This window comes from Rhamphochromis sp. 'chilingali' (genome assembly GCF_963969265.1).
Source record: "Rhamphochromis sp. 'chilingali' genome assembly, chromosome: 3".
NCBI lineage: Eukaryota > Metazoa > Chordata > Actinopteri > Cichliformes > Cichlidae > Rhamphochromis > Rhamphochromis sp. 'chilingali'.
The window spans coordinates 13486704-13608599 of record NC_137931.1 but is presented as its reverse complement, the minus strand read 5'-3'; the positions used below and the strand labels follow the sequence as shown (position 1 = coordinate 13608599).

The window sequence follows — 121896 nt, the reverse complement described above, 5'->3', positions numbered from 1 at the left end:
GATCTGCAAACCACTTTGCAACCCACTGATCTATGTGTCTGTTCTGTGGGTCTTGCTGGTGCTCATGCCACACGCAAAATATGCAAACTACTGCAGACGGTGTTACTGCTTAATCCATGACTATAAAACTTTTACAGCCACAGTACACCCGCTGCTTCACAGTCTGTTGCTAACGTTCTCAGCAACCACTTCTAAGCCTGCTGTTAAGGCTCAGGTAGCTGCTGCAGTATTCACCTGAACGATAGGTGTCACCACACAGACAATACCAACACATAACCGCCGATATAGGAAAAGAGGAAATCCAAACTGAAAGCCAAGACATTGCAGAGTGCAGAAATAAGACCTAAACTGCGGCATGTCCCAGCAGTTGTGACGTCAAATTTGTCGCACAGCTCCAGGTGACAAGGGGTCAGCGGTGAGCATAAAAAACAGCCTTAGTCTTCCTTCAGAGTAGGATTCCTGCAATGACTTCAGGCAATGTGGTGTTACTTCTCTTGACAACATCAAGTTGATGTCTCCCAATTTTCTTTTTCTTTAGTGAAGATTTGATGCAAAACATAAAGGCGTTACCCTTTTTCTCTTTGCTAATGGGTTCTTCCAAGATTTCCTGGAGCAAAGCAACACTCCAAAACATACTCATTTAAACCCCACACCCCAAATTCTACAGATTCAAATAAGTCCAAGACATTTTGACTAACCCTGCTAACAAACAGAAGAACAAAGAAAAAGTGTCACATATCTAACAGAAAATTTACTTGCCCTTTGTTTCTGTCCTAACCAAGCTGACATGATTCAGGGTGCATCAAATCCTGCTTTGTAGCTCAATCAGCGCCTCTTGGCCTATATTCTTACTCTGCTGCTCAAACTTCATCAGCTCCCTGGACATATAGATAACATCACCTGGCAACTGTGGCAAAGATCAGCATGTCTCTCTCTTCCAAGACACATGGAAGCTCGAAACAAACAGAATGCTAAAGGCAAAAAAGTCTCTTCTTCCACTATTCAAATGTTTAAATTGACACTTATATGTATATATATATATATATATATATATATATATATATATATATATATATATATATATATATATATATATATATATATATATTGTGAACCTCAGTTCACGATGAAATACTTTTACTCCTCATCATAAAAGCAGGAATCAGAACTTCCTTTTGAAAATAATGGATAAGAACAAGGCCTGATGTGTTAATGGTTGCACGGTAGGATGTCACTGAGCTCTTTTGCCTCATCCTGTCTGTTTTCTGTTCCTTTGGCATTTAAGGTCAAGTTTACAGCATCAGCAGCATATTTTCTGTGGAAACATAAACACCTTCACAGCTGTTGACGTGAGGCAGCATCAGCGTGAACAAAGTTTGTACAAATGTCGTTTCTGGGTCAACCACATCACAATGAGCCCATGTTAAGGACTTCTAAACACCTTGGTATAAAAGAAAATGTGTTAAAATAAGTACAATTCACCACCGTGTATGTGTGTGTGTGAATATTTGTGTCCGTATGAGTGCAGCATGTGTGTAGTACTGCTGTGCATCTTTGTGTGTGATACCTAAAGGTAGCGACACAGTTGCAGGTGGGCCACCCCATTACAAAGCTCCTCTCTGGGTTTGTGCTACCCTCACACACCTCGTCCATGCAGCCTGCCGTCCACATCTCACACACACGCACCTGGGCTTTCTGCTTGAAGTGGTTGGCTGACCTAGGAACAGAACACACACACACACACCTTACACTTAAACCTTACACCCAGGCATTAACCTAATTACCGTGTGAAGGACAGGAAGAACAGCCAAAATGTTCCTAATCTGCTTCACAGAAAGAAAAGAATACACACACACACACACACGTCGGGTATTCATATCTTGTGGGACATCTAATTAACATAATGCTTTCCCTAGCCCCTTAGCCTAAGCCTAACACTTTGAGTCTCAAAAATGCCTTCAAACTTGTGGGGACCAGGATTTTGGGCTGTTGATCCACAAGTATAGTGAACTTCTAATTTCTGGTCCCCACAAAGATATGAATACATGCTCACACACAAACACGCACGCAAGCACACACACTTGTGCTTACTTAGCTTTGGCAACCACCAGAATGTCAGTAAAGAGGAAGAGGTGTCTGTCCTGAGTCTGCATCCCCGTCTTTAACTGAGCATGTCCTTGGAGAAGAAACGACCTATCAGAACTAGTCAGGAAGGACTGGATCAGCGGACACGTCTCTGGACACATGGGAACCAGGAAGCTTTCTCTGGAACATGAATAAATGGAACAGATTAACCTCAATACACTGCGACAACTTATGATACATCTCTTTCACTTAATCAGTGGGGTTCTCTATGAGTTTGGTGGTTTTTCCAGCAGCCCTTCACATTAAAAGCTTTGGCTCTGTTTAAACTAGAAGAACAGCAGCTTCTTCCTGCTCTGCTGCTATTCCAGCCAATAATATCAAATATTATGTGTTAATTGTCTGCTGTGGTTCAAAAGCGTGCAGTTTGGGTAATTGCACCAAGGTCGAAGACCATCAGCAGTACATCAAAGATGACAAGCAAGTGATGTCCTTCAAGGAGAAGCTGCTCAGTTACATGGCAGGCCCTCCCCAAATCACTTTACTCTGAAAGTTTTACTTGGGGAAGACACTAAACCTCAAGCTGCCTTGAATGCATCACAGTGTGAGGGTGCGTGAAGGTTCTATAGGCAAAACAGAAGTGCTTAGCTGAAGTAGAAAAGCATTGTATAAGTATCAATCCATTTATCAAGGGTGGAATTTCAAAGAAAAGTAAAGAACACCAGTTACAACAGTGAAATTCTCTCCACTCATTTCTTCTCACATTTAGTAATTTAATATGACTAAAGATCTTTACAAACAGAGCATATTTAAGCACTTTCACAAAATGCTAACAAACTTATGTAGCACTGTACTGTAATACTTTTAAACGATAACATTCAGAGTTCATATGTTGGTTTATAACATTTTTGAAAGTTGAAATGATCTCAGCATATCAGTGAGTTATACTATCAGATGAAAAACACAGCATTAATTTACATGATGATCTAAGTCACCTGTTAATCTTTCGAGGCACTCTCACAATAGTGTCACACTGTAGGACGCTACATCCTTCTTTTATATACAGTCTATCACTGCGACCCCATACAGAATCCAAAAGTAATTAATGTTTGCTTTTTTTCCCTTTTGAAATTAAATGTTAATTTTTAAGATAAACTGTATGTCATCTGATGGGAAAGGGGAGTAGGAACCATGAATTGTACTTGTTATTAACCTCTGGCTCTCTTCCACAGCGGTTCTCTTATCCTGTCCTCATTATCTCACCCCAACCGGTTGCAGCAGATGGCCGCACCTCCCTGAGCCTGGCTCTGCTGGAGGTTTCTTCCTGTTAAAAAGGAGTTTTTCCTTCCCACTGTTGCTGGAGTCGCTAGAGGAGGTCATATGACTGTTGGGTTTGGCCTTGAGGCGACTGCTGTTGTAATTTGGCGCTGTATAAATAAAATTGAATTGAATATAAATATTGTACCTGAGACAAAAGAGCAAACAGCCTTCACCTGAATGCTTCATGCCTCAGGAATGTTCTACTACAATAATTACTTTGATATGACCTGTGCTACCACTTCTTATTTAATAGAGTAACTTGTTTTTGAAGCAGCGTGACTCACTTATAATGCTAAGCAGCAGCTAACTCATTGGTCGAAACTTTTCTGTCTTGTAAGAAGATATTTGGAGGTTTACAACATTAGTTTATCTCAAAGCATCTTTGGACGTCCCTGTAGGTAATAAAAAAGAGTCAGCCTCTGCCTCTTAGGCCGAGAGGTTAGTGTCTCTGTTATTAGATTATTCACTTCAGATCTCTGGCTCTTTCTGGCATCCTTAATCACCCAACACAAGATAGCCTGCAAGTACATCAAAGCACTCTCCCTTATGTAAAGTTCACGGGAGTCACTGGTGAGTAGGGTGCGAGTGAAGTACTCTGGAAGCCAGAGAAGAACTTTTAAAAGTTTTATTGATGAAATTTTTGTTTTTCCCTCACTGGTCTAGCCCTTTTTCTTCTGCTATTTTTACAATATAAATTCCAATTCGTATTAACTACTAATTAATTCTCAGGCATCTCACTTATACTGTTAATTGTTTCACATTTTATATGAAGCATTACTCAGTTAATATTAACTAAAAAAAGAAATAGGATGGAGACAAAAGTACGTAGGTAATATAAGTTAGGAACATGAACCCTAATTAGTGAAAATGGGATTCCTGTTAACAACCACACTTGTAACGCACTTGAAAAGTATTTAATATTCCTAAAATGTATTTGAGTAAAAACAGAATTACATGATGAGACAAGTCATAAACAGTCATGTACTTAAGATGCTGCTGTATAAAGGAAGTGGATACCAGATTTAAAGAGCCCATTAAACTGCTTTACAACTGTGTGGCTCACTGCACATGTACAGTGTTTCTAGTATGCACTTCCATTCGCTTCTTAAAACTAAATAAATTTTTTCAGACCTTGGAAAGGTTTTATATACCCACACTGAATACAATTATGTGCAAATCATTTAATCTACACTTGAAGTTCTGAACCCCACTGTAACTGGGTTTGTTGTTACACCACAAATGCACGTTAAAGCTCAAGAAGACAAGAAGGATTTTATTTTCTCTAACTTTCCTACCGCAAATTGTTATTCAAACAATTTGGGAAAAAGGCCGAGTGGTGCTGCTATCTCTCTTCATAAACCTGTGCCAGCATCTCAGAAGTCCACTAATTAATCATATTGTTCCAATGGGAACAAGAGTCTACGTAGTAAAGGCACCCCGCCAAAAATCAGTCCTGTACCTTAAGTCCTGATAAACCTTAAATTCTTGAGTTTTTGTAAGGACCAAACAAGCAAAAAATAATGTGTTAATTAGTAGGTTTCAGGACTGCTTTGAGCCTATTTGGTTACCTTTGGACAGGACCAGGCAAACGCTTTACCCTTTTTCCAGTCTTTATTTCATGCCAAGCAACCCTATGAGTAACTTAGAAATGGTGTCATCACCAGCAGAGCAGCTCCACACCTACTGTGTACATGATTTACACGTTCAGCACTATCTGCAGCACATTTAGCATAGTAGTATCACAGCTACTCTGACAGAGTGCAGTCAGGTGGTGTCTTCATTGTAACTTGCTGACTAGTTTTATAAAATTCTTTGTTGAAAATCAAATAAATAACCCCGTCATCTTCTCTTTTTATCTTTATTTATTATCACACAACATACAATATGAGCTCATACGTTGATATCTGAATTGACCCACCTACTCTGTAGCTGATGAATCTAAATTGGATATTGATGTGAGATGGATAAAGTGTATAAAAAACTGTATGAATAAATGTTTAAATGTGGTTTGTCTAAAGGTGCTTTGAGTGGTCACTGGAAATGTGCTATACAAGTGCCAGTCCCTATAAATGTATGTGCCAAAATGTAGAGCTACAGTTGCTTTATAGTTTGCATACACTCACCAAGGGCATGAATGTCATGACAATTTTGGCCTTTTAATCATTTCTTTAAACGGTTCCTGTTGTAGAGTGCACTGATTGCACAGCAAACCTATTTAATGATTTGTCAAAACTTTGCAAAAGTCTGGGACAAGTCCCAAACTGTCATCCTCAGAGAGAAGAAGGGAGGAAATTGGTTAAGATTGGTTAAGATCAGGGGTCCCCAACTCCAGGCCTCGAGGGCCGGTGTCCTGCAGGTTTTAGATCTCACCCTGGGTCTACACACCTGAATCAAATGATTAGTCCATTACCAGGCCTCTGGAGAACTGGAGAGGTCATTTAGCCATTTAAATCAGCTGTGATGGATCAAGGACACATCTAAAAACTGCAGGACACCAGCCCTCGAGGCCTGGAGTTGGGGACCACTGGTTAAGATGTTCAGCAACAACCCATGAACTTCAAGGCTTAAGCCTGCCATGAACTGGAAACTGCTGGAACACCAGTGTCCTTGTCCACAGTGAAGCGACTTCTATAACACCATGGACTGAAAGGGTGCCTACAAAGACAGGAGCCCCTGGTCCAAAGTTGACACCTCCAAGCTTGAGTAAAATTTCAGCTTCCAATTAGGGCAAGAAAAATGTCTCTGATGAAAGGTTTTATGGTCAGATGAACAGACGTAATGCTTTCAAACATAAGAGCGTTGTGCCAGCTGCCAAGCATGTTGGTAGTGGCATCATGCTCTGGGGCTGTTTTTCGGCAAATGGTACTGGTACATTGCACAAAGTAAATCAAATAGTGTAAAAGGATGAGTCCACCTAAAATTTCTTCAACTTCACTTCAAACCAAGAAGCTAAACAGTTGAAACTTGGAGACAACTGGGTTTTACAATAAGGCATCCTGAATACACAAAGAAACTGGTTTTGGAATAGATAAAGCAATCATACATTTCAATTGGCCTTATCAAATCCCTGATCCCAACCCTGTTGATGTATAAGTATGCTTAAATGCTGGGTCCATGCCAGGAAACCATCCATCCATCTTCATCCGCTTTATCCGGGGCCGGGTCGCGGGGGCAGCAGCCTAAGCAAAGAGGCCCAGACCTCCCTCTCCCCAGCCACCTCCTCCAGCTTATCCGGGGGAATACCAAGGCGTTCCCAGGCCAGCCGAGAGATAGAATCTCTCCAGCGTGTCCTGGGTCTGCCCCGGGGCCTCCTCCCGGTGGGACATGCCTGGAACACCTCACCCAGGAGGCGCCCAGGGGGCATCCTTGTCAGATGCCCGAACCACCTCAGCTGGCTCCTTTCGATGTGGAGCAGCAGCTGCTCTACTCTGAGCCCCTCCCGGATGGCCAAACTTCTCACCCTATCTGGAGAGGCCAGCCACCCTTCGGAGGAAGCTCATTTCTGCCGCTTGTATCCGCGATCTCGTTCTTTCGGTCACTACCCACAGCTCGTGGCCATAGGTGAGGGTAGGGACGTAGATCGACCGGTAAATTGAGAGCTTCGCTTTTACACTCAGCTCCCTCTTCACCACGACGGACCGGTGAAGCGTCCGCATTACTGCAGCTGCAGCCCCAATCCGTCTGTCGATCTCCGGCTCCCTTCTCCCATCACTCGAGAACAAGACCCCGAGATACTTGAACTCCTCCACTTGGGGCAGGAACTCATCCCCGACCCGGAGTGGGCACTCCACCCTTTTCCGGCTGAGAACCATGGCCTCAGATTTGGAGGTGCTGATCCTCATTCCCGCTGCTTCACACTCGGCTGCGAACCGTTCCAGTGCGAGCTGGAGGCCCTCACCTGATGAAGCCAACAGAACCACATCATCTGCAAAAATCAGAGATGAGATTCTGAGGCCACCAAAGCGAAAGCCCTCCGCCACTTGGCTGCGCCTAGAAATCCTGTCCATAAAAATTATGAACAGAACCGGAGACAAAGAGCAGCCCTGGCGGAGCCCATCACCCACCGGGAACGAGTCCGACTTATTGCCGGCAATGCGAACCAAGCTCTTGCTTGGTTCGATCGAATGGGATCGAATGGCCCGTAGCAATGGGCCAGACACCCCATATTCCCGCAACACCTCCCACAGGACACCCCAAGGGACACGGTCGAATGCCTTCTCCAAGTCCACAAAACACATGTAGACTGGTTGGGCAAACTCCCATGCACCCTCAAGTATCCTGGAGAGGATAAAGAGCTGGTCCAGTGTTCCGCGACCAGGACGAAAACCGCATTGTTCCTCCTGTATCCGAGGTTCGACTAACGGACGAACTCTCCTTTCCAGCACCGTGGCATAGACTTTCCCAGGGAGGCTGAGGAGTGTAATCCCCCTGTAGTTGGAACACACCCTCCGGTCCCCCTTCTTAAAGATGGGGACCACCACCCCGGTCTGCCAGTCCACAGGTACTGCCCCTGATCTCCACGCAACATTGCAGAGGCGTGTCAACCAGGACAGCCCTACAACGTCCAGAGCCTTCAGGAACTCGGGGCGGACCTCATCAACACCAGGGGCTCTGCCACCAAGGAGTTGTTTAACTGCCTCAGTGACCTCGCCCCCGGAAATTGGCGGGTCATTCCCCTCATCCCCAGACTCTGCTTCCTCCTCGGAAGACGTGTCAGTGGGATTAAGGAGGTCCTCGAATTATTCCTTCCACCGCCTGACAATTTTCTCAGTCGACGTCAGCAGCGCTCCGCCAGCACTATACACAGTGCAGGTAGAGCACCGCTTTCCCCTCCTGAGACGTCTGACGGTTTTCCAGAATCTCTTCGAGGCAGTCCAAAAGTCTTTTTCCATGGCCTCTCCGAACTCCTCCCACACCCGAGTTTTTGCTTCAGCCACTGACCGAGCCGCATTCCGCTTGGCCTGTCAATACCTGTCGGCTGCCTCTGGAGTCCCACAGGCTAACCAAGCCTGATAGGACTCCTTCTTCAGCCTGGTGGCTCCCTTCACCTCTGGTGTCCACCATTTGGTTCGGGGATTACCACCACGGCAGGCACCAACCACCTTGCGGCCGCAGCTCAATGCAGCAGCTTCGGCAATGGAGACGCTGAACATGGTCCATTCGGACTCAATGTCCCCAGTCTCCCTTGGAATGCTGTTGAAGCTCTGCCGGAGGTGTGCGTTGAAGATCTCGCGGACTGGGGCCTCTGCTAGATGTTCCCAGCACACCCTCACTACGCGTTTAGGTGCACCAGGTCTGTCCAGCGTCCTCCCCCGCCACCTGATCCAACTCACCACCAGGTGGTGATCAGTTGACAGCTCAGCCCCTCTCTTTATCCGAGTGTCCAGAACATATGGTCGCAGGTCTGCTGATACGATTACAAAATCGATCATCGACCTACGGCCTAGAGCGTCCTGGTGCCACGTGCACTTATGGACACTCTTATGTTCGAACAGGGTGTTCGTTATGGCCAAACTGTGATTAGCACAGAAGTCCAATAACAAAGCACCGCTCGGGTTCAGATCAGGGAGGCCGTTCCTCCCAATCACGCCCCTCCAGGTCTCGCTGTCGTTACCCACGTGAGCATTGAAGTCTCCCAGCAGGACAACAGAGTCTCCAGGTGGAGCACCCTCCAGCACCCCCCCCCCCCCCCCAGGGACTCTAAGAAGGCTGGGTACTCTGAACTGCCACTCGGCGCATAAGCGCAGATGACAGCCAGGACCCGTTCCCCGACCCTAAGGCGCAGGGAACAAACCCTCTCGTCCACCGGGAAAAACCCCAACGTACCGGCAGCAAGCCGAGGGGATATTAGAATACCCACCCCAGCCCGCCGCCTCTCACCAGGGGCAACTCCAGACTGAGACAGAGTCCAGCCCCTCTCCAGGAGACTGGTTCCAGAGCCCAAGCCATGTGTAGAGGTGAGCCCGACTATATCTAGCCTGTACCTCTCAACCTCACGCACTAACTCAGGCTCCTTCCCCACCAGAGAGGTGACATTCCATGTCCCTATTGCCAGTCTTGGCAGCCGGGGGTCAGTCCGCCAGGGCTGGGTCCATGCCAGGAAACCAACCAATTAAAATTAATTTCAATTTTCTTGGCAGAATGGTAAAAAGTGAATATTTTCTTAATCAGAGTATAACATCAAGTCAATTAAACTTTGGGATAAACTTCTGGTCAGTTAAATAGCAGAGGGGTTGTTAATCAGTTTCAGGTGTTTCGGTGTTAATAAATGAACCACAGGGGGACCAGAGGGGGAGCAATGACACAACCCCAAAAACAGGAATGGTTTTACGGCTGGAGACCACTGACCTTTTTTCTCCTCCTCATCTTATGTGACTGTTTTTTTTTAACCAGTTCTGCATTTAGCTAGATTCAGTGTCGCTACTGCTACCATGAGGTAATACCTGGACCCTACAGAGGTTGCACAGTTAGACCCATTAATCAGTTTCACTCAAATCACATGTGACAGATGTGAAAGGTCCTGGAGAAGCTGTGGAGAATGATATGCTGCCTGTAACATTGTTCAGCATGACCAGTTTGGTGGTGGTCAGTGATGGTCTGGAGAGGTGTATCCATGGAAGGATGCATGGACCTCTGCAGGCTGGGTAATGACACCCTCACTACCATTAGGTATTAGAATGAAATCTTTGGGCCAGTGATGCTGGGTTCCTCCTAGTGTATGACAATGCCTGGCCTCATATAATAAGAGTATGCAGGGAGTTCCTGCAGGATGAAGGAATTCATACCATTGACTGGTCGCCGTGCTTGGGCTAAACCCAATAGAACAACTCTGGGACATGATGTTTTGGTCCACCTGGAGCTGCTAGATTGCACCTCAGGCTGTCCAGGAGTTCAGTGATGTCCTGGTCCCGATCTGGGAGGAGATCCCCCAGGAACATCTGTCGTCTCATTAACTCAGATGTCAGGCGTGCACACAAGCACATGAGACACACAAACTACTGAGTATCATTTTGAGTTGCTGCAATGAGCAGTGACAGCCTGCCACTTCTTTTTTCATTTTGATTATCAGAGTTTTCTTTGAATTGCCATCAAACGATCTGCCATCCTTTCGTTCCTAACACATTACTCAGTCCACATGTCCAGCGTGATTTTTCCCCCCACAGAACTCTGATGTGTTCTTTTATTTTTTTGTGCAGTGTATTTGTGGATTAGAGAAAAAACTAAATAATTTTGGACAAAGAACAGTTCAAAGAAAACATTAAAAGCCCAAAATTACCATGACATTTATGCCTTTGATAAGTGTATGTAAACCATCCACAAGTGGTGAATTTGTTGGACAAAATCACAGTGAAGCTTGGAAACATGCTAAGAAGGTGTGAACCAGCTACTATTAGGTTTTAACAAGGTTTTCTTCTTCACTTTCCCAGTGCATATGTTCAAAGACAGAGGCTATTAATAGCTACCTGATCCTCTGATAAGTATGGCAACAGGAGGATTATCTATCCTAACAGATCCAACACCTCACTTAGGGCGTGTGTGTGTGCACGTGTGTGAGAGTGTGGCTTCAGGGTTTCATCAGTGGCCTGGGCTGCAAGAGGGTTTCTGAGAGGGTTGTATGTGACTCATTCACCCTACTTTGGAGACACTAAATCTATCTCTGCTCAAAGACTTTCAACCTCAAGTGTTTCCGATGACCAGTGTCTTTACTGTTCTTTGTCAAAAGGTGTCTACAAAGGTTTAAAAAACAAGGCTAACAATTAAATTGTATTAGTATAATTTTAGACTTATATTTAATTTACAATTAAAGCTGTTAACTATCAATGCAGATGGTTGTTGCTTTAAATCACAAACACTGTGACATACAGGTGCCGCATATTAAGATCATATGGTGGCTCCAGTAACTAGCTTTACAGTGAAAAGTAAATGAAACATAGATACCAGAGTCAGCCTGACCATGTCTTTTACAGTACCTGGAGAGAGTCTTGGACCTGGTCAGAGCCTTGGTGATGACCAGAGATGGGGCGGACTGACGCCGGTAACTCTGAGACTTTGTGCGCTAAAAAAGCAAAAGAGAAAGATGGCTGATGAAGGGGGAGGGAAACATTTCTAATATTAAAATTGCATTATTAATGCAAAGCTACCAAGCTCGATACGCAATATTTTTTCACATTTTTACTGTGACATTCATACCACATGGCATCCATCAAAGAAACTATTTTGCAATTAAAAATTACGACTGTGTATGGTATATGGAGCTTTGTTGATTCTGATTGGCTGGTAAGAGAATAACACCTCACAAGAAATGAGAATGGTAAAAAAAAAATAGCAATGGTGGAAAAAGTATCGTAAGAACAATTGCGAAGTTGTCTGCCACAAAAAAGAGACATGCTTGTCAGCCTCGATAATCTACCTAAATAATGTCATTTAAAGTTTTGGTTTAGTACTGCAACTCACACAATATCTGACCACACTGCTTAGTGAGTGCTTACTGAGAGTTGGACTCGATGCTTATGTGATGTTTACGCTCTCCTCATTTGTTATGCAAGTGTCCTAATGTTCAACACATTCATCACAGCATCAGGGCTGACTATGGCCTCCAAAAGGACAGGGACAGCAGAACTGAGCTTAAAACACAAAGGAATGCCAGAGCATTTCACAGCAGCCTCTGTTTGTTTTTGCCATGACAGTTCTGACCTTTCTCACATGTTAGTAAAAATCCAGTGTGTGTAAAAACAACATTTTTCATGCTACCTTCCTACTTTCACTTGCTTGGGACCATGTTGATATCCTGTTTTTCTTTACAGGATCTGATTACCCAGGTTTCCCACATAAGGATAATTAAAGTTTCATTGAATCTAATTGTAGAAGGATTTGTCAGCATGAAACAGGGCTGCAAACAAACATTACATAACTACAGTTCTTTCACTGGATGTCAGAATACCACACTGACTAACACAATCAGCTAATACATTGATCAGTGGTTTTTGGACAGGTTAAGTGGGTTAAGGTAGTCTTTTGTTTTGTGTAGTTATTACATGTAAGTCATAGATATGTGAAAAGTGTGAAAACACATTTTAAAGATAACAAGCTCTTAATCGTGCTAGCAGCTCCATCATTCTGTGATTTCATAAGTCTACTGCTAATGTCAGCAGGCTAAAAGAGGTTACAGTGGTTCCACTGACCATAATTAGCTTGTCATTAGTGGTATTTATCATGTTTCATATAAACAGTTTCACATATAAATGTGTCTCAGGAACAAATGTGAGCAGCATATTTAGCTAAAAGTGCAGTCAGGTTGCATTTTGGTGACTGTGAAAATTTTTAAAGAATGGTGCAACTGTGTTAACTGCAATAACTTTTGGGGATAACGCCGCTAAATTAGCCTAATATCAATGATATTGGCTTTTTGAGCCATTGGCTTATTTCAAATAAGAAGACATCTATCAGTAGCAGTGGCAAGTTCTTCTGTTGTGATGCATTAATGTGTTTCTGGATGTTTGAAGAAAGTGTAATTATTAGTTTAGCAGTTAATTTATAATGGTTTGTTTCCCTGACAATCAAGCAGATTAGCTTACTAGCTATAGTGCCAGCTTGGTCATGTGACCTTTCCTGGCAGGGTTGTAGCAATCCCTTGCAAAGCTTGACAGGATTCATCCTCTGGGGACCACGAAAGCCTGTATCATTTCGTGTTAATTCGTGATGTCACTCTGTCCAAACACTAACCTTAGAATTCTAAATGTGGGAAAACCTCAGTCCGTCTTCAGCCTACATCCACCATGCACGTCCACACATTTTTCACAATGTAATAACATTGATTTAGCTAGGTCACAGGCTGCTGAAACATTCCTTGTACTCCAGTTACAATATTACAATGTTACCTTTCAGTCCTAAAAATACACCAATGTTAGCTTCCGTGAAAAAGTGGGTTTACTGTGGGAAACAGCGACTATAAAAACCCCCAATTTGTCTAACATAAACATAACCTAAAAATAGTTTAAAAAATAACTGTAGTGATGATGAACTCACTAATGTAACAGGACAATTGCTCATGCAGCTTTCTGCCCTTTCCACCAGAGTTTATAGTATTTACACAAACCGTTTTCCTTACACTGACACCGTGTTTCTGCATTTTTGACTCAGCACATTCATCAAGCACAGCTGATGTGTAACAGTTATCACTAAACCAAGGACAGAGCGCTGGCTGTGCAGTGAAGGAAGACTTTGTACCACAACTTTTTACAGTAACTGCAGAGAAGAATCACTGGGAAAAAATACTTTCAATGAATGGAACAATATGTATACCTATAATAATTAAAAGCTATTTTTATTACTGATCTAATTAATTGATAGGTTATTTTTAGTGGTGGCAGTAATACTGCGTGGTCCATTGAACACAACAGTCTGATTTTTGATGGGTAACAGTTTAATTATTTCCACTTTTCTGTCTCCTCCTCACTTCAGTAAAGGATTAAAAAAGCTTTAAATAAATGAAGTGATGTTTGATGTATTACAGGGCAGCCTGTACAGGACAGTGTGCCTAAGGAAATAGCTCTGAAAAAAGCAGAACACTATATTTGGTGTGTGTATAATATCATCATTATTAACTTTTAAAAACGTGTTAATCTGTGATATGAATTCTCTCGCCATCTGCCTTTTGTCTTATTTTCTGCAAGTAAACCTCCACTCATTTATCGGATAATTACCACCACAAAGAGTCACAAAGTAGTGACACTTCTGAGTCTAATTGTCAGCGGGATAGTTTTAGACCATCATGAAATACAAACAAACACAAAAACAATTGATTTGCGACACTGGCATAACAAACAGAGTCAAATTCTGTCTGCACCACATAAAGCTACAATTCTTCACAGTTTCTATCTTTACAAACTGAAACAAACAAACATTTGATGCTTTTTACTCCAAAATAAACTTGAATGACTACCTGATGATCAGAATAGATTAGCTGTGGACTGACAGCTACTGTTTCCAATACAGAAGACACTGCATTTATCATAGAAATGGTTTCGGTACACAGAGAATAGTTAATACCAGTAAAACTGAAACGCATGCTTTGACTAAACAGCCTGGGGATGATAATCGATAACAATAAAACCCTTTAAATCTGATTAGCATTTGAACACATGTATGAAGTAGTTAGCCTGCAGAAAGAGTAAATGTGAAGTGTATACAAGACACACCACATTTGAACACCTCTTTAACTCACACGTACCGTTTAAATGCCACAATTATCTAAACAAATACAGGAATTTATGACATTTTAAGTGTTTATTTTGTCGACAAGGCCATGACTAAAATTTACGTCTATAAATCTATTCATTCTATAAGTTCATGTATTAATGTCTGCATTAAGAAGTTTTTATTTCTTAATAAGTAAAATAAATTGATTAAAATAACTTAAAAAGTTATTTTACTCTTCTTATGACCCATGAGTTAAAAAGAAAATTAAAATCAGAAAAGGGGCAGAATATCTTGAGATGATGTAATAATGACATCACAGGCTACCAACGTTAATAATCAGTAGGTTATTAAAACAGTCTGATGACACACTTTGTTTAGATCAGTGTTTTACTGGAGCTTGAAGACACTCATTAGTTTACAACCTTGATTTATTTTTTAATCTTATAAGTTGACCTCCTGTAGAACTGCAAAACTATCACTGACAAAATTTCCCAAAAGCTGCTTCGGCTGTTTGAACACCTGTCACACTGATCTAACCTCCCAACCGACACACTCATTCATAAAGTGAGTAGGCTGTCCCTTTTCACGCGATGTAATTAGACAGAAATGAATTAGAAGGAAGTCTGTCTTTACTTTCAAAAGAGCAGAACTGTCTGCTAAGGTGAGTGAAAACACAGACTCTTACGCGCAAACGTACCCGTTTGTGTTCCTGCTGCGCGCCGCCTCGACTGAGGCTGTCCTGTTGCTGCTGTGGAGACATGTTGTCCATCCAGCCTCCAGACGCCCTCCGGCTCACTGTCCAGCTGTCCTCGGGTGATGCAGGAGTGAAAGAAATCCCATTAATAAACTCCGACTCCCGGAGATACGAACCATTTCACCACAAGCTAAAAACTTGTTTGCGATTAGATCGCGTGAAGGAAAAACTACACGAAGGAAATTTAATATTAAAAAAAGAAATAAAGAAGGAAAAAAGGTCGGGAGGAAAACTAGCTCAGGTTTCGTCTATCTCTTTGCCATCAACGAATAGCCGTGCTCATGCGTCTCCTGTCTAGATTATCAGTTGCTTTGCCACTTCTTAAGGCGTCTTTACGCATAGAACGGAGGCGGCGCCATAACGCTGCAAAAAATAGGTCCACCTATTTTTAACCAAACTGTTTCATTCACTCAGCGAACAATCAGATTTACCCGAAAACAAACAATGCTAAAGGTATGATAAGCTGTTTGCTTAGGGGATCAGCTTTTATCGAGAATTCTACAGGGATTCAGCAAGTGGGCCAATGAAGTTTCATTACTCAAGCAAACAACATTAGAAAAAAGTCCCGTTATTTTTACTGTCAGCTCGTTACTGTGTGCTGAATGAGATCTCTGTAAATGAGTTTATGTGTTAGATTGGTCTCTTGTTAAATCAAGTGACACAATTACCTCATTATCTAATCTGAAGTTAAATCAGAGTGTAACAGTCTGAAGACCTAACGTGCATCTTTTCAAAAACATCCAAAACCCAGTCAGTGACACCTTTGTAAGGCCAAAATGTTAAACTTTTACGCATATCCCAATCTTGAGATGCCATTTTTATAATGCTAGTTGTTAAAAACATTGGTTATCAGTCATCACCTCATGTTATGAATATGAGATAAGTTTCTTTTGTTGCAATGTCCCGAGAACTAAACTGATATAAAAACATGAAAACAGGAGGCTACTCAGGCACATTTGGGAGCTTTTCTATGTTGACTAGGTATGTTGGTATGAATTATCCCACTTTTTGTCAGTCATATGGAAAAGAAAGTTTTCACAGAACCCTTTAATGACTTAAAATAATAATTTTCAGTATGACTTTATCAGTCTCTCACTTCATTATCGGGTCACATCAAAGGTCACATGACTATAGCTAGTTAGCTAATTTTGGTCCACTGTTGTGTACAACATTGCTTCAGTTCACTGAGGTTTGTGGACATCTGTTTATACATAATTCTCTTAAGGTCTTGCTGCAGGATTTCAATCCGATTGTTCAGTCTGACGTCACTAACCGTGTCTGGACCTAAACTCCGCTGCAGGTCCATATATCAAACAAAGTATGGCATTACTGAGAGTTGAAAAACTGTCTAAATTCTTTCATCTTTAATAAAATGATCAGCGTTCTGCTCTACCAGGTGTAACAATTGAGTTTAACATCCAGGCATCCATGAAAACGGAATTTATAACATTTAACGGAGTTAGAAGTTAGCAGGGAGTTAGCTCGCTAGCTTCTATCTAAATACAATATAGCATGTCCTGACTGCGGGGTTTTGGAAACAAATTAAAACATACAGCTCTGCTATCACTTCCAGCATAAATGAAGACAGAAAACTAAACAGCAGTGACGTTTGTAGGGTTACTGAAGTTGGGCTAGCTGGTATATAATGATGTGCTACGTGATCGCTAGTGACACAGCTATGTTAGCATAACATAAACAGTGAAGCTGGTGGACGAACACTAACACTTTTCCACTTATAAAAGTTAACGTTAAGGTTCCTGATAGTTAGAGACAAATGCAATCGTATGGCAGGATGCTGTAAACGGACCAAACTTCAGTCAGGAGAACAACTGAGATAATCCATCCACAATACAAGGTTAGTCATTAATATACTGCAACAACATGGGAATAGAGCAGCTGTGATAGAATACAGCATTAACGAATCAATGGTACAGAAGTGGAGGAAGCAAGAAGAATGAGTTTAATAAAGTTTGATTTATCTGACTGCTTTGTTTCGCTTAATGTGCCTTATAATCCCGTGCACCTTATGGTCCGAAAAATACGTACTGCACACTGCAGTTTAATGTTGCAAAGCACCTCTTTTTAACTTCAGTGGATATTATACATGGTTATGCTCAGGATGTGTCAGCCCATTTCTACTGGAAATGCCTTTTGGTTAAACTTTCAGCAAGGAATTTGCATTTGCACTGTTACATTTTTATAAAGCTTTAATGTACATAAAAACCAGCTTCTTGTTTAAGTGAAAATAAATGGAAGGTTGTCTTTTTGTGCTAGTAATGTTGTGGAGTTGTATTTTGTCTGGCATCAATTATATCGTCAGTTATATCGTTATCGCAAATTTTCAAATATATATCGTGATAAATATTTTTGGCCATATCGCACTGCTCTAGTAGTGAAGACAGTCAGGGGTAAGAAAACAGTCAGCTATGTTAGCATAATATAAACAAGCTAACTTTTTTTCCACTCAATAAAAGTTACCGTGAGTGTTCTTGGTGGTCAGGAACAAATGTAATCGCATGGCAGGATGCTGTAAAAGGACCAAACTTCAGCCAGGAGAACAACTGAGATAATCCATCCACAATACGAGGTTAGTCATTCATATACTGCTGCATGGGCTGGGCTGTAGTTACATCCTAAGGTTTTAAAAACTGAGCTTAAATAAATGATTAGCGGTAATAAAAGCCGAGGGAGGTCAACAGTGATCACTGTCTGTTTTAGGAGCTTTTTCAGATCAAATATAAGAAAATACATAACATTGAACATGTTAACAACACAAAAGCCATATTAAACACAGACTACTTTAGGCCTGGAAGTAGGATTCGTTGCATCATCACTGAACAACTGGATAGGGTTGAGGTCAGAACTTTGCATCATTTTAACACCTTGATTCTTTTATTTTTCAGCCATTGTGTTATAGATTTCTTCTATTTCATGACCCAATTTCATATTTGACTCTAAAATACTCTGGTTTACAGAGTTCATGATTGACTCAATGACCACAAGGTGCCCAAGACCTGTGGCTGCAAAACAACCCCAAATCCTCACCCCGCCTTGCTTGATTGGTATGAGCCATTTTTGCTGATATGCTGTGTATGGTCTTCACCAAACATGGTGCTGTGCATCATTACCAAACATCTCCACTTTAGTGCAGTCGGTCAAAAAGACATTGTTGTAGAATTGTTAAAGTTTGTTCAGACTTTGCTGTCATGTTCTTTTTAGAAAGAAGAGGCTTTCTCCTAGGAACCCTTCCAAACAAGCCATAAGTGTTCAGTCTTTTCCTGGTTGTATTGTGAAAATTGAACTTTAACATGCCAAATGAAGCTCATGAAGTTTTTTTTTTCTTTTTTCACTTTGTGCCTGTTCTGACCAAACTCAGCACCCAGGAAATCCACTCATGGAAAGATTGCCAACTGTGTTAAATGTTTTCCACTTATGAATAATCTTACTGCGGAAAGTTTGGATATGGCCTCATAAACCTTCCCAGATTAATGGGCAGCAACAGTTCATCATTTCTGATGTTTTTCATCCTTGCTTTTGTGTTAAGAGGCATCTGAATGCTGCAGACCTACAAACTGCCAAAACCTCTGCATGTTTCGAGGTGCACACACTTGATGATGAATTAATTAAGGGTGTACTAAGTTTTTCACAAGACTACAGTCTTTTTCCACATGAATCTAAATACAAGTAAATCATAATTTAACAGTTTTCATTGTTTTTGAATATCAATGTACATCTATAGATAGAAGATTTAAGGGGGGAAAGTAAACTAAAAAGGGTTTAGGACTTTAGATTAACTTATTTGCTTCCATTTCTTACAGTAATAGCTCTGCTCTCAACTGGATAAGAGGCAATTTTATAATGTCTCCTTTAACAAACATAAGAAAGCTGGCTAAAATAACATTCTTAAAAATATATCTTTATCCTAACTTCCAATCAAAACTGAAAATTAGAGGTTAACACTGAGTCAATAACGCTATTGTATTTTTTAATTTAAAATAGGGTTTTTTTTGGTTTTTTTGCAAATGGGTTTAAACGTTCTATCCAAGTACTACTACTTTGTTTTCACATTTTACAATTTGTCAATGGTTACATTTTTTTTTAATTTTGTCCACACTGGGGGAAAATGAGAATTTAAGTAATGTCATATTACAATTTAAGTAGAAAAACATGAAATTCAATTTTCCTGTGAGAGCGTTGACAGGCCAGCAGGTAGAAATTTATTTTAAAACCCCAGATTAGTCTATTTATGTTCCTGTTATCGAGTCTTTCATAGTAGGAAATATAGCATACAACACTTCATTTTCATTTATTTTAAATCCCACTTAAACTGAAAGAAGTGTTCATCAGATTGTTGATACGTGTTGGGCTTGGTACAGAGTGGAAAATACAACGACAAGTAGAATTTCACAAGAAACAAAAGCAAACTTGGATAAGAGTACGAAACAATACACTTAATTCTGCTCAACAGGTGTTTTTCTTTCCCTCTTTATCCTTTTAATCCTTTGGCGACCTCTCCGTATTGTTTTTGGACCGTTTCCTGCAGGTCAGGAACCATTGCTTCAGGGTCATTTAAGTATGTTAAGAAATTTGCATGCAAGAACAACGGGGGCCGCTTCAGAACATTCGTGCTGCATGTTTCACAGTAATTGTTAAGGCTTTGGAAAGCAGTGTATCACAAAGTATTTGAAAGTAACTCCAGTTTCAAACAAAATGAACTTTTGCCACATTAACAGATGTTATTTAAATCCAACAGACATGAGTTATCAGAACAGTGCGAGTGTGACACTCACATTCGGCTGAAGACATTATTAGATTCCTGCGTGTAACAGTGAAACAGTCACGAATAGTACCGACTGTAATCTAGGCCACAAGGTTGTAATGTAGTATATTCAGGGCTTAAAGATTATGATTTGCCTTCAATTGAATTTCACATAAATATGTAATCTTGCATTCATAATGCAGTGTATAAGACCATAATAAAGGTTATTGTGGCTAAAGTTGATTTAATCTCAGAGTGCTTGTTGGAAACAGAGCAGGGAGTTAAGTTAATTCAACGCAGCACGTAGTCAAAAGGAAAAATTACTATTAGCCCAAAAATTGGTTGTACTTCTAGAACCAGAAGTGGGCCACAAACTGGGCTAAAGAAGAACTAGGCCACAGAAGAAGACGAACAGAGACTAGGAGTATTCATTCCCCAAATTGGCCACGATCAGCCCCGTTAAAACTGGATCACTTCAATGATTACCTTCCTTCATGTTGATAATGAACAGCCTTGGGCATGACAAAGAAAAGCAACATGCCCCTCCTTGGCGGTTCCCAACCTTTCTGCTACAAACACACTTTTTCCACCCTCAAAGCATCAACCAGCTCTGACTGTGTCAAAGATGTACTCACATTTTACTGCAAGTCTGCCAGACCTGAGCAAGACTGGGGAAAAAGCCTTTTGGTAAACTGAAAAATGACGATCAGTAATAAACTGTATCATTTTAGGAACCATTTGTCAAATGTGATAACTAATACGTTCTGAATAGGCATTGTGTAATACATGTTGAACTAACAAACAAGCTACTATTACATGCCAGGACTTGTGCTTGTGTGACAGCTAAAGATATTTCCTGTCCCTGGGATCCTCTGACACACCAAACTCTTTTCCTCCTACCTGCCAGCTCCATATTCAAAATCATTACATATATGATACCCAATAATCAATGATCCCTCGTCTGGACATCTTTCATTTTTGTTTTATTTAAAGAACTTTTTTTTTTTTTTACCACGTTTGAACTTTCATGTTGATCCACTACAAACATCATTTTGAAAAAGTTGGGACACTGTGTAAAATGTGAATAAAATCAGAATGCAATGACTTGCAAATATTATAAACCTATTTTTAAATCCACAATAGACCATAAACCACCAGTCCAACCACTCATCATCCTAGTACACATCTAGGATGATGACATCGAGCTGTCATATTTGACAGCTCGATGTCGCTCGAGCAGCATTCTAAGCAGCTGGTCCGAAACTGTTTTTATCATTTACGGAATATTTCTAAACTCAGACTAATGGTATCAAAGCTTGAACTTGAGATGATTATTCATGCTTTTATTTCTTCTCGTTTAGACTATTGTAATGGCCTTTTTACTTGCTTTAACAAATCAGCCTTAAATTGTCTTCAGACTGTGCAGAATGCTGCAGCACGTCTCTTAACAGGCACCAAGAGAAGATCGCATATCACTCCAGTCTTGGCCTCCCCTCACTGGTTGCCTGTAAATTTTAGGTTTCATTTTAAAATTTTAGTTCTAACCTTTAGTGGTCAGGCTCCTCGATATTTATCTGACCTGCTGAAACCACATACATCTTCTCGGGCTTTAAGGTCATTAGATCAGAGACTGCTGGTGGTACCGCGCTCTCGTTTTAAAACCTGTGGTGATCGGGCCTTTCAGACTGTGGCACCACGGTTGTGGAATTCTCTCCCACTGTCTCTTCGCTGCACGGACGCCATTGATTCTTTTAAGAAACAGCTGAAGACATTTTTATTTAGAAAAGCATTTGATTAATTTCTTCTTATGCTGTTTTTATAGGTTTATTGTTTTACATTGTTTTATTTACTGTTATATTGTTTTTATATGCCCATTTTCTGTGTTGTAAAGCACTTTGTGATTTTTATCTGTGAAAAGCACTATATAAATAAATTTTACTTACTTACACACATATATGGTGTCAATTTCAAAATCCTACGCCGTTTTGTTCTCAAATAATAGCATTCACGAGGTTTTCAGAAAACATAACTTCTGAACTCCAGGCCGAGGTGACTGACATTCGAACTCATCCGAGATTTTAGCAGATGCACCTATGGTATCAATTGAGCTACCAATGAAGCTCCTACGTCGCATCATTCTTGAGTTATCGCATTCACAAATTGAGGTGTCCATGCTGTCCAGTGGGGTGATGACAACACCTCCCATCAGCCTTTTAACAGTTGAGGGGTGAAAATGTATTTTGAATTTGGTGGCAGCAACACATCTCAGTAAAGTTGGGATAGAGTTTTAGTTACCACTGTGTAGCACCCAGACTGCAAATGTGTGGGAAGGTTTGGCTGCAGGTTTCTACTACGACAAATCCATTCTGTAGCAATAGGTGCAGGATCTGGTTTGGCATCGTCTTACTAACATAATCAAAACCTCTAAAAAACAAAACCATCATAAGCATTTGTTGCTCTAAAACCTGTATATACGTTTCAGCACTGATGGCGTCTTTCCAGATGTGGTATATGCGACTTCCAGTAAAAATGATGAATGAATGAACTTGGTGTTTATGACAAGCCACGTTGCATCTCTCCTGTCCAGAAGATGCAGCAACCATGTATTCCATAACAAAATTCCAAATTTTGATTCCTATGAGCACAGGACAGTTTTTCACTTTGCCGCAGTCTGTTTTAAATGAGTTTTGGCCCAAAGAAGGTCAGCAGAATTTCTGGATCATGTTCAAATATGGCTTCTTTGCTTGATCTGCATTTATGGATGATACAGCAAACTCTTCTTCTAGAAGTGTTCCTGAGCCCATGCTGTATATTCAATGAAAACATACTCGTTTTAAACGCAACGCTGCTCGAGGACCTGCAGATCATAGACATTCCACATTAGCTTTTGGCCTTCTGCTGTGCACCGAGATTTCTCTGAATTTTTCAGTGACACTGTAGATGATGAAATATTCAACGTCTTCACAATTTTACACTGACAAATATTATTCTCAGTACTATTGAATTTGTAGGGGCTTTTTTTTCCCCTCTTTTTTTGCAGATTGCTAAACTCCTGCCCATCGTAATTAATTAGTTGCACATATGTTCCAGAAGAGTTTTCTTTTCAGTATCATTTACTTTATCAGCTTTTTCTTGCCCAACAAAGACACATGTTGCCGCCACCTAATTTAACTATATATATATGTATTCTTGTTCAAAAGAAATTTTTCTAAATAATTCGTTAGTTTTTAAGCCTTCCTGTCTTAAAAAGAAATTGACTAAAAGTATAGACAAAATATGAAAAATAGCGATTACAATTCTGTAACCAAAATGTCCTCTGTTGAAGAGATAGTACTTAGAATTGAACTCCGGCTGGGCAGTGGGTCAACGTACCTCTTATTCTTTTATTTATTTGTTTGCCTGTCTTGTCTGGCAGTGTAGCAGTGAGAATTGTTGTCTGAAGGCCAAACAAAAAGCCCAACAGATTTATTTTCACAAGTGGACCATTACGTCTTTTGCTACAAATGGTCCACTTGATAGTCGTAGTTTATTAGAATTTTTTCATTTTTATTTTGAGTTATTACAATCATAACAGACAGGACTGGGGGATGGGAAAGAAGAAAGGAGAAGTTGGGGAGAAAGTTAACAGAAGACGAGGAAGAGAAAGAGAAAACACACACACACACACACACACACACACACACACACACACACACACTGAAAATCTGTTTGACTACCAGTTGAAAAAAGCAAAGAAAACAACACAGTAGGGAAACCACAGCAACAACCAATATATGCATAAGTAGCAGTAAATGATAAATATTAAATGTTAAAGAACACCATAAAGTACTGATGATACATAACATGTTTAGAGGCAGCAGCCAATCCAGACAATGTGAACACCTGTGTGTGGGAGCGTTTAAGTATTTAATAGTAGGTACATGGAGCCACAGGATGGAGGAGACCCAGGGCCCAGACATTCAGATAAAATACTCCCTTGTAGTTAGACATTTAATGACAAAAAGTGGCTTTAAACCCCAGGGTAATCCTTCATGCTGTATCAAGAATAAAACAAAAAGACTATTATTAAAAACTCAGATTTTATACAACTGAGGCCATATTGCTACTGTGACACAGAAAAAATAAAGAGTACTAAAGGATGACTGTGTAGAACCTAGAGGTGGGAATCACCATACATCCCATGATACGATATTATCACAATACTTAACGCACGATACGATATTATTGCAATTTTTAAAAATATTTTGCGATATTCAGATTCTGTACATAAAGGTAAACTTTATCAATATTCATTTTATCTAATATCAAAGTCTCACACTCAGTCTTTCTCTCATTTCAGTCAGTTTTATTGTTGACAAACTGAACGGTTTGTATTACAGTCTAGTCCAACTTAACTGAATGCAACCATCTGGTACAATTATAGCTATTCTGAACTATGAAATTTATGAAAACTATGCAGCCCATTCAGCAACTGAAGAATTTGAAAGTAAATTATTTACCATTAAATTAAAACAAAATATAATTTTACATTAAATAAAAAAGTTTTAAACTTAATTAAAATAAAACATGTCTTAAATTAAAATAAGTAAACTGTCATGTTTATTGGTGCCAAAAAACAAGTTAAACACATTTGGACAGTGAAGGAATGTCAGGATTCTTGCTCAGAAAAAGGATCAACATGCTCTGAAGTCAGAGTTCCAGTCCACAAAAACTTTTTTTGTAACAAAGTATCGATTTCTGCTGTCCCTGTATCAATACATTATTAGCAAACAAAATATCACGATACTACACAGTATCGATTTCCCCCCCCCCCCCCACCCCTAGTAAAACCAGAAAGTGAGAAATCAGAGTCATCAACAGCACTGTGGTTTTACAAATCTTTTTATTTACAGTAAATCATTTAGTGGGAGTAGAAATTTAAATGCATTTGTTTTACTGTAACAAGTCGACCAACTGATATGAACCACCTTTCATATCTAAAATCTTTTATAACTACACAATGCTGGCTTCACCTAAATCATAATTCAATGGAAAAATTATTAATGACATATGACTAAGACTAACAAGACTAAAAATAAGGGGTTCGGAAACAAGAAGTACTCAAAGCACAAACCTCAGCTAAGGCAGCATTTACTTTTAAGGGAATATAATTGTAATTGCTGTGTTTTCCTTGTTCTTTTTAAACATACTTTAAGAAGACTGCACAACAAAGTGCAGCCTTTTGCTATTTTCTCTGTTGAAACCCATTTATATATACTTCCCATCATTTTTTGCATATTTATTTTTTGTTTTAAGCAAAATTCATTTAGTAATAAATATCAGTGGAAAAACATTTGTGATAACATGTTTATTTAAAACAAAAATCTGGAACATTTTACATGTTTTCAAATTCTTATGTATTAAAACAGTTATAACCTGTAACTGTAATATACTTAAAGGCATAATGTAATTATCAATGATACTCAAAGTCTCCCAGGCCAACATGTTTTTGCCAGTCTGGAAACCTACTATCATTTTAAAAGGCTGTATGTAACATTAGTATCACTTTGTCCTTCAGATCAATCTATTGACATTCAAAGAGAGGTCAGAGGTCGAATGTGACATGATATTTTAAATATTTTTCCTCCAGTTCTATATGTTGACAATAATCACAGTTTCTAAGCTATAATGTTTTTGGTCATTTTTGACCAATAAATCATGAAGTCGACATCCAAGATCTTTGTGGATGTAACTCAAAAGTTTTATTTATTTATCAAATAGAAATCTTTAAACTAAGCATACACAGACAGTTTACCTGTTGCTTGGCTGGATCACTGGAATCAGTGCAGGATCTGTAAGACATGACAAATACAGGAAATAAAGCAAATGTTTTCCAAGACTGAAAGCATGACTAAGGACAACTCTGAAACTTTAAAGTTGTAAAACATAAGTGCGAAGTGTAATGCAAACGATAGTGGGCAGAAACAATGTATTTTCACTCAGTCTGGAGTAATGTAGATGTGAAGCCAGAAAGTAAATGAGCCAAAGCTACCTCAAAACTGATGGTTTTGGACCAACTGAGAAGTCGACTGATTTTTGTTTTCAACAAAACTTGCACTGGAATCAAACAGGAATGTGTGCATCAATATACGTGGACACGTGCTAAACTAGCAGTTATGAAGAGGATGAATGGGTTGGTTGTTAAGAAGGTCCAACTCATCTTTGTTAAGAATCGAGGTGTGGTCAATTTCAGCTCAAAGGTTTACTTAGAAAAGCAAACTGTCTTTAGCAAGTAAGAAGTAAGAGTTGGTGCTGCCGCCCAGTTACTACAGGACAATTGGTTTTCATTCACACACAAGCTCCGTTTGAAATACAGAGAACCAAACGGGTCAAAAAGCCAGTGCTCGGTAGCAAATTTGGTTGTCACGTCAACTGGCACTGAAAATTTGTCTTCTCAACTTGAACATTGTCTTTTAAAAGAAAAATACAAAATAAACCATTACTAGACTATGGGAAGATCTCTTATCTGGTAGCAAATAGAACAAAAATGTCAAATAAGTTGTGAAATCATCATCTTACTATGATAAGATATACTGAGCAAAGACTCACTCTTGATGCTCTGAGACATCAGTTGGACCAAATCCTACACATCTCAAATCATACAATTTAGGTAAGGGCAATCAACTATACAAGTTATACAAAAAAAAAAACAACAAAGAAAAAAAACAAAAAAAACAACACACATGCTGATGGATCAGTCATGTGACCTGCATTTGAGCAGGTGTCCACAACACAGGGCCCACTGGGCTGCCCTTAACTGGTCCATTATAGGGTCCAAAACCAACTAACAGAGCAGCCTTGTGTGGCGGAGGTGTGGTCTTTGGCTCTGCTACAGGGGAGCGAGCGGTGGTTATGTACAGGACAGGGGGTCGACCACCTGATCCTGTACATCAGCCGGAAGCTGACATGTTGTGGCGATATGGGAGTCCATGCTGTCCAGGAGCGTGCCCGTTACCGCGTGGGTACTGAGAGCAGATTGGAAGCAGCAGCTGCCCCATCAGCCTCCCCGGCACCACCCCTCCCTGCAGCAGAGCCAAAGACCATACCTCCACCACACTTTGCAAACTGTATCCAATACCATTATATTCATTATATACAGTGGTTTGCAAAAGTATTCGGCCCCCTTGAACTTTCCCACATTTTGTCACATTACAGCCAAAAACATGAATCAGTTTTATTGGAATTCCATGTGAAAGACCAACACAAATTGGTGTACATGTGAGAAGTGGAACAAAAATCATACATGATTCCAAACATTTTTTACAAATAAATAACTGAAAAGTGGGATGTGCGTAATATAGTGGTGACAGCATCATGCTCTGCTTCTCTTCAGCAGGGACAGGGAAGCTGGTCAGAGTTGATGGGAAGATGGATGGAGCCAAATACAGGGCAATCTTGGAAGAAAACCTCAAGTCTGCAAAAGACTTGAGACTGGGGCCGAGGTTCACCTTCCAGCAGGACAACGACCCTAAACATAAAGCCAGGCCAACAATGGAATGGTTTAAAACAAAACATATCCATGTGTTAGAATGGCCCAGTCAAAGTCCAGATCTAAATCCAATCAAGAATCTGTGGCAAGATCTGAAAACTGCTGTTCACAAACGCTGTCCATCTAATCTGACTGAGCTGGAGCTGTTTTGCAAAGAAGAATGGGCAAAGATTTCAGTCTCTAGATGTGCAAAGCTGGTAGAGACATACCCTGAAAGACTGGCAGCTGTCATTGCAGCAAAGGTGGTTCTACAAAGTATTGACTCAGGGGGCTGAATAATTACGCACACTCCACTTTGCAGTTATTTATTTGTGAAAAATGTTTGGAATCATGTATGATTTTCGTTCCACTTCTCATGTGTACACCACTTTGTATTGGTCTTTCACGTGGAATTCCAATAACATTGATTCATGTTTGTGGCTGTAATGTGACAAAATGTGGAAAAGTTCAAGGGGGCGAATACTTTTGGAAGCCACTGAAAGTGATAAAGCTTCAATCACGTCGTAATCTGTTGGTGGTTGCACTCTACTTATCGTATTATTTATTTTATTGCTTTATTACTTATTCTGTTTGTAAAAAAACAAAACAAACCAAACCAAAAAAACCCAACTATTTATTTATTACTTTAAAAAAAATTAGTTTTTTGTTCATTATTTTGTTTCTTTTCGCTCCGTGACCGTGCGTACATAAGTTTGTTCCACCTCATGTTAACATGTGATGCAAATGACAAAGCTCCTGAAGTGTGGTGAGACAGAATCACTGAGAGACTTAAATCCTTCTTGCTGACAGAAACCTCATTCGTGGCTTATATCACACCCAAGATGGTTAGGTAAAGGAGGTGAGCTGAGATGCATCGTTGATCTACAACAGCCTCTTATGAAAAGACAGATTAAAAGTGGAGAAAAATTAAGACTGTTCAGTGGTGATCTTGTTAAACGTATTTTTCGTAAAGGTCCTTTTTAAATTGCCCATTAGAAAATCCAAGTGCTTAATTATGTTGTAGTCTTACCCCATTTGTGAGTCTTTCCTTTTCCCCTTTAAGAATCAAGTGTTAATGACTTGCACCATCTTGTGCTCACAAGTGTATGTAACACCATCCTAACTTCAGTGGATATCTGTCAGCACAGTAGAAATGCATTGTGGACATGAAGTCATAGCATATGGTAATGCTAAAGGTTTACGATTAACTAATCTCAGGTTTAGCTTTATTACATTAAAAGGTTGTCAAATCTCCAACATCAAATTGATTCTGTTGCTTCCCATAAAAAAGAAAAGAAAAAAAGACTTGACAATCATGCTTTCAATTATGATTGCAAACCGAGAATGGTAACGGCACACACATAAATGGATCAAGTCCACAGTTTTACACCCCAAAGTGACTTCATAATAATATGCACACTGTTAAATATATTCACATAGCCTGCACCAGTGAGCAAGGAAAGGCAAACTTATACATACAGAGAGTAAACTATGAAAAGCACACAAGTCATTTATGTATGATTTAGAATACAAACATGAAGAGAGGAAAAAGTTATTTACCTGCTGTAATCTATTCTTTAGCACCGGTCACATTTCCCAGATCCACTGACACAGAACCAGGAACATCTTTTGTTTTTTTAAACAAAGTGAAGCACGTGATTATGTACAGAATTGCAACACATACCCCTTTAAAATTGACAGGGCACACAAAGACGCAAAAAAGCAATCTAAAGAGAAGGGTCTCACCCACACCAAAACAGCAAACAGGTGACAACAGTACACACACACACACACACACACACACACACACACACACACACACACACACACACACACACACACACACACACACACACAGGGTGGGGCTTAAAATGTTAATGCAGCATACCAATTATTGTTTGTGCATCATTTACAAAAATTTGAACGTCATTGTTCACTGCATATTAATATTTAATCTCTAATTTAAAAAAGTTAAAGAATCTGTTTAACTAATTTTCAAATTTTAATTTAAATTATTACAATTTAATTAATATTGTTTATAGTAACTTGAAACAATTTTCACTAAAGCTGAACTTTGACATTCAGTCATGTATTTAATTCCATGTTTGAATTAATCTCTGTTTCTCTTCCACAGCATCTTTTATCCGGTCTTCCTTCTCTCGCCCCAACCAGCCGCGGCAGATGGCCCCGCCCCTCCCTGAGCTTATTTCTGCTGGAGGTTTCTTCCTGTTAAAAGAGAGTTTTTCCTTCCCACTGTCGCCAGAGTGCTGCTCATAGGGGGTCATATGATTGTTGGGTTTTTCTCTGTATGTATTATTGTAGGGTCTACCTTACAATATAAAGCGCCTTGAGGCGGCTGTTGTTGTGATTTGTATAAATGTATAAAACACAGCTCAAACACTGAGTCACTTAGAATATCCTTGTTTTTGAAAGAAAACTCTTTTCTCTTGCAAATGTAGAATTAGAAATATTTCAACAATAAATGATTACCCAGTCTTTAATATTTACAAAAGTCCTTTTCTAGTAGGCTTAATTCCTTTGGTCCAATGACACGAATCACCAACTGCAATCTTTCTTTAAAGAAAATTTCAATTTTTGTCCATAATCTACAATAAAAGCCGATTTATGAATCTACGTTTTTCTGAGCTATACCAGTTCACAAAGTACTCCAGATTCCTGAATCTCTCTCTCTTTTTTTTTTTTGTCCAAGTGAAAATGAACTGCAGTCAGCTAAATAGTAGAGCGTTACTACGCTCTCTTCTGCTTCTTTGTGTATTTCAAACAATGTTGATGGAGCTGAGATCATTTTGGAACTTGAAACAAATTAAAAACATAAAAAAATAAAAAAAAATTAAAAAAAAGCTGTTATAAAGGAAATGACTGCAAATGATATACTGCCAAATTAGCATTATGAGGAAACCGATATTGGAGCCAGTACACACTTTACTTTAGAAAAATCATTTTTTCACTATTGTATTTATAGAGCAAAGTGCTGCATTATAAACTTGACCTGCATTAAATTGGGCTTTACAAGAATACAAAGACACAGCAGGATGAATTGAAGTCTATAGCTCGATCTGCACTTAACATGTCTTCAAGTGGTGGCTTCATTAAACGGTTCCCACAATACAATACTTTCGAAATAAAGAGTGAACAGGCAACTCCACAATGATGGGTGGTAACATATATTGGAAAGAAAAAAAAAACAACAACTTCTGAGCCAAAATGTTAAAAGAACAAGAAAAGTAAAGAAACAAAGACACTGGGCAAAAACGGGGGGGGGGGGGGGGAATTGGATGACAATTAATGACGAAACAAAAAGATGCTGGACAAGAGGCTTGACACCCTTTCAGGTATAGTGGAAGAGGTTTGGAGGGGGCTCTGCTAATGGAAAGAGAGATTTGGGTGTTTTATTGCCACACCGTGTGGATACTGCTTGATGAGGCACACTTCCCTTCAACAGGAAGATGACCTTCACTATGCAAAAACTATCTGGAAAAGAAGCAACAGCACTGTTCAACATAATTTGTGCTCATGGATAAGTAGATCCACTGTAATTTTATTAAAAGCAGTACACATTACTCATGATAGAGTCTTAACTACACAGTAAGTGAAAGGAGTGCTTAAAAAAAAGAAACTTTTTGATTAAAAGGAAACAAGTTCCTACAAATGTTTTATTTCTCTTCACCATCAAATACAGGATGATTTAAGCTGCTGAAACATTCACTCTCCATTAGTCTGAACAGCTCCTCAAAAATTGTAAGAATGTACAAAGGAAACACCACGATCAAAACACAAAGGAAAAAAAAAGTATTATAAGGACATAAAAATTTACCTTCCTAGCAATTTACCTTTGCTGGATATTTATCATTATAGCACTGACAGGTAGCCACAAAAACCAATACTGACTATAGGTCAATGTGAAAATTCAGAGAACATGCTAGCACGTGTTCTTTAATGGTTTGTAGGTTGGAAAATGTCAGAAAAAGCAAGTACAACCGACAGTCACATGGAGATACACTGCATGGACAGAAGTACAGGGTTAAACGCTGGCAACAAGGCAGCCTGTGAAAGATCTTGCCTCTGATATATCACCACAATGATACGTGGTATTATTGCAAAGAGGAAGCGTTTAGCAGGTCCCCAACCTTTATTGGGCCACGGACCGGTTTATGTCCGACAATATTTTCACGGACCGGCCTTTAAGGTGTCATGGAAAAATACAACAAAATAAAACCAGTACCGGTACCAAAAAAAGATTTGTTCATAACACACGGGAAAAGATCCAGGGAAACAGAGTTAACGATAAAAAAGAAAATAGCACTAAAAACCAATAAAAACCCTGAAGACCATAAATTTCACACCCGGTCTGTGGCCCGGGGTTTGGGGACCACTGATTTAGCAAAAACTGCAACTTAGCAACAGTTTCTTTTTGGAGCGGGGTCACTGGCTGCATGGATACAAAGTGTGGAATATTTGCTGACAACCAAGTTCCAGACCTCCTCTACCATTAACATCAGCACAAAAACTGTAAGCCAGGAGTTTCATGGCATGTAGTCCCATGGCTGAGCAGCTCCTGTAGATGTAATCTACCCAGTACTTTTGTCTAAATACTGTACTTCAATATTTGACTCAAATCTAAAGTAACAAGTCTAAGTTTCAGTTTGCTATGCCAAATTATAAATATTTCAAAAGGTTACCACTTGTTAATCTTGATAACCCAGTCTTGGAGAGATATTCAAAATCCCATGCTGGTAAAGCTCGTCAGCTTGTTACAATGAACATAGCAGAACACGTAACAGGAGCTGAAAGCAGTTCCTAACATCTCGAGACAAACATTTTTACCGGGTGTCTGACATAACTGGAAGGGTGCGGTGGGGGACCCAACAATATATCAATATAATAATATATCGCTTCCCATACCAATGTCTTGATTTGGTGCTGTAAGGTAAATGTGTAGTGAAGAAACAGAAATGTGATGCATCATAACTGTCTTGTAATGAATAAAAACAAACCAAAAATAATAATCACTGCTGAATCACTGCATCATTCAACTGTTTTTGTAGGTGAAACATCACCATAGCATACTATAGTACATACTGTACAGTTCCTACCCATAGTTATCATCGTTTACTCATTGTGCCTGCATACAGGTCAGCACACACTGAGGACGGCAACATGTTATCATACATTCTTGTGTTCACTTAATATTTGTTATTTAAAACTGTAACATTTGTTTTAAAACGTCTTGATGCATTCTCAATCATCCAGGGAAGTAAATCTCCAAAACGTTGATTCTGTTTATCTGGACGTAGCGTTTTGTGGGAGAAACGTTTCATCACTCATCCAAGTGACTCAGTCTCAGCTGACTGCAGGTTTCCCCAATCTTATAAACAGTACATCTGCATAATGACTGAAACCAGCCCACTGAAGGAACAATGGGTTGGGAGGTCAGGAACAGACCACTGTTCCTTCAGTGGATGCAGATGTGCTGTTTCTCGTAGTGTTTCTCCCACAAAACGCTACGTCCAGATGAACAGAATCAACTTTTTGGAGATGTAACATTTGTTGGTACTGACTGTCAAATTGCAGGAATAACACCACTATTTTTTTGAGAACTTTGACTTTGTGTTTTTGTAACCTTATTTTAAAATTCCCTTAAACCAACTTAAAAGTTTATCTCACACAATAGAAGTCATTACGACTGCAAACCTGCCTACCCTTAAAAGCATCCCTTAAAATGCTATGGAACTATGGATCCACAATGAAAACCCCCCGCTTCATTCGGACCACAGAGGGAAGAATCATATTCTACAAAAAAGTAAACACTGAGGACAAGTTTAAATAAAAAGCATGTTCTGTAATTTTATCAATTACAAAATAAATGCCCAGGAAAGGTAGCGGGCTTGTAAACTGTAAAAACAATAATTAGGGCTCATTAACACAGATCCATGAATACCAAGAGAGGTTAGTATCTACGACGCTTGTTATTTGGTCCATCAAAGACTCCCCCCACAGGACTGCCCCTCCCAAATCCTGGAGCTGGTCCAGCCTGGGGGCCCAGTGGTGCTGGCTGCTGCGGCTGCTGCTGCTTTGGAGAGCCAGCATCGGGTCGCCCCACCATGGGTCCGCCTTGTGGGTATCTATCATTTCGCTGTGTTATCATGACGTTGGTGTTGTAGAAATGGTGGGAACATTGAAGGATTGATATAAAAGTTGTGTTGCAAGTATGAGAGAATTTTCCCCCCACAAAGACATGAACAGAGGCCAGAAGAGCAATGATGCAAGGAGCAGGATTTTCAAGAATGGGTTCAGTCAGTGTTTAGTTTGATCCAAGTGTCATCATCCAACAGTAAACGGGAGAGAAATAAACCACGTAGACAAAGGGAGAGAGAGGAATGAAACTGTTAGTTAGGTTTCCAGTTTTAATAAAGCTCGTAAAATCTTAATTTTTCCCAGTATAATGTTTTTAAGGCTTGGCTGATGTTCAATTACTTTTTAAAATCATTTTTAGAAATTTCTTGGAAGCCAAATGAAACTTTTCTTCTGGAAAAACATTTCTTTATTTCTCTATATACATTACCATGGCTCCATTCTCTGACATCAATGGTGTCCCCATTTTTGCTGTTCCCTCTGGGCCAGTGGGTCCTCCCCTTCCACTCATGCCCATCATTTGACCTTGGTTACCACTGGGCCCCGCAGAGGCCTGGTTATAGCCATCTACACGCAAAACAACGGAGCATTGGTTGGTCTTTTGGTAGTTTAGTGTAATTAATGTAAATCAACGGTAGCTTAAAGACAGAGCTATTGTTAATATTTTAAAAGTTAACATTGGTTTTTGGTCAAAAGGTAAAAGATCCTGGAGTCTACGAGATGTACTCGAGCAACAAAAAGGGAATTACTATTTTGAGAAATTTCATAGGAATCCATCCAAATCTTCATCAGCATCACAGTTAAAACCAGGATGTCAACCTCAGAGTGACATAAACAAGATAAAGCCAAAGTCACCAGAATAATGAGGATACATCACCCAAATGTTTTTGCAGAATTTCATGGCAATTCAACAATGAACCAACTAAATGACCGACAAGACCATAATACTTGAGATAAAATAAATAAATATATTTTACAACCAAAAACCAACGTTAAGTTAAAATAGTGGACAAGGACTATGTTCCGACAGAATTATAAAGGCTGCCTCATGGTAAGTAAAAGACAGAAAATAAATAAATAAAAATAACACCAACTCCTAAAGTCCATAGATTTCTAATAACCCTTGGATTGCACATCACCATAATCACAATAAATACAGAGCTGGAGAAGCTAGATAGTAATAGTCAACTACCCCCCCCCCCCCCAAAAAAAAGACTTCTACAAACATGTGATTCATTATTTAACCCCCACCTCAAAAGACTGTACATTTCTGGAGCTAATAATCAACTTGACTTGAAAATTACTCTCAATTCAGAATCAATGATCAACATAATCCTATTTACTGAATTAGGCCAATATTTCTTTTACATGATAAAAGATGTGAGCAAAAAATAAAGAAAATCATTCTTTAAGAAAATCAATCATACTTCTAAATTATAGGAGATAGAAAGAGCATTGTACACAAGTTTTCAAGCATTTTGAATGAGGATTAATCACCATTTGAAAACTGACTATTATCAGAATACAAATTAAATAAACAAATAAAACGCATACTACATATTTTACTTTGCATTCAGGTATAATCAACATGACTAGATCAGCGAAGGCAGTTTAACTAACACAAACATCTACATATCCCCCATCAATAGTTTCAGAGCAACATCATAATTCTGCCAGACTCTTATTTACAAACAATGCCATACATTCAGTGTATTCATATATTATTTCATTTACTGGTTAAAGTAGCATACTCAGAAAAGAACTTTATGGAGTTGTCACTGGGACAGGCGAAAGTGATATCAAAGAAAACAAATTAAAGAAAGTTGTTCAAAGTGTATCTAACGCCATTTATATATTAAAACAAATGACATGTGTTAAAGAAGCAGTGTGCAGGACTTGGTAGAGATCAGGTAGCAGACTGGAACCAACTACAGTATTTGTACTTCACTCTGTACATATATATTAGAAACATAGAGCTCAGTGTTTGGGTATTATTGGACACTGCAGAAAAATGACACTATGACAGGCCTAGTGAAAGTGGATCTGTTGTTTCCATGTACAAAAGAAGCGTTTCTTCTAAGCTAACAAAAATATACGAAATTACATGGGTTTCTACACTAATGAAAACACGATTAAGGATACTATTCAATTTCCTCTTACTTACATAGTAGTAACTTTAATTGTGAGATTTTGGAGATGCTACACATCTACCTTAACAGTTCCCCAATTTTTCCATCTTGTTGCATTAAAATGTTTTCTGTGACAGCTTGCACACTGTTTTAGCATTAGCTAAACCTTGATGGAACATAAAAGACTGTCATACATAGGGATGGGTACCGGTGTCCGGTGCCATGATGGCACCGGTTCTGACATAAACGGTAGTAACCAGACCGAAAAGCAGCGCACATTTCGGTGCTTTATTTCGGTGCTTTTTTTCCCTGAGCTGTGATACACTTCTAGCCAATCATTTTACGTTTCCGAGGATAGTAGGCGGGTCCAGGTACGTATGTTTTTTTAGAGCAGAGCTACAGATTAAAAATGCCCAAGGCGAAGCGGTCAAAAGCCTGGCTGTACTTCACAGCAAAATATGCAAACTCAGCAGCCTGCAACAAGTGCTTTAAGCTGATACTGTGATACTGTCAAAGGAGGTAACACCAAGAATCCGATTAAACACCTGGCGACGCATAGCGTTTCTTTTTAAAAGCCCAGAAATGCGCCGTATTTGATAGCTTGCTGCGAGACCTCACACCGAGCGCATCTACTGCGGGTGGGTTGCCTGTTATGCAACATCCCCCAAAAACACGAAGAGGAGAGTCCTGGCCCCTAGCCCTGTCAGTGTAGCAGAAATGATAAGGATGATGGCAGCAGCAGCCGTTCTTCTCTGCGTGAGTAGCTTAATGTTGTTCGTGTGTAATTTACGTTGAGTAGGCTAACCACGTTATTACATTAATGCATGTAAGGTGAACTAGCAAACATCATCATAGCTACATGCGGCTGTCTTCTTGTTTGATGGCAGATACTCCCTTCACCCTGGCCAAAAAGGCTAAAATGACCAAAGAAAAAGTGGAAAACAGTTAAACATGAGAGGTTTTTGGATAAAGTTTGTGTTTTTTTCCATTGTTTAAGCACTGCTTCCAGCCAAGAGTGATACCATATATGCCCCATAGCTGCAGAAAAGGCTAACATTGTTATCTTTTTACAAAAAACCAGCTGAACATGAGAGGTTTTTGGACCAATTTTGTGTTCTCCATTCTTTAAGCACCGGTTTGAGCACCGTTTGAGCACCGGCACCGTTTCAAAAGTACCGGTTTGGCACCGGTATCGGATAAAACCTAAACAATACCCATCCCTAGTCATACATTATAACACTGCACTGGATGTCATGGATCTCTTACAGCAATCCACAAAGTTACCAAAGACAGATTAAGGTAGGGCAGGCAAGTTACAACTAGCTAGCTAACGAATCGTCACTTGTGTCTTGGATAATTTTTAGTTATTAAAGTAAAAAAAATATATTAACCATTGCTATGTACAGTTACATAATTGATTGTTAATTAAAATCAATACTGTTTATTATTAAAGTTAATATCATGGATCACATTAGCTGATAAAGTAATTTGTAAAGCTACTAAACTAGCATTTCCACTCACACAGCAATAACGTTAGCAAGAATTGATGGTGCTATAACTTAGCTAAACTACATGAATTTGATGGTGCCAACAATGCCTGATGACCTGACATTACTTTTACAAAGAACATGAATTTAGCAGCTGATGAGCTCCAGAAGTGAAATTCATCCTGTAACAGAAATCACTCACCAACATTACCCAATACAAGGCCAACTATAAACTGAAGCCCCTGCTTGGGTCGCCCGTTTTATCTAATACATTACAACACTAATTACTCTTGCTTTTTCGAGGCACTAAAGAAGGCCGTTATGGAGCAAGCACAGACAAAATGGCTTTTATTTTTGCAGAAAAATTGCAAGCTCCATTAAGCTTCTGTTAAGCTCCATTATAGTCTGTTCACAGATTGCAGAATTATTCATGTATTCAGATGCTTCTATATTGGCAGAGTTAGAGTACCACCAGACGCTTGCCCTAAATCTACAGTGTACCAAAAGCTTTGTAATATTAAGCTTCTTTAAAAAAAACTGAGGAATACTTTGACTTTTTAAAAATAATAGAGAAAAAAAAATCATGTCAAATGTATGACACCTGCAAATCATTTTTTTAAAGCACTGTAGATAGTTACACTGAAAAGCACACATTACGAACCAGATACAGTACTCTCTTTAAATGAAGTTAGCTAGACATTTTGCTATGAGTTATTGAGTTGCTATGAGACATTTAAATGAGTTACTGCAGAATGGTTTATAAGGTGATGTGCAATCCTAGGTTATAGTCTTTATGCTAAACAGCTAACATTAAGATTAATGTGTCGAGTCTATATAATGAGAATCCACAGTCCCCAGCCCCTCATCCTGCACTCAGAAGATCACAAATTGTTGAAGACATGATTTGTATTCCCAACATGAAAGAAAAAGAATTAAGTCTGCATGTACTGCAAGGCTAAAGGCCAAGACTTGTACAACTTAAAATATCACATAAATGAATATGTTTTTAACATTTATTATCTATTATGTCAGACCCACACAGAGCTGAGGATGAAGGCTCAGAGACCCAGTAGTTCTCAAACTATCAACCCCACCACCCTAAGAGACAGTACCCATTCAGCACACTGTAAATTCTTGTTAGTATCAAGTCCATGTTATTGTGAGGAACATAGTTTATTTTTACTGCTGTGTACTGCATCCCAACTGACTCCATTTCCAACTGAAAAAGCATTAAAAACACTCCAATATATGTTAATTGCAGTGTTGGAAATAAGCCACTAGGAATGCAAGAAGAATAAACCTGAAACATGAAAACAAATCACTTGATCTGGTTTTTGTATTAACCAGTCCTTACACAATGATGCCCATACCTCCCATATTAATGGCTCCACGAGGGCCCAGCTCACCCACTCTCATTTCCTGTTCTCTCTGGAAGAAGTGAAGAGAAGCCTTCAGAATAACACTGCTAAAATACAAACGCTCAGCGGAGAGCCAACTGCAGAACACTCACACTCACAAATCATTACATTTCCACACAATGGCAGACAAGCAATCTCACACTTGGATGAATAGCAGTTGTAGTAAAGCTAGAATTTAGTGTTAGCTTTAGTGCTTCTTTGACTCTATTCAAACAAGGACAAATTACTTTTGTAAAAATATGTATCAAATAAAACTGTTAATATCTGACACACCAAGTTGGCAAATTTCATAAAGCACGTTCTTCATATGTGAATCCAAGGACGGCATGGTGACTGCAACAATACTGTAAGGGAGCCTTCATTTGTAGTAATTTATCAAGTTACAGAATGTCAAGGATGGAGAACAAAGTAAATAGAGTCCATTTTGCCTCTCTCTCGACCAATAACAACAGTTTTTGCAATACAGACCCGCGTCAGTATAAAAATGAAAGCACTTGGACATATCTGAGTACAGCATGTACAAGTGCATTTCTCCTTTAAATAATTAAAAATATTATATATAAATACAATATAACTGGTTTGTAATTTTTGTAAATCCAAAAATGTTGTTCTGAAGTTCTTTCCTTGTTTTTTTTTTTTTTTTTTTTTTTTTTTACATAAACATATCATATAACAACTAGTGTTGTAATTTTTGGTTTGCATTGGAAGCTAAGCACAAAACGCACACAGTCACCATATTTACCCAAAGTCAAAAATCTATGTACATGTACATTAATGGTAGCAGACAGGCGAGGATTTGGTGATACCCGCTTAAAAGGTCATTTTGGTGTGTCCGACCCCATGGTCACGCTCGCTTTTCCACACGCACACAACACCCCTACTAAGACATTTCATTTACACACACACACACACACACACACACACACACACACACACACAACACCCCTACTAAGACATTACTAAGACACACACACATAATCCTGCAGACACAAAAAGTAATTAAGATTCAAAACAGACCAAATCTAGTATGAGAAAACATAAAAAAAAAAAAATGTTCTATTTTAATATAAAGTAAAACTTGTATGAGTAGGTCGATATGCACATTTCCACAATTAAATCACAATCTATACAACAGACTTTCATAATACAGTTCAACAACAATCATGAATGTGGCCTACATCAAAGATATCATTGGAGAAGGTGGGAGAGGAAACAAGTTACTGGAAATACTGTGATTCTAAACTTCTGTACCATTTACTGTACTTACCTTTTAAATGGTCACTATGAAAAACTGACTGACACTAGAAAACTGACTAAAATTGCACTAAAGTATCTATCAAACAGTGATTATTTTACTGCTACTTTAAACTCTAGAGAGCAACAAATGCAAGATTTAGATTCTTGGGAGACAATAAAACCTACAACATTGTACTACAACCTACACCTAAGTACTACAAATTATAAGGACATGAGCAAGTTTAAAAAAATATTTTACTCATCATTGCAAGATATTACTATTATGTGGATATATACTATATCCACATTAAGTGGCAAATGTCCTGACAAACAAAACATGAAACCCTCTTAGTTGTCTGGTTAATACAAAGTGGTTTCTAATTGCTCTTTCTCAGGTATTCTACTACAAAAATATTCATGTTCATTGACACTTCCATTTTTTGTACTGTATTTTTTGATTACTACTCTGACTAAAAGTCATAAGAGACAGATGGCAGACATTGGTAGGTCTAAGTACATTTGTTCAGCATCCATTTGCTATGTGAAAGTAAAGAGACGCCAACAGGACCTTTAAACACAGCAAAGGACACGAAGAGAAAAGTTATAACAGAAATCAATAAAATGCAGTATCATACGAACAGCTACACACCTACATGACAGCATAGTCAGATCATTACAAATAGTCACTGCTGTTAACACTAAATGTTGCTTTTTACCAGCTGATCATATACAGAGCCCTCAGCATGTTTAAAAACGAGATATTTATAGACTCTGTAAAGATATTTTCAAAGTTAAGCCCTACATGTTACACTTTAATAAGATAGAACAGGTTGGGGTGGATGTCACATGTTTTATTACATAACTAATATTTTCTTTTTAAATCGTAGCAAAAATGTCTATGTAGCAAAAACTCTATTCACACAACCTGTATTGAGATCATGAGAACTTAATTTAGAAACTGGCAGTGCAACAGAGCTACACTATTTGACTTCAGATTTTGTTTAGTGCATGTGCATCCTGCTAACTGAAACGAAACTAAGGCACATCCTTACAAAAAGGTGGATTGCCACATAAGACTGTTGAGCACTAAGACATTAATAGCTTAATTACCTAAAACAACACTTCTGCAAAAATACTGCTAATACTTAATTTTTATTTTGTATAAAAGCTTTTTGTAGTTCTTTAAGAAAATAAAAAATTAAATAGACCCCTTTTAAAAGATAAAAATAAATCAGCTTAAAGTTTTGAAAACATTGTCATGATCTTCTGAGCTCAGCATCTGAACTACACAAAGTCTGAGACGGATGTAGTTTCTATGAGGGTCCTAACTACGACCAGTCTTGCAGTCATATTTTCTTCCTTCATTACAATTTTATTTATTTAAATAAATAACTAAATAAGAACAATCAAAAAACGCCAAGAGTCGATTAACAATCCTCACAATAGTGGAGCAGTTATAGCTGCATATACATTTGGGATGTGTTTGTTAAAGATAACACGTTTAAATAACAACACATCTAAACCCAGTTTCTTAAACCATGCTGGTGGTTTACAGCGTAATGTGTGATTAGAGATTTAATGATGCATTGGACAGATTAGGCTATGTTATTCCATACTGTTAGCAGACACATAAATGTGGCACAGCCAATTAATTTTTGCTTTATGAGGAAAAAGAAAAAAAGAAAGAAAGAAACAAATTAACACCAACATGCTGAACATGTATCACTGACTATGTTACGACAACAAATAAGGCTTACTGTAAATCCTTTATTATTTAACTTAGGAATAAATATACATAAACTACATATACATTAATATGGTATTAAAAAAAATATTGTAGGTCACCATTTATTGAGTACTAACTACGAACAAACAGTTTTCTCTATACATATTTACATCGTTGAAATGCCTAATAAGCATTTCAGGAACTATGTGAATTCTACATCAATCACAATAATCATGCATTTTGAACCCCCACTGACAACTCTGAGTATTCAATGGCTCTGACTGCAACTAATAAAGCATTACAAGCTTTCATAAACAGGAGATGAAGTCAAATAAAGCTTGAAGTAGAGCTGGGCGATAGAACGATAACGATATGTATTGCGATATAACTTTTTCTCGATAGAAAAATTAAACTATTGCGATAGACCTCGCCGCTCTTGTCCTCTTAAAAAAAAAGAAAAAAAGAACAGCCAATCCAAATTAAGTAGCGCAGAGCCGAACCAATCACAGCCGCAGCGTCACGTCACGTGACTTGTTACGTACAGCACAAGTGCCAAGCCGCACATGTGTATTTGTTTGGGAAGCAGCCAGCCACCGTACCGCCCGGGTAATGGAGGAAATGAGTGTGCTGACTAGAAAAATCAACCGAGCGTGACCGAAGAGAAAACAGATGATGGTTCCAATGCCGGAGAGATTGTCGAACGGAAGAGCCATAGAAGTTCCGTAGTGTGAAGGTATTTCGGCTATTTCAAGTCTGACAAAAAACAGAGTAGCGTGCACTGTAAATTGTGCCGAAAGCAAGTCTGGAAATACAATAAACTGGTGCATGCGCTACGTCCACACGTACCCGGGTATTTTTGAAAACGCAGATTTTTCTATCCGTTTGCGCCTTTCGTCCACACGTAAACGGCGTTTTTGGTCACTGAAAACGAAGATTTTTAAAAACTCCAGCCAGGGTGGATATTTTTCAAAACTCCGTTTTTGCATTTACGTGTGGACTAGAAAAACGGAGAAAACGCAGCGTCAAAGGTGTGCGCATTTTTTGACGTCACACTGTGCGCCACGTTATTGTTTCGGTGAAATGAATTTCTACAATACTGTTACTGTTAATTCTACTCTCTGCAGTGTTTAAATGCTTACATATACACACAGTTACTGTCCCTCCACACATACGACTGGGTTCTGCTTCTACGCCCCAGCTTTGTTTACTTTTTCCCACCGAGGCTTCTAGACTTCTGATTGGCCAACATTTCTGCACGGTTAGGAATCTAGCGCCACCTGCTGCTTTGGCATGTTCATAGCAGCGTTTCCCTTCATTTCTGCCTTTATGTGTGGACGGGATTATTTTTTAAAACGAAAACGGAAAATCTCAGTTTTCAAAAATACCCGTGTACGTGTGGACGTAGCCTCAGTCTCTGACTGGAAGCGCTAATTCGTCATTCGGCTTTTGTCAGACTAAAGTAACTGTTAAAACTGTTTGAAAAGCTCAGCTATACAACAAGGAGAGATTGAGAATTTCCTTTTAGTTCTCAGTTTATTTGATATTGACAAAAGTTAGTCAATTTTGTCTGTTCTTCTGTAAAACAAACTAAGATTTATTTTTAGAATTAATATTTTGTTTCTAAGTGGAATTGACAATTTAGTCTGTTTCGTTTGTTCTATTTTGAAACTTAAACGCTTTAGCGGCTGCCTTTTGTGTAGTTTGCAATATTTGCCTTTATTTATCTGAAAAAGCCTCATGTTCCTTAAGTACATCTACCCTGTTGACTTATGGGAAATAAATATTTAAATCAAAACAAGCTGCTGATTATTTCACATTTTACTTGTGAGCAACTGCACTTTTAAATCTTACAAATATAGTCATTTGGCTTATATCGTGATATATATCGTTATTGCCTGAAATGAAAAAAACATTTCGTGATATGAAAAAAATCTTATATCGCCCAGCTCTAGCTTGAAGTCAAATAAAGCTTGTAGAAAAACTACAAAAAAAAATATAGTGAGTCAGATTCTTGTCAGTTGAAGTGACGCAAAATGAATCCAAACAGGAAAAACATGTTCTGCTCAGCAAAGACCACAGGCTGTATATAAAATATAAACACAGCCACCGGGTCAGGGAAGTGAAGCTAATCTTGACGTTCCCTCACTATCACTGAGGGCTGCTACATGTTAGCTATTTGTATTAACTTGTTAGTCGTATAAACTGGGTACAAAGTTAATATACCAGTGAACTCCAGTCACAGAAATGTTTTGAATCATGAAATTTCATCAATGTCGTCATTTGTTAGAAAATTTGTGTTTTCTGCTTATTTTTGCATAAGTTGGCTTATTTTACAGTTACAGAACGAAAGATTCCAACTTACAGTTTTGGCAAATAGAAGAATTTGAATGCTATTTATATATCTACAATGCACACAATAGTGTTGGTATGACCAAGTGCTGTGACCAGAGAAAGGGAAACAGTTATCATTCCTAATAATATCACTTATTAAAGTTAGCAAGCTAGCCTGTGATACCTGACCTTTAAGTGGTGTAACTTCTTGTTCCAAATAACCACTTCGGTAACAGCCACATGCCAAGCTCGCAGTTTCCAAAAAATAATATTTCTTTCACTAGTTTGACAAAAGAGCATGCAGCACTTTTCCTACTAATCAAATTTGCTGTCAAACTAGATTTCTACACAAGTCTGACTATAAAAGAAATGTCAGTTCTGGGGATGTTTCTATAAGGATAGCGACCTGAAGCACAAACTAAACCCAACATTTGTGCATGTGGTCTGACATACTCACACTACTTCTGCTCTTAGAAGCCAAAAATGATAACTTCAACCAACCCAGCGTGTTAAAATTATGGGTTATTTTGGAACTGATGTATGAAGTACAGGATACATCGTCATATTAAAACTACTTCCTCAAGAAAGGAATAAAAGTGATTGCAACAGATAAGACACACTACTAGTAACAAAGTCCAACAACTGAAGGTTATGAAGTAAGATGTAAAGGTACAGCTCTGTATTGATGGCTATACAGGGTGTATCACACTACTTAGGTAGTTTCATCAAAGTCAATAAGTCAATCTCTTTATATTCCTACATTTAGACCTTTGAAAATGAACTATAAAACAAAACAAAATCTATGGTGCGATGTGACATGCATAAATATACAGGTTGTGTATGTAAGTATTAAGTAAGAAAGTATTAAAAAAAACACCAGCCTTTAGGTTACATTACTGGCAGATGCTATTAATTTTAGGTGGCTGTGTACCCTCACATCAGTATAGAAAGTAACCAGGCAGGTGGATGTATGTGCTCCATCTGTACTCACGTTTTCCATGTAGTTTGGTTTGAAGCCATCTGGTTGGCGTCTCAGGTCCTCCTGCTCTCTGTGCCTCATCAGCTCCTCCTCCCTCCTCCTCCTCTCCTCCTCGTGCCTACAAAGCAAAGAGTGAACAATGTGTGAACAATTGCAGATCGATTAACACAAACCTCAATGAGCTTTAAAAGAAAGCATCTTATCGTCAGATTGATTCTAGTCCAGTAATTTTCATTTATTTTTAATATGTAAACAACCAAAATAAATGGGACAAGTGGGGTAAAAATGAACCACGACTTTTAACCTAACAGATCTGTGCCTCGAGAGAAGCAAAACAATATCATTTGGCCCTTTACAGTAAATACTAATCACATTAACCGCTTAAATAAAGAAGCACACCTCATCTCTATCTGCTTTCGTCTCTGTAGCTCTTGGTTGCGAAGCTCCTCAAGTCTCCTCAGCTCCTCCTGACGTCTCATTAGGTCTAGATCAATGACAGTAAACGTAAAAAAGTTCATCCAAGAAATGAGAGACTCACTGGAAAGGCAACTGATTGTAAGGCTACATTATATTGCATGATATTTATTTTCACCAAGTTCTGTGAAATAACAATTTTTCTTTCTTTAATTTTTTAAATCAGAGAAAACACTAACAGTATTATTAACCAGTTCATTTCGGAAAGGTCCATATACTTTTCTTCCATCTAAATATATGCGAAAAGCTGATTAGCATCTCCAAAACATTACTAGATATTATCCACATTAGCAGGCTGGTATTAAACTCCATATGTAAAAATGAGCAATAAAGGTCACAGATCACACCTTGTCTCATTAACATGAGCTGATGTTCATGCTTGGCTGACTCCAGCTCGGCCTCCAGTTTCTCTTTAGCCTCTTTAATGTTCCTGTCCACCTGGTCCCTCTGCTGTTTCTCCATCTCATCAAGAGCTTTCCAACGAGATGAGAACTCAAACTCAAACGTTCCGGGCTGAGCAAAACGTGGCTTCTGTTCTCGTTCCCTGAGGAGAAAATGCAAGTACTGTCAATAAATCCGAATTATAGCATTCCTCTGATACGGACCTTCAGTTGTCTACAACAGTATCAAAGGAAGGAAACAAATCCACTGAATTACGATGTGACTGCAAAATGACTCATTGCTTACTTATAGTACTTCGGAGTCTTTTGGAGCAGTTTTTCAGAAAGACCATCCTCATCATCAAAGTGTTCTGCAGGTTCCACAATGGCGGGACAGGGTGTTCTGAAAAAAGTGAAGAAACTGTTAATTCTAACATTAGCAGATATTATCGTATGTACAGAATGATTATTTACACAGAACTACTGTATAGTTCTGTGTAAATAATCATTCTGTACATACGAAAATTTTTTAATCCTACAACCGTTTATAACTTGCATAGTTCACATTTCTGTATAACTGTATATCTCATATTTCTGTATAGTTTTTTTTATTTCATATTTATATCCTGTTCATAGCCTGTACATAGCTTGTACTCACTACAGCCTGTACATACTTATAGTTATAGAATATTCACAACATACTTCATACCGTGTACATTGTAACATACCATAATAGACCCATTTCTGTAATATACTTACATATCTATATTATTGCTAATATATATTGTAATATATATATATCACTAAAGCACTTCTGGATGGATGCAAACTGCATTTCGTTGCCCTGTACCTGTGCATGTGCACTGACAATAAAGTTGAATTCTATTCTATTCTATTCTATTGGTTAATAAAATTTGGGAGATCCGCATATATGCATTTGGCAACCTGTTTTGCCAAATGCCATGAGGACAGTTAATTTTCCACTGGACAATCTCCTCTTATTTTAAAAATTCAGTCACTTCTCACCAGCTATCCCCAGCCCTTCCTGGCCTGCATTTTTTGCACAACTGCTGGCTCACTGTCCATGCTGCTATTCGAGCATTTCTCAGTACCCTTCAGCTGCTTCTCCAGATGGACTCCAGCTCCATTATCTTGGACTGCAGCTTCTTGACATCTCCTCCATGCTGTAGGGTCTGTTAGAATGTTCAGTAGGAGGAAAACTGCTTCATGTGATGCTAAGCTACTACTACTGTCACCAGCTGAAGTCCCAGGAGATTTAGTTAGGATTTCATTTGTGTGACAACTCTCACCGGAGAATGATTTGATTATATTGCTCACATATTTGTGACAAAGTGATTATGGAAATAAGTTCTGAAAGCATGTCCAATTTGTGCAGACTCATGTATCTGTACACTCAGACTTACTGTATTAATCCTATGAAACATCGCCACAGGAAGTACTGGGGATACCGATGAAGGGTGACAAAATTAATCCTAAAACCATCTTTTTCACTTCTATAATGGCAAGGACCTAATGTGGTGTTGCTGCATTTTTAAAATAAAAACAAGTTACTTTAAAGAACCGAATGTAATTACAAACTCAACACCAGAATGAACATATTCAAATGTTTTCAGCTCATTAAATAGCCTCATCCCTCTGCTCCTTACGTGGTCAGCAACAGTGCTCCCTCGGTGCAGCGCTCCAGAGCTTTACGCGCTGCTACTTTGCTTGCAAACTCCACAATGCCTCTCCCAGTGGGACGACCTCGATCATCTGTCACAGCAATAGCCCGTTCCACTGGTCCAAACTGGGAAAACGCCTGAGGATACAGCGAAGTTAGGTAACCATAAATGCATAAATCATTGTAGCAATACATGCAGATTTTACTAAGTAGTTTTCTTCTCTTGTCTACTCTACCTGTTCCAGCAGTTCATTTGTCACCACAGGCAGCAGATTGCGCACTGTGAGCGCAGAACCGTGTGTGGCAAAGCGGACTCTGATTGGTCGATTATTCAAAATAGTCCCATCCAGCTCGACTTTAGCGATCTCTGCTACAGTTCGGGTTTCCTGAAGGGATAAAGACGCATTCCCTCAACATTGCTTTCACGCAACATTGTTAAAGTGTGCCTGACATAACGTATAGGATGTAGAATTGCAAAAAAATAAATAATTTACTCTCAAATATAAGACGCTACCTTCCAATATATATTAATTAGTAATGCTACATAAAAGCTTGCTATATGTGTGTGTGTTTATTATATTTGAGGCTTCACGTTAAAACCAACAAGTAGAACTATTTTCCATACCAAACGAATGAAGCCGAAGCCCCGCTCTCTGTTGATGAACACCTCGTTGACGTTCCCATATTTAGAAAACAGGTTTTTGAACTCCTCCTCTGGAATATCCGTCGGGAGACTGCCGACAAAAAGACGGGAGCGCTGAGTGAACGTCTTTTCACCGGGCTTTCGGAAACTAGTAATGTCTAGGGTCATTTCTGTCGGGCCTTCGCCGCTTCCTTCCACAGCTCCTTCCATTTGTTCAGTAACGGGGGACTGCCTCGGCGGCGGGGCCGGGCTGTCTTTGTTCGCCGATGTCTGCTCCGCCGCCGGTGAGTCGGTTCCGCGTCTCGCCGGTTGAGGAGAATTGTTGCTTTGCATGTTAACTTGTTGCATATTTCGATTAGCCATGCTTGGAATACTTTTGTAGAAATTTGCCCAAGTTTAATTAACTGGCTGCACACCAGCAATGCCTGCAAACGCCTCCTTCTAATTTTAAAGATGGCGACGGCTGCGTGCGCAACTTTCTTCCAGTTCTCGTGAGATTTGTGGCAGACGCATCGGGTAAGCGTTACCATAGTCACTACAAGATTTGATGGTTCGTTTTAGTGTAAAGAAGTATTTACCAATTACTGTAGAAAACAGTGAGAACTGTGAGAAGAGACTTTTGCAACTGACCCTGTTACTAGTAACAGCACGTTTGAAGCTGAAGCTCCGGCGCATTCAACACACTTACGAAACGAGGCTTGGTTCGTCTGAACAGAGTCACGTGACCAATGACGTCCGAAACTTCATTGGACACGATTCAACAGAACCTTCATTCACCATGGAACACGTTTTAACAAGGAAGGTTAATTAATCAAAATGATTTATTATAAACATAGACATAACGTCATTTTTTCACCCCAAAAAATACATGTTCAAAGCACCATATCAGCCCAATATCAAACAGAAGCTGTTAATTCAGCTCTGTAGAGTGGGCATCATAATAAAGCAGTTCATTTTAAGTTGTAGATTCATGCTGCTCTTCTTATTTTTGCCCACCAGATGTCACCAAAGATGACTGTGTTGAAGAGCTTCGAGTAATGAACCTTTTCTCAATACAAGCTTTAATGCTTCAGAAAGCTACATTTGGCTATCACTATTACACATGTTGTATTGTATTGTTGCTGCTGCTGCTGCTGATGTTACTCACATCATCCTCAGATACTCAGTCTGTAGAAAGTTATATATTTAAAATATATACTCTACCCATCAAAACTTTGGACACACCTTCTCATTTAATGCGTTTTCTTTATTTTTACTACTTTCTACTTTGAAGATACATACTGAAGACATCAAATATATGAAGCAAATATATGGAATTATGCAGCAAAGAAAAAAAATATATATAAAAAACTCTGAATTTGTCTTATATTTTAGATTCCTGAAAGTAGCCACCTTTTGCTTTGTTGATAGCACTGCAAACCCTTGGCCTTCTCTCAGTGAGCTTCATGATGTAGTCACCTGAAATGGCTTTCACTTCACAGGTGTACCTTGTACAGTGTTCATTTGTGGAATTTCTTGCTGTCTTAATGGGGTTGGGACCATCAGTTGTGTTGTGCAGCAATCAGGTTGGTACACAGCTGACAGCCCTATTTGACAACAGTTAGAATTCATATTCAATTCAATTCAGTTTGATATTATTTATACAGCGCCAAATCACAACAACAATTACCTCAAGGTGCTTTATATTGTAAGGTAGAGCCTAAAATAATACATACAGATACATACAACAATCATATTGTGGTGTGTTGGAAGCGGCTAGTTATCTCCCATCATGCCTTGGGAATATGTGTTGCTGTTTAAGATGTTTATTCGGGTTCTTTTTTCAATTATTGACTCTGCCCTGAATATTTCCCCAGCTTCTTGTATTAATAGTTCCTCAGACACCTGTGAAAGGTTTTTGAAGTTTTTTATCAATAAGATAAAACAGCTTCGATCTATGATCGCCCTACCCTCACATGACGTGTCTAAAATATTCACCTGCTCTGCTGTTTTTGATCAGTTTGAGCCTGTGTGTCTTGATCAGGTGGAGGAAGTATGTAGTGGCACAAAGACATCATCGTGTCCAAATGACATTATTCCAACACATCTTCTAAAAAAGATTTTTAAGGTTGTCAGTTCTGACATTTTAGCTATTTTTAATAGCAGCCTTAGCTCAGGTGTTGTGCCAGCCTGTTTTAAACATGCTGTTGTACAGCCTGTACTTAAAAAACCTAATCTTGACTCCTCCGTCCTCACTAACTTCAGGCCTATTTCAAAGCTCCCCTTCCTGTCGAAAATTTTGGAAAAGATTGTGTTTGTTCAGCTGCAATCTTTTCTAAATGGACACAATGTTCTTGAGAGGTTTCAGTCTGGTTTTAAAACTCTTCATAGCACAGAAACTGCACTTTTAAAAGTTCTTAATGATCTTTTATTAGCCACTGACTCAGGTGACTCAGCTGTGCTTCTGCTTTTAGATCTGACCGCTGCCTTCGATACTGTTGACCACAGCATTTTAATCTCACGGTTGGAGCATTGTGGCGTAAAGGGCACCCCATTAGAGTGGTTCAGGTCATACCTGTCTGACAGGACCTTCTCTGTGAGCTTTGGCGATTTTATCTCTTCCTCAGCTCCCCTTACTTGTGGTGTTCCCCAGGGATCTATACTGGGGCCAATATTGTTCTCCATTTATATGCTGCCTTTAGGTCAAATTTTTAGAAAATACAACATTTGTTTTCATTCATATGCCGATGATACTCAGATCTATCTTCAATTGAAGGGAAACAGTCCTGCCTCACTAGAACCCTTACTTCAGTGTCTCGGTGAAGTTAAATCCTGGATGGCCTCTAATTTCCTTAACTTTAATGAGAACAAAACCGAAGTGATAATTTTTGGACCAAGCGGTAATCCCAACACTTCTAATTTTAACCTGCACAGTTTTGAGCCTTTTGTCAAATCACATGCCAAAAATTTGGGGGTTATACTTGACAGCAATTTCACCTTTGAAAAACAAATTAGCTCAGTTGTACAGCGGTCTTTCTTCAAACTGAGGCTTTTATCTAAGGTGAGATCATTTTTATCTTTTAAAAACTTTGAACGAGCGATTCATGCTTTTATTATATCCCAGCTGGACTATTGTAACTCCTTATATGCTGGAGTCAGCCAGACCTGCCTGGCAAGGCTGCAGTTGGTCCAGAATGCTGCAGCTCGTCTTCTGACACGTACTAAAAGATGTGAACACATTTCCCTGGTACTTGCCTCCCTTCATTGGCTCCCTGTCCGCTTCAGAATTAATTTTAAAATTTTATTGTTGACTTACAAAGCCCTGAATGGACAGGCTCCCGGGTATTTGTCTGACCTCTTGCAGACTTATACCCCCCTTAGATCTCTTAGATCAAGTGATCTTTTGCTTTTAGCTGTACCAAGGTCGAGGCTGGTTCATAGAGGTGATCGAGCATTTGCAGTCGTAGCGCCTAAGCTGTGGAATAATTTACCCCTACACATCAGACAGGCTCCTACTGTCAATCTTTTTAAATCTTATCTTAAAATGCATTTTTATTTACTGGCTTTTAATACAGCATGAGAGTTATTTGTTATTTGTTAATTCATATTTGGTGTTTGCTTTTAATACTCTAAGTTGTTTTATTATGTATGTTGTATTCTTGTACAGCACTTTGGTCAACGCTCCTGTTGTAATTAAATGTGCTATATAAATAATTAAACTATTAAACTATTGTTTATGGTTACGTGACTCTTAACTGTTCTTGTTGATGCTGCAGTATAAATTCCCAGACAGTTATTGTTAATGTAAAGAATGTAGTGCCATGAGTGAGTTCAGGCTTGTAGTTATTGACCCTCTGAAACACAGTGTAGTAGAGGGAAGTGTACAATAAAGAGCTCTCCCTATCCTTTTGGGGTAGAACAGCAAGCTTAATGTCTGTGTAGGTGCTTTGTTGTTAAGGTTCCTCAGCTCGACACAATATGACCCCCTATGAGCAAGCACCTTGGCGACAGTGGGAAGGAAAAACTCCCTTTTAACAGGAAGAAACCTCCGGCAGAACCAGGCTCAGGGAGGGATGGGGCCATCTGCTGCGACCGGTTGGGGTGAGAGAAGGAAGACAGGATAAAAGAAATGCTGTGGAAGAGAGACAGAGATTAATAACAAGTATGATTCGGTGCAGAGAGGTCTATTAATACATAGTGAGTGAGAAAGGTGACTGAAGAAGAAAAGCTCAGTGCATCATGGGGATCCTCCAGCAGCCTTTACCTATTGCAGCATAACTAAGGGAGGATTCAGGGTCACCTGGTCCAGCCCTATCTATGTGCTTTAGCAATAAGGAGAGTTTTAAGCCTAATCTTAAAAGTAGAGATAGTGTCTGTCTCCCGAATCCAAACTGGAAGCTGGTTCCACAGAAGAGGGGCCTGAAAACTGAAGGCTCGGCCTCCCATTCTACTTTTAAATACTCTAGGAACAACAAGTAGGCCTGCAGTGTGACAGTGAAGTGCTCTAATAGGGTGATATGGTACTACAAGGTCATTAACACAAGATGGGGCCTGATTATTTAAGGATTTTGAATTCAATTCTGGATTTAACAGGAAGCCAATGAAGGGAAGCCAATACAGGAGAAATCTGCTCTCTCTTTCTAGTCCCTGTCAGTACTCTTGCTGCAGCATTTTGGATTAATTGAAGGCTTTTCAGGGAGTTTTTAGGACACCCTGATAATAATGAATTACAGTAGTCAAGCCTGGAAGTAATAAATGCATGAACTAGTTTTTCAGCGTCACTCTGAGACAGGATATTTCTAATTTTAGAGATGTTGCGCAAATGGAAGAAAGCAGTCCTACATATTAGTTATGTTTAAAAATAAATTTCCATCCCATAGACTTAAATCCAGGACCCATGAAGTGCCAACTTTATCTAGTTATTATTTATATCCAGCAGAGGTCACCTTTGTTAAAAACTTGAACTCTTCATGCTCGTTGGTTCAGTTTCTGCAGCCTGATTAGTTAAATAAATAAAAAATAAAAAAAACCCAAATGCACAGTGATTTATTATATATTGTGTCACTTTTTTCTTCCTGCTTCCATTCATCACACAGTTGCTGATGAGTGTTATACATTTGCAGTCATTTTTTAAGACTTTAAAACTCTTTATGCAATCAGTCATAACACTCACATCCTTAAATCATTCATCTATATGATTATTGTCCAGCTGTGTTGTAATGTTCATCGTTGCTCTCCTGGAGTGTCTCGTCGGAACAGCAGGCTAGCATGTGATGTCATCAGCATATATATTAAATATAAATTTTTGTGCCTTGACCTGTTTTGACTGGGGAGATAGGATTGGTGTTTCAGTTCGTGGGACTTTAAGGACAAGTCTGTGATTCAAAAGTAAAAATCTAATGTGTCTTCTCTTCTAATAACCATCAGGAGTCTGAGCTGCCAAGGGATAACTCTCCACATAAATGTCTTTCTCTACTTCATCCTTACCTTGACTGTGCCCGTTATTGTGCTCACAACCTTAGTGAAGTTAAGTTAACTACTTCTGGATGCTTTGTGAGGGCATCTACCTGCACACTCTGGTAGTTCTTTGCAGAAAAACAACATTTCCTTTAGTATTACCTGCTGGGCTGGGGTAAGTTAAAGACATATTAGACCAGGGGTGGGCAACTCCAGGCCTCGAGGGCTGGTGTCCCTGCAGGTTTTAGATGTGTCCTTGAACCAACACAGCTGATTTAAATGACTAAATTAGGTCCCCAACATGTCCTGAAGTTCTCCAGAGGCCTGGTAACGAACTAATCATGTGATTCAGGTGTGTTGACCCAAGGTGAGATCTAAAACCTGCAGGACACCGGCCCTCGGGGCCTGGAATTGCCCACCCCTGTATTAGACATATATACATCCATATTGACGCATGCATACTTTCTGGCCAATAAACATAAATGTCACACAACATATTTGATTTCACAGGCTTTCCAATTATACCGACAGTGATATACTCGATAGCGCATAACTTTGAAGCCACAGATCATTTCAACAGAAATCACGTGTCAAGCAAAATTGGGAGGAAAGGCGATTTAAGTGACTTTGAATGCCTCCTTTTTGTTGGTGTCAGACGGGCTTGTCTGAGTATTTCAGAAACTGCTGATCTGTTGGGATTTCCCCACACAACCATCTCTGTGGTTTACATAAGATGATCTAAAAGCAGCAGTTCTCTGGGTGAAAATTCCTTGTTAATGTCAAAAGTCAGAGAAGAATGGTCAGACTGCTTTGAGCCGACATGAAGGGAAAAATAACTTGTTACAACCAACGCACCTAGAAGAGCATCTTAATAGAGGAGAAGACTACATCAGATATCACTCTTGTCAGCTAAGAACAGGAAACTGAGTCTACAATTCACACCGGCTCACAAAATCTGGACAACAGACGGTTGGGCAATTGTTACCAGGTCTGATGAGTCTTGCTTTGAGCTGCAACATTGAGATCAAAGGGTCAGAATTTGGTGTAAAGAACATGAAAACATGAATCCATCCTTATAGGATCGCATTAGATCAATGCTTCAGGGTGCTAATGGTGGAATATTGTTGCCGACCATTTCCATCCTTTTATGACCACAGTGTATACGTCTTCTGATGACTGCAGAATAAAACAAAGTGTAAAAAAGCTTAAATCATCTCAATATGGTTTCTTGAACATGTTCACTGTACTCTGGCCTCTACAGTCACCAGACCTTAATCCAATAGAGCATCTTTGGGATGTGTAGCTGATAAATCTGCCATGGACCAAAATCTCTGAGGAATGTTTCAGCCACTCTGTTAAATCTGTCCCATATAGAAATACTTCGGGGTGGCTGTAGCTTAGATGGTATAGCAGATCATTTACTAAGGTTGGTGGTTCGATCCCTGGTTGCTTGAGAAATATCCAAATATACTTGGGCAAGAAACTAACCCCAAGTTGCTTGTGAGTGTTAACATTATATAGAACGGAGTATAGGAATAGGTGAAATAAGTATTGTCACCCTTTGAGTCCTTAGGTGGAGTAGAAAGTACTACACAAGAAACAGTCCATTGCTTCTCAGTACTTCCATACTAAATAAATGCACTGAAGGCAAACAATACGGGTTTATATCAGTTTTTTAGAATTCATCCATCCATCCATCCATCTTCATCCGCTTTGTCCGGGGCCGGGTCGCGGGGGCAGCAGCCTAAGCAAAGAGGCCCAGACCTCCCTCTCCCCAGCCACCTCCTCCAGCTTATCCGGGGGAATACCAAGGCGTTCCCAGGCCAGCCGAGAGATATAATCTCTCCAGCGTGTCCTGGGTCTGCCCCGGGGCCTCCTCCCGGTGGGACATGCCTGGAACACCTCACCCAAGAGGCGCCCAGGGGGCATCCTTGTCAGATGCCCGAACCACCTCAGCTGGCTCCTTTCGATGTGGAGCAGCAGCTGCTCTACTCTGAGCCCCTCCCGGATGGCCAAACTTCTCACCCTATCTCTAAGGGAGAGGCCAGCCACCCTTTGGAGGAAGCTAATTTCTGCCGCTTGTATCCGCGATCTCGTTCTTTCGGTCACTACCCACAGCTCGTGGCCATAGGTGAGGGTAGGGACGTAGATCGACCGGTAAATTGAGAGCTTCGCTTTTACACTCAGCTCCCTCTTCACCACGACGGACCGGTGCAGCGTCCGCATTACTGCAGCTGCAGCCCCAATCCGTCTGTCGATCTCCGGCTCCCTTCTCCCATCACTCGCGAACAAGACCACGAGATACTTGAACTCCTCCACTTGGGGCAGGAGCTCATCCCCGACCCGGAGTGGGCACTCCACCCTTTTCCGGCTGAGAACCATGGCCTCAGATTTGGAGGTGCTGATCCTCATTCCCGCTGCTTCACACTCGGCTGCGAACCGCTCCAGTGCGAGCTGGAGGCCCCCACCCGATGAAGCCAACAGAACCACATCATCAACATTTTTTAGAATTCATTCCTCCATAATCATTCTATCCACTTTGTGCAATGTGCCAATACCACTGGCAGCAACACAGCCCAAGAGCATGATGCTACCACCACCATGCTTGACAGCATGTTCTCATGTTTGAAAGCCTCACCTTTACCCCTCCAAACATACCTTTTATCACAGTGGCGAAACAGCTCAATCTTTCTCTCATCTCATCAAAACCTTTCTTCAGAAGGTATTTGGCTTGTAAATATGGGCAGCTGCAAATTTCAGTCAAGTTAGAAGGTGTCGATTTTGGAACAGGGGCGTCTTTCTTGGTCAGCACCGTCTTAGTCCATGGTGAGGTAAAATAAGCTTCACTGTGGACAGTGATGCTGACGTTTCAGTAGTTTCTAGTTCATGACAGGCTTGAACATTTATAGTTCCTGAACATCCTAACCATTTTCCTCTCATCTAACTAACTTGTACTTTGAATTGTTTTAACTTTAAATCTACAGTTGTACAATCCTTCTTTTTCCACTTTGTTCTTTGGATTTTCCACATTGTTCTGAGTATTGGTCAATCCAATGAGTCCAGTCAAATGAACCCTTTTAATGCACAGAGAAACTACCAGCTGTAATCAAAAATAAGTAGTAATGAAACATTAACAAGCCTTAGCCTTGTCAAGTTATAAAAGACACCATAGAACTGCTGTTACAAAATATATTTGAATCTATCTATCTACCTACTTACCTACCTACCTACCTACCTACCTACCTACCTACCTACCTACCTACCTACCTTTGATCCATTGTGGATTAGAGAAAATCCAAAAATAAATTAACATTTGTGCATCCTGTTCTTGTTTTTGTTTTTGTTGTTGTTGTTGATTTAAGTTATTACACATGTATGGTACCCTGGAAAAAGAACAGTTCAAAGAAATCATTAAAAGAACAGAATTGGACAGGTGAGAGATGGCAGCATAGTAAACAACCTCCAGACGAAAGTCAACAAAAACCATTCCGAAGCCAATAAAAACAGAGGTAAAAACCACAGTGCCTTAACTTTTAGAAAGGGGTGAAGATGACAACCACCTCTGAGAGTAAGAAATCTGTTCTACCTGTCGATAAACTCAACGAAATACAACCCCCTGAAGAACCTAATGATAGCCGCCACACAGCAAACTTGGTTTTAGGCAGCACCAGCAGAGGGGAGGATCTGGTGGATTTATCCATGATTCTCACAGAAATACGCAACTTCAGGCAAGATGTCAAAGCATAAGTCGACGATATTAAAGGAGAAACAGCGAAAACCAACACAAGGCAGGATGAGGCGGAAGCCAGAATCCTGGAAAATGAGGAGAGGCTTTATCGGAGCTGCTAAAAAGGCAGCAGACCCAGCTGAGACTAACCGATCAAGAGGGCCGCTTAAGAAGCGAGACTGATGGACTGAGCAGTAAAGGAAAGGAAACCCAAAAAACAAACTTGGTTTAATTATGCAAATAATCTAAATCTTGGGCCCATAAAAGAGGTCAAAGTAACAGAACTCCACTCAAAAGCTGGCAACAAAAAAAACTACTAACTCAAACAAACTGCCCTACCCTTACATAGTGGCTGATCAGCCCACAAAGACACAAAAGCGGTATCATACAAAAAAAAACCTAACTGAAACTAACATAACAGATTCCATTTGCCCCCCCATGATCAATTTGCAGGTCTCCATATGGACTTTCTCCGCCCCTTTTCCACTTCTTTATTCCTCAACCAAAGAACTGGGAGCAGCTGCTGCTGAGATTAAATCATACACATAACAGTGAAAACTAAAATATGAGCACTTATTTTAGAAGACCGTTTTATGTGATTGTATATGTAAATGAATTCTAAGCCTAAACCAATTCTTTATTACCCCATATTTAAAGAAAGAAAAATGTAATTGTAGTGTTATGTATAAGTCTATTGTAGCACTGTGATGTTTGATAACTATTACCCAATATATGCAACTGTAACTGCAGCCATCACAGAGAATATAGACCATTTGACAGGTTGTAAACAGTGATGACGTAGGCAGTAAAGGGGTCTACTGCACCGACATTTAACGCGGAAAAAAATGCAACTGTACATCACTGATGAGCGCTAATTGGATATATTTAGAACAAGTGTGAAAATCTGTACAGGGCTTAATATAAATCAGCACCCAGTGTGAGGTTTATGCTGCAGCTGCTTCATATTGGCACAGTGTTGGTAACAAAATCTTTTTTGTATGTTTTTGGTTAATTAACAAGTGGATTAACCATGAGCTTTTTAATTAATATGATATTTTTAATGCTAAAATCTAATTATTGTTGTTGACCATGAATTTCATACAACAAACAAAAATAATAGTAAAGCGCAATTTTATAAAAACATTTTTATTAAAAGTTTTTACACACTAAATGTATAAAATTTGTACAATTATTTTATGCGTTATTTTTCAGACTCATCTATTCTTAATGCAGCTGTTCTGAAATATGTACAAAAGTGGTCATGATTAAACGCTTAATCCCAAGAAGAATTTTCTGCTTTAGTCCCAGTTGGTTTCCAAAGGAAATGTTGATCACTTCCTGTCCAGGACTCTGCTGTCTTGTATCAGATAAATCAATGGTTTGTTTCAGGAAAATATTTTTCCTGTTAAACATCTAGTCCAATTTTGTTAATAATACTGAATTTAAGAAGGTTTGGTCTTTGCTACAGAAGTGAAGTTCCACTCATTTCTAAAGTAAATGTTGCATTTCAATTGCCAGTCTTGGTAGCTGGGAATCGGTCTGCCAGGACCTCCGCTCCTGGCCGCTGCCCGACTCACATGCCACCTGACCCCTATGGTGCCTCCTGCGGGTGGCGGGCTAGCAGAAAGATGGGCTCATGTCCCTTTTTCGGGCTGTGCCTGGCCGGGCCTTAGTCCATGGCAGGCCCTGGCAGGGTGAACTGTTCCCTCGATGGTCTTTTCATAGGGGTCTTCTGAATCCCTCTTTGTCTGGTCCCACACCCAGGACCAATTTGCCATGGGAGACCCTACCAGGGGGCAAAAACCCCCAGACAATATAGCTCCTGGGATCCCTGGGACACACAAACCCCTCCACCACGATAAGGTAGCGATTTGCGGAAAAAAGTGTGGAGTGCCCACTCCGGGTCAGTGACGAGACCCTGCCCCAAGTAGAGGAGTTTAAGTATCTCGGGGTCTTGTTCACGAGTGATGGGAGAAGGGAGCAGGAGATCGACAGATGGATTGGTGCAGCGGCTGCAGCGATGTGGACGCTGTACCGGTCTGTTGTGGTGAAGAGGGAGCTGAGTGTAAAAGCGAAGCTCTCAATTTACCGGTGGATCTACGCCCCTACCCTCACCTATGGTCACGAGCTGTGGGTAGTGACCGAAAGAACGAGATCGCGAATACAAGCGGCGGAAATGGGCTTCCTCCGAAGGGTGGCTGGCCTCTCCCTTAGAGATAGGGTGAGAAGTTTGGCCATTCGGGAGGGGCTCAGAGTAGAGCCGCTGCTCCTCCACATCAAAAGGAGCCTGTTGAGGTGGTTCGGGCATCTGACAAGGATGCCCCCTGGGCGCCTCCTGGGCGAGGTTTTCTGGGCATGTCCCACCGGGAGGAGGCCCCGGGGCAGGTGGCTGGGTGGAGGGAGGTCTGGGATTCTCTGCTTGGGCTGCTGCCCCCGCGAGGATAAGCGGAAGAAAATGGATGGATGTTGCATTTCATATTCTATTCCATGTAGGGTTTAAGTAAGATCCTTCTGTGTAGCTTGTAAATGTGCACAATGCATTGAATGAGTCTACAGTTCAAAGTCTGTATCTCTACAGATGCATTTTCCATTGATCAGTCAGTACCAGTCCATATTTTAGAGCACACTGACTCCTACTGACTTAAAAAAAAAAAAAAAGTTAAAGTCTTTATGTCCCCCGATTTGCAGCAGGTGTCTTCCCCACCCTGAGCCTAGTTTAGTCAAGTGGTCTCTTCCTATTAAAAGGGAGTTCATCCTCCCCAATGTTGCCATGTGCTCACTTCTAGTGGATCATCGTATCATTGCTGTCGTATTGTAGGATCTCTACCTTACGGTGTGACAAGCTTATGTTGTTTTGACCTCCGGTCTGCACAGTTGCTTTTAAAATGCTCATACGGCTCATGAAATATGAGCCGTATCCAACATATGCTTTATACTCACTGATTCAGATTCATCACAGTTGGTGCAATAGGAACCACAGTTTTAGGAATTTTCTGCGTGTCTCTCCTGCTCTTACTTTTTGTCATTTGAATAGTGTGCATATTTGTGAGGTGCTCTTTCAGCAGTAGCCATCTGTCCAGACTTTATAGCATATTATAGCATATCTGTGTGCCTACTACATAAATTCCTCTATGTGCCAAGGATCTGAAGGGCTGCTATCTCACTCTGTGCTCTTTCTACAACGGATCACATAACCAGTCAGGTCAGAGGGCTGCTGCCTGCCAGTGATGAGCTTATCTATCTGTCGCAGCATACCATGTGTTTGAGTCAAGGAATGCGAATGAACAAGCAGTTAGTGTGGCTTGTATCTCAGTAATTTCCTCAAGAAAAATGCAAGCCCTGAAATTTCCATCTTTGACTCTGAAACGTAATCTGAAAGAAACACATTCATGCATGCTTTGGTAGTACAGACTCATGAAACAATAAAGGAAATGCAAGGCATTGGACCAGCACTTACCAGAACACCATTCCTCCAAAATTATTGCTTTGTTTGGTGTTTTGTAAATTGCGATGTTTAACATGTCAGCCCAAAAACCTCCACAGGCCCAGATCCTTCTGTCGCCCCTCACACTGTATGTATTTACCCCTATACTCAGGACTATATTATCACAATTGATCTTTCAGAACAATTATACTTTGACTAACGATGCTTGTCCACATTTAAGAGGTATTGTGGAGGACTGCAATCCCGAGGTCCTTAATCAGCAGGCGCAGTACAAGGACATTATGTCGGAGCTCTACGGATGAGGCAGCTATTTTCTGTCTGGGGGAGGGTTTGTCGAGGGTGAGGGTCACTGCTATGAACCTCATGTATTCGCTCTTTTTTTAACCTGTTCTGGACTAATTTCCACCTACTGTATAGTTATTCTGTTCTTATCATTTAAGGTGAATGTGCACTTTGTCTTTGTTCTATAAATCAACTGAATATAGAATGTGTCATGTCTGGCATTTCTTAAATCTTCACAAGAGAGACTACTACTTCCCACATGTGCACCATATTCAAGAAATAATTACTTTATCACTGACACTAACTGTCTGCAGCAGGTCCACTCCTGTGCCTACCATAGCATAGTTATTTCAGATCATGCCCCACTTACTCTGTCTCTGCCTCTTCCACATCTTCCTATAAAAACTGCACAATAGGATTTCAATTCAACCCTTCCGTCAGATGACAGTTTTGTAAAGTTTCGCCAAGATGAGATATGCTTTTATTTTGCCACTAGCTCCTCCCTTAATACTTGCAGCCTTGTTGTATCACATGTCTTTAAGGCCTATATCAGAGGCCAGATTATTGCTTATTCAGCAAAAATTGAAAAACAGTCCATTTATGAGCGAAATAAGTCAATGCAACAAATTAAGGCGGCTGATGCTCTCAAACAGAGTCACGAAATGTTTAAAAAGCATGTTGAACTCAAAACAAGACTTGACCCACTCACAACTTAATCAACTGAACGTTTGCTCTTGCTTGACAAATCAAAATTCTACATGCATGGTGACAGACCCCACCAATTACTGGCAAGCCTTCTCAACAGTTCTAGGGCAAGGCAAAGTATTCTTGAAGCTCGACCACAAGATGGCAACATGGTTACAGATCATGAAACATTACTGAAGTATTCAGGGATTTTTACTCAGAACTTTAACACCTCAGAGTCACAAACTGGCTGCAATGCAATTAATGACTTTCTACCTAAACTTAACATTCCTGAAATTCCACCAGAACTTAAAACAAGGCTGGATGACTCTACCTCTCAGTCAGAAGTTTCCTTAGCTACAGCCTCAATGCAATCTGGCAAGTGTCCAGGTCCGGATGGTTTCCCATCAGAATTTTTAATCAGAGCACTACATTACTGTCTGCGCAGCTTAGTATAACCCTCACCGACTGCATTAAACAAGGATCTCTTCCTCAGTCATTTTATGAAGCCTGTACCACACTTATTGCAAAGAAAGGAAAAGATCCGATGGAATGTGACTCTTTTAGACAAATTTCTCTTGAACACAGATGCTACAATATTAGCCAAGATTCTTGCCCGTAGACTACAATTGGTTCTCCCAACAATTATTTCAAAAGCCCAAACAGGCTTCATTAAAGGTCACCGTTTTAATGTAAGAAGGCTATTTAGCATAGTTTATTTCAGCTCTACAGATGCTGATGAATATGTTGTCTCTCTGGACACTGAAGAAGCCTTTGATCGAGTTGACTTCGACAATCTCTTTGCAGTCGTTCACAGATTTGGTTTTGGAGCAAAATTATGGATGGAATAAACTGCTCTACTCTCAGCTATCTGCTACAAAACAGACTAACGTCCAATTGTCAAAACCATTCAAACTTCACAGGGGCACACGCCAGGGATGTCCTCCCAGCCCCCTGGATTTTAATCTGGCCGTAGAACCCCTTGTCATTGCGTTTCACAGTTGCAAAGAAGTACACGGCATTTGGAGAAATACCATCGAACACAAGGTCTCGCTTTATGCAGATGATCTCCTGCTTTTTATTTCTAAGCCTTCAACTTCATTACCATCTACATTAAATCTGCTTGGTCAATTTGGTCAGCTTTTGGGTATAAACTGAACCTTCTGAACACTTACTGAAAATATGGGGCCAGTATAAGAAATACTTTCATCTCTGTGACTTCTCCCCTCTCAGCCCCACTGCATCTAACCATTTCTTTAAACCTTCTACACAGGACAGTGGGTTTGTGGAGTGGCACAGAAGTGGAATAACTTGCTTTAAAGACCTGTTCATAGCCAACAAACTAGCATCATTTGAACAACTTGCTAATAAATACAATCTACCACCAACACACTTTTTCAGTTACTTGCAAGTCAGGCACTTTATTCATTCCCAGATTTCAGGCTCAAGCCCTCTACCAGAGCTACACTATTAGAAACTATCCTACAACTCAATCCGACCAATAGAGGGCCGATCTCCCTGCTTTACGATAAAATATTAAACTTGACACAAACCCCTTCATCCAAACTCAGAACATTATGGGCAGAAGACTTAGACATGACAAAACATGGGCCTCCATAAGCTAACATGCATCGGTGTAACTTTGTGCTGAAAATGGGGGGCGGGGTCAAGATCTCTGTCTAAATAAATAAATTGGGTAAATTCCCAGATAATTAAACATGCAACTATTTTGCTGGTAATAACTGAAATGAGTAAAGAAAATCAACAGCCTATTTATGCAAGGTAATTCATAGTTTTATTGGGGGGGGGGGGGGGGGGTCATAGCCCCCCAAACCCCCCTGGAAATTATGTCCCTGCTAAGATGTCAACACAACATCATTATGTGCCTGCCACTGTTTAATCCAGTTTAAAGTGGTGCATAGAGCCCACTTCTCAAAATCCAGATTATCTCAGATCTATTCTGAAATCACTCCATATTGTGATAGATGCAAAACTGCTGAAGCCTCACTGATCCATATATACTGGTCTTGTCCCAACTTGACCAGTTCTGGACAAAGGTTTTCCATACCTTGTCCAGGATTCTCAGTGTGATGCTGCCACCTGGACCCCTGCTTTCTCTCTTTGGCATCAGTGGGAATGAGGCACCTCTACTGGCATTCTGTTCCCTCTTGGCCAGGAGGGCAATTCCACTGAGGAGGCTGGACGCTGCCCCTCCCACTCACAAACACCTGATGTAGCGGCTAAAACTGGCAAAAATAACACATTCACTTAAACTTCAGCAACACTGTAAAAAGTATTTTATCAAATTAAGAAAAAAAAGGGGAAAAAAAGAAAAATAGCGTACATATACTTATTAATTCGTTTATGAAAGTAATACATTTTGATAACTAACAAAATGCATATTTTAAAAAAATCATAAAGGGAAATTTTTGTATATCAGTGCATTGCTATATATAATATATAAATCCCCGCCATGAAAAAAAGGTGAATTAAAAAACATTGTTTTTTTTTATGATCCATTTCTATTTGTGGGAGTGCCGATGTCTGTGACGTTGCAGCCTCCCCCTCCCCTCCTCAGCCGCGCCGAGCTGCACTTCACTAGTTTCTGAGCTTCATCCGCGCCGAATGGAGAGCGTCCTATCGAGCATTTAAAGCTGGTAAGTTCTTATTAAAATAGTGTTGCGATAAAGTCGTAGAGTCAAGCTGTACTAACACATGTAATTTTAAATCAATTCCGTGCGCACCAGTGCAATTGAGAAGCGTTACGTTTAGATGAATTGAAGATATGATATTTCATGAAATGCTGTCATGTTTTTGATCGTGAGATTTAGTTCATATTCACCATTTCAGTGAAGAGCAAATATAGTTGTGGAGACAGCATATGATCTTAAACTGAACTATGTGGGAACCCAGTAAATCTTTGTACCTTGTTAAAAGTTGTAAATTTACTGTGATTACACAAGTTTCCATGGTGCTTTTAATGTGGTAGACTTTGTGTGAAGTGCTACAGTCCGTAAAGTATTATCTACATACATTATATTCTGCTTAATGATTGAATAATTTTGACAGCTATAAAAACATTACATTTTAGTTCATGGGCCGCATATAACCCAGTTTATTCTGAAGTGTTGCCAAACCAGTAAAGCTATATTTAATCTGCCTTTCTTTTCAAAAAGTACAGTTTATACTACATGTTTCATTGCATGTCCTTCAAAGTAGATGTGCCAATGAACAAAACCTGGAGTTTTTGGGTCAGTTCTGGTCCTGACCTACATGTCTCACACCCCTATTTTACATATAAATATGAGCAGCTACATTGCAAAAATATTGTATTGGACTCAATTAAATCCCTCCTTATAGTGTGGAAGCTATGCTACCCAAATGTTGATAAAAATTTTAAATACACACAAAGTCCAGTTCTTTAGACTTGACCTCTCAGCACGACTGCTTTGTGGTTTTAAAGCCAAGTTTTGTAGTTTGGTCACAATAGGTTACAGTTTAAAGTTGGAGCAGCTTTAGAGATAACAGGAGATAATAATCCAATTATAAATGTTATATAGCACAGGTCACATGTACTTCTAAGGAATGTCTGCTTGTCATATTATCTTGATTTATGTATCATAATGAATCAGCTAATACAAATAGGCAGTAAGGAGACTACATTCATTTAGAGTGTCTGGCCAACTGTGACCTTTTTGGTCATGTTAAACAATGTTAAAATGTCAGATGCTTTATGAGCTAAGCAAAAACCTCACAAAAATCACGCAGTGATGTAGTGTGTCAGTAAATCCAGATGGCAATGCTTGGGAAGGGGACTTTATATTTATGACATTTCAACCACCTAATTATACAAGAGAAACAAGAATTTTGTGAATGCAGTCAATTATCTCTGACGTGATAGATAGGGAGAAAATCAGTGGAATGAAAGAAGTTAAGCCCCTGCCATATGTGTCTGGTCAATAGAGCTGAGCTGCTGATCTTCAAAGTCAACCCTGGTGGTCTAAATGTTGATCAAGTATTCTTTTGAAACACATGACCAATTTGGAGCAATAAGCCAGCTATTTTTGTCAGGTCAGACTGCAGAGTGAGTTAGTGGATTTTACTAAATTAGATCTATTAGCTCAACAACTGAGTTTGCCTGGGTGTAAACTAAAGGAAATGAAGACATTCTGAGTCAAGTGCAACACTAGAACATTATGATTTTGGTAAAGAAGGTTGTAGTTATTTGCTAAAAATTGCAATAAAAACTTAATATACATTTCATTATGATAGTTTGGCACTGGATAATGGTTGCCATAATGGCTAATAATTAGCCATCAGCACAGATAATGGTTAAAATAAACAATTTATATTTATATATGGGTTACACTATTATATACTATTAGTTCATGTCTAAACGTAGTAGTTGAAATAGTAGTGGAAAATACTAATAAAAAAATCTGTGTATAATGAATATCTAGTATCAAGCTAACATTACTGGATTAACATTTAACATTTAAGCTAGCTACATAGCGTTAGGGGGCAGGTGGCTAAATAAAATTGTTCAAAATAATGGCCAAATGATATATGTAAAAAGCTAATACAGTGACCACACAGATAAATTATGATGATGTTGAAATGGTTGTACTACAAAAGTACATAATTTAACTAACCCTGCATTCAAGTTCAATTGTATTGTAAATATCACAGCAAAATTAAACATTGTTCAATTTAAAAAAAAAATCAGGTTAAATTACGCTGAAATGATCTCATCATCAGTGAGGTGATATTTGAGTTTATTTGACATAGCTGTGGCTGTGGAGGTATAGTTAACTGAAATGGTTTGGAACCACTGGAGCCGCCATTATTATTAGATCAATTAATGTTTTGCTCTTTTTTGTTTTGAACTTTTTTATGTGACATATTGTAGTTTCCAGTTGTGTTCTGTCACTAATTAGTCTTTCATTATATTTGCCTCCACATCTTCTCTTCTAAGATGTAACAAGTTGCACATGTTTCTGCACATTACTTTCTTTTATGCCAAAAATGAAGTGCAAATAATTCTAATTATGAACTTCATGATGTCCATAAGACAGTTTAGGTCTGTCGCTTTTTTCATTAGTGCATGTCAAGTAATATATATTCATAAGATTCATCTTAAACTCCGAGCCATTTCTTTCAATTTAGCCCATATATCTGCATCACATTAGTTTTTTTGTAATGTGTGGATGCATCCAGATGTGTAACTAAGCAGGTAACAATCTACAGTTTACACTATCTCTGAACTTCATCCCCTGTTGTCTTGACGGACTCTCCTTCAGATTCTTTTAGCCTTCTACAGCCTTTTAACCGGGACCCGAAGGAGTTGGTTGGTGCTGATTGAAACCTCTCCATCCCCCCAGTTATAACAGGGAGCCTTTGTATATAATCCCTGCACTCCTGCCTTCTCCTCTCAGACCTAAAAACAGATTTTACTGCAGGCAAAGCCAGGGATCCTTCAGACAGCTCAAAGTTTGGGACCTAATCTCAAGTTTTTCTTTCAGCATACAGCGTATGATTAAGAGCTATACAGTAGCACTGTGCTTCGAGGAGCTTGATGAATGCAATAGGAGGAGACCTCTCTGACGACTAGGAGACCGCTGTGAAGGCTTTAGATTAATCCTGTTATTAAGCCTGATTTACAGACCTTTTTGTGTTTTCGTGTGTTTATTAGTTTCTCACATGCTGAAAAGACATGCAAATCTAGAGAGGAGGTTTTAATTATTTTAATCCTGAATATTAACTACCACTTAGACACTGTGGCATTCATTTTCACATTTGAGAACCTGGACTCATTGAAAATTAACATTTTAGCCTGAAAATGTATGTGGTCAATCAGTTACTAAGCTTCCTTTTAATGAAATTATTTTAGTTTCAGGTCTTATGACTTATAATCATGTCTTTGTGTTGGAAGTAAAACAAGTGTGTTCTTGTAGCACTTTACATTATGGGTGTTTGGACCAAAGTAAAGATGTGGATCCATTTTACTGGGGCATGCATAATGCAAAGAAAACAAGCATTTACAGCCCCACAGTCTGGCACAGTGCCTGGGGATAAAACATAAAAGTCAGGGATAAAACCAGGTCATCTGGTGTGTAATTCACTGATTGACGTCTCAGTGAATCTAAAAAGAGGGAGTGTTCTGACTGGACTCTAACTGAAAGCTCAGGATTGAGATATAATATCAATACAATCTCAAAATCCTCTATGAGGCTTTAATTATAGCAAAAATAAATAGCTTTACTACAATGACTTTGACTTATTGTTGGCAATGTGGACCAAACTATCACTGCGGTTGAGCGGGGGCTGAATGGCTAGTAGCAACAAGCCAGATACTCCATGCTCCTGAAGCTGCATGTTGTAGCTCTCTTCACGACACAGACACTGGTCGGTTCTTTGAAACAGGCGTTTATTACTTGGGCTTTCTCTCCTCCTCAGCTTCACCATCACCAGTACACCAGTACGCCAATACGCCATGAGAACTGGTCACGAGTGAACAGTACAAACCATTTAGCAACTTCACAGTACACATATTAAGTCCAAACACAAATAAAAACATTTCTCAAATGACAACTACCTCACTGACTGTTTGTCCTGAAAAGAGGTCCTTAAGTCCTTGTGCTGCTTTTCTTTTAATAAACCTTTAGCTTAACACGCTTCATGAGAGACATCTGCTCCCTCGCAGTACACGAAAGGTCTCGCTTACTCTCGTTAAGGGTATTCTCATGAGACACCAGCTCTTACACTTTACACATGTACATTTCAAATAAAGATATTTTTAACACTAACTATATATATTCATGAAATTTTGTAATCCATTATAAATCAATCATCCACATCATGAACTCTACACAGAACATTATTTAACAGCATTTACACATGTGACTGAATACAGTCTCCAAGTCCACAAAGCACATGTAGACTGACTGGGAAATTCCAACACAACCCAAAGAGTCCAGAGGTCCATGACCAGGAAGAAAACTGCTTTGTTCCGCCTGAATCCAAGGTTCAGGACATAGTCTCCTCTCTTGTACGTTGACGTACATCTTCCTTTGGAGTCTGAGTAGTGTGATCCTCCTGCAATTTGAGTACACCCTCTGGTCAACCTTTTTAAAGATGGGAACATCCACCCCAGTCTGCCAGTTCAGAGGCACTGCCCCAGATCTGTATGTGATGTAGCAGGGGGATGTCAACCAAGAAAGCCCCATAACGTCCAGAGGTTTAAGGAACCCTCCCCACTGATCCTGCCACCAAGTAGTTGTTTACCTGCTTCAATGACCTCACTTCTAATAATGGGCAAGTTGTCCCCATCGTCCCCAGACTCTGCTTTCTCTAAGCATTGTCACTGGGATTGAGGGGATCCTTGAAGAATTCCGACTGTACCCTCAGCTGAAGTCAGCAGCACCCCTATAGATAGATAGAGCACCACTTTTCTCTTGTGTCATCTGGTGGTTTGCCAGAATCGTTTCAACGCTGACCAAAAGTCTTGTTCCACGAGCTCACCAAACTTCTCCCACACCAGACTTTTTGTTTCAGCTACTACATAAGCTGCAATCTGCCAGCTGGTACCTGTCAGCTTCCTCTGGAGTCCCACAGGTTACCCAAACCATACTCTTTTTTTTCAGTGATTACAGGAAGGTTGTGTGTACCTCTGAAGTATAATTTGGTGCATAAGCTGAAGTAATAGTCAGGGACAACTCTCTTCCACGGGGAGAACCCCAACATATAGAAAGTACTCCAATGGGGGATACAAGTATACCTACCTACCCTTGCCCGCAATCTCTCACCAAGGGCAACCCCAGACTGGAGGGAGCCCAGCCCCTTTACAGGAGACTGATTCCAATAACCTCAACCACTAGCTCAGTCTCCTTCTCCACGAGACAGGTGACATTTTGTGTCAATAGAGCTAATTTCAACAGTCAGGGATCGGCTCATCAGGTCCTCTCCCATTCCAGCTGATATGCACTACACTTGACCTCTATGGTGGCTCCTGCAGGTGGTGATGCTGGTCAGTGGATGCTGGGGCGCATAGTCCACAGAGGATACCAACTTTCTGCAGGGTCAATTGCTACAGACCTATAAACTTCATATTACCTTCAGATTAGTTCAAGAATAGTTTCTAGAGAGTTTTATTGATTGGCATTAAAATAATGAGAGCATTAATATAGGTTTACATGACCAGTGTTCAGTTTCTTGAGTAAAATATGGAAATATCAGCACTTTCATTATCTGTTAAATCCAGAAAGGGATGCTGAGGCTTAAAGCTGGCTCGTAGAGTTCCTTTGACATTTGATTAATGAAGCAGGCTCACAGCATGAGAAGGAACACAGGTGGTCACATTTATAGACTTATTGGTTCTATTATTAGCCACTTGAAGCCTTTTGTTGATGTTTCGTTGAGTTCAACTGTGGTTTAATCATGCTTTCTTGTACACCAAAAATAACAATACATTAAAAAGACTCTGTAGTATCTTTAAAAAAAGCTCAGGGAGGCTGAGTGTTTACATTCTTTATCCGTTTAAGATTCTCTAATATTGTCATTTTAATCCACTCATGTTCAACAGGCCTAAGTGCATGAAGACACTCTGGTGCAATAATGGAGGCCTGGCCAACAGTGGCCTGGGTCCTGCTGCTGACCACCATCACTGACTGGGTGAAAACTGCGCAGTCACGGGACTTCACCATGAAGGATATCATCCTGCTGCACCCCTCAAGTAGGAGTATAGGAGTACTATTTTACATCTCAATTTGTTTAAAGGTTTGATACTGAATATGACTGAATAACATTAGCGGCATTGTTTTTAAATAGCGTGCACTGAACTTGAATGGAACATTTTAATAATATCTATCGGAAACAAGCTGCAAGAAAAGCAGAAAGCAAGCACGGTGTAGAAAACAAAACTGTTGTTTTATTTAAATAAATAAATGTTACAAAGGTACAAAAGTCATGTTAACTGAATGAATAACGAGTGAGTACAGATGCATTTAAACGCTACACATGCACAAATAAAACTTAATGGAAAGTTTCGTTTTGTATTTAAATCAGTTGTAGCTGCCAAAACAACAGTTTATTACAATATGTTAAAATATAAATATATAAAAGTATAGTTGGCATCCTTCTCTGATTGTAAGCTGGTTCTGCAGCTTTCATTCTCTCAACCATTGACGTATGACAGACAAACAAAAGCAACAGATTAGGGCTGTTATAACATAGATTACACTGATTGAAATGTGTGTTCTTAAAACACTAACACATATTAAGTAAACTTATTCCAGTTATAAGTTACAGTTCTGCTATTTAACTTGCACCTTTAAAAGATCAAATGTATTTCATCTTTATTTGGAATTAATTCTTGGAAATAACACTGATGAATCCCTTTTCAAAATACCTGAAAAAAATCTTGGAAACTTATTACACAAGGATGTGGTTCATGATCATCAAAGCGATTGGTTTGTGTCTTTGTTGAGAATAACAGGATTGTTCTTTGACTGAAAAGTGGCTGGTCCTTGTTTGATCCCTGAGTCAGAGACGTGGAGTAGACTGATGAGTATCCATAAATCTTTGGAGAGCATCTATGACACAGGCTACAGATTTATTGCTTCTTTTTTAGTAATCAGTATAATTGTTAAATAAGCAGAAAATCAGAAGGTGATTGACCAAATGACATATTTTTAATTAACCCAAAGTTTCACAACCAGAAGCGTGTTTGTATAGTTTTTGTGTACCTGCCAGAGCCTTCATGTAAAAACGAGCTGCAGGACTCACATGAATAGAGACAAAAAACTGAGAGGTTCACCTGAGCTGAATTTCCATTACCAATGATTTTTCCCTAGCTTAAAACACCTTTCACTCGTTAGGTTACCTGTATATTCGGATTCTGCACTTTACAACTCTTATTATTATTTCAAAATGCGGATCCATATAAATGTATACACTTGGGTAATTTCATCTCAAATCAGGAAGTTTTTACATTTTCCGCTTATCCATCTCTGATTTGCATAAAAGTAGGGACTGTATAAGGATGTGAAAGGAACAAAACAACTGTGATATACTATACATGTTTATTCACACACTGAATGAATTAAAGAACTAATAGTTAAAAGTCAAAATACAAATATTTAAATGAATATATGAAATGTGCTAAAACATAAATATCCAGTAAAACCGCTAAAGTGTCTTACTTTAATGAGAAACATGTTAGACAGTAACATGATTTGTTTTAATTTAGTAGTTTTAGTGGATTTTTCTCAATAGACAGAAATTTCTGCCTAGAATAAACAAAAAACTGGACAACAGCTTGTTTTATTTTAAATGATTAAGTGTCCAATGTATTTACCAAGAAAGTGCACCTATGCTAATGCCACTGCCCTTTCTAAAGTAACAGTCAGATGACAGTCACAGTTATTAACACAGTTAGTAATATATGCATAATTTACATGTTCCCCACTGTGGTATACAAAGCATTGTAGACCAGTGGGTTTTGTGTTACTAATGACCAAAAAAAGCAGTTTTGTCACTTGGTATTCACACATTTCAATTGCCCATCGAGAACTTATGGAAGTTATTTGTCTACATCAATCATGACTTACTTACTCAATAACTTTTCTTTTTTGGGGCAAATCAGAGGTTACTGATAAAACAACAGGGTGTTTTTAAGTGTGCAAAGAAAAAAAAGCAGCTAATTTTAGCCTGCTTCTAGGTGGTTTCTAGGTAAAGTGATAGTGTCGTAATATGCCACAGAAAACTGATGTTTTGGGGATAAAAATTAAATGTTAGTATTGTGAAACAAAAATAACATGATGTCATCTATGCCATTGTAGGTGCACAAATTGCTCGGCCTCGTGGAATTGTGAACAACACAAACACAGTCTTAAGACTCATAGCGACACACTTTTTTCAAAACCTTTTCTGCAACAAATAATGTTAATATAAAATGAAATTGGTCTGGGATGAACTTGCAGTTAATTTGAACCAAAAAAAGACTGGTATATACATTTATTTACGTAACCTTTAAAGTGCACTATACTACAGGCCACAGTCATACAGCACTTTATTTTAATAAGAAAAGCATCAAACCTGAACAGTGTGAACATTGTGACATGTGAATTAAACAAATACATCAAAATAGAAATGGTACAAGAAATATGAAAACAGTTTTACTATGTACAAACAGCAGCAGTTTTGATTTGATTCTCATCTGTGAGAATACTTACAGTGGGGCAAAAAAGTATTTAGTCAGCCACCGATTGTGCAAGTTCCCCCACTTAAAATGATGACAGAGGTCAGTAATTTGCACCAGAGGTACACTTCAACTGTGAGAGACAGAATGTGAAAAAAAAAAAAATCCATGAATCCACATGGTAGGATTTGTAAAGAATTTATTTGTAAATCAGGGTGGAAAATAAGTATTTGGTCAATAACAAAAATACAACTCAATACTTTGTAACATAACCTTTGTTGGCAATAACAGAGGTCAAACGTTTACTATAGGTCTTTACCAGGTTTGCACACACAGTAGCTGGTATTTTGGCCCATTCCTCCATGCAGATCTTCTCGAGAGCAGTGATGTTTTGGGGCTGTCGCCGAGCAACACGGACTTTCAACTCCCGCCACAGATTTTCTATGGGGTTGAGGTCTGGAGACTGGCTAGGCCACTCCAGGACTTTCAAATGCTTCTTACGGAGCCACTCCTTTGTTGCCCGGGCGGTGTATTTTGGATCATTGTCATGTTGGAAGACCCAGCCTCGTTTCATCTTCAAAGTTCTCACTGATGGAAGGAGGTTTTGGCTCAAAATCTCACGATACATGGCCCCATTCATTCTGTCCTTAACACGGATCAGTCGTCCTGTCCCCTTGGCAGAAAAACAGCCCCATAGCATGATGTTTCCACCCCCATGCTTCACAGTAGGTATGGTGTTCTTGGGATGCAACTCGGTATTCTTCTTCCTCCAAACACGACGAGTTGAGTTTATACCAAAAAGTTCTACTTTGGTTTCATCTGACCACATGACATTCTCCCAATCCTCTGCTGTATCATCCATGTGCTCTCTGGCAAACTTCAGACGGGCCTGGACATGCACTGGCTTCAGCAGCGGAACACGTCTGGCACTGCGGGATTTGATTCCCTGCCGTTGTAGTGTGTTACTGATGGTGACCTTTGTTACTTTGGTCCCAGCTCTCTGCAGGTCATTCACCAGGTCCCCCCGTGTGGTTCTGGGATCTTTGCTCACCGTTCTCATGATCATTTTGACCCCACGGGATGAGATCTTGCGTGGAGCCCCAGATCGAGGGAGATTATCAGTGGTCTTGTATGTCTTCCATTTTCTGATGATTGCTCCCACAGTTGATTTTTTCACACCAAGCTGCTTGCCTATTGTAGATTCACTCTTCCCAGTCTGGTGCAGGTCTACAATACTTTTCCTGGTGTCCTTCGAAAGCTCTTTGGTCTTGGCCATGGCGGAGTTTGGAGTCTGACTGTTTGAGGCCGTGGACAGGTGTCTTTTATACAGATGATGAGTTCAAACAGGTGCCATTCATACAGGTAACGAGTGGGGGACAGAAAAGCTTCTTACAGAAGACGTTACAGGTCTGTGAGAGCCAGAGATTTTCCTTGTTTGAGGTGACCAAATACTTATTTTCCACCCTGATTTACGAATAAATTCTTTACAAATTCTACCATGTGAATTCATGGATTTTTTTTTTCACATTCTGTCTCTCACAGTTGAAGTGTACCTCTGGTGCAAATTACTGACCTCTGTCATCATTTTAAGTGGGGGAACTTGCACAATCGGTGGCTGACTAAATACTTTTTTGCCCCACTGTATGAGAGTCATAGTTTATATACTTTAAGAGCTTTGTCTATCTTACATCCAAACCTGAGCCCAGTATCCAATCCCCAAAAACCTAACACACGTCTTTGCAAGGAAGTCGGGGCACCTCGGAAAAACAAGCCTCAGGATAAGATGGAAACTCGTTTCAGGAAGATTCGTACCAAAGTGCACCTGGTTTTGGGGCCCCTCCAGCTTTGATTAACAAGCCCTTCACATCTTCTGGTCCTATCTGTGCTTTGAGGGCAACTTCATAACCATGTCAGAAGCCAGGGAAAAGGCAGGGGTGGTCGAATTTTAGGACATTCGTCTCTCTTATGATTCTGAAATCACCCAGAAACACAGAGAATGTGTACAGTGATTGAATGAGCTAATTAAAAAAAACACCCCAGAAGGTTGATGAATGAAGGTCCCTTTCTGCAGGAATGATATTACACACAGGACGAATGAAAACACGCCTTCTTCACTTATTGAACTTAAAACTGAATACAGTTGTGTCTCCACAGCTACTCCTTACCCTGGCGGATTCAAGTGCTTCACATGCCAAGATGCTGTAGACAACTACGACTGCAACCGCTGGGCCCCGGACGTATACTGTCCAAAGGGTACGTCAGCTTTTGATTCATCTGTGGCTGCCTGCTCAAGGAGATGTCAGTTCAAGTGACTTCTCTTGAGAAACGTGTTTCTTTGGGAATGCGCTACAAACGAACATCAACAAAATGATTAAAATAAATAAAATAGATTGATATAAACAATATTTATAATAATTTGCTAGGACTTGGTAGGAAGGAAGAACTTTTAAGCGGAAGTGGCTTACAGGTGGTTTTGGAGGTGAGTGGAGGGAGATGCTAGCCCCCCCTTCTCCAAAATCTCATTTGCATGCCCTTTTTGCCAACACTTCAGCAAGGTGTGACGACTGATGGCTAATCTTGCTCATCAGTGTAGAACGTAGTGATGAACAGGTGTTCCCACAGTTATCTTTCATCAGAGGAACTTTGCTTCCTTCTTCTTGGAATTTTACTTCGCACGTTCGGTCGACTTCACGGGGATCTACATCTGCTTGGCAACTGGAACACATTCTTAATGTGCAGTTAGAGTTGATGGAAACACGTTTTCCCAAACTCAGTAAGGCCAGAGCCCACTGTGGAATCTGAAAATCATCTACCTGCCATCCAACTCTCTAAACAAACTGTGATCACCAAAAGCTGAAAGTGTCATGCACTGAAGAGTACCGTTTGGTAGTTCTTATCTTTCTAAATTTAAATATTTGTTGGCAGTTTTAAACTTTGTACTCCTCATATTGGGGCTGCCTGTGAATCTGTCAAGTTATTAAGACATAATTGGTCACATGAAGGGAATTTTACTGTCCTTCAGATACTAAATACTGCTCCACCCTCCACATGATGGATAGAAGTGGGGAAAGTGTGTCTGTGACCAAGCGCTGTGCCACCTTGGAGGAGTGTCTGTTCACTGGCTGTGCTGACGTTGCCGATACTGGCTACCAGGTACGTGGAGAGCTCTGCCTTCAGATGTCTCCTCAACCTTAACGTGATAGGCTTTCCTCTCATCCCTCAGGTGTGCTCTTCCTGCTGTGAGGGGAACATCTGCAACGTGTTGGTGCCCAGAAATGACAGCAGTGCCATTTTCTCCTCCATTTCTCCTTTGGTTAGTTTGAGCGGGAGTCTTCATTCTAGAACGCTGTGCTTCATCATCATCGCCATCATTGTTGTCATCTTCACAGCTGGACGTGTTTGAGACACGTAGAAAGAGAACAGCTGGTATGTGTAGTGGCAGAACTGGGACCTGTGTTGGCTGCGTGTTTCAGTAACTGAAGGTTTAAAGACATTTTTATATGCAAGACAACTGATTCAACTTTGGTTTCCTTTCTTCTTTTCCACTTTTTTAATAGTCGATCTGCATTTCTGTGTTTTCTGTTATATTTATAATGTTACTTTGTATATAGCTCATAATAAACATCTCTGAGTCAAAAGCTCAGGCTTCACAATGATCTAAACACTGTCTCAGATATGTCTTCTACTCCTGGCTCTGCGTGCCGATGCTGACTATCCCTAATATGGTAGATCATTATAGACTTAAACAATAATAAGAGAAGACATCTGGATTTTTAAAACCTAAAGAAGTCCAGTTGCCTCCCTTTTTCAAGCTCTCAGGACTCCCTAATATGGTCATCAGAGCACTGGTTGACAGCACTGAAGCTCCGCCCACTTGCTGTTCAAACCTGTTTGCAAGACACAGCCAGTCACAAAAAAGCTGAAGTACATAAATATAATTTAATAAGCAGTGTGTCCATGTTCATCCAGGTCAGTGTGCATTCTGGGAGCTGTTCCCATAATAAATTGAAATCTTCTGAAACTATTTATAATATTTCTCCATCGTTTCTTTACACTGTGTGCAACAGATCAGAGAAAACCAACACTGTACTTGCTGCTGTAAAAAGAATATGAGCCGCTAACATGTTAAGGTGTTTGAAACGGAGAGATTTTCCTGGTAGTTAGCACCAACAGCTGTAGAACATCTGTCGCAGTATTTCATAAATACTCAAACTGTAAAATATGAACATTGTCTACAGATGAAGCACATGGTGAAATTGTTTCTTCTCTGAGTGTCTCCCTGCATGCAGAGCAGGGTAACGCTTCTGTCAGTCAGACACAGCACTGACGTTCGCATTAGAGTGTCAGTTAGATCCTTAGCAACACAGAGGTCTGCACAGATGCTTTGTGTTACAACATTACACAACTTCCCATTGATACAAACCAGCTCCATAACAGGAAACGTTAGCGGCTTCTCCAAACCATAAACAGAACCCTTCTGTTTGAATTTGATTCTATTCTATTTTAAAAAAAAAAAAAAAAAAAGTTTATTCCTCATCATTGAGTGCGTCTGAAAATCCTTGAAGTCTAGCAACAGCAGCACTTTGAACAGGTGCATTGGTGAAAATAGTCCCCACAAACAAAGGAGTCCCCCTGAGGATATGGCGGATGACTGTGCAGGAGCTCGACACCTCGATGTGAAAGCCCCGATGTCCCAGCTCACTGTCTGTTCGCAGTGTGGTTTCGCCCAATGGAGACGCAAAGAACTGTTGAGGAAAGGGGGGAAAATTCCATTATTAAAACAATATTGTTCTGTTTGTTGTCCTCAGTTTTCACAGCTGAACTACCAGAATTTGAGTTGACAGGAAGTTTAACGGGAAAAATCTCTAGAAATGTTACAAGGGAAAATACATTTTTCCAGATTTTCCAAACAATGTAACCAAAAGGTTTATAAGCATGTGTGGTTTCACATCATAATGTGTTTGGGCTTTTCCCACCCAACAGACAACTACTTCAATATAACATTTTTTCTATCAAAGAAAATTAAACTAACGTAAGCTTCATTCATAGAATAAGTATATGCTTTGTGAGTTTAGATTGCAGATTGAGACAGTAAAGAACAGGCACAGTGAACACAGAATTACTCACTGCTGCTCCCGTTGTTGGGTCAATGAAGTCCGCCCAGTATCCTGCAGTCCACAGAGCGAAACACATCTCCTTTGCCCCGCTCACAAACTGCAGTTAGGACAAAGTCACAGTCACCAACTGCTACAACCTCTGAAGTCTGTAATGGGAAACACACGAGGACTTACTTTACTTAGCAGCTGGTCTCTATCCAGCTCTGTCTCCTTGTCCTCTGACCGACCGCTCGTCTGCGTGACCGTCACCACTGTGATGGAAACTGTGGGCGCCGAAGGAAACAACTGCTCCAGATCTGAGACACAGAGGCGCACGTATGTTAATAAAGCAAATTATAACTCTTTTCATCTCTGATGTTGAACTTCTACAACTGTGCCATCAGCAGCGTTCTGACGTATGGATTTCTAGTGTGGTTCCCCAGCTGCACCAAGGCCGATCAGCAAGCACTCCAGCGGGTGGTGAAAGAAGCTGGCAGAATTATTGGAACAAGTCTGCCAGAGATCAGTAATATCTTCCCCACTCGCTGTCTGAGGAGGGTGCACAGTATCCTGCGGGACCAACATCACCCTGCGCGCCACCTTTTCCATCTGCTGCCCTCAGGGAGAAGGTACAGGTCTATACAGGCCAGAACATCCAGACTGGCCAACAGCCTGTATCCACAGGCTGTGAGGCTCCTGAACTCTCTGCCCCCCTCTCACGGACAATAACCATATCCAACTTCTTAATAGCAATGAACTGGTCTGCATTGGTGCATCATATCTTTATTCTCTTCCCCCTCCTGCCCCCCCCCCCCCCTCTTGCCCCCCCCCCCCCCCTCTTTCTTAAATAGATAACTATCATATCTGATATCATATCTCACAGTACAATAATATTGAATGGGTTGCATTGTTGTATTTTGTCATGTTTCTCAGGTCTTTGTCTGAATTTCTACGAACATTATTGCTAAGGATTGTCTTATTGCATTGGAGTCACACTGGGTTAAATATGTACACTTGGGTTTTAAGGGGTATTTATTATTTTCTTCTTTTTTTTGGGTTGTATGGAAGCCCCAAACGCAATTTCATTGTTCTTGACAATGACAATAAATAAATAAATACTAAATACTAAATACTATGACATGCCTCAAACTAGAGCTGGGCGATAGAACGATAACGATATGTATTGCGAAATACATATATATATATATACATATACTTTTTCTCGATAGAAAAATGTAACTATTGTGATAGACCTCATCGCTCTTGTCCTCTTAAAAAAAAAAGAAAAAAAAAGAACAGCCAATCCGAATTAAGTAGCGCAGAGCCGAACCAATCACAGCCGCAGCGTCACGTCACGTGACTTGTTACGTACAGCACAAGTGCCAAGCCGCACATGTGTATTTGTTTGGGAAGCAGCCAGCCACCGTGCCGCCCGGGTAATGGAGGAAATGAGTGTGCTGACTAGAGAAAAATCGAAGAGAAAAAAAATTTACCGAAGAGAAAACAGATGATGGTTCCAATGCCGGAGAGATTGTCGAACGGAAGAGCCATAGAAGTTCTGTAGTGTGAAGGTATTTCGGCTATTTCAAGTCTGACAAAAAACAGAGTAGCGTGCACTGTAAATTGTGCCGAAAGCAAGTCTGGAAATACAATAAAGTGGTGCATGCTCAATCTCTGACTGGAAGCGCTAATTCGTCATTCGGCTTTTGTCAGACTAAAGTAACTGTTAAAACTGTTTGAAAAGCTAAGCTATACAACAAGGACAGATTGAGAATTTCCTTTTAGTTCTCAGTTTATTTGATATTGACAAAAGTTAGTCAATTTTGTCTGTTCTTCTGTAAAACAAACTAAGATTTATTTTTAGAATTAATATTTTGTTTCTAAGTGGAATTGACGTCGTCTGTTTCGTTTGTTCTATTTTGAAACTTAAACGCTTTAGCGGCTGCCTTTTGTGTAGTTTGCAATATTTGCCTTTATTTATCTGAAAAAGTCTCATGTTCCTTAAGTACATCTACCCTGTTGAACTTATTATGGGAAATAAATATTTAAATCAAAACAAGCTGCTGATTATTTCACATTTTACTTGTGAGCAATGACACATTTAAATCTTACAAATATAGTTATTTGGCTTATATCGTGATATATATCGTTATCGCCTGAAATGAAAAAAACATATCGTGATATGAAAAAATCTCATATCGCCCGGCTCTACCTCAAACCATTCTGTTTGTTGTAGTTGTGAACTGAGTTTTGTAACCTTGGAAACGAAAAAAATCTGAAAAATGTAAGTTAGTAGTTTTTTCCCTTGTATGTGTATAATCTTTTTTTTTTTTTTTTTTTTTTTTTAAATACACAGACGCAAATTCTCATCTATAGATGCACAAACATCAATCTTTTAGATATTTTGGTTTGCAAGGTTACAAAACTCAGTTCACAACTACATAGTCTGATTTACAAGTACAAAATATTTATGACCACAATATTCAGTATTTTTTCTTCTATATCATCAGAAATATTGTTATCGTAAATTCTTAAATATCCAGATATCATTTTGGCTTGTGTTGCCCACACTCACAGTCAGCGAAGGTAATGCTGGGTGACTCTCTCTTACCTTTCCTCAGCAGCTCTGGGCAGGAGTTTATGGCACAGTCTGTTTCTGTCTGATTAAAGTACTGCTCAGCTTTGCTTACTCTCGTGGAAATAGGCCCCAGCTTTCCCTGAAAAACAAACAATCACACACCCTCTCAGACAAAAGTGGTAAAAATGTAGCTCTGGCTTATTTTTTCAATTTTTATTTATTTATTGTTAATTGTCATACTTGGAATCTTACAATGAAGTGTTACTGACATCTGTGTTTCTCCTGAAACCAATGAGCCACAGCAGCTCACTTACATTTAAAATAAATCAAAGACATTGACTTTAATTTGTTCTCTCTGCTGCTCTGAACTGTAGTCCTAAAAGCTCTGACTGTGTTACAGCTCATAATGTAACTATTCAAAAATCTTACATGGAACTCGTTGACAAACTGGGCCAGTATGAACTGGTGTCTCTCTGTGCTGCTTGGAACCGTCAGCACATCAGGCACCGTCTTGTGAACCGGAGCCTTCTTTTGGTCCTCCATGCCCTCCAGGTGGCAGTCAAACCCAGCGTTACCAGGCAACTGGAAGCGCTGGTCCTGAGGTCCAAATGGTCCCATGTTCTCATCAGGCCACACAGTCCTTGGGCCTGGAGTGATGTGACAAAGATGATTTGTCAGCGTTTGCTGCCACAGGTGCTAAACAGTTTACTACTGAAAACTGCATTGCAACACTGCCTGACGTCCTTTCCTGTTCGACTCACCTGAGTCTGTATGTGATACCGCTATGTAAGGCTCATCTGAGCTCGCAGCAGAGAAGGTTCTGGTTGTTCCAGCCCTGAGAGAAGCTAAAGCTCGACAGCCAGCAGCACGAGACAGGACCGCCCTGCTTTGACCACACAGCACCTGCAGACAGACGACGACATGTGTTAACAGACAGATACATGAAACAGGAACAGCCCTGCCCACGGTGGACTGTCTGCAGCTTCATACTTTTACTGTATGTTTTGTTTAGGACAAACTGGATGCTGCCATTTAGTTCTGGTTCTCTGGAAATAAAGAGACAGATGCATCTAATACGTTGGAGTATTGAGGAATTTAATGCTTTCCTGTGATCAGACTAAAACTTTTCAATTTTTTTTGGAATTGATCTCATAAAGAGGAGAGGATGACACAGTTCAACACATGGACTTCCTATATAACATAGCTTCTAAGACCTTATCACTGCAGCTGACCTCTCCAATCTTCTAACAGAGGTCTCCTAACTGTCTCTCGCTCAGATTTTAAAACCAAAGATTAAAACCAGTGCTTTTGAGGTAGTGGCGGGCAGCCAAACTGTGAAACAGCCTCCCTCCACCAAACAGGTCAGCTGATTGTGTCATTTCTTTAGACGACTATTACAAACTCATTTTTATGAGTTAGCGTTCCCTTAATCTTTTCTCTTTTATGTTGAGACATCGTTTATTTGAAATCTGACAATTTTAATGTTATTTCAAGCTAACTAAGACGTTTGTCTGCATAAAAAGAGCTTTGATTTTTATGTTGTTTTTATTCTGACTGGAAACAGATAAAAACATATTGTTCTCTTTAGCATTTAAACAATCTGAACATGTGGTTTGATGAAGTTTTGACCTTTTAATATGAAAATACTGCCAATAAAAATTTTTTAAAAAAACAAACAAAACCCCAAAATACTCATTAGCGAGGAGTGGTTTCAGACAGTGTGCTTTAATGCTACACTTGAGTGGTGAATAAAAATGTTACTGGCCTGAATGGGCCAACAGCTAGTACTGCCTGTAACTGAAACCCTATATTTAATATCAATATAGGGTTTCAATGATTTCAAAATCATTGTGCAGCGTTTTAAAATGATTTAAAGTTATTTCTTGGACAATCAGACATTCTTTTTAAAATCTACTCTGGCCTAAGTGAATAGCAGTACCCATAACATTAGCATGAGCCATAACATTAGCATGAGGAAAATGGTCACTTACATTAGACATTGTGCTTAGTTTCCCTCGCCTTTTATCCTTGAACCTGTTTGATGAAAGAGTAACAAGAAGAAGATAGAAACTGTTATTCCCAACAGAAAACGGAAAAGAAAACTTTAAAACTCCCAAATGTTAGCTTTGCTAACCAGCCGAGCTAAAATAGCTTGTATGATGCAATGACTGCATGTGTCCCTCCATGAAGAAACACATGTGACCAATACACTTATTTCACACATTAATCTACACAGACTATAATCCTCTAAAATACCTTAGGTTCAACTATCAGCTAGCTAACAACACAGCTAGCTTTGGCACCAGCTATCACAAGGAGAGTCGTTCGGTCAGCTGATATCTACTCTTATCACTTTCTCTTTTTTTAAATAAGAGTTCATCTAAAGCACTTCCTGTTTTCACGTGACCTTAAAAAGACCACTGCACAGTGCAAAGCACGAGCGCCTTCGTGTTCATAATAAAGAAAACAAATGTTATTGTGTTGTTGGGAGTACAGCAGGAAAAGTACACACTGTTCCGTACCTGGCGACTTGCACGTACTGTATGCTTTTACAAAACAAGGACGGAAAGTCAGGAGGGACAAATGAATCCCGCACGACTTCCGTAACGCCCTCCTCTTCTTCTACACGTATGTATGCTCTGTGTGCATTGAGCGCCATCTAGTGGGCGGTTTGCAGTTGTCTCCGTTAGTGAGTGAAAATTTTCTACGATTACTTCTTGTCAATACAAGAACATTTGCTTTATGCTTGTTGTTTAATTCTACAGAGTTTCTATTCTTCTTTCTTTGTCAGAAGCTCGGCCTTGCTGGGTGCATTTTCTTAGCTTGTTACGCTGATGTTTAGGTCTATAACTGGGCAAACACTAAAGAAGACAGAGGAGTAAATCATACCTGTATCTGTGCTGAATGAGAATGAATAATTCCAAATCAAAATCAATGAATGCACAACACTTTTTTATTACGTCTTTCTTCACCCGCTCTATATTCTTAGATGCACTGTATCAAAGACTCTTAAATCAGCATCACTTAACACAAACTTTTTAACAGACATTTCCTCTCACTCCACATCTCATCCAGGCATTTCTTTGCAGCCCACATAATTGCATAGTCTCCGATCCAATCACAAGATCAGCCTGGATGTGGAGCGGAGATTTTGCAAAGCATACAACATTTCGACATGGTGAAATTCAAATGATCTTTTTTAAATCTCAGCACAAGATGGCAGCAAATCAACAGTTAACAGAACCAAGGCAGTATTTATAACAGCAGTACTGATCTGCTTCGCCCTGTAATGTGACACTAATGTGTCTGTCTGTTACCTTGAAAAGTTTTCATGATATTCATGATAGCTGCCACATTGCAGCTGCTTTTATGTTGAGCACATGCTGTTCGTGAGAGATAAACATGAAGCAGGGAACCACTGTACTCACAAATGCATTTTTCTAAATGATAAAACCATTCACTTTTGTTGATTTTAATGGGTCTCGGTGTGATGATAATTGTGCTTTGGTGGTCATTTGCATTCATTAGGATGACAAATGACAGAGTGTCAGTAGGTTTTATTTCTGAAGACAGAGCTCTGGTGTCCAATGGAAGCACCTTAAACTCATTTTCACTTTGACTTTAGTCCTTTTAAGGTTTGGCTTGCTGAATTTCTGAGAATTACCTTGAAAAAAAATGTTTGTACTGGACCTTTCCCAGGTGGGATGATGTGAAGAAACAGTATTCACTTGTTCAGCAAAATCCCCTCCCTTGCATGATAAAGTGTAATAATCAGAATGAAAGAGCTATCTTGGCCAGAGGGGCATTATTTACTGTCAGAAGTAGCGAAGGACAAGGACAGGCAGTATTTGCTGGCGTAGACACATCCCTTTAGCTGACTTGGATGAGCTGATTGACACTTTCTCTGAGCTGACGGGATATGCAGTGGGAGTTTACCCTGGGACCAGCACGCACTTGTGTGTGAGTGGTGATGAGGCATGCGGAGCCATGCCGAACGTGGCTGTCAGTACGTCTCCCACAGGATCATTTGTTACAGCGTCTAGGCTCGACGGGGCTCCTGTGCATATTAAAGTATGAGATTTTTATTTGGCCAGCAGCAACTAAATTACACATTGCATTTAGAATAGAAAATGCATTAATTTACTTGTTTACTACTCTAGGAAGTACTTTAGTTACACTGTTGTCACATGACTTTTATGTTAGCCTGCCACATCACCTATGATACTAGAGGTCACATGGGTGATGTTACACAGGCGATGTTCAAAGCTAACTAGCGGTTAGCAACTTAACATCCATTTTCTTCTAGCCCCCAACAACCCGTGTTGTTTGCCGTAGGGCGAGAGGGGGGCACACTCAAGACAGATCACCAGTTTGTCACAGGGCTAACAGAGCCAGACACCCCTTGGCCCCTCCCATTCAGACGTATGGTCAATTTAAGATCACCAATTAACCTAACCCCACTAACTGCATGTCTTTGGACTGTGGGAGGAAGCTGGATGATCTGGACAAAACCCACACAGGCATAACAGTGGTAACCAGGTCACCTTATGTCCACATATCTGCATAAATCCCTGTACTAATATAGAGGTAATACAGAAGCACTCTCAGTTAGCACCATGTTTAATGACCCAGTCACAAAATCCTGGTGGTTGCCTGGCGATTGCATTGAATTTTTTCATATTCGGTAACCAAGTGCAAGTAGTTGCGGTGTCCAATTTCGATGGCAAGGTGACTGCAGAGCTTGCGGCAATGCTTGGTGGGAAGCAACCTGTCTCCCACTGCTTGTAGTCTGACTCAGAATGACTGCAATCATTCTCAGACAGACTGGAAAAGATCTGCAAATAACTGCCATTGGCTTTTTAAATGTAGAAAGATTGGCAAGACTTTGTATTGGTTTGCAACAGTTTGCACCAAAGAGCACATCTGCAAAAATAAAGAGCCCAACTCAACTGGTTGCCAGCTATTTGCATTCCTGTGATATTCCTGTATTCCTATAAAGCAAGGTTGCTGAGCACCTGTGTCATTTTGGACTTAAACATTAATATTGATGGAGGAATTTCGGTTTTAAATCTATGAAGTTCTTGCTGAAGGCAACAGATTTTCACTGATTAATTACAGTTAATCACTGGATGATCACAAACAGATTGCATGTAATTGCCAATTTGACCCTGTTCAAACACAGAATGATAGCAGATCGACTCCATCTTATTTGTTTACTTGTTTTTACTTAATTTTATCTTTGACTTGATGCACCAAAGATGAAAACAGCAACTCACTATGAATGATCTCAAACATGGTCCCTGCCTTGGAAGCAATCATTTTTAGGCTACTGGGGGATTCCCATGATGCATTGAGTAATTCTTCTTCAACGTCCTTTTTCACTCACTATGTGTTCATAGACCTCTCTGCCACGAATCATACTTGTTATTAATCTCTGTCTCTCTTCCACAGCATGTCTTTATCCTGTCTTCCTTCTCTCACCCCAACCGGTCGCAGCAGATGGCCCCGCCCCTCCCTGAGCCTGGTTCTGCCGGAGGTTTCTTCCTGTTAAAAGGGAGTTTTTCCTTCCCACTGTCACCAAAGTGCTTGCTCATAGGGGGTCATATGATTGTTGGGTTTTTCTCTGTATGTATTATTGTATGGTCTACCTTACAGTATAAAGCTCCTTGAGGCAACTTTTGTTGTGATTTGGCTTTGTTTAAATAAAATTGAATTGAATTGAACCCCCAAGACTGAATGTCACCCATTGGTTAGTGCAGCCTCAAGCTCAACACTCTGGGTGTCACGTGGCGTTCTGAAACTGGCAGTAATGGATGAATGGATGGAGTAAGGGACACTCCACGCTTATGCAGTAGCGCATTGTCAATCACAAGGTGGAACTGCTGGTTCACAGTCCTTTTTGACTCTGAAGGAGACCATAATTTACAAAACGAACAGCATGTTACATTCAGAAAGACTCCAATAAGACCAGAAACTCACCAGGAAAATGTTTACTGACTTCATAGATTAGATACGCCATAGGGTACATGCAAGCCATGTCATTATTATTCATAAAACACACTTAGTATAAGGGTTATGTTGTAAAGATTGGATAGAAAGCACTAAGTTGTAGAAAGAAAGGCGTTGTTCTTAGGTGTGAATGAGCTGTGTTGTATAAAGCACTTACCTAACCTCTTAACATCCACTTTGTCACCAGCACCATCACCATTCATGTCAATCTCTATCAGGCTTTTTGTGCAACTCAACACAATCACCTCAAATGTTCAAGGAAACAATTACATGAGGCAGTTAAGTCCAATTCAAGGTGCATTTTTCAGTCCGTTTGTCTGTGGCTGTGGTCAGTATTAAACCTCCACCGGGTGCTGGACTCACTAACACACAGTGTAAAGTAATAGCCCACTGTCAATCTAGCGAAACACTTTTCTCTGGACAGCACTGTCTGGCTTTGTGAGAGGAATTCCAAAGTGCAGCACAGCCTTAAGAGCTCCAGACAAAGTCATGAGTCAGTCGAGGTCTTTTTGTTGCTGTGCTCTCAAGCTGCACTGGATGTTGTCTGGAATCAGCAATTTTCTATTGCCTTTTCATCCTCTGTCAAAAACCATATTCCCATCTCGCACACTGTGAGCTACCTGCCTGTGTCAGCACACCGTTAACCGCACTCACTCCTTAACTAATGATAAAGTGAAGGCCATTAAGGGTGTGTTTCCCCATCTCCTGGGTATGTGGAAAGGACAAACCAATAAAGATGGGAGAGTTACAGGTTTTGGTCACCCCTCACAGCCCATGCATGCTCATACTAGATATAAAAGCTGGTGCTTATGTGTAAAGTGTGTAAAGTCAATTTGTCTCCAGGCTACAGTACAGTCCTTCAGGTTAGTGACTGCTTTCTTTGACCAAACTGGAGACGTAGGCTTTGGCACTCATATCTATGATATATTTCATATTACCAAGCTCATCAATGAATTATTTAGGGTTAGGGTTGCTTTTTAACCACATTCTAAACAAGCAAAATTTCATTCTGAAACCATTCGGTTAAAGTTGAATGTTCTTAAAGACTTTAAACAGAGAATAGTCTTCATTATAAGCTGCTCATTGCAGGTGTCTGAGGCATAATATGCTCTGATTTATAATGAAATCCATTAGCATTAACGTTTACATGGAAATTCACTTCAGGGACTTCAGGAATTATTTTTTCCACGTAGCACCAGATAGGGTGCTAAGTGCCATTCTCCTGCTTTTTTTGTTTATCTGCACTGTAGACAAACTCATCAAATGGGGAAAGATGGATCCCAGAATTGTACACTGTTTCACACAATGATTTTAAGCCACTTGAGGTTGGCATCAAATGTCAGTTTATCCCTATAGACTCCCTTACTAAAATGACCACGTTTAAAGCATTAAAAGGACTTTATAGCAGAGACTGATCTAACTAATCCAAAAAGTTTGTATTTCAGTTTTGGTGAGTGAAGTTTTAGCACTTCATTAGCCTGTTAATTAGCACTAACTAGCCAATATATACATGCACCTTGTTAACCAAGATTGCTAGCATTAGCTGGTAACTTGGTACTTGGTACCCTTTTATCTGTATAACTTCTGGCTTCCAGGCCAATAAATCCTGTCGTGGAAGACATCTTTTACACTTTCTGTGAAAAACATGTATGCACAATTGTTGCGCCCCGAACTTTAGGTCTCACTTAATAATATCCAAATCTGAAGCACTGGCTGAATTTTGTGCATGCATTTTTGTTCAGGGCATTTAAACTGCTTTACTTTAAGTGTCTCTCTTGGCATTATCTGCTGCTTTCCAGGGAGAGAGCTCGGAAATGTCTGAAATTTACAGGGCTTTGGTCCAATTAACAGGTTTCTTTGATGAGGTTAATCATTTAAATATGCTAAACCAACTTTCATTTTTTTTTTTTTATGTCTTCCCTGATTGCGCCAACTTTGTGAGCATGGTCACAGTGGGCACTGATGCAAAATGCATGAACCCCTCCAGAAACATATGATTATATGAATACAGAATAAGCGCACATACGCGATGCTACCTCATTAATGACTGTAAACCCCAGGCTTACACTTGGGGAAATAATGGAGCATTTCAGCACTACTGACACTGCTCGCAGCATTTTGGAATCGATTTTAATAAACAAGCAGCAGGTGCAGGCACGGAGGAGCGGTAAATTTTAAAATAAGTACTGCAAAGTCTCGAGCAAGTGCAAAGGATATGATTTATGGTAATTTTTATAACAGCACACAAACAAATGGAATTCTACAGAGAAATGAAATGATAATATCATTTACAGATTTTTAAAATCTTAATTTAAAAGACCCAGATGAGACAATTCCTATGCTAACAGTTTCTCAGCAGCATGGTATGTGGTTCACTTCATATTTAACAGTTCAATGTCCAATGTTCTTTATTCATTTCTGGGTTTACTGAGTTTAAACCTCTTGACAACAATGAGGCAAACACAGGGTTAGGGTTGTATTTAGCTGCATGCTAAACAAGCATAGCATCATTAGCATAATTTACTATGCGCGTTTAAAAAGAAAGTTTAAAAAGAAAATGTGTAAAGAAAGTGACTGGACTTCTTTAAGTTCTTTAACTTAAAGAAGTCCAGTCGCTTTCTTTCCACACTCCTTAGACTACTATGCCGTGGATGAGTGAGAACCTACACAGCAATACTATGCTTGTTTAGCATAATTTAGCATAGCATAGCATTCCAGATAGATATGAACCTTAAACCAACCCCAAACTGCCGAATCATGTATGTTGAATGCTTCTAAATGACTTTTATAAAGTGCTGATTTGTTTCTGACAGAGGTGGGACCAAGTCATTGTTTTGCAAGTCTCAAGTAAGTCTCAAGTCTTTATCCTCAAGTCTCAAGTCAAGTCTCAAGTAATGTCAGGCAAGTCAGAGTCGAGTCTCAAGTCACTGGTGTAAAAGTCCGAGTCAAGTCACAAGTCTGAAACTTTGAATTTCAAGTCCTTTCGAGTCTTTAAAAAAAAAAAAAAACGAAAAAATAATGTTGCAGTTATATGCTAAATGTAAATATTAGACCATGTAATTTTAAAATCTGTGTTTTTCTCAACACATGACAAAATAGTGAACTTAGAAAATATACACAAATTGTGAAATTGCACCTCTTTAAAATGCAGCTCAATTAAACCTAGCTCCAAGAATAATTTTCACCGACAGTTCTGAGATAAGCTGCATGTTATTCTTGGATGCGGTTGTAGGACCGGCTTTAAAATCGCATGACAAAAATATCATACATATTAAAAAAAACTGTATCACCAACGTAGCCTGGACAACATTTGCTAGTTAGATGAAGTCAGCTATCTCATCGTAGCATATTTATATGCATATTTATAATCATACGGCTCTTGGAGTGAGTGCATACACTCATGAAGTTTAGTAACTTCAGGTCACTGCAACAAGCCCAGGTACAGTTTACCGCCAGATGGGTGCAGGACCTTGAAATGCACCGTGTAGAAAGTAAAGACCATCGTACGTGAAGAGAAAATCTCCGTCCCGGTTTCCCTCCAAGGCGTGAGCACCGATAAGCAGAGTTTTGTCCTTTCCTTATAAGATTCCTAATTATTCAAAGTAACACTCAGGTATGCCGCTCAGCTGGGTTAGTTACGACGTCAGGAGTAGCTTGGGAGAACAAGGAAACACAGACTGCTTCAGGTTGCCTTCCCAAATCGACTCAAAGGTTTATTTAGTACATAACAGCTTATATAGAGGAAAAAAAGGTTCGTGTGTCAGCAGGTTCTCAGTTCAAACCGGTACAGACCAAATAAGGAAACGTCTTCCTGCCTTGTGAGCAAAGAAGTATCCTTTGTGTAGTTTATCAGTTCAGCTACAATTTATGATCATCCCAGCAAAATACACTCCTAGACATAGAATACAGAGTTCTTTCATTAGTGAATTCTGAAACGAACCACCTGGCCTTTAACAAGCTCTTTTCTAAATCATAAGGAAGGGAGGATGGGAGTAAGGAAGTGGTCTCGTCTCTGTGGTATTTTCGACTTTGGGGTACCAGCCTGTGAGTCTTACACATCAATACATGGGTCAGAGAGAAAGAGAAAAACAACTAGTAAATGGGCCTTATTGAGTAACAGTTCTCCTGTATAATATTACTACAAAACAATATCCTGTAAATGCTAACCGTAGTATCAAAATATCACAACAGTACGTATCATAAGTTTACCAGCCTCACAAATCGTCGTCATAAATACACATTCCTTAACCGTTTATTAATAGGACCTTTGAGCTCAACGGTAATTAATTAGCAGTGGAAATAATTTCTGGTAGCATCACAGAAATGTAGCAGTGACAACAATATTGTATGCTGTAATCGTACTGGGCAATTAGTGATACAAAAAACCTGTTTTATCCTGTGAATAAAAGTATATGTTTTTGTCAGTGTACCATAATAACAGAAGCGAAACGCAATATTGTGTCAGGACAATTCACTGTTTATGCACAATAAACAAAGGAGCATAGCGCGACAATTTCTGTTCAGCGCCAGACTTGCTTGTAACCTATATCACTAATTATGTTATGAAAATGACGTATTAACTACTAAAAAACACTGACCTTCGTGTAAATGCTTGGAGCAGACTAACCTGTGAGCTGGAGTGTTCTGGGATGTTATATTTGATCTTTGAATGGCTGCAATCCAGGCCATCCGTCGCGTCTTTGTTACTTCGGAAACATGGCTTGAACAATTTCTCTTCCACGACGTAATCCGATAACAACCGATCTCTTTACCCGTCGGCTTCCCGTGGCTGTCATGCGACCGGCTATTGCAGTTAATAATACAACGGCTTCTTGACATTTTTGTGTTTCTTTTTATCGCTGTGTGACTGATTTTAATTGAAAGCCTGCGTGCGCTAGTACCGCTTGCCACGAGTTCCCAGAATCCTTTGCGGTTCTACCCGTGAATGACGTCACATTTTCAATCTCTATATAATATGCATGTTAAATTTTATATTTGGGGTAAAATATCAAGTCTTTTCAAGTAAACCGGTTCAAGTCCAATTCAAGTCCCAAGTCATTGGTGTAAAAGTCCAAGTCAAGTCACAAGTCTTAGAACATTTTTTCAAGTCAAGTCTAAAGTCATAAAATTAATGACTCGAGTCTGACTCGAGTCCAAGTCATGTGACTCGAGTCCACACCTCTGGTTTCTGAATGTACTTTTATTTACCTATTGTGGACTGTCAAACTGAATTGTGGGATAAATAGTTTTTTGAATCTGAATCAGAAACCAGGCAAATGTTAATAGGTTGAAAAACATTGTTACCTACGAGTCTTACACCAATGTTGATTAAACAAAATAGCTAGTTGAGGGATGGGGGTCAGCCATATCAGCAAAAATTATCATTAGTAATGTTAGCATTATGGAGAGGAGCAACCTTAGAAAACAGGTTTGTAAAATAAACTGTAATTTAAGTTGTTGTGTGTTTAGTTGATTTTCTTTCACATTTTCAAAGTAAAGTTTTTGCTTTTTTATAACTCACATATAACTGACTGCCCTGACATGTTTGTGCTGTTGTTGCCTTTTTGGGCATTTTACAGTGATCTTAGCATATGTGTGTATATATTTCCTCATTAATTGGTAGGCTGAATCCATTGTAATAAACAAGCAGCAGGTGCAGGTACCGAGGAACGGTAAATTTTTAAATATGTACTCTAAAGTCTCAGGGAAGTGCAAAGGACATGATTTATGGTCCAGAAACATCCCACGAGAGGATTCTGCTGGTTATCTATCATTTGGGTTGTTGTGTGGTCCAAATATGGGCACTTTTAGTTCCAGAAAGCATGGCAGTGTTTAAAAACTCAAGGCTTCGAAAACCAGATTCCAAAAACAGCAGTCAGCTCCACAATCAGTAGTTTCATTTTTGATATGCCTACTACAAGTGTGACTTCTGACCACTCAGCAAAGAATAAGAACAATTAAAGAGATGTCATTATGTCAGAGCACAAAATGCAGGGTCTAGCTGCATATGTGAGAACAGAACAGATAATCACATTTCAGGGAGATGATGAATACGGAAATCAAAGAACTGAGATTTATAATAAATGATATACCTGCTGTGGCATGCACTGTAACATGCATTACATTTATACAATGCTGGATTGAAACACAGACTGCCATTGCCATCCATGCTGTTAGAATAGCACAAAGCATCTACGACTACGGTGAAGCTTACAGTCCAGAGCAACACACCAACACAAACCTATCAAAAAAAGATTTAAAACCCTGCTCCACAAAGTTTTTAACACACAGTGAGTCTAACTTATCCGCTCTCTGTGAACTCCAGCGATTTGTCTGGTCCCTTGGTGCTCGACAAAGTTAAAGTAACTCACTATAAGCTTAAGTTGGCAGTAGCAGCAGTGACAGGAAGGGTCAGAAATAATAGAATATCACTGTAGGTGCTTGCACCTGATGCTCATTTGTCGAAGTCTGTTCCAAAACGCTCTGAGCACTGTCAGCGCTGCTGAACTCTGCAATTACGCCCTTTCCCAGTTGTGAGCCTCGGGGCTGCAGTCACTAATGAGGCAGCAGCGTGTGTATGTGTGTGCTGTTACACTGCGCACATAAGATTATGTATATGTAGCGACGGCCCCGGGTATGCAGCTGCAGCACCAACTGATGTTCTACTAGCGACTGGTGGCAATTTAAGGCGGATTCTAAATGTGCAGGTAAATCTTCTGCAGCTTGACATCTCTTATGGCTGTTTCGCTTTGTTCAGTAACACCAGCGTCACAGCTGAAACAGCTTTTTTATACAGCAAGGGGTTCATTAAAATTCAGGTGAGTAGTAATTATATGGAAGATAACTACATAGCTTGCATATGAGAACACTCAGGCGTGTGGCGCTCTGATCATTTATGGCTTTTTACATATCTTTACATCTTATAAATCCAACACTGTGTGCTGTAAAAGACTCAAACGGGCCTCTTCTAGCATTCAGTTTTGAATGATACTCCCAACACAGTTTCTCCTGAAGTAGCAGCTATAAATAAAAAATATGATTACACATCTATTTCTGACCACCCTGCATGCTTTCATTGTGAAGCAATGCTTCCCCTCCGCTTCAATAGCTTTTCCACCAGGTTCCTTTTGAACGGTCTGCATACTTCAGAGGGAATCTGGCAGCACAGAGAGACTTGGAGTCTCAGTATTAACCACATAAAAAATGTTGTGGAGCAAAAAGAAAAAAAAAAGGAATGCAAGTAAGAGTTGTGGTTCAGTTTTGTCATTTACCTCTTAAATTGTGAAAATCTTTTCATCCACCTGCTTTATAATGCACATTTTTCAGTCTGTGTATTTAAAATCTTGACTAAAATACTTAAATATGAGACAAGTAAATCAGACAAAATGCATGGCACACATGGCACAGTTGTCATGAAGAAGAAATTAATCACAGACACCAATAACTGTTTTTCTACAACCCCTAAACATGCTTTTTAATGCTGTTTCATTGGCCTTTTTTCACAGCCTGAGGGGAATGACTTGGTTTTAGCCAGCCTCAAGTGGCCAATAGAGGACCTGCAGTAACCAGCACTGCTTTGAGTTCATTTTTCAGCCCTGGAGGTAACCTCTTCATTGAGGGCAGAACCTCCAAGAATTAACATACAGTTCAACATGATTACAACAAAAGCAACCTAATTCCAGTAATACCATTTACATGCAACTCAGCAGAACTTGACAACTGGTAATTGTAACTGTGTATCAGTGTATTCATAAAAACATAATGACTTGATTTTCCATCCAGTATATAGGTATAGTATTGAATTGTATTATGTAAGTCATTGTGGAGGGTTTGGTCACAAGAGCTATGTGCTGCTCACTTTGAAGGTCAGCCAGGCAATGACAGTATCCCTCTTTTTTCTTTCACCTTTTTAATCAGGCAAAAATGATTAGAAACCCCTAGCTGCTAACATTTAGCTGACATCCAGTGACTCCTGCTAAACCTGCAAAAATGTGTTTGCGTAACTAAAACATTGTCAGTTTGGAAACATTTGTGTGAGTCGACGCTCATCATTTTTGAGGCACCAGAGGCGAAGCAGGGTGACATTTCTGTAGGCACGTAAAATGTTGCCACTGTCTCACAGCACTGTCTGCTTAGATTACAGCAGCAGAATGTGCTGTGTCGACAGGGAAAGCACTCTGAAAGTGTGAAAAAATATCAGAGTTCTGACATGTCTGATTTACAGGAAATGAAACTAGACCACTTCACTTCAGTGAGTATTAAAAGGGCCTGGTGAGCTTATGTTAAACTGTGTGTGCTTTTTGTGCTGTCTAAATGCAGGAAAACAGCCTGAATACTAATGAAGTGATTATCCACAATTTGACCGCTATGACAGAGAGAACTGCTGTTTTCAGCCACAGAAGTAGACTTCACTATCATCCTTTACCTTTTTATGCAGAGCTTTTTCACAGATGCTATCTGCAGTGTGTGAAACCACACACTGCAAACTGTTTGTTATGCTACACCATGAGGAAAGGACAGAATTCCAGGTCACCGGAGTTGTTCTTATGGTTGTTACTCGTATATCACATTGTATAAAGCAAGAGTGGGCAATTCATTTTTCCAAGGGACCACATGAGAAACTAGGACGGTGCAGGTAAAGGCTACCAAAGCCAGAGAACCAAAAATACCTGAAAAACTGGGCAACTTGTAGATTTAAAATAGGGCAAAATAATTGTGTCACTATCCTTGGTCTTCATTGGTCTTGAGTTTTTGTTGTACACTAATGATTTACTTTTTTGGGATTAAAGATAATTTATGTTCAAGTTCTTCGGTATATTATTTGTTTCTGAGTTTGTTATCTATAGTTCTTGGTTTCTTGCTTGATGTTAGTATGTTAGTTCACTTTCGTGTCCAGTCTGTCCTAGGGCGTGTCCAAATTCAAGTGCTGCATCCTTTGAAGGCTGATTACCTCACAGCAGAGCAACATAGGCTGTCCACAGTCAAAGCTCCTACAAACCCATCCCACAAACACGTCCTCCCTTTCCCTGGATTTCAAAACAGGTTGGTTGTATACTTTGGCCCGCAATGAATCTTGGGATAGGGTGAGCCGCAAACGGGAGATTTGTTCTTGTAACGTAGTCTCATCTCTGTGCCTTGTCCTCTTCATGTGATACCACACAGTGATACCCTGTGGAAATTAGTCATGTCTCTGTGTTTGTTTACAATCATGTCCCAGTTGTGTCCTGTATCTGTCTGGTTTCTCTGTGTCCTGTCTCAATGGTCCCCTTTTAGTTCTTAGTCCTGCTCACTGTGTTAGGTAATTCCTGTTTTATTTTGATGGTTACTCATCGTGTGTGCATTATGTTCAGTTTTGCTTCCTCTGTCTCATTAGTTAGATTCTATTCAGCTGTGTTCCCCAAGGCGTTTCCACTGTCTGCTTATTGCCTCTTGTGCATTTAAACCCCCAGCTCGCATCTGTTCTTTACCATGTCCTCATACCCTCATGTTGTGTGTTCTGTTGGCCTGCCTGCTTCTCATTTCCAGTCAATTTTTGCCTGCCCGGCTCCATTATTGTTTTGTTTACGCCATCCGTTGCCAGCAATAAAGCTGTGATGTTGAGTTTATTTCTGTCCCACATCAGGTTGTCTTCCTGCCTGCCACACAGCGGTCCCATGACAGTGGGATGTTTAACAACAAGAAGTGGCAGATACAATCATATCATTTTGAATCAAAGACTGAACTTTTAACCAATCAGTAAAGGATATAACAAGGTGTGAAAGGTTCAACCAAAGGTTCAACCGATCAAAGATGAACTACAAAGCAGTGGGTGACGACTGAATTGCTTTACAGGTGGACAGGCCTTAAGAGCCACACTTGTAACATAGTCAGATCACATTGTTGTGACAACTCTGCTCTAATGAACTGGCTGGGTCTCTGCTTGCTTACGTTCTGATTATAATGCCATATAATGACAAATCTGATCATCTCAAAGAAATATCTGCTATCTACACATGAGAAGAATAGCATGTAAAAGAAACATGAGTAGAAATAAACAAATTCCCAGTTTTACTCATTATATAGAGGAACAATAACGTATCATTGTTTTAATGTGACGTCCTCACATGATCTGCTTTCACTTTATCCACCAGGCCCTGTGAGAAAAACCTCCACACCTCCTGGCTGACTGACACAAGACGGCATTGCAGTGACTGTGTAGGTCACAAAGGGTGTGTAAGAGGGCTTGGCAATACTGCAGCTTATAGTGCCCTGCTAACTTGTGCTTTCAGTTTCCATTCAAAACAACAGAAGATCATTGTCCTTGTCAGACCTAGGGGGGTAGCATTTTTGGGAGAAAGGCGACAACACTGTGACTCTAACACAGTTTGATAAAGGAGATGAGTTTTTACACTCAGTGCCCAAAGGTGGCGCATTAGCTAATCTCACTGTTGAATGCCTCCATTCGTATTAGAGAAACACTGATGTCTGATAAAGTCATGCCACAGGGACTTTTCATGCAAGACAACAATATCAACAGAAAGGCAAGTTGGTGGCTTTGTAGTACATTGAAACATTCATTTGGCTTATGAGCACTCGATCAAAGAGCTACATGACACCATATTGCAAAGCCTAATATCTTATTTTAGTTAATAATTCTTAGAGTAGCAAGGCCTATGAAGTCTTTAAGCTTACTGTATGCTACATATCTGTGACACACGTGTGAACTCGCCCTAACCGGGTAACACTGAAACAATTAAAAGCATCAATTAGCCTCCAGAAAAATGACCACTGCTGTTAAACAGGAGGGCAGATAATGTTAGCAGACAGCTGGAGGTGTTCCAGTGAGATCGTCACACACCATGAACCCCGGGGCTTATTTAACTCTTCATGCTTGGATTACACACATCAGCATGATATGATGTCTAGAGGCAAAGCACCTTTGAGAAACACGTAGCCTCACGCTGACCGAATAACCTCAAAATATTAAAGGTCAAAAGCAACAAAGACCAAAGATTTTTTAAGTCGACTAATGTTTATACTTATAATATGTGGACTGCTGCATTGTTAGCAGGCACTCATGTATATGTGATTACATTGTTTAGTGTAGTGGATTAAAAAGTGTGTTTTTATAATAGGATCTATTGTAATCTATTGTGGTCACTTTGACTGACAGAGCCAATTCAATCTTCATGACCATTTTCATTCAGTTTTCATGCTGGATTGAGCAAATATGCCAAGTTTTACCACAAAAACACAACTATCAGTAAATTGTCCTGTCCCAATAGAACAAAAGTTTGTAGATGGTGCTCTAATTATAACTCAGAAATATGTGCATTTTGTCATTCAAGACCTAGGTCACTCCAATATAAACTTTTAAGGATATATTTAACAAAATTATATTTTCAGTTATATTTAATTTGCTCAACACAGCATGAAAGTCAAAGGAAAATGGCATTTTCTATGTGCTTTATTTTTCAGTATTGTTAAATTCAACTATATATGATTCAGAAATCACTAATTGTCTTCTGCAATGCATTTTTTAAAATCAGATTGTGCTCAATATGAGACTTTGCAGGAATGCTGGACATTTTTTCATATTTTAACTAGTCAATACATTTTTTGATGTAGCTGTCCCACATTGCAGGTCCTGATTCAATTCGATGGTAAGAAGGACCAGTTAAAATTTCAGGGTTCTATCTTTAATAGCTTTTAGGATATTCATGTTCAAACATTGCCACAAGTTTCAATGTGTGAAAAAAGGGTTTGAAAGAGGGTCAACAGACCATCTCTCAAAAAAAAAATCTTGAAAAGTATTTTATAAATGAAGCTAATATCAAACAGCATGTGTACAGTGGTCCCGCGTTTATCACCGGAGTTACGTTCTAAAAATAACCCTCGTTAGTTACTTCGCGGATTTCACCTAACTTCATTTTTTACAATCATTACAGATGTTTTAAGGCTATAAAACCCCTCAATACACACTTTATACACTTTTCTCAGGTATTAACATTTTCACACTTTTCTCTCTTGCTTAAATACCCTCAAAGTTCAAACCTTCGTAGAAAAATTTGCATCTTCTTCTGCCTTTTGGGTGCTACCGCAGGTGCCGTTGACGCTGCAAATGTTTTGTCGACATTGTTGTGCTTGTTGTGGAGAAAAATTACAATCATACAATCGTGCAGCACTTCACAGTCACACTGCTAGCGATTGAAGATTTATGTAAATTTGACAAGCTGAACATATTCTGTACTGTACAGGAGAGACAGCACAGAGGAGATTGATTGACAATGGTCTACAGCCAATCAGGATGCAGAAGATGTAAAAAAACAAAAGAACAAAATTGCACAAAAATAATCCGCGAAACAGCGAGGCCGCGAAATGTGAACTACATTATAGCGAGGGACAACTATATCTTAAAACTATATCATAAAAAAATGTACAAAAACTGGAGATAGCTGGAGATAGAGGAGGAGGTTTTCTGATCTTAAAACTAGTTGTCAAGCATTTCAAGTTTAGAAGTCTTACTAGTTAGGTAAGCACGTCCTTGTTTTCAGGCAGCCTCAGTAAAATGCACATGAATCCTTATAAATCATTTCAGAACATGAGCAGAAATCTTTTTGAAACACATCCAAGGTTTAAAATCCAGAGGGAAATCGATTAATATTTAATTTATCCTTTAAATCTCAGCAGGATGCTTTCCCTAAAGACACAACAGTAGCTTGATACTCAACAAACCTTTTGTTTTTTCACTTATTACATTGTGACTCAGGTAAGCACAAAAACAGACAGAAGACTAAATTATGTGTGCTGGCACAACAGGGATAATATTATGTGAGAGAAGTCATGAATATTTCATTAATATTTATTCTAAAGCAATAAAAAATACCAAAGAGACTGTGTACATGCTGAATTGTTATCTGCTTCCTGAAATTTGTGTTTTACTTCACACAAATAAATAAATTTACAATAAAAATTGATCCAGACAATAGGAGAAGAGAGAACTCCCAGACTTTCTGCTTAATGTCTGTCCTCAGATAATCAATCAAAATCTACTACTAATCAATCACCTGCTACTGTTCAACAGTGTACTGCCATCCTCAAACATGGATTTACAAGATACTGACAATGCAAGACAGATAACAAATCAAAATCTTTATCACTGGGCAAGACGAGGTCATACAAAGATGTTCGGTAGACAAATCAGACAGGAGGCAAAAAAAAGAGAAAATGCTGAAATGTAATAAGGAAGGAAATGCAAGAAACATACAGTAGTTCTAGCCATAAAGCTTAACTGCTTTGAACAAAGACAACTGAAAGGTGGATGACAGCTGTTGGATGTAGTGGGAGTGACTGAACACAGGTGGTTCAGAAAATTAGAGGGAAACGGTGAGGCAGACGCTGAGTTAGTGGAAACTACAATTTAAGACAAACAAGGATTACAAAATTAAACAGGAAATGGTAGAAACACTATTTAGCATTTTTTGGAGATTTTTTTATGTCTACTTTCACATTTAAATCACTGTAAGTCTTTTCCTTTTCCCCGCCTCTCGTTTCTAGTTAACGTACATCTTACTTTATTTAACTGCCTCTTTGTGTAGTTTTCATTATGGCACATTTCTTTCAACAAACAACAGCCTCTCATTATGAACAAATCACAGTTTTCCACTTTTGCTTTGCTCTTAGAATAATGACACACCTCTCTTGTGGGGTCTTAATCTCGTTCTATTGTCTCACAGAAGCTGGCGTCCCTTCGGGTGAGTTCTTTGGCTGGCTCCTTCTCAAATCATGCTGCTGAACTGTTGTTAATACACAATTATTGATTATAGCAGCTTTCATGCAAATCCATTTTGAATGTGCAGTTATATTAATCCTCTGGGCAATTCGCTGTTCCATTCTCGCGGTGTCGTTAACCTTTGCTCTACAGAATCGTTAATTAAAAGCATTGTGACATATTAAAGTGTGCATGCCATTTTCCCTAAACAACTTATGCTATATAAATCCACCCGCTGCCACGCTTCACCTGCTTTTGTGTTTTCCAGTCTGCAGGCAGGGCCATAGTGGGGAGCACTGAAGCGGTGTCATGCTGCTGTGCTGTTAGCAGACTTTGTCTCCCAGCTCTGTGCCTGCATCCTGCACAGGATGAGCAAGGCATGCCAGACAAGGTGAGAACGCTGACCTCTCTCAGTCCGACAGAAGCAATGATCCAACCACTGCTGACCTAATTTGGTGGGGTATCTCTGATCCAGTCATGTTACTGTCAGCAACCACGCCACTGTTTCAGATCCCTGCAGCTGTTAACTTGGCAGGTGGGGAGATGGTGGTGTGTTAGGTGATACAGGTCTGCCGTGTACTTCTGTTGCTATCCCATAGTTGCTATCACATTTAGGCTGTGTCTCAATCTCAGCATTTGTTGTTTGGTTTCCTAAACTAATGTAAAAATGCACTAACCCTATGCAAAAACATGGTCTGACTTTAGCTTGCTGTTCGTAATAAACTAGTATGCTTGTCTTTCAATGTGTTTTCAGCAACTGGTTTCAGATCCCAAAAATTGTTGTGTATGTTGTCTATTATGTGACATCAGGTGTTGATTTGGGTTCAACAATCTAAGCAGAACTATTAGGAAACATCTTTATATGCCAAAGCATTCAATAAGTCTAGTCTTTGCTCTCTGGGGTATTCATGAATAGGAAAAGTTATACACTGTATTTTCTGTGGTACTGAATGAGCAGCTGTTTCAAAAGGTCAGCTGGAGTAGCCTGAACACTCTGACATTAAAAAAAAAGAAGGGGTATATGTAGATTATTTCATTACCTTTCTTTATAGTTTGGGGTAGAAAAATAAATGTGTAGAGTAAAGCCAAGATGACATTAATTATCCTTATTTATTATTTAAGGAATATACGAGATTCATTAACCACAAAAGAGGACAAATGACACCAAAAATAGAGAACTAACCATCTCATTTGTTTCCTCTCCCACTGGATTAAACCAATTGATTCACCCAGAGTACTCGAGGTCAAAAATTGGCTGTTTGCCCAATCAATAGCCACCTCACTGCTACCTATCTGCCAATCAATAAGCCTACCTGCTTTAATCTTTCCACAAATCCATCCCAACATACACTGTCCACCCATATGGAAAAGATATATATAAATCTTATAAAGTTTGTATCTGTCTTGTGTGAAACTTGTATGAAAAGCATACAAGGGTGAAAACAGATATAAGATCCCTTGAAAAATTATATAATGAAACTTGTATGTTTTATAATAATAATAATAATAATGGATTGGATTTATATAGCGCTTTTCAAGGCATCCAAAACGCTTTACAATACCACTATTCATTCACTCTCCCATTCATACACTGGTGGAGGCAGCTACACTTGTAGCCACAGCTGCCCTGGGGCAGACTGACAGAAGCGAGGCTGCCATATCGCGCCATTGGCCCCTTTGGCCAACACCAGTAGGCGGTAGGGTAAAGTGTCTTGCCCAAGGACACAACGACTAGGACAGAGAGCCCAGGGATCGAACCGGCGACCTTCCGGTTACAGATGCGATTCCCAACCCCCTGAGCCACGGTCGCCCTTTTGGATATTTACTAAAACAATATATGAAAGTAATGAGAAAGTGGCCACTTTCATGAGTAAATCATACAAGTTTTTACTATTTCTTTTCCATATGGGCATCCTCAGTGTGGCCCTGCATCGTCTCCAGTGGCAAAAAACTCATAACAGAGCCTAAATCGGTCTCAATTTCCTGAGTTTAAAATCAATAAAGAGAGAGAGGTGTTCATTTGTTCTTGTGATTCTAATTGCAGTTTCTCATTTTCTGCAATACAATGTTATTTCATTTTAAGATTTATATCTAAAAAGGCTAAACTAAATCTAGTCTGACGACTAGACAAGATACGCACTAAGTGAATAAAGACAATAGCAAATTTATTGAGCAGTAGCATCCGCAAGGTTAGATAAGCTGATATGGGATTACAAGGTCACACTGAGTACAACTGAGAACCAATAGTAAAGTTTTCTCATAAGGTAGCAAACCATCAGTGGCTATTATGTCACAGCTAAACTAGCTTCTGGTTGTTAAATTGCTTTAAGCATAACCTATTACAACCCATATTATCACCTCTATCAAGTGACGCCTATGTGTATGTATTCTACAGACATAGAGTAACATTCAAATTGATTAATAGTCTTGTTTCTTAGCATACAAGAAATATCTCTTTTCTTCTGAATCTGACAACACCAGTGAGCAAAAAGAGTCATTCAAAATGTAGTGAATCAAAGAAAGATGGACAAAAAAATCAATAAAATAATATACATCTCCAAACTGCTAAAGTAGATTTGGGTCAAAAAAATGTCCTTGAAAAACACATCTGTGTAAAAGCTAGATATGGGACTTTTCAGACACCTGGTGGCAACTAGAATGACGTGTAAGTGATATTAAAGTTGATATTACAAATGTATTGTATTTTAGACTCTAGCTTATGTCGAATCATGTTAAAATAAATCTGAATTTTAATGTTGCCTGTGTTAGCTATATTTTCTGTGTGCTCATATCACAAAAATATCTGTTTACCTGCTAAGTTGAAAGTCAGAAGCTTTTAGGTTTTAACTGAATAAAAATGGTAAAGATGCAGGCAGAAAACATACTGAAGCTGGAAACAAATTTCACTGAGTGAAAGATATTACATTCATGTATTTGTACAAATGTAATAGATGAATAATATCAAATATCTGAACAGCTAGCCTGAATTAATCCAGTTAAACAGATTCATGTTTATTCTCTGTGGGTTTAACTGACCGGCTTCTCTAATATAAGGTGGATAAAAAATGCTGTCTAAAGCAGCTTTAGTGATATATTGCTGGGTTCTATGCCTGATGGACTCACAATTAACCATAAAAAATTTCACTGGTTTTACTGAAAATGTTGGAAGAAAAAGGCATTAAAAAACAGGCTAAACCAGACACAGAAAATCAGTCTGACTCGATAAGTGCTTTTTTGGAAAGAAGAACACCAGAGAAATATCTGTTTATGAGCAGTGAGGGAGAAAGAGAACAAATCCAAGTGAAAACATAAAGAGAGAAAAGGAATAAAGGATGAACTTGTGGAATACTCCACAGTAACAGACAGTGACAGATCCAAAGTACCAAACCCACTACCCCTACTGTGCACTCACAGTGTAGCAGTGGGGCCAAATAACGGAGATAAATGGGCTTTGACAGCACATTACAAAGCCTCTCGGCTGAGCTGGGCATTGTGTGTTTTAAAGGAAGGTGAAGGACGTGCAACACAGAGAGAGACGCACAACTACGTTCGAGCCTGTTCAGGCTCCCCATATTATCATTGACAACATCTCTTATCACATTTTGGGAAATATAAGTCCATCAAATTCTTCTTTAGAATTAAATGTGCAGATTGATCCTACTTCAATGTTTTTAGTGAAGCAAGCAACGTGTTGCTAACCTGCCTTGTTGCTAACGACCACAGCTGAAACACCTACGTACAAGGCAACGAAAAATACATGACTGCAAAGTAATCATGTCACGAAATGGTTGTGAACAGACAGCTACACAACATCCATGTTATTACTGAACACAGTTTTTGTCTCAGCAGTTTCTTAAATGTTAGAAAAAAAGTTGATATTCATTTAGTTTAGCTTAGCATAAAGATTAGCTTAGCATAAACATAAGATTAGCATAAAGATAAGATTAGCATAAAGACTTAATGCTGTTGGGAATGGGTGACCTCACAATACTAATGTTAAAAGTTTTCAAAAAAAATCTGACTATGCATCTTGTTAGTTTAACTTTTCACCCTAAACAATGTTAAGTTAATAAAGAGACACTATAGCTGTGTCCCAAAACCTAGGCCGCATCCTTCGGAGGACCCGGCCTTCGCGGTCTACGTGGGCCGGGTCCTTCGAAGACTGAGAAGGCCGAAAGTGTGAGGCTGTGAAATGGGACAGTCTAGCCTTCAGATTTGTGTCACCGCTGTCTCAGTGGAGTTTAATAAACTCAGCCGTCTGCTCCTTGCTATCTAAAATATAACAGGACACTGCCGTAAATTCTTGACCATCTCACACTTCTGTTTAATCAGTTTTCTGTTTGACGTTTATTCAGCTGTGTGAAAACCACGGAGAAACCCATCCGAGGGATTAATAAAGTTTTATTTAATCTAATCTAATCTAATAACTTTGATCTCAGCCAAACCGATTTACTCCAGAATAAAACACTGAAAAAAGCCAAACAATAACATTTTTAAGTTATCTGAGTGACTTATATATCATGTTTAACCTGTGTAGTGAAAGACTGCGGGGGTCTGAAAACGATGAAGCCGAGAGTTCGCTGTTCTCGCCGGCTCGAGTGACCATTGAACCCCCCGGCTAGCTATTGAGCAAGTGGAGAACAGAGCACTTTTTACAAATACGCAATGTCTTGATAAACCGAGCAGATATTTGAAGTTTACACGGCTACTTTCTCGCCTGAAAATATGTTAAAAGTTTACTTTGTGACCCAGAAAGATTAATAAGAGTAATATTAAAACTAAGTTTCCATTGTTGGAAACTGGAATTGGCTGGGTCGTGCTATGAATTCTGGGATACGGTGGGCCACGAAGGATACACCTGACCCATCCTTCAAATCTGGGGAAAAGGAGGACGCATTTGTCAGCCAGGTTCGGAGGAGTCTACAAATTGGGACAGCCTTCGTCGCGTTGCTGTGAAGCTACATTTTAAAGTCAAAAAACGTCTTTTAGACATGAATAATTATCAGATCAGATGTCTGTTCTTCTTTTTTAACCTTGTTACATCCACCAGGTTATTGGCAACCCATTGAAAAGTTGGGTCTAAAAAGTTAACATCTGCCAGTCTTTACAAGTCTTTTCGGATGGAGGAAACAAACTACTGATAAGACTGTTGAGTCACCAGTTAACCACATGTCTATGGACGTGGCTTTTCTAACACTAGCCCCAAGAAAACATTAAGCTTTACCTTTGGTGATTCCCAGATACAATTTGATAGTTTTCTAAAGTGTAGGCCAATATCTATGTTATAATTATATTACTATAGCCCCCAAAGGACCCGATGTTATGTGAATACAGGACCCTGGGAACACAGTAGGCTTTGACTTGTTCCTATTATGTGCCAGTTGGGAGACACAGCACCCTTGGAAAACAGGAATGGCTACATTCAGGTTAACCGTCTGTTGCCCCTAGCTTCATATTTATCATACAGACACAACTGTGGTAGCAATATTTTTCCTAAACTCTCAACAACAAGATAATAATTTTTCTTTTTAAAAAAAATCTCATCTTATCTCTGCTGTGAAAACACAATACATTCAAGTCAAATTAGGCCTCTGCTTTGTGAAGACAGTTATTTCATCAAGGTTGCACCAACCCCGCTCAAAGTAAATTAAGCCAGCCATCTGGATGTGCAGGCATGTGTGGAATCTGTGTAATTATCTTCTTGCTCTGAGGAACCTTGAATGATTGTTGGCGTAAATTGCAGTGATGCGCTACTTCTTCATTTTCTATGGAGTGGTTCTTGACCAACCAGGATTCAGCTGTTTTTTTCAGGCACTCTGCAAAGGATAAAAAAAACCTCTTCCCTTTACCTCTGTACATACACAGTGTCACCCTCAATTGCTTATTCCTACACATAACACTCACACACACAGCAAATATGGTCAAGGACATGTGGGACCTCTGAGAGACATTGTTGAGAGCTGATGGCCTTTCAAAAACAAACGCAGCACCAGGGATGCAGAGAGACAGGTCTGAAAGAAAGCTATCAGAAGGAGCAGCTGGATTGGTTGTGACAAGACACTGATGGGATAGAGAGGCTCCACGAATATAGAAAGCCCTGCCATCAGCAGTTCTGTGCCTTCAGGTAATGGGCAAATAACATGAATTCACTTCCTGGCTGATGCACTTACTGCGACTGTGTGGCACTGTGTGGCACTGTGAGTCCTGCGAGAGTGCTTTCTTTTGTCGCCTTGAAGGGCAATGAGGGTTAGCAAGGGGAAGCGGTCGCATCTGGTTGCACCACTCCTCCCAGCAGATAAACTTCCATTTTTGCCTGCCTCTGCTGCCTTGAATGTTTCTGCTGAGCATCCAAAATAGACGAGCGGAGGAGAAATTTTGTTCCTCGCCACACAAAACCAGCAGATATGAAATAGTTCCGATTCACTTTTACTCCCAACAGATGGAAGAGAGGCACCTTTTTCCGATCTGCAGCTACCAGGCGAGCGTCACTCAATTACCCAGTGGCAGTTTTGTGACCTTGCACAAGATAGGAATGACCTCGCCAGCCTGCTGAGCTCGTCTTTTTCCTTTTTTTCCTCTCTTGTTTTTACAGGGGACGGCAAATCCTCCATCACAGCATGAGCAGATTGATGCCCTAAGTGCATGACCTCATGTTAGACATGAGGGTGACAGCGACCCAGTCTGCCATCTCTATATCAACGTCTTTTGTTTCATGATTGGAGAACCAAAAAAACATGAAACCTCCCTGATTCTAAAGAAAAAATCTCTTTTCATAATGCAAAAACAACCAATATGCTGCGTCGTTTACGATCTCTTTTGCAGAGAATAAAGCAGTGTTTAACACAGGCTTAAAGCCACTAACACAGATAATAAAAGATAAAGGCGAGATCATTTAACCATGCTAAATTCATGCAAGGAACTACATTTCCCCCATTTTATCTGTCAAGCTAAAACTAATTGTACAAAGTCAACAGAACATCAGATACATGGCAGTGTGGTTGCATATTAGCTCCATGCATGCATTATGTATGTTGCTTCTGGGTGTATATGGTAATAGAAAGAAAACTGTGTCACACCAAGCAGACTACACAGTAACACATTTCTCTTTTAAATGAATGTGAAATAGCAGCTACAGTAGATGCAACAGCATTCAACTGTTATTCAGCGCACCCAGTGTAATCTACTAGAACGCTCTTATTTAAATTTAAAGTAACTAAACTGATCAGGGACTATATTGGTTAGACCTGTTCACAGTGATGGTCCCTGAGATTGATTCCCTCCATGCATAACCTGAGATTCTCTGGTCAAAGGGAGGAATGCAATATGAATGAAATGGCATAGGTTTGATATCTGTGGTTTTCTGGTGTTGGTACCTGGAAAAACATGAACGTTTGGGAACAACTGACAGGAAGAACTCTGTATCTGCCTAAATTAAAAATTCAAGACTTTCTAGTATGCCATGAGGGTTTTTCAAACAAGTCACGTTCTAGACTCAGAGAGGGTATAAATGAATACAATCTGGAGCTACGGCAGAATGTTGGAATCAATGCAAAGTTGCTCTGAGTAATAACCTTAATCTCAGGGTGAAACTTTCTATCCCAGTGAGAGTACTCATTGGGAGGATGATAATGCCTCCATAATCACCATGAGCAGTCACTGAATGAAAATTATGTGAATCACACGCTATGGCAGTGGTTCCCAAAGTGGGGGGGCGCAGAGCCATGAATTAAAAATAAAGAATGTTTGGACACTGCTAACATAATGGAGAGGTTTTTGATGGGGCTCACACACAACGCAAAGCAGATGATGAAGCATCGCTAAATATGTTTCCAAACCAACTTCCTTCCAAGCCAAAGACTAGAAAATATGATGAAGCATCTTTTGCCTTTGGCTTCACCTGCACAACAGCGGTGCCAAGGTAGGTTTCCCCGACAGAATTAGTTTCCCCTGCGTCGGGAGCACAAATCACAGACAAACAGTATCCCACATTCTGGATTTTTAGTTCACAAACACTTCTTACAATGAAATTTTGGCGATGTTAGCGCTTTATACAGTAAAGTTACAGTGGGATACAAATAATATCAGGCTGATCCTGCCCCAGTTTGTTCAAATCACAGACAGACAGTATCCCACAGCTGTTTATGTTTTTAAACCCACTTTGCACAGAGAGGCATATTTTGAAAAATGTATTGATAGCAATGTTGAATATTATTACACAGGAAAAAAACATCTATATGTAAAATAATTACACCATAAAGATGGTTTGTTTAGTGGTTTATTTAACTGCAACCTGTAATTTATTGCAGTTTACTTTTATTTGTTTAATTGTCTGCAAAAGATTTGAGGTGTGAAATAAACGTCAATGGAGTTTTAAAGCAAAATATGGATGTGTGTGGTTGGAGGATGTGATTGTGGGGGCGCGGCGAAGATTTTCTTGCAAAACAAAGCGGGGCCTAGCAAAAAAAGTTTGGGAACCACTGCGATATGGCCTTCACAGTCATCAGATCACAACTAAACTGAATACCTGAGGGAGATTTTGGAGCAGTACAATGACAATCATTAGTTTTCTGAGTCACATCCCATTCTTAATTAACAGGCTTTAATATGATGCTGTCTGTAATTCACTAATGCATCCCAAAAGTGTTCTATTGGGTTGAGGTCACGACTCTGTGCAGGCCAGTCAAGTTCTTCCACACCAAATACACTCACACTCATCCATGTCTTTATGGACCCTGCTTTGTGCACTGGTGTGCAGTCATGTTGGAACAAGAAGGGGGCCAGCCTTTGTGGTAGTACCACTAACAGCTGATCGTGGAATATTTAGTAGCAAGGAAATTATTCCTGAGAGCGACCCATTCTAGGTGACTGATTTTATACACCTGCGGACCTGAATTCAATGATTTGGATGGGTGACTGAATACTTTTTGCAACACGGTGTATGAGGCATTGATGTTTTCTCAGTTTCTTTTTGTTCTTATGCACATTTAGTGGAAAAACAACTAAAAGGTTTTTTGTTTTGTTTTGGGGTTTTTTCTGGAAAGTGATGTTCAGAAAACTCTGAATTAGATGATTATAGTTTTGTTTATAATCACTTACTAAATGAGTTTTCTCAGTCAGACCACATTAACGCTGTTTGATGCTCTTCATTTCTAACTCCCCCTCCTCACATTACTGCACAGCAAATGGCTTCAGGCAGCACCCGCATTAAACTATAATGCCTTGATGAGCAGTGACAGTGATTGGAGCACAGCCTCTGATTAAAACACACACTCACCTAACTGTCGACGGGCAGTGATATGAGCAGCAGCCATCATTGCTGTGCACTGTCTAATGAAGTACAGCTCCATATTTAATATGTCAGCATGCATGTGGGTCAATCGGAGACTGAAGTGTTGTGACGCTGAAATCAGTCTTGATACAGTAGCTTTCTGGTCGGCAGTACTACACTGACACCCTGAGGCCTCTGTGTCACTCTTCCACTACATGATAATGCTGAAGTCGTTCATAGAGCACAATTTCTGGTTGAAAACATGCACGTCTTACTTTAATGAAATGCAAAAATAGTGCAGTTTGAAAAAAATGCAACCATGCCTCAAAACATTTGACATAACAGAGAGCGCATTGCATTCGTGTGGTGTGATAAAGCATGCACCGAACTCGCTCTAAAGCGATGAAACAAATTAATTTAAAGGCAGAAAGTGGTGTTATCAACATTTTACAGAGCCTGCAGAACGTTGGCTCGGTGTGATATCATTTTCAGCTTCCTAGGGGAATATGCCACTGTTCATTTAATCTGTAGCTCCCTGTGACTCTTCTCTCAAAGAGGCAGAAAACAAAGGAGGCAGAGAGAAAGGAAAACACAACTCGTGTTTCATTAAATCAACAGGAAACCAGAAATCAATCAATGCATGCCATTTTTGCCATTTTCTTATCAACATACACAGAAATAGAAGAAGAGGCATCTTGCAAACTGACGGCTTAATATTCAGTTTGAGTGACAGGTTCGGCTGTTCGCACATATGTTTATGAATCCAATTAGGGTCGCGATTATTTGCTACCATTATGTCAACATTCAGTGTAAAGAATAGATCATTTTTCACCTGGAACTGAGTGGAATTACATAAAACGCTATAAGATCCCTTGTGGTTAAGATTTGATCATTTTGTTCACACCTAAGCGATAATAAACCTCAATCAAATGAAATTTCTTTCTTGTAAACCAATTGGCTTATGTGTAGTTTTCACAATATTTCAAAGACATCTCTGCTGAGTGACACAGGATGTGACAGCTGGCTGTGGAGCCCTCTGTGCTCCGCAGTGACACTCTGTCCACTCGCATCAATGGCACCGCCCCCCACTGCAGCCTGTCACTACTCTGCCTTTAACCACCTGCTCGAGGGTGAGCGAGTGTGTGGGTGGGGGTTGAAGCAGCAATGGCCTCACCTGTCTACGTCTGGCCACTTCTGCTGCCACCAAATCTCTGTTTTTATGGGTCACAATGTTGATAGCTCCTTTTTTTTTCTTCTCGTCATTGGGTACAAAACCCCAAAAGGCTAGCAAGTGCTTCTCTTTCTACAAAGAGAAAGAAGCATGTTTATGAATGATATTTGATTCTGTATTAGCTCACAGTATCAAAGGATTAGGAAAAACTTTTAAGAGCCAATAAAAATATGGAAAGACTTCACTTTTTAATTACAGGTTTCAGGCATTGATTTATATGTCCTGTATGTATCTAGTTGAAAAATCTGTCGACAGTTTTGTTCTGTTTTTTTAAAGCCTGATAGAAGATGTATTGTTATTAAAGAGAGAGACGCAGTGGCCCTAACTAAAGTTTATACAATCTGCCAACAAAACTTCCGAAAACTCACTAATTAGGTATAAAAAAAAAATTAAAGGGAAAGTTTAAGTTTTTGAACTCTTGGGCCCTCAGGGTAAAACTCCAAACTCCAACATTTTTAATGTTCTCACCTCCGACAATATAAAGGCAGAAAGTCTAGATTTGTTTTCTTCTGCTATGAGTATCTATGCTAACATAAGCTAAGCTAACACCTACTGGCTCTAGCTTCATATTTAGTGTCTAATCTGAGTTCTACACAGAAAAGTAGCATTACTGTATATACTGTTACACTACTTTTTACAGTATGTAATGTACAAGCACTTTTAGGGTCTTATTGACCACTCAAAACACTTTATAAGTCACATTTTAACGTTCATATAACACTGTTCTGTACACTTTGAACACATCCATGACTTTAGAATCACCAATTAATAACAATTATGTCTTTGACATGACATGACAGCGCTAACCTCTGCACCACCACTACCCAGTATCATTCATATGTAGAACCTCATGTACATTTACACTTAGTGACTCATTTATAGAGTTTATAGCATTTTACTTAGGATTAACATAGTTATTAGTAACTAACAAGAGTAGTTAGTAACTAACAAGAGTAGTGTAGCTTTAAAATTTACATCCTTACCTGTAAAAACAAGTCACTGCAATTGCAAACTAAACCACATCTCACAACAAAAAAACACCCAGCCACTGGAGTAGAGGTCTGAAGCCTCAGAATTCAAAAAGATAAGTCTTCTATAAAATGCATCACTACAATATTAAGTAAATGGAACAAAATTTTGGATTAACTGACCATCTATATTTCAGTTACATTGACCAAGTGTCATGGTCCTGGGCCATGTGGGCCCAGTATTCGCAGTTTTGTGTGTTTTGTATTTCATTCCCTAGTCATGCCTTGGATTATTTAGTTAAGATGGTCCTTATTTGATTACCTTCTGTGTGCCCCTGTGTATCTGTGAGCCCTCGTCTCTCCTTGTGTTTATTTCTATGTTTTCCCAGCCCGTTATGTCTGTGTTCTCCCCGTGCTCTCTCTCCTCCTGTTTGAACCTCTGTACTTCCTGTTTTACTTTGACAGTCTCCCGTCAGTGTTGTTTACTCCTGCCATGTCTTGTTATGTTCATCTGTGTCAGCTGTGTTCCCATGTGTGGCCACTTCCCCTGATCATCCCTCTTGTGTATTTAGTCTCTGTGTTTCATGTAGTCTGTGTCGCGTCGTCTGTGTTACCACCCCCTGTGTTCCGGATCGCCAGCCATAGCTTTTCCTTAGTTTATGTCCAGTTTAGGTTTCTGTTTGAACTATTACTCTTATGCTGCCCTCACTCTGTTTTGTTCCTTTCATCAGCCAGAATAAAAGGCTCGCTTTTGTTTTACTCCACTCCTGCATCCTCGCTTGTGTTCGCTCCTGGGTCCACCACACACATTTCCGCACGGTCTGCCTCCGCAGACCGTGACAGACCAAGCATGTCAGTGTTATTTACTCAATTTTTTCATGTTTGTGTAACAACTACAATTATTCATTTCAACTTAATATGTTTAAGTTATTTTAGTTATACAATTGATCAATTATATTTAGCAGATTTGACTGGTTTCCAATCTACTCAATATTTTTCAGTGTAAAAGTGTTGCCTCAAAAATCTTAAGTAAATGTCAGTTTTATTTTTTAGAGTGTAAATCAAAATGTGTCCTGCTTCATGGTCATGGTCAAAACCGAACGTGAAACTCAACACAAGATACAGATAACAGTCACCAAATTAAAATGGGAAGTGAGATATAACTAAACATGGGAGCGTTGAAAGATAAAGGAATCATTAGTAACTTAACAGAAGGCTCAAATAAGAGGAATAGAAAATAAACCTGTCATGATCCAGCTGTGTGCAGGCAGGAATTAGACCCAAACGCAATTCACCAAAACGGGGACTTAACTCAAAACATAGCTTTATTAACAGAACGGACGAGGCGATACAGAAATCAGTACAAAGCTAAACTGGGAAAACTAAACTCACTGGGAAAGTCACACAGCTAAGAGGGAGAACGCGACACCGAGCTGAGGGAGACTCGGACATAAGTACACAGGGGGTAAACGAGGGAAGTGGGGGCACACGGGGAACACAGGTGACACTGATAATTATAACGAGACATGGCAGGATAAAACACAACACTGACGCACACTGACGGGAGACTGTCAAAGTAAAACAGGAAGTACACAGAGGTGCAGACAGGAAGGGAGGAGAGAACACAGGGAGAGCTCAGACATAATGGGCTGGGGAAAACATGGAAGAAAACATGAGGGGCACGAGGCATGGGGGAGGACACAGGGTAAAGACATGAGGGGAGTTCTAATAAACTAAACTGAACAAGGTAGGAACCAAAGCATAAATAGAGAACAAAATACAAAAACACAAGAGACCTTAGAACGCTGGGTCAAAATGACCCAGAACCATGACAAAACCATAATAAAATCTATACAAAACTTAATGAAAAAATAGCTCTATATACTAAATACTGATTTAGTTTCAAAACAAACAAAACTCAAACATGAACCATTCTCAAAATCAAAAGGCATAATGAATTTAAAAAACAGACATGACACTATCCACCTGACATCTATTTACATTTAAGTGTCTGCTGCTGTGGCCGTCTTTTATATACAGTCTATGCAAATCCAAGCGGTCAAAAAGAAGAACAAAGAAATCAATGCAGCTTTTATGTCTACAACATATACTAAAACATCTGATTATAAAACAGCTATTAATATTTTTACATTATCGATCATCAGAGCCAACAGCACACCAGCCCCTTGTTTCTGTGTGAAGACTGCAGCGCACGATGGTGATTAAATTACAGCAGTTATCTTTATCATTGTCACAGCTGGGGACACATATTCATCACAAGATTAAATCAACTGGAATACTGATCTAACTGTGAAGAGATCAGTGTGCTGTGCTGTCTGACACACGCTGAGAATCAGATGCTGTGAGATAAAAAGCATAAAATGAAGCGACTTATTTGTGTAATAAACTGGGACGTTTTGAAAGCTGATTTGATTTTCTGTTACTGTTTAAATGTTTAAATCTCTAAGAAATAACAGGAAAAACTGTCAAAGAGAATGGTCTGTGTTTTTTTTGTATTGCACTTTTCAGCTGTGCCCTTATGTGGATTTAATGGTAGCTGGTTTCTTTTAACTGCAGTTTTGTGCATGAGCCCAGTCAAATAAACTGACTGTGTAGGGGCACATGTGGAATTTTGATTCAATATCGTGTGGAAATAATATCGCCCACCCTGTCTTAGGAGTTACTATTACATATAAAATGCTTCCAGTGTTTACCGCAGGCAGGGAAAATCAGTTTTAATCCAAGCACACAGAGATTACGTTTCAAGAGCACCTTTGGGTTGCTGCAAGTACGACTTGGACCGACGCTCTCATATGTAAAAGTTTCCAATGCACGTACAAAGAAAAAGGTGCAGTTGGCAGAACAACGTCAAAGGTTCTGTGAGAGTTTCATTGCTTGGGTAATATTATTTGGAAATCAACCAAAGCGATCTAATAAAGGTGAGTAACAATGTTTCCCCTGAATCACAGAACTCCCAGGCAAACATGTCCTGCAGTATATTAAATTCCAAACTTTTCCATTTACAAAATGGGAGTAGAAACACCAAGTAAGAGCTCCAGGGACACAAGAGAGCAGCTTAGAAAGAGCGAAACAGCAATAATAATAAAGAAAACACGATTACCTGGATTTTCTTTACTTTATTGCTGAGATATAGAAGGCAGTTGTAGTTCAACACAAATTTCAATTAACACTATATTCTTTTGTGCTTCTTCCCGAGGAAGTCGGGATTTCAGATTTTGCAATTTCACACTTTACTAATTTAAAAAAAGAAATTCATGAAATCTCATTTCCTAATCTAACACCCTCCATCATTCTTATCTCGCTGACAATAAGAAAAGATTATATGGTGCCAAATCATATGCCAAAAATAGAAAACTAGGAGATTCGATTTTCTCTTAGAGTTCCACAAATGACTTTAAATGTGGAATGCTTTGATAGATTAAATAGTTTACAACGGAGCCAGTTAGGAAAACACATAAAAAGTAAAGCTAAGAGATAATAGAAATACCCCATGCACTATATTTCATTTATTTTAAAGCTATACATACTTGGGTTTTTCCCAAAGCTTTAAGCATAAATCCACAGGAAATAAAGCAGAAGCAGCATGTAAGAAATAATAAATAATATACCTTTAATGGTCTTTAAATATGAAAATGACATCTCTGGATAATGAATTCCTTTACTTTTAGGTACTGTAAGTATATTTGAATATTTGGACTTATGATACCAGCAGGTGGATATTTTAAAAGTCTGTGCTAAAATTCACAGTACAATTAAAGTTCCTTTAATTGTCAGTTTTTGCACGTGAAGTTGATGGACCATGACAACTCATTTGATTATATGACATTAGAACAGAGGCCTAAAATGATGAGGCATTGCATTTTGATGCAAAACATCTTTAGTGATGGAGGTTTATATAAGTGATCAAGCTATTTGTTGGAGGGAATTTGGCCCAAGCATGTGCTGTGTGGACTTGAAGGGCACATGAGCGCATCTCTGAGGGTGCTTCTGTGATATCGGTTGTTCTCCTTGTTGTTATGACCTCTTCAGTCCCCTTAAAACTGCAGCAACCACTTGGAACGCATCGCACTGGACTCTCATTTCATTCTTGCTAACCTCTTTTACAGGCCCACTCATTTCTTAAAAATTGGAGGGATGAAAACCTCTTATTATAAAGCCCTTTGCAATCAATAAAGGGTGGAGATGCTTCCCTTATTGAAATATGCCTCCTCTTAGGTGAGGTGTTTCATGCATGGCCTATTGGGAGGAGATCACGGGGCAGACCCAGCTGAAATTATGTTTCAGCTGTCTTGGGAACCGCTTTGTGTCCCCCTGGATGTGGTGCCTGGGAAGAAGCCTGGTTTGGTTTGTGCATTTCTGCTGCTGACCCAGATAAGCTGAGGGACATGCATAGATAGGTGGATGGATTTGTTCACAGTCTTGTCCTTTTCTGTAAAAAAAATCTCAGTTGTATTATTACAAAGTGCAGATCTGCTTGTTATATCAGCATATGACTTTTATATTTCAAATAGTGTGAATGTGAAATATGAAGGAAAATGTAAAAATCATACAAACTACTTCAGGTCATTACTAAAATATTTTGCTGAGACATATTAACACTACAGCTCCCTACAGGCTTCCAGCAGTTTGTAATCTGCATCAACTAGCTGCTCGCTGTTGATCTGAAATGAGAAGAGGAGTGAAAGCAGAGACCTGGAATGGCGCTGACTTTCCTGTGTGGATCTCCACATCAGTTTTTCTTTTCCTTCCTGTGTCACCGGCTTGGTCAGTAATCAGTTTGTTATTAAAAAAAGAGAGAGAGAGAAAAGCACTTGCCTTTTTATGTGCAGACTTGCTGCACAGCAGGACATTCATGAGCCCAGCGACAGTGACCTGCTGCCTCTGCGGAGCTGCAGGAGAGTAAGAGCTTGGTCTCACACAGCGACAGAAAATAATCTGTTCCACAAAGCTAGAATGTCATCACATTTCAGGAGCAAGCGGCTTAAATGTCTTGTATGATTAGCTGACTACTGCTGTGTCTTCCTCTTTCCTTTTTGCATTTGCATGCATGTTATATCCATGTGTTTTTGTTTTTTTCCCACACATGCAGCATATAGACATCATAAAGAACTCCAGATGTCCAAACACTGGGAGTGAACACCACCAAAACATCTAAATCTGTAAGATGCTTAACGCCCACACAACACCTGTGCGTTTATTTTGTGGCTCAGCCAATCTGCTAGCTCAGTTCCTCCGACAAACATCATCTATGTAAGGAGATGTAAAGGTGTGTATGCCTCTCTGTCTCTCTCACGCACTGTTTGCCTCATTCTGTTCAACACAGTGTGGCAAACCTTCTCTTTGACTTAATCCTGATTCATCTGTCTTCTTCTGCATATGAGCGATATGCAGCTTGCTTTTGTTAGAGCGCTGTCCTCTGGCTGTAAGAGAAAAAAAAACAGATTTATTCTTTACTGCCTGAAAGTACAAAGCAAAACATACAAACTGCACAAAGCACAAAGAGCCTAAAGCGTCAGACTGGCTGCTTTTATCATGAAAAGGCTGCTGCTGGACTCCAGCAAACAGACTGCAGATACACTTATTATTATGGATGGCAACACTGCCAAAGAACAACTTATTTGTTTCTAATTTGTCTTCAGTTTTCGGTGGAGTACAAGAACGATCATTGTCTTTGTCTGCAAAACTTGAAGTAATCAAGTCATTCAGAATCTGTTTCAGGTCATGTGTTATGCCCTTGCTTGTTGCTACGATAAGTCAGAAGATCAATTTTACTTGTGCCAGGAAAGGCTGAAAACCATCACCAAGTGGCGCGAACCATTATGTAGTGTCAAGTGGGTACATTAGAAAAAATAAGCTCATAGCTTAAGGTTCATATCACCGTCCAGTCCTGTTAAAGCTTAAGGACACGTCCATTTAAGTTTGACTCTCTTGTTCAATGACTTCATTTCCCAGATGACTTTGTGTCATCTTTAGTTTCCAGAATTACTGAAAAAACAATTTCATTTGGCAAAATGTCTTAATTCTCCACCACCCCTCCTGTAATATATTTGATCTTTAAATCAATTAAATGTTTACATAAAGTGGAAAAAAGGGAAAAGTCATGCTAACGTACACAAATAAAAAGATTTAAGTATATTTTGTGAATATTTCACAATAGCTGTATAACTTTCAGGAACCAGTATATTTAAGGCTGGCTCCAAAAACAAGTCAGTTCCCGTAGTTTTCATCAGTTTACATCATGTTCACAGTCTGATACACAGGTTTTTAGCCTCTGCGGATAGTTTACACCTTTATAACAACTGTGTGGTGCATGATTTGTTTCATATCCTGACACTACAGCCTCCTTGTCCATTAGTATATTACTGTTTGCCACTGATTTCAGGGTTTACCATTAGGTCATAGTACCTGGTACCGGGTACTTTTTTAGTCTGACAAAAAGCCACAGAACGAGCAGCAGGTATATTCTTGCCTCGACGTCCACCTTTGTTGTAGCGTTCGTGTCGCATATTAATTACATCGCGGGACAAGCATTGCTATGATGACAAGCACATACTGGGTTGTAATGGAAATGGAATGGAAAAGGGACTAAACACACTGAACTGGACTTTTTCATCATGGTGGTCCTTCTAACGCCTTTTGAAGCATTTTTCATTTAATTATCTCACGAATAATATTACTCACTGTTTGGTAAAGCTGTGCAAGAAGTCTGTGCTTCAGTTTTTGTGACTTTCATTATTTCATAAATCTTTTGCTTAGCGATAATTAGCATATATATATATATATGTGTGTGTGTTTGTATACATTTTATAAAGACTGCCTGTTAGCAAAGCTTGCTAGCCTGTGCTGATAACTCATTATTTAATATTCTTGTCCAAATATTGTCATTTCTGGCTCCAAAACACTGACATGGCAATGGTGCTAATGCTAAGGCTACGAAATGTGAAATCCAAAGATGACATCACAGTGGCTTCAGTATCTCCATCTTTTAGTTACAGTTTATGGCTTACAGTTATAGTTAGGTGAGAAAATAACAAAGTAGGTTCAGTTTTTACAATTTCTGGCAGGACTAAATAACAAATAAACTACCTCTTTACCTTTAAGTTTTAATAAATCTTCATAAACCCATGAATGGAAACATGTCTCTAAGCTAAAAGAGCCTGTTGGCTGCTAAACCTTTATTTTGGAGGTCATGATACAAACTCAGATTGTGCTGTATCTGATAACATCATCTTATTCTGTGCTCTCCCCTCACACCTAGATAGATGCTTTGTTTTGTTTACTATAGCACAGCTGTGATGAACAGTTAAGTAATGGATAACAAAACAAGTATTTTTTTTTCAGTGTTTGGAGTTGTTGTTAAACAGCTTGGCCACAGTGCCAGAATCACTGCAGAGAGATGTCGTCTGAAGGCTTTATTCACAGTAAACATGCAGAAAGCTCGTAGCTCGCGGTGAACATGCCGCCACACTTTCAGCCCATCTGAAAAGGTCGAAAAAAGGCAGAAAACAATCTGCTGCAGAGACAGACACAATCAAAACAATTGAAATGTACTTTTCACATCTTCTCGACTGCACCCTATCCGTTGCTTTTACACCCGTTACGTGTCTTGGATCCACAGCTACAGCCAACAGAACATTCTTGCTGTGAAGTAACACAAAGACTGAAATATATTTAGACAACTTCAGCTTTATGATTTGAATTACATCAAATCATAGTCACAACCGCTTTGTTTAATGGTTCATAAATACAAATGTTTAATCGGCCAATCACATGGCAAGAACCTCATGCATTTAGGTGTGTAAACATGGTCAGACGATGTGCTGAAGCTCAATGGGGAAGAAATGTGGTTTTGAATGTGGCATGGTTGTTGATATCAGACGGATTGATCTGAGTATGTCAGAAACTGCTGAGCTGCAGGAATTTTCCAGCACAACCATCTCTAGGGTTTACTAAGAAGGGTCCGCAAAATAGAAAACGTCCAGTGAGCAGCAGTTCAGTGGGGAAAATGCCTTGTTCAGGCCAGAGGTCGAAGGATCACAGACAGACTGCTTTGAGCTGATAGGAAGGCAGCAGTAACTCAAATATCCACTCATTATAACCAAGGTATGCAGAAGAGCATTTCTGAACGCACAACACCATGAGCCTCCTACAGCAACAGGAGACCACATCAGGTGCCAGAGAACAGCACAGACTTTAGAGAAAAGAAGAATTTAGAAGGGAACAAGAAAGCATGGATCCATCCTGCCTTGTATAGCATCACTGATCCAAGCTGCTACTGCTGCTGGTGTAATGATGTGGGGGATATTTTCTTGGCACCCTTTGAGCCCCTTTGTACCAACTGAACATTGTTTAAACATCGCAGCCTGCCTGAGTATTGTTGCTGACCATTTATGAGATAGCTGCTTTCGGGCAGGATGAAGCACAGATTGGCTTGTTGAACAGGACAGTGAGTTCATTGTGCTCAAATTGGCTCCACAGTCACCAGATCTCAATCTAATAGAGTGGAATTAACATCATGGATGTTCAGCCAGAAAATCTGCAGCAACTGTGCGACGCTGTCGTATCAACATGGACCAAAACGTGTGAGGAATGTTTCTAGCACCTTGTTTTTCTAACATAACATGACTTAAACAGGAGGCTATACATTTATTGTGGAATATTTCCAGCTGTGGATTAACCCACGTGTGGTGTTCTGGCCTGTCTTGAACCAATTAATTTATATTTCCCTAGAGCCAGAGCTGTGAGAGATTTTGTACCAGTTTAACTTGTTTTCCTTTAGCTGTAGTTCAGCCTGCAATGTCCAACTGTTTTGTGTTGCTTTATTTATGTAAATTATCAATATAAGCATAAAAAATAGACACAAAGTAAAAGAATGGCATTTAAAAATGATCAGGTCATCACTAGTTTGATTGGAGGTGAGGTTCTAAACAGAGTTTTTGTTATTATAGGTCATGTGGTCTTACACATACACAGCGACATTGTTAACAACAAGCAGAGGGCAAAGTCTGTATACATGTCCACATATTTACAGTGCATGCATTCTTGTTAGTGTGCATGCAGCTGTGTGTCTCTCGTGCAGAGAGGAGGGCGTCAAGTTTACACAATCTGACAAGCAAATCTATGGCCGAGGAAAAAAAACAACAAAAAAACACCCAGCCACTGGAGTAGAGGTCTGAAGCCTCAGAATTCAAAAAGATAAGTCTTCTATAAAATGCATCACAGATATGACATATCTGGGTCTCCACCAGCGTGGAAAAATTGTCTCAAGCTCGTACAAATGAAGTCACAACAACTCGCTGTCGTATTTCTGCTCCGTGCCGGCGTTGTTGAGTCACTTCTGTTCAAGGATTTCAGGTTTAAATTAGTCAAGCTGCTCCTGCTGTGCTGGATGGTTTCACAAACACACATTAGGACTATTTCTAGGCGTTCAGTCTCACTTTAAGCAACATACAGTGCCTGAGTCTATCTGCTTCACATGTCAAAGACTTTCTCTTTTTACCGTCATTTAAAAATTCTCCAATTTTAAAACAGTCACCCACATGTACAATCACAAACAAGCGTGCGTTGTTACGTAAATGCACTCTGCACTGGTGCCACTGGAATCGCTGCACCAGCATGTGCGTGCATATTCTGAGAAAGACATATTTGGGTTATTCAGGGGTTTGAATTTATGCTCAAAATCAGAGCTGGAAACATGATTTACAAGACAATTTTAACCTCAGTTAGACATCACACACTTTTGAGTCAGTCACAGTGTGTGGAGGGTGTCTCTCTCTCTGATTAGGCATCCAACATGTGGAGCAATTTACTTTTTTATTTTAGGAATGTTTTTAGGAAATGCAGTTCTGTAGTTTTGTTGGTCAGTTAAAGAAATAAAGTGTGGCTTTTGCATAGTAAAAACCCAGCTAAAATACACACACACTCAGAAAGAGTATATATATATATA

At 39.6% G+C, this 121896-nt stretch overlaps 3 protein-coding genes across 7 annotated transcripts; 1 reads left to right on the top strand and 2 right to left on the bottom strand.

The window, feature by feature from the left end:
• Nucleotides 1–1577: 1577 nt before the first annotated feature.
• pspc1 (paraspeckle component 1) lies at nt 1578–48623 on the bottom strand. 2 transcript variants are annotated; one of them, XR_013970985.1, is made up of 11 exons: nt 48241–48623; nt 47852–48001; nt 47602–47753; nt 46242–46337; nt 45902–46098; nt 45480–45564; nt 45093–45198; nt 15299–15404; nt 11373–11458; nt 2092–2265; nt 1578–1717 (listed from the first exon to the last, which is right to left on the bottom strand). XR_013970985.1 is itself a non-coding variant. In XM_080877240.1 (10 exons), exons 1-10 carry the CDS (start codon nt 48619–48621, stop codon nt 33590–33592), a joined length of 1548 nt encoding a protein of 515 aa, XP_080733366.1. In that variant the 5' UTR covers nt 48622–48623; the 3' UTR covers nt 33444–33589. The 2 variants fall into 2 exon arrangements, 1 of the variants encoding a protein (XP_080733366.1); XM_080877240.1 differs by lacking the exons at nt 1578–1717; nt 2092–2265; nt 11373–11458; nt 15299–15404 and adding exons at nt 33444–33775; nt 34205–34341; nt 38761–38818.
• A 15-nt stretch (nt 48624–48638) lies between these two features.
• Nucleotides 48639–76809, top strand: lypd6 (LY6/PLAUR domain containing 6). 3 transcript variants are annotated; one of them, XM_080877244.1, is made up of 5 exons: nt 48639–48774; nt 70414–70563; nt 75184–75282; nt 76052–76182; nt 76253–76809. In XM_080877244.1, the coding sequence occupies exons 2-5, from the start codon at nt 70446–70448 to the stop codon at nt 76430–76432; spliced, it is 528 nt and encodes a 175-aa protein (XP_080733370.1). In that variant the 5' UTR covers nt 48639–48774; nt 70414–70445; the 3' UTR covers nt 76433–76809. The 3 variants fall into 3 exon arrangements, with proteins under 3 accessions (XP_080733370.1, XP_080733369.1, XP_080733371.1); XM_080877243.1 differs by lacking the exon at nt 48639–48774 and adding an exon at nt 64387–64489; XM_080877245.1 differs by lacking the exon at nt 48639–48774 and adding an exon at nt 64387–64489 and having other exon boundaries at nt 76233–76809.
• Nucleotides 76810–76949: 140 nt separating this feature from the next.
• Nucleotides 76950–83265, bottom strand: mmadhca (metabolism of cobalamin associated Da). 2 transcript variants are annotated; one of them, XM_080877241.1, is made up of 8 exons: nt 83226–83265; nt 82695–82737; nt 81465–81606; nt 81133–81350; nt 80737–80842; nt 78321–78442; nt 78157–78243; nt 76950–77774 (listed from the first exon to the last, which is right to left on the bottom strand). In XM_080877241.1, exons 2-8 carry the CDS (start codon nt 82701–82703, stop codon nt 77556–77558), a joined length of 903 nt encoding a protein of 300 aa, XP_080733367.1. In that variant the 5' UTR covers nt 82704–82737; nt 83226–83265; the 3' UTR covers nt 76950–77555. The 2 variants fall into 2 exon arrangements, with proteins under 2 accessions (XP_080733367.1, XP_080733368.1); XM_080877242.1 differs by lacking the exon at nt 83226–83265 and adding an exon at nt 82960–83172.
• Between the last annotated feature and the right edge of the window lie 38631 nt (nt 83266–121896).

Coding starts and splice junctions, on each gene's coding strand:
- pspc1 (XM_080877240.1), bottom strand. CDS start 48,621: ATGGCTAATCGAAATATGCAACAAGTTAACATGCAAAGCAACAATTCT. Junction 48,002..48,240: donor GCTTCGGCTTCATTCGTTTG/GTATGGAAAATA, acceptor TTATCCCTTCAG/GAAACCCGAACTGTAGCAGA. Junction 45,565..45,901: donor GCTCATGTTAATGAGACAAG/GTGTGATCTGTG, acceptor TCATTGATCTAG/ACCTAATGAGACGTCAGGAG.
- lypd6 (XM_080877244.1), top strand. CDS start 70,446: ATGGAGGCCTGGCCAACAGTGGCCTGGGTCCTGCTGCTGACCACCATC. Junction 75,283..76,051: donor GGACGTATACTGTCCAAAGG/GTACGTCAGCTT, acceptor ACTGTCCTTCAG/ATACTAAATACTGCTCCACC. Junction 76,183..76,252: donor TTGCCGATACTGGCTACCAG/GTACGTGGAGAG, acceptor CTCATCCCTCAG/GTGTGCTCTTCCTGCTGTGA.
- mmadhca (XM_080877241.1), bottom strand. Junction 81,351..81,464: donor GGTATCACATACAGACTCAG/GTGAGTCGAACA, acceptor ACATCACTCCAG/GCCCAAGGACTGTGTGGCCT. Junction 78,244..78,320: donor GAGACCAGCTGCTAAGTAAA/GTAAGTCCTCGT, acceptor TCCTAACTGCAG/TTTGTGAGCGGGGCAAAGGA.